A 144179-nucleotide genomic window follows, 5' to 3' on the forward strand; every position below is an offset into this window, starting at 1 on the left:
TTTTCCTGCTCTTAGGACATCACTTTTGGACTCTGCTTTGAACTGCTTCCAGCTTTTCACAGCTTTGACGCTTTCATGCCTTTTAACTTCTTCATCTCTCTTCCCTCAATCCAGGCATTAGGAAAAGGTCCATGAATGGGTGAATACCAGTACATCTCTTCTAATCAGTGGAGATTAAAGCAAAGTAAACATGCAATCAGAACACTGCATTGCCACCACTTACTGTCTACAAGAGAGGTGACTGTTACTGTGTATCATTATGGTTAGAAGTAAACCTAGATTCAGTCACTTTCAGATAAGTCAAAGCAGAGTAAGTATACGGATACACGTAGTGGTGCGGTTAAACAACTTTAATGAACTTTGCTAAATTAATCTCTGGTCTTAGGAATCGTGGTAAAACTGCTGAACTGCTTAAAGATTTTTCCATCAAAACCACATTAAAATGGTAATTTTAAAAATTGCACTATCTTGTAAATTGTGTCCTATCTTTGCAGAAAATGTGAAATTTGCATTAAAAATCTGAATCGTTGCTTCCCTTTTGATTTTCAGTTGTTAATTTTGTGGGACACCCATTGTGCCATGTCGTGAAAATAGGTAGCACATTAATACAAAATACAGATAATTGAAAAAAATGAAGTTGATCTTAAACGTTGGACAAAATTACCTATTCCAGTTCTAATTCTGTATTCATGATTAAGGTGTGGTAATGCAAAATGGCTGACTTATTCCCTGGCAGCTACAATCATATGATAAAAGTCAGGGTTAGTAATGATTAGCTCCTCTGCCACATGAAAACTATTCACACAAATACATTGAAAGGCTACTAGTGAATCAGCTGTACCTTCCCACTAACCTATGAAAGCCAGGTTGCACTTCACAAAGTCTTAATCTTTAGCACATACATATGTCATGCAAAATAAGAGCTATAGAGCCAGTTTACTATTACTTAAAATGTTACTGAACACCAGGTGAACCACTGTAGCTATGAGCCTGCTCTTAGATTCTAACAACAGTGAGATGATTTGAATCATTTTATAATCCCTGCATATCATGTTCACTCATATCACAAGCTTGTATAATGAGGGGGAGCATATGGGTATTTACTGAAATTCATTTGACATGACAAGCTGATGTAATCACATCAGCCTGTGTAAGCTGATTGCGCTAGACACAGCCCTTCTTAGAGAGTATGGGCAGTGGACCCAACAGTACCTATGTGTTGCGGTCAGGAACACCCATGATGTATCAGGTAACCCCAAAAGAGGGGGACTGTAAAGTTCAGTTGGATCATCTTACTTGATTAACTGTTTGAATCCTAATATTGTATATACATATTCATACGTATATATATACATATACACACATTTATAATACATACAGAAAGGCATTAGAATACAATCTATATTCCATATACCATTTTCTCAAGGGCAATAAACCTCTTTCTCACTTCAAATGATGACCTTACTGTTGTCTTTTTAATAGTTGTATCTGGCATCAATCATGTCAAAACCAGGGACCAGCCATTTCCTCTCCCAAGAGAGCCATTATCCTTAGCTGAGACAAATCTTTCTCTGTGAATGTCTACAATTTGAACACAGCTAAACAAGTTGCGCTACAGTCATAAATAACACTTTGATACAAGTTCACGAGGAGGAACTCTTAAGGTAGCCATGGACTTTCGAATATCCTAAAAAAAGACTCAGCTGTATCTTTAAATTATGAAGGATACATTAAATGAATTTCAGGTGAAATGAGGTCAGAGCTTTTAAACATTTTGATTTATATGAGGAGCTGAGGCATGATGCAAGACTTCTTTGTCATGTGCATAGCAACACTCACATTTCTAGATGGGCTTTCACAGTCTAATAATAGATGAAATAAATGCAGGCAGAGCACAGAAACTTCTGTGTCTTTATCCTGTATTGCCCATGCTAAAAAGCAATCATGGAGAAGCAACAGCAATGTAAACATTACATGGTCATTTTAAAAAAGAAACCTTACACTGAAAATACTATTCAAGAGCAGAGTGAAACAGGAATACTTCTACAACATTATAGAAAATAGGAATACTTCTACAACATTATAGAAGAAACTTCTTTTTTTTGTCTTATTGCTGTTTTCTTTCTTTCTTTCTTTCTTTCTTTCTTTCTTTCTTTCTTTCTTTCTTTCTTTCTTTCTTTCTTTCTTTTCTTTCTTCCCTTAATAATACTGTCATGGTTTGTTTTAAATCTCACTGAAATTAGGAAAAATATAACACTCTTTAAAGATAGTTGTCTAATAGTCTCCTCTGTGGCGTAACAGTGTCCCTTTCTCACATGTCACTGGTGAAGTGTGGTATTTGGATACTAGTCAAATACTAGGTAAGAGGACATGGGAGTGTACCTGCTTGGTTGAGAAAGTAAGTGAGAACACCACCTCTTGGTCTTTGGTCCCTTTGCCCAGAGAAATAAAACTTTATAAAATATTTTAAAATATGTAATATCTAACTTCATTACGTATTTTTCTTCTGTAGTAGAACAAACAAACAAACAAATAAGCAAACTTGAAGCTAACCACTCAAGCAAAAAGAAACAATCTACAAATAGACATATACATACAGAATTGAAAGCAACTATCAGGTAACATCAGTGGCTAGACTGAAATCTGTAGAGAAACAATATGATTAAGTAGTAAAGGGAAAATACATCCTGATCCTCCCAAACAGAAATGATCATTAACCATCAATGTTAGCTAAGCAATGAGAAGAAATTTCCTGTCAATTATGATTGGAAAATTTCACATAAAATAAAGAATATAATCACTTTAACATGGTGTATGGTGACAGAAAAGTCAATCTAGAATTCATTGTCACAATTCCAAAGCACCCGTACCAGGTTAAAGTCTTTTGGTGTCATTCTCTGAATAAATATATTCTGAGATGTAGCTCTTACCCTGGTGGACAGAGGGGTTGGTCAAACAAAAGAGACAACCCACTGGAGAGTGTAAGGTAATGCATTTATATAAAGATTAAATTACTTTCAAAGTTCATACAGAAATTCTGAGAAATAAAAAGGATTTATGTCTAGGGCTCCTTTAGCATCACCTGAAGTCCTTTTAACCACTCACCCACAGTTTGCCTATTTTTGTAATAAACACTTCTTACACTAAAAAGTGTTGGTTATCTCTATTTCTTACTCTCTTTAGCAATTCATAAGCTTGATGAAATGACTTTTCAAAGAGTTCTTGATAATGTCCTCATCACTGAAATTCTTGAGTACATCTTAGCACTGCATCATGTCTGAGACACTTCCTCTAGTAAAGTAACAATTCTCGTGTTTTCTTTCTACCCCAGGGTAGAAACATATTCAGAGAAGTCTTGTCCTGATTTCAGCTGCAATAGAGTTAATTTTCTTCCTAGTAGCTGGTATGGTTCTGTGTTTTGGTGCGGCCTCACCTCGAGCACTCTGTGCAGTTTTGGGCACCACAGTACAGAAAGGATGTGAAACTATTGCAGAGTGTCCAGAGGAGGGCTACTGTTGTGGTTTAACCCGGCTGGCAGCTAAACACCACACAGCCGTTCGCTCACCCTCCCCCCTCCCTCTCTGGGATGGGGGAGAGAAACGGGAAAGTGAAGCCTGTGAGTTGAGATAAAGACAGTTTATTAAGACAGGAAAATAATAATAACAATAATAATAATAGTGATAATGATAATAGTATTAATAATAATAATGTGTATGAAACAAGTGATGCACAATGCAATTGCTCAGTACCTGCTGACCAATGCTCAGCCTATCCCTGAGCAGACGGCCCCCACATCCCAGCTAGCCACCCCTATATATTGTTCAGCATGATGTCAGATGGTATGGAATACCCCTTTGGCCAGTTTGGGTCAGCTGTCCTGGGTCTGTCCCCTCCCAGCTCCTGCTGCACCCCTAGCCTGCTCGCTGGCAGGACAGAGCGAGAAGCTGAAAAGTCCTTGGCCTGGTGTAAACACTGCTCTGCAACAATTAAAACATCAGCATGTTATCAGTGCTCTTCTCACCCTAATCGAAAACATAGCACCCTACCAGCTACTAGGAGGAAAATTAACTCTGTCCTAACTGGAACCAGGACAGCTACTAAGATGGTGAAGGGCCTAGAGGGCAAGACATATGAGGAGCGGCTGAGGTCACTTGGCCTGTTCAGCCTGGAAAAGAGGAGGCTAAGGGGAGGCCACACTGCGGTCTACAGCTTCTTCATGAGGGGGAGTGGAGGGGCAGGCACCGATCTATTCTCTTTAGTGATCAGTGATAGGACCCGACAGAATGGTGTCAAGCAGCGAGAGGGGAGGTTCAGACTGGATATCAGGAAAATGTTCTTCACCAAGAGGGTGGTTGCACACTGGAAAAGGCTCCCCAGGGACATAGTCACAGCATCAAGCCTGTCGGAGTTTAAGAAGCATTCGGACTGTGCTCTTAGTCATATGGTCTGAATTTTTGGGTAGACCTGTGTAGTGCCAGGAGTTGGACTCCATGATCCTTGTGGGTCCCTTCCAACTCAGGATATTCTATGATTCTTACTAAACTGTTCTTATCTCAACCCATGAGTTCTTGCAACTTTTCAGTTCTCTGTCTCATCCCACTGGGACAGGGGAGTAAGCAAATGGCTGTGTAATGTTTAGCTGCCTCCTGGGTTAAGCCACAGCAGTCCTTTCCTCTGGGAGTTTTTATTTGTTTGATTAGTGAAGTTTGCAGTGCAAAATTTAACTTGTTTCCTATTATATGAAAATATGTAATACTTTATTTTACATTACGGCAGACAAGATTAATGCAAAAGTTTGACTGAATTCTAATGCATATCCCAGATTCCTAAAAATAATATACTTACATGTAATGATCATGAGGTATCCGCATGAGCATGGGACAAACTGGAGATTGTATGAAAAAGCTGTTTTTGAGTGGTCAGCATAGACAGATTAACAGACATTTAATTTCTTTTGTTAAATCTATGAACGTTGAAATACTCAAAGCAAGCTATCTCAATGATGAACTTTTGGCAGTTCATGTACAGTCAGACTGATGTTTCATTATCACTTTCTGCTGTTACTGTTATTCATTTTTTTCAGGGGAGTATAGATAAAACATTTGAGAGCTGACAAACCAGTATTTCAAGTTATGTTAAAAATCAATTTATAGAAAAAAAAAAAAAGTAAAGATTACTCCTCTCCAATGCCACTTCCTCAGTCTTGAAAAATAATTAACTGGTCTTTTAATTTCCCTAGTGCTTTAGTCATAGTAATGCTAAGTTGATGAGGATATTAACTCAGTGTGAGCACTCCATTCAGCTGAAAAATGCTTATTTTGGCGCTAACAAATTTTATATCAATTTTACTTTGAATGCACAAAGAAGTTAATACAAGCATACAAGTTACACTTCATCCTTTCTTGTTTTCCATACATCTCTTATCCCCAAATAAACTGAAGATAATTTGAAAATGTTTGCATTTCTCTCATGAAGGGATAAGGTGCTATGCATTTCTGATAGAGCTGGGACATGAGCACAGGGCAGTTAGTGCAGAGCAGATGACACACAGCAAATTCACAACCATGCTTATATAATGGCAATATTTCATGCTGTATTTCTGTGACATTCTATTTGCTTACAAGAGGAACAAAATTCTTCTACTATCATTTTTTTTTTAGGAGTAAAAAAATCTAGAAATACATATCCACAATCAACCATCAATAGAAAAAATGGTAAAAAGTATTACAGTATCACAGTATCACAGTATCACAGATTTCTAGGTTGGAAGAGACCTCAAGATCATCGAGTCCAACCTCCGACCTAACACTAAGTACTCCACTAAACCATATCGCTAAGCTCTACATCTAAACATCTCTTAAAGACCTCCAGGGATGGTGACTCAACCACCTCCCTGGGCAGCCCGTTCCAATGCTTAATAACCCTTTCGGTAAAGAAGTACTTCCTAACATCCAACCTAAAACTCCCCTGTCGCAACTTTCGCCCATTCCCCCTCGTCCTGTCACCAGGCACGTAGGAGAACAGACCAACCCCCACCTCTCTACAGCCTCCTTTAAGGTAACTGTAGAGGGCGATAAGGTCGCCCCTGAGCCTCCTCTTCTCCAGGCTGAACAAGCCCAGCTCCCTCAGCCACTCCTCGTAAGACTTGTTCTCCAGACCCCTCACCAGCTTGGTCGCCCTTCTCTGGACTCGCTCGAGCACGTCCATGTCCTTCCTGTAGCGAGGGGCCCAAAACTGAACACAGTACTCGAGGTGCGGCCTCACCAGAGCCGAGTACAGGGGCACAATCACTTCCCTAGACCTGCTGGCCACACTGCTTCTTATGCAGGCCAGGATGCTGTTGGCCTTCTTGGCCACCTGGGCACACTGCTGGCTCATATTCAGCCGACTATCAACCAATACTCCCAGGTCCCTCTCGGCCAGGCAGCTTTCCAGCCACTCATCTCCCAGCCTGTAGCTCTGCTTGGGGTTGTTGCGCCCCAGGTGCAGGACCCGGCACTTGGCCTTGTTGAACTTCATGCAGTTGACCTCAGCCCATCGCTCCAGCCTATCCAGATCCTCCTGCAGAGCCTTCCTGCCCTCGAGCAGATCGACACACGCACTTAGCTTGGTGTCATCTGCAAACTTACTGAGGGTGCACTGGACGCCCTCATCCAGATCATCGATAAAGATATTAAAGAGGACCGGCCCCAGTACCGAGCCCTGGGGGACGCCACTAGTGACCGGCCTCCAACTGGATTTGACTCCATTCACCACAACTCTCTGGGCCCGGCTATCCAGCCAGTTTCTAACCCAGCGAAGCGTACGCCAGTCCAAGCCCCGAGCAGCCAGTTTCTTGAGGAGAATGTTGTGGGGAACTGTGTCAAAAGCCTTACTGAGGTCAAGGTAAACCACATCCACAGCCTTTCCCTCATCCACCAAGCGCGTCACTTGGTCATAGAAGGAGATCAGGTTCGTCAAGCAGGACCTGCCTTTCATAAACCCATGCTGACTGGGCCTGATCGCCTGCTTGCCCTGCAAGTGCCGCGTGATGACCCTCAAGATAATCTGCTCCATGAGCTTCCCTGGCACTGAGGTCAAACTGACAGGCCTATAGTTCCCCGGGTCTGCCCTGCGGCCCTTCTTATAGATGGGCGTCACATTGGCTAGCCGCCAGTCAACTGGGACCTCCCCCGATAGCCAGGACTGCCGATAAATGATGGAAAGCGGCTCGGCCAGCTCCTCCGCCAGTTCTTTCAGTACCCTCAGGTGCATCCCATCCGGCCCCATTGACTTGCGCACATCCAAGCTCCGTAGCAGGTCGCCAACCATTTCCTCATGGATAGCGAAGGCCACGTCCTGCTCCCCATCCCCTTCCACCAGCTCAAGGCACTGGGTATCCAGAGAACAACCGGTATTGCCGCTAAAGACTGAGGCAAAGGCGGCATTAAGCACCTCAGCCTTTTCCTCATCCTTAGTAACTAGGTTTCCCCTCGCATCCAGTAAAGGATGGAGATTCTCCTTAGTCCTCCGTTTCGCGTTGATATATTTGTAAAAGGATTTTTTGTTGTCTTTAACGGCAGTAGCCAGGTTGAGCTCCAGATGAGCTTTGGCCTTTCTAATTTTCTCCCTGCACAGCCTCGCTACATCCTTGTAGTCCTCCTCAGTGGCCCGCCCTTTTTTCCAAAGATTATAAACCCTCTTTTTTCTGCTAAGCACAAGCCGCAACTCTCTGTTGAGCCAGGCCGGTCTTCTTCCACGCCGGCTCGTCTTTGGACACGTGGGGACGGACCGCTCCTGTGCCATCACGATTTCCTTCTTGAGGAGCGCCCAGCCTTCCTGGACTCCTCTGCCCTTCAGAACCGCCTCCCAAGGGACTCGGCCAACCAGCGTCCTGAGCAGCTCAAAGTCAGCCCTCCGGAAGTCCAATACAGCAGTTTTACTGGTCCCCTTCCTGGCCTCGCCAAGAATAGAGAACTCTACCATTTCGTGGTCACTCTGCCCAAGACAGTTTCCGACTGCCACATCTCCCACCAGTCCTTCTCTGTTTGTGAAGAGAAGGTCTAGCGGGGCACCACCCCTGGTAGGTTCGCTGACCAGCTGCGTCAGGAAGCTATCTCCCACGCTCTCCAGAAACCTCCTAGACTGCTTTCTCTGTGCCGTGTTGTGTTTCCAGGATATGTCCAGGAAGTTGAAGTCCCCCATGAGGACAAGCGCCGACGATTTTGCAACTTCTGTCAGTTGCCTATAAAACTCCTCATCCGTCTCCTCATCCTGGTTCGGCGGTCTATAACAGACCCCGACCAGGAAGCTAGCCTTGCCGGCCTTCCCGCAGATCCTAACCCACAGGGATTCAACCTTATCATTCCCAGCCTGGAGTTCCACAACATCAACATCAAAAGATTCTCTAATGTAGAGAGCCACGCCACCACCCCCTCTGTGCTGCCTGTCCCTCCTGAAGAGCTGATAGGCAGGCATTGCAGCACTCCAGTCGTGGGAGCGGTCCCACCACGTCTCCGTGATGGCAACCAAGTCGTAGCCTGCCTGCTGCACGATGGCTTCCAGCTCCTCCTGTTTGTTACCCATGCTGCGTGCATTAGTGTAGATGCACTTCAGCTGGGCCATCGCCTTCTTCCCCGGCCTAGCCATTGTTTCCCCCGGCACAGCTCCAACAAGCCTTGTTTGAGCCCCGTCCCCCTTCTTACCTAGTTTAAAGCGCTCTCTATGAGTCCCGCCAGCTCCTGGCCTAGGATCCGTTTTCCCCTTGGAGATAGGGACCCGTCTGGGGCCATCAGGCCGGGTGCCGAGTAAAGCTCCCCATGGTGAAAAAACCCAAAATTTCTGTGCTGGCACCAGCCTCTGAGCCACCTATTAACCACGCGAGCTTTCCATGTCCTCTCCGTGCCTCTCCCTTCCCCCGTAGGGATGGACGAAAACACCACCTGCACTCCCACTCCCTCCACCAATCGTCCCAGCCCCCTATAGTCCTGTTTGATAGCCTTGAGGCTTCTCTTTTCAACATCGTCACTGCCAGCCTGGACTATCAAAAGCGGGTAATAGTCAGAGGGGCGAACCAGGTTTGGAAGCTTCCTCGTAATGTCTCTGACCCTGGCCCCAGGGAGGCAGCAGACTTCCCTATGTGTGGGGTCAGGCTGACAAATAGGGCCCTCCGTTCCCCTGAGGAGGGAGTCGCCCACAACAATCACCCTTCTTTCTTTCTTGGTGGAGGCAGTCCTGAGGCGTGGAGTCAACTTCCTCACCTCAGGCATCCTCCTGGGTAGGCTTCCTACCTCATCCTCACCCACCGGTCTCTCCAGCTCCAGGGCCTCAAACCTATTGTTCAAGGGCACCTGGGAAGGCGGCACCGGAAGGGGAGGGCATCTCCTGCGAGGTCGAGCAGGGACCTGCCTCCATTCCTCCTCAACTCGCAGGTCCCCTCCCTCTGCCCGATGGCGACAGGGCAGGGGGTCCACCCCCCTTTGGAGCATCTCACCCTGGTCCCTCTCCCTCCGGTCCTGCAGGGAGTCACTCCACCAGTCTATCTCCCACTCGCACTCCCTGATATCCCTCAACCTCTGCACCTCCTCCTTGAGCTCCGCCACCATGCGGACCAGGTCGTCCACCTGCTCGCACCTCACGCAAGCAGTCTCTCTGCCTCCCGCCGATGGCAGCAAGAGGCTCAGACACTCCCCGCATCCGGAGACCTGAACTGCCGCATGTTTGGGTGGGCAGTCGGTCTGGGTGTGTACTGACTTCCTAGAGAAAGCACCGTGCCTGATGGAGACCATTGCAGCCCAGCTGACAGGAGAGTGCCGTTGGAGGAGTTGTCCCTATGGGCGGGTGTGAGCGCTCCGCCCTTCCTGCCCGCCCTGCCCGCGCTCACTGCCTCGCTCACTGCCTCGCTAACTGCCGCGTCACTCCCACCGCGTCACTCCCTGGTCGCTCGCGCTCCCTAAGGGCTGCCTTTGAACGGCCGGGGGGAGGAGCTGTCGCTGACGCTGCTGGCTCCGCCTACGCCTCGTCAGCCTCCCTCACGAGGGCTGCCGGTGCCTGGCGGCTCCCTCACGTAGGCTTGATGCCCGAAAAATAGCCCTGCCTGTGGGTTTGTCCCACATCACCTTAAGATGTAGCTCTGTGCCAGCATCAGTTATATCTACCTAAATGTCATGGCTTAGTCCACTGACTTCAGCAGCAACAAAGCCAATATTGGTGCTTTTAAAATTAAAATTGCATCAATGATTTTTCCTAAAATTAAAAAAATATATATGTAGGCTACCTCTGACCTTGTGATGTAGTCTGTTTCTGAAATTTTATACTGGAGTTTTAAACCTTTACAGAGCTCATAATGTGAAGAATGATAAATTCCTAAATTTATTTGTAGTAAAAGATGTTGTATGGGATTGAACTCCAGTAAAAGTAATAGTTTGCTTACTCACAAGCAGGCAAATATAGCAGATTTAATTTATTACTTAAAATCATTATATATCTGAGTGTGCTAGACCTTCTTTATAGTATTTCTTAATATGGATTTTCACTATTATTCTGAAATGCTCTCATATATATGTGGACCAAAACTATTTTCAGAGGCTCAGTTGCAAAAATATCCACAGAATTCCCAGGCCATGAGGACCAAACAGGCCAGGTTGGATGGGGCTTTGGGCAACCTGATCTAGTGGGCGTCATCCCTCTCCATGGCAGGGGAGTTGGAACTAGATGATCTTTAATGTCCCTTCCAATCCAAGCCATTCTATGATTCTGTGGTATCTGAAAGGTAGGCCTAGAACTAGTGCAGCCACTTGTCCCTTTTACCAATGAGATATAAACATTTGGATTTTGGTGTGCATAATCACGGTAGGAAAAACTTCAGAATTTAATGTTTTAATTACAAGCTAGTACTCATGTTATAGCGTGATCTATTTGTAGACCTCCTTCAATGTATAGGAGAATGAGAGGCAACCTCTTTAGACTTATTTTGGGGTATTTCAAGATTTTTTTGTTGTTGTAAAAAACAAATCCCCAGCAAATCTAGAAGCATCTGATATAAATTATTCAAAATGATTGTGGGAACCATTCTAAGTCAGAAAATAGAGAGTAATATACATACATGTGTCTCTATACATATATGAATATGGAATATATACATATAAGGAATATACATATATGTGTATCTACGTGTGCATGTGTGTCTGTGTGCACAAGAGAGTAGTTTATGTCACAATAATTTTTTTTCCCATTGCTACCTACGTATTGTAATATTGGTATTGCCTTTTTGAAAATCATATTTTTCCTTGAGAGCAATAGCTTTGTGTGCTTGATTGGAACAGTCAAATTGTACAGCCATCTACGACATTATAATTTCTTGCTAAGTTGTATTGACTATTATGACAGAAAATATTGAGCATGAAAACCTCCAGCTGTTAGCGAGCAGTGGAAGAAGGGAACTAGCTCAAGAGAATACATATTCATGTCTTTTTTTTTTCTTTTTAATAATATTTTAGTAAGAAAACATTTGATGCAAATCCAAAAGAAAATAACAATCTCAGACCAATTCTCTTTTGCATGTTAGATCATCAGCAGATCACAGTAAGCAGCAGACTATTTGAATTAATCTTATTTTCCTTTCTGAGCTAGAGCAGTCTTCTGAAGATAAACCTAGCTGATTATCCATCACTGCAGCACTTTTGGGTGCTTTAGAGTCTACCGAACCACTCATTATGGTTTAATTTTCTATGAGAGTAGAATATGTACAAATTCTGTTCTCTCTCAGGAGACCTTAGTCAGTGCATTTTATAGTTAAAGAAACATATCTGTATAGTAACTTTATGCATTTTTTCCTGACAACTGTTATTTGAAGTGACAGATAAGTAGGATAAACAGATATTTCATATTAAGAATTAATGTACATATAGAAGAAGTTCTGGTTTAATTATTACCTTTACTTTTCATTATTCCCTTTCCTTCCTTGTGTACTCACAATGGAGTTCCTATTTTAGAAGGAAGAAAGTGAAAATATGGACTTAGAGATGTGGGGGGTATCTGCAGACAATGCAGGTCAGACCCAATTCTGAAAAGAGCAGCAGGGGAATGCAACCCATGTTTGGTGGGCCACAGACCAGGCAAGTATCTGCACTTCGGGCAAACGCCATCCTCTTCGATGGTTAAAATCTATACCAAAGAAACAGAATTAAAGTAATAAGGGGGAATGGCTGATGAGAACATTTCTGCAAAAGTCATAACTAGTACTCATAAGACAGAATGGTGCATAAAACAGAGTGCTAGACTCATTACTTTGAGTCCTTTTATCAACATTACCAGAAAGGTATCTGTATATATATATATATATATGTACACCTATATATATATGTACACCTATATATATATACACCTATATATATAGTTCTAATAGGCAATTGTTTCAAACTTTTTGGCAATGGGGAAGAAACAAGAACAGCTTGTATAAAAAAATAATTTAAAAAAAAAAGTGATCAAAAGCCATTAACCCCCCCCCCCCAAAAAACCTCTCTGATGCATTCCATATATATCATATGTCATGTATACTTTTTTTTTTTTTAATGCAATCGAGTTGCTGGAGGACAATAAGAATTTTATATTCCCTTTGAAAAAAATATGCCTCTAATTTAATAAGAACATATTAGTGCCAGTGTTCCTGATCCTTAGTGCCAGTGTTCCTGATCCTTTACTGCAGGTTGAGTGAGAGTTTTATCTGCCTATTAAGAGTATACTCACCTCTCAAGAGACATTCCTTTCAAACTAGAACATTTTATAGGGTATTTTCACCTTTAAGAAATTGGTTTACAGCTGCAGCCAGAGGTTAGTAAAGGCTGGGAGGGTGGAGTGAGGAAGCGGGGGTAGGGAGAGTACCTATATTCAACAAAATACATGTATTTGTGTTTTAGGCAAAACCTTACTATCATAATGCCATCTAACGAATCAGAATGCTGTCTTTCCATCCCGTCCTTTTTTCCCCCACCGCATTGACATAACTGTTCTCCATTCAGACTATTCAGCATTGTGTTGCCAATTACTATGGGTTTTCAACTTGAGGAAGGAAACTGTGTTGCTTTAAAAATCCATATTATTAGTCTGTTCTTAAGGTAGGCTGCACCAGACCTGGGCTTGATTTAGCTACTTGCCCACATTAAATCCAAGTGTTGCAGTGCTGCTTGTCATTCACCAGGGGAGAGACTTTTACAAAAAAAGCAGTGACTCAGTTCCCATTATAAATTGAGAACATAACAGTTTCTTCAAGATGCAGTTCTGGGGGGACAAATAAAAACATGGTTCTACAGGGACACTTACATGACGCTTTTGTTTTCTTTTCCATTTCCAGTTGGGAGTTATTTAATCAATTTATAATATTATTAGTCCCAGAATAACAAAACTGCCTGCCTGCTAGCCATTGAACCTTAAACAATAAAGAGTACAGCACGGGGTTCTTAAAAGCACTTTGTAACAAGAGTAATATTCTGAAACACTGACATCTCGTGGCACGCTGTATAAATAGCAAACTTCAGAGAAATTAGGTACTTGATGCACTTTTCTAAATGAAGGTCAAGCAGAAGAGATTATATGAATAAAGACTGAAAATATGTAAACACTGTCATAGTCATTTAAAAAGGAAAACTTATAGATGTGATTTCTAGTTATGCAATTAACAAAGAACAAAACAGTGTTAGCTTCACAAAATGCTTGGATAAATGACATAGTAAACAGCGTTAAGATAAAGTAAAATAATTAAGTATATTTTTAATGACATAGGAATCACTTTTCTATTAACATTATTAATAAGTTGGGCATCTGTTTATGTTAACACAATTGGATGTGTGATGACAGTAAACTATTTCAGTAACTAGTCACATAATAAAATGGCAAATAATCCCCATGGAAACCATGATGACGATTTTAAGATGGGTGCATTTCAAGGTGCTTTCCATTAAGCTAAAATGGTAGCATATTCTTGAACAGGGTGAAAAGAATTTCCATAAAACCTGCAACCAGAAAGCTGGTGTCTTTTTCCTACTTCTTCAAAAACATCCCCAGGAAAAAAAAAAAAAAAAAGGAAAAAAAAATCTACCTTATAACACCTCTGCAACCTCATCTCCTGAAAGAGCTTGATTTCTGAAAACTGGAGACTTTACAATGCTTATTTTCCACTAACTGTATTATTCAGGCTATTACAGACGTTCAGGCTCTCTTCTAGCTCTCTTCTAGCACTTAGTCAATAACAAAAGACCTTTAGTTTTTGTGATTCTTACTATGGGAATATCTCTTAAAGACATTTGATTTTAATCCTCAAAATACATTACAGTTGACATAAAGCATAAAAAATGAACAAAAGACTTACAGTCCCCTACAATTATTTTATTTGGTTTTACGACCTGTCTACTTGCAGTTTCATTAACTGGTCTTAATTATCTCTCTGATGGTCATTTTTAGAAAGTCCTGTTAAAAGTCCACAAAGCCTTTGTTTCAGACAATTCAGCCATCTTATCTGCATTCTTTTTTTTATATTGTTTATATGCAGTTTCTCTCTCCTCTCTTTTGCCGATCTTGTGTTTTGCCAATATCTGCTTAGGAAAGGATTTCTCATTTGGCTCACTTAATTCTAATTGTGATGCTACTGTTAAGTCATCAGCCTTGCCTACTGCCAGAAATTGATCTGAGACAGGAACCAGAAAGATAATGAGTATAGATTGCATTCAGAGAAAGTGTTTAGCATCACTCACTGTGTATAACCCAAGCTCAATGTTGGAAAACATAAAGACAGATTATAGGGCAGAACCAGAAGAACAGCCGGATTCCATTAGCTTTGCTAGTTCTAATCCACATTGTAAGTCTGATATCATAACATTAGTTTTGTAAACAGCAAACAGTCTTTCCTGCTTTTCTCTATTCTGGAATTTTCTGTGCCACATGGAAGAATGAAAGATCGCTAGTATTTCATCACATGAGTAATGAGAGCAAGCAGTTAAAGGCAAATACTTTTAAGTAAAACCAACTAGGATCCTTTAAATCCTAATGTGAAGAAGGGATGTCTTGAAGTGGAACCAATGCTACCAGCACTGGAGAAATCTAATTTTCTGCAGTCTCTTCATATTATGGGCTAGGAGTGTCCTAGATTTGTCACTGTCACCAGAAAATGCAGAAGCTATGGTTGTAAAAATCACTTTCTTTAATTTGTCTGTGATTGGCAGGAAGATTGGGAATCCTGCTTTCATAAAAAAACTTAATCCCTATGATCCTTTCCTTCAAGATATCTAAGATATCACGCAGAAAAGCATGGAATCTATATGTTGATAAGCATGTCAATTATCTGCCAAAAGTCAATACTGAGAACTGCTGAGATTAAAAAAAAAAAAAAACACTTTGCCTTCATACTAAGGTACTTACCATACACCAAAAACCAGTTAATTTCAATAAGAAAAGTTCAATAAGAAAAGTTCTCCTGTAAAGGATTCTAGGTATTTAGATAAGTTCTCCTGTAAAGGATTCTAGGTATTTAGATAAAATGATGCAGAAAAATCTCCTCTTTTGGCTGTTTTGCTCTACAAGTAGCAAATTTGTTGAAAAAGAGCTACAAAAAAAACCTTCTCAGAAACTAAAACTTTCAAGTTCCCACCCAGGAAAGAAAATGAATGTTAGAATTTAGTGAGCATGAACCTACCATAAGAACACAAGAGCCCTTTACATACTTTCTTTTTTTTTTTTTCCCAAACAAATTATCCGTATAATCCTAAATGCATCAGTATTTCAAAACTGTTGTCCACAGTTCTCCACAGCATAATGTATGATGTTTAGATCTACAATTTAAGGTTTTTATCCGATGCTTACCGCTGTTCTACCTGGAAAAGGGAAAATCCACATTATAGACTGTATTTCTTGTTTCCTTTTGTACTGTCAGAACTACATACAATATGTCTTCCCTCAGAATGGGAACACATATTTCAATATTTTTTTCCTCTAAACTGTCTTTTCCACTCAGAAAATGAACTTTGCGTTCTGTGCAAAATGTTATATGCTGCAAATCTTCACAGACCGCATAAGTACTTAACACTGGGTAAGAAGAAACAAATATTAAACATTCTGATGAGACCTTTTCAAAGTTCAGTGTATTGATCAGAGTTCAAGTGGATTAAACATCTACTGTGTTTCTGTGTTTTGCATCGCTGCTCCAGCTTTCATGTATATTTGAAATTTTGCCTTTGTATTTAAATATATAAAACTGGTGTATGGAGGAGAGAAGCTAGTGACAAATAGCAGGGAAGATTTAGAGACTAATTAGGTAAGTTGGATGTATTCAGATCCCCAAGATTGGATGAGATTCAAAGAAGGATATGTGAAAAGACCACCCTAATCAGATTAAGTCATGCTGACCAAGTGAATTTCCTGATAACAGAAAAGACTGAATTATGACCGTTTTCAAGAGAGACAAAGATGATTCAGGTTAGCAAGATATATGTTCTTTGGGGTACTTTTCCATTTGGATTTCACTAATGCAGAATTTATTTCTACTTCTGTCATTCACAGTAGATTGTCAAGTGTTCAAGCTGGGAAAAAGAGCAGTGACAATGAAAAACTCAAATTCGTTTATCTCAGTTTCTTCCCTCTACTTCTTTTGTGTGTATCTATATAGGAAGAAAGAGTACATTGCAATGTTAGAAAGAGTCATGCTGATCTGTGCCAGTGAATGATATGCTGAGATCACTGCTTGAATAAACATACCAGGAAAAGTGCAGTTAAAATTCATTTTAACAAGTACAATATGACAATTTTCTTATTTTCAGAATGTGGTTTTCAGTTTTAAACCTATCTTTTCCTTCTGGTGAATGTCAAAAATATGAAGTAAACGATGTTTGGAAAACAAGGTAACAGTGAAAAAGACAATAAAAATTAGCATTGAACAGAAGACAGACATTGAAAGCCTATCTTTACTCTGAGAAAAGGATGACAAAAATCGCCTGAAAAGTAAGTCAAAACCAATACCTCTAAATATTCAATTATTTCTCTAGTTGCTCCTGCTGAACAGTGTTTATCACTGAAGCAAATTAAGCAGTACAAGGAAACTATCTTACCTATATCCAGGTGAAATCAGAGTGCATTCAACTATTTTTGATGCAAACTTTATAGTGAGACAGACTGAAAAGGCCCAACTTCTCTTCATAGGAATCTAGAATGACTGGCTTAGTTAGACATAACCATCCATATTGTAGTCCTTTTAAAGTTAAGTTCCCCATTCCTAGTGATATCAGTAGGAAATTATATACATAAATACCACTACGAACCAGTTCTCATAAGCTTCCAAGACTCCAAATTTACTACTAGTTATGCCTTAAGGCACATGAGAAATGATTAGAAAGTGGGGAAATTATAATTAAATGTAATTTATATTTTATTCATTTTATTTTTTTAATTAATGATGAAAATGGTCATATATATATATATATATAAATAACTCCTCATTCTTCCATAAGATTTGAGCTGTTTGTGTTCTGCATTTACTTTTCTAATATCAGTAATAGGAATGTGTATGTATATGTGTATAAGTTCCCATCAGCTTCACTACACTAGTACCAATCCTGTTCTCTCTCTTCGTCTTCCTCCTTCTCCTCCTACTAAATGTTAATCATAAGATGCTTACAGTGTTATTACTGCATTACAGTCAGAAAGCACACACCCCTCCACCTGTGCACAGCTGTCATCCTCCTTGACTTGTCTTTCAGATGGGGTATCCCTGGTAGGAATTACCTCATCTCCTTAATGAATTTGGTCTTTAACAAGGAGTTGTTTAGAGTAAACTCTAGTGTAAACTCTCTACTTTCAGAGTGTCTGTCCTAGTTTCAGTTAGGACAGAGTTAATTTTCCTCCTAGTAGCTGGTAGGGTGCTATGTTTTGGATTAGGATGAGAAGAGCGCTGATAACATGCTGATGTTCTAATTGTTGCAGAGCAGTGTTTACACCAGGCCAAGGACTTTTCAGCTTCTCGCTCTGTCCTGCCAGCGGGCAGGCTAGGGGTGCAGCAGGAGCTGGGAGGGAACAGACCCAGGACAGCTGACCCAAACTGGCCAAAGGGGTATTCCATCCCATCTGACGTCATGCTAAACAATATATAGGGGTGGCTGGCCGGGGTGGGAGGCCGGCTGCTCGGGGATAGGCTGGGCATCGGTCAGCGGGTGGTGAGCAATTGCATTGTGCGTCACTTGTTTCTTACACATTATTATTAGTAGTACTGTTATCATTATTATTATTATTATTGTTATTATTATTTTCCTGTCTTAATAAACTGTCTTTATCTCAACTCACAGGCTTCACTTTCCCGTTTCTCTCCCCCATCCCAGAGAGGGAGGGGGGAGGGGGAGCAAATGTCTGTGTGGTGTTTAGCTGCCAGCCGGGTTAACCCACAACAGTGTCTAAGTACATGAAACCCTTCATTCAAATAATTTCTATGGAAGCATATTTTAAAATCTCTAATTATGGATTTAATGAAAATATTCCTTACCAGAGCATCTGTTGAATATCAGGTAATTATGAAGTCATTTAAAATGCAGAAGATTGGGTAAGTACACCATTAACGAGTTAACATTCCCAACGCAGTAGGGAAAAAATGTCTCTGAATTCCATTAAGTAATCAAAGATAGGTTAAATATGTCTAGTGTAGTTCTTAGTCTATGAAGAGCATTGTTACAGAACTTATGAGTAATTTGTATGTCTGGGCTGTACCATTTGGTTGTAGTAAGAATTGTGAGTTCAGCTGGGAAACATAACAAACACAAACGATCTATAATTTAAAGTCTTTAAATTTATTTCCAACAGCTGTAATGAATCCTAGCTAATGCTAGCTGCAGTTCCCCAAGATTCTGATATTTAGTTCTGAAAAACAAATTTATAAGAGAATAATTAGCATCTTTAAGTTTGAAAATGTAGTTTCAAAATAAAATTGAAAACCAGATAAGATATTTAACACTGAATAATTTTGTTTGAGTAATGTAGTTCTGAGATAAATCTCCTTCCAGAAGGAATAGCAAACAAGAGGAGATACTTGTAATGTACACTTTTGTACTAGGAGATTAGGGAATTGGGCTATTTCTTTCTTTCTTTCTTTCTTTTTTTTTTTTTCCTTCAGTACAATCCCAGTTCTTTGTACATCTGGTTGTATTTCCTAACATAATAATAATGAGTCTCTAAAATACAAGTTTTAAAGTTTTATTTTAAACACATACTTGTGTTTTAAAAACTTGCACCATCTGACCTATCTAGAATCATTTGTACTGCCATCGACTTTTCTGTTATGCAAGATACACATATATATTTGCTGACGACATAAAGCTAGGAGGAGTGGCTGATACCCCAGAGGGCTGTGTTGTGCAAAGGGACCTTGACAGACTGGGGGTTGGGCTGAGAGGAACCTCATGAAGTTCAGCAAGGGCAAGTGCAGGGTTCTGCACCTAGGATGGAATAACCTCAAACACCAGTACAGGCTGGGGGGTGACCTGCTGGAGAACAGCTCTGCAGAGAGGGACCTGGAAGTTCTGGTGGACAGCAGGCTGACCATGAGCCAGCAATGTGCCCTTGTGGCCAAAAAGGCCAATGGTTTCCAACCTCAGCCATTCTGTGATATCTCATTATGAATGTCCATTATTTAGTAATATTTCTAACACCTAAAATCTAAAATTAGCTATTTAAGAATAAGAACAAAACTACTATCATATCATCAGGGCTAACCAAAAAAACACCAAAACAACAACAACAAAAAAAAACACCTTGGCAACAATTCCCACAAGATTGGCTCTACTAGAGATATTTTATTTCCTTTGAAGGAGAATGGAAACAAGAGGGTTAGTTTGTTGTGGGCTTTGTGTGTATATGTTTTTCCCTGCAGAAAAACACTGTCGGCCTCAAGTGTTAATAGATTATTCCTCCTTGACCCTAAGTCTAACAGTATGTAGACACAGATCCTGAGAGCAAAATGCCCCAGAGAGGAATTGAAGGGTGTCTGATGAGCAGGAGCTGTTTTAGCCTGTGGCAGCTGGCAAGGTTACTGTCCTTGCTGTTCCCTCTAGCCTCCACACACAGATGCCTGACCTGTTTGTCAATCAGCTTTTGAACTGCTGCTGTTAAGAGCACAGCATTTTGCAGCTTACCAAAATGAAGAGTGGTTTATCTCAAAATTCTATATTGTAATTGATACTCATATATCTGTGCACTGGGGATAGGGCAGATAGCTAGGGATGTAACTGCCAGCATCTCAGATTGAGCTATTCCCCCTTGTCTGTCAGATGTCAGAAAGTGAATCCTTCTTTCATATTCAGAGGAAGGAGGGTCAATACTAAATAAAACTAGCAAGCCAAGCAGTGGAAATGTCCTTCCTGACCTTTAGAACATGACTAGCTGAAGTTCTGAGGCTTTACTTTAATCATTATCTTGAGTTACAAGTACTATAAGAATAAGAGCAATTTAAAAACTTTTATTTTAAAGGAAGAGGATCACTAGAATAATCCATGGAAGAAAATTTGAGATTTTCTTGTTTTGTTTTTCTTCTATAAGATTTGGCTTTTCTCTCTCCGTTGACGCATTAGAGAGATTGTATCACAGAGATTATATCTAAACGAGCTAGTTCAGTACTGTGAAGCTGAGATTGTGGATCAACAACAACAAAAAGAAATTATCTGGAACTTCTAGCCTCCACAACAATAACAGAAGATACGTAATTCCTCACAGAAGCCAAGTTCTTAGAAAATTCAGACTGTTCTTAGAGACTGCAATAAGGAAACATCCCCCATCACCATTCCCAAACTGGTCTAGTATTTAGCTACCTTCATTACCAGGGTGCTGTGTCCTTGTTCCAGGTTGCATCTGCCTAGTTTTAATTTACATCTCTTAGGTTAAAAACCCATTCTGGTATGTACTTCCCTTGAGTAAGTAACCATAAGAAATGATCAGTCAGTACTCATTCTCTGTTAATAAGCAAAACCAGCTGAGCTCCACAAGCCTCCATTATAACTTGTTTTCCAGTACCTGCATTATATTTAAATGCAAAACTTCCTTGAATTGTGGCTAACAAAGTTGTATTCAGTGTCCTGGCAGCTGTTTTACCAATGCTGTACTCAGTGGGAAGTTCCTCATTCCTCAACTTCTGCTTGTATTAAGACACATAATATTTTATTACAGCTGTTTAATCAGGCAATTAAAATTCTTCTAAGTATTACATTATTCAGAGTGCCTACTTACTCTATGTGTATTATCCACAGCCTCCGGAAACACAGAAACTCATTGTCTACTCTACTGAATTAGGATAGAAGAGGCACTCCTTTTACAGCTTTACAGAGGCACTACATTTTACAGCTTCATTAACAACTTTAATAAAACCGTTGTCAAGCTATTTTGTAATTCATGCACTCTCGTATCTTAGCATTATTAATTGTGATTTAATGGGATATCTTGTTCAGTGTCTCAGACAAATACACTAATTTCACCCACTGTTGGCTTTAGAAAGCAAACTTATAACTTTGGGTTTATTTGACAATGCTTACTTTAATGGTTTTTTTCATATATATTTTAAACAACCAGAGCTCAATCATGTCACAGAACAATCTTGTAAAATAGGCATATGTGTTTGTATGTATCTGGGTTTTTAATGGTGTGTTTTTCTTAATTTCAGTTTGATAATTTGGGTGTATTTTTGTATGGAAGAAAGATGTTTGTTTTACTTAGGAAGCAAGGACAGGAAGAAGATTTGGTGGAGGTAAAAACAAGTAAAAGACAATTAAAGTATCCTTGAAAGATGAATGAACTTGTCATTAGGAGAGAAGCAGTTTCACAAAGCAAAGAGAAAATCTGCGTGGACGGATCACAGTGTGAAATAACTTAGAACTTAATGTTTCCTCTGCTGAACAACTTTAAAGTTGTTGTAGGTTATGCATGAAAGAAGTCTCTGTTTACCCAGAGATATTTTCAACAGATCAGTTTACACCAAATAAAGCTTCTTTATCATTTCTGTGAAATATGTTGCTGCTTCCAGTAGATTAATATCACCTCCATACAACTAATGATTTTTTTAATATAATCCCTTAAAATAAAAAATTACAAAGCATGAACCATCACTACTGGATGGTTACTGAGGGAATACCAATGATAAAAAAGCTGTTTGCATTCCAGCTGTTCTGAAGATATATAATTGCTACTGGTTTCACAGTAACTTTTATGAATGCTGTTTTTCCTAAACAAAGTAAAATAGATAACATGTATGCTATTTCCAGAATCCACCAGAGTGTATTTTAACAAGGACAGAAAAAAATAAAATAAACAAACAAAAATAAACAAAGCAAATAAAAGGCAAACAAACAAAAACAACATTGTATTCCAACTCAGTGTTGCAGATCAGACTCATATTTGTTCATAACAAACAGAACATTTTCCATCTGTGATCATCTCAAGTCACTGAATCATCTCCTGGTCATTACCCAAATGATAAGCTGACCAAATCCTGGCTTTCCCTTCAATTCCATTATTCTGGTGCCTCTTACCACAGAAGCATCCTCTTCCTTCATCTGCATTTATAAGTTACCAGCTCTTTCTTACTTTGTTTACAAACCACACCATGTTTGTAATATCCACACTGGAGATGCCTCTTGTCTCTGCCAACAGCTAAGGGCCCAACAAGTCACTTTTGTAATTTAACTATATAAAGAAATTGATATCTCTTGATTTTCTAAAGGGTTATAAGATTGGGGCTGGATTCACATTTGCTCATATTGTTCTGCTGTATCACTGTTTTGCACCCTGCGCAATATACATGACCAAGCTGTTCTGTTCCTTGTCTCCACTTCCACTGTGAACTGTCTTCCTGAACCTTGACCCTGTTTCTCTCTTTTGGTGTGGTTCACCTTTGCTTTTGCAGTCTGTTTCTGCTGCTCACTTTATGCTCTGTCTGCAGATCAGTTCTAAAAAGACCAGAAGCTTGTCAGTTAAAATACACTTAAATAATTTTCTTAAAAAAAAATCAGTTTCTGCAACCTTGTCTCTCTGGCTGCTTCTATTACCCTAATCCGTCAGCTACTAACAAGTAAAGAAAAAAGTTTTTTCAGTCACACCACACTTTGTCAATTTAAGTACATACACACTGTTTATATTTATCTTCTATAACATTTGTTTCCTTTCTTCACCTTCAGACCACAGTAGAAGTAGTCTACTTGTCTCCTCTGCCTTCAAACTCTTGATATACACAATAGCACAGGGCTAGGAGCCCAGTTTCCCACTTCACAAACATTTGTTTCTCTATTATCTACCAGAATCCACTGAGTATTTAGTTAATGCCTTTCCCAAATAATCTTATGATGCTCCTCTACCATTTTCTTTTAAATATTCTTTCAAGAATCATTTCCCAGATTTCCATTAGTCAACTAGAAGTATAAAACTGTGTGTATATTTTGCTGCACTTTTAGAAATATTACTAGAGGTAAAATATGTATATATGTATATATGCATATACATGTTTATGTATGTATGTGTACATTTACATGCATACATAAATACATATTTAAGTACATATGTGCATACACATATGAAAGATAACATACTTAATTTTTTTGTGTCTTCTCATACACTTCACAGTGCTACTTTCCTTGGGGACAGGAGAAAAAAGAAGTTAATTACATCACTATCCATGTTTATCGTCAGTGTGCAGTTTCCCTCGATCTGACCATTCCTTGTGGTTTTAGTACTCTGTACTTCAGGACAATGATCATGTTGTACTATGTCTTCAGACTGTGTGCAAATGATCTCTGGGTGTTACATACATATAGCAATGCCAATAGCATCTCTGAGAAGATAATTTCTAAATTTCTGATCCAAGTCATACACAATGCAGCTGAAACAGAAATGGTTATGAGCATTGAAGTTTGCAAGACAAGCACATTACTTTTGGCTTACTGTGAAGATGATTGTGATTTGATTTCCATTAAGGGAATTTACTAGAAAGCGCTTAAGTCCATCATCAACCAAAAACAGGCTTCAGAATCAAACAATAATTTTACTTTAAAAAATATAGACATGGACATAGATGCATTGATAACACTTCCTTATAGCAGTATCTGTTACATTTGGCATTTTGCATTATGTACTAATTTAATGTCAAAATACACATGCAGTCTAATACTTAGTATGAACTGTCTTAATGGCATTCGGCTCCTACACATATAAGACACAGTGATGACAGTTTCTTCTGATTAACGGGGTTAAAGAGAAATAAAGCTTTGATAATGAGTGTCTTAGAAATACACTTTATCCAAAAGATTCTTAATATATGAACAGAAGAGAACCTATTCACAAAAAGGGTGCTACCAAATTAAAATGACATTTGGATACACAAGAGTGGAAATCATCTATATGACCCTCAGCTGTCCTTTTAAACAAATCCATCATAAGAGAACATCCAACAGTAAAACCTGCCAAGATAATAGCCAGGAAAAAAAAAAAAAAAAAAAGATCCAGATGGCATTATAGGAAAAAATACATACCAGTATTTTGTATTTTGCATCAGGGTCACGTTGTTGCCAGGCAATTCCACTGGTGTTAGCTCTCTGCCTAGAAGAAGTAGAAGGGCAGGATAAAAACTAAATTTTAAATACCAAATATATAATTTGTTTCAAACATCATAGTTCTCTTTAAAACAGACTGACGTCGACCAAACCCATGTGACAAATTACTGAATGGACACATTTTCTACTCTCATTGAGATTAAAATTTAAAACTGAGTTTTAAGCAGCACTTATTCAAACAAGAAAAGCAGCGGTTCTCTATTATAGATCTTATGGTCACAGTGAGAGCAAAGGTTGTTGATAAAGTAAAGTAAATACTTGCAAAAAATACAAGTGCTTCTCTGCAAGCAATGCTTCTATATATTTCATGCTAAACATTTGGCTTGGAAGAAAGATTACTTGCAATAACTGTTGAGATTTCACTGTTATGCTTCACTGTGCTTTGGAAATGGTTAAATATCTAGTGAACTTGCTAAAAAATTCAAAATTATAGATTCAAGCTTATGGGAGTTCCAACAAATACCACAAATCTTTTCTGCTGCTAGAAGGTGAAATAATTGTAATAAATGTATATCTTATTACTGAAAAAATCTTTTTGGCAAGAGACACCATTACATATCACTGATAATATCACTTGTTTCCTGATCTGTTTCTCTGTCTCTCTGTCTCTATCTCTCAGAATCTTTCTTAGAAGGGTTCCAAATCTCTAGTTCTTTATGAGGATATATAATGGCTGGGTGACCAAAATTTATTTCTACTTTCTGTAATATCTTTTGTATTACCAGAGTGGCAGGCACCATCTGATACTAAATATGTATTAGTGCAAACTATTCCATATAATGCAGATTGAAGATTGTATTGAAAATATTTGTTTCAGGTTTTTGAAAGGAAAAAAAAAATGGACAGTGGTGTTATATTCAGTGTGTTCAAAAAATTGACTCTTTAACTAGCTGCATACCCCACTGATTCAAAGAAAATATTAAAGATGAATTATTGCATATTATTGTGTTCAGTTGAGAATAATGAAATTGTGAAGTTCAGAAAAAAAAAAAAAAACATTTTCATGCATATTTCATTATTTTTGGAGCAAACAAACACTCATAGAAAGGTTTTATTATATCTGATTACTTTGCTAAGAAGAAAGGTGTTGATTATCCTACTTTTGAAATGATACAGAAAACATTTTGAGAGAAAAAAAAAAAAAAAGCTTCCAAATGAACAAAAGGACAATTTCTCTTGAATAAGAGCCCATACTTTCATCATATCTTATTGTTTTAAATAAAATTAATTCATTATTATATTCATTATTATATTAATTCATTAATTCATTATTATATTCTCTCTTTATTGTGCCTCTAAATGATTTCCTTTAAAACTTATGGAGATATGCATGGCTAGAAGGACAAGAATGAATTTACACTTGTAGCTCTCAAACCTTGTATAATACTTGCACAAAAATGAAAATGATCATGTATTTAAGGGCTTACATAACACAATGGAAACAAAAATTAATAAATACTTGATCACCACTATGGATCCTTTAAAAAGATAGCACAAATAAATTGAATCATACTAATTATTAATCTGCTTTATTTATCATAGGAATTGTTATGACATATCTTCTAGTTATGTCCTAGTTAAGTAATATGGGGTGTAAGATTCAGTAATAATCTATGACAGAATTGTACAAGTATTCTTATTTGCTACAAACCAATAATACTTGGAAATATTTGTTTAACCTTTAAAAAAATAGTGAAATATCATTTCATTTGTTCTCACTTGAAAGTAAGAGCAAAATAACAGAAAAGGAAGTGCTTTTCCCTAATCTTAAATTCTAAATGAAAATCCTGGTTTTGAACTGATATGCAAGCTGAGCTGCATACTAGTAGGGAAACATTGTTTATTAGTTGTATGTACACCTGGTAGAGGAAAAGCAATCTATTAAATTGTGTTTACTAGAAATGGAAGAATTACTTAAACAGTTGTTTGACTCATCAGCACACTAATGGGTATGAAAACAATGATGTTTTGTATTTATCACTTATACATTTTTTCTGTAAAAAAAAAAATTACAGAATGCTAAATGTAGCACAATGTAACAATGTACATACAGTGCACTGTTTCCATGGATGTATATAATAGAGAGTTTTTGCAAAAGCATTGTTGTGGCTTAACATGACAGGCAGCTAAGTACCACAGAGCCATTCATTCCCTCCCTCCCAGTGAGATGGGAGAGAGTATCAGAAAAAAGTTAAAACTGAGATAAAGACAGTTTAATAGGACAAAAGAGGAAGGATAAAATTATTATTATTATTATTATTAATAATAATAATAATAATAATAAACCACACAAAACAAGTGATGCACAATGCAATTGCTGACCACCCGCTGACTGATGCCCAGTCAGTCCCTGAGCAGGCGGTTCCCTCCAGGCCAATTCCCCTGGTTTTTTTTTTTTTTTTTTTTTTGTTTTTTTAGTGTGGGAGTGTGGCCATGGGGGTCAACAAGCCCCATGGTTGGTGATAACATCGGGCTCTTAACGATGAGGCCATCAGGAATGTAAAGAGTTTAGAGGGAACAAAGAAGGGTGATTCAGGAGACGCCTTGCCATCTCGGGTTGCTTGTTCTCCAGCCGTTAAGGCATGGAAGTTGCTGGGTGTTTGCTGTTGCCGGGCAAAGTTGTTGACCAATGAATAGTTAGTGGAAAAGGACTGCTGTGGGGGAATGGTATAAGAACGGAGCCTGTCCTCGATAAGGGAGTAACAATGAAGTTATGTCATCAATAAAGTAGTAGCAGTTACTGATCCTAAAAGAACCCTGGTGTCTGTGTGGTCATTACACCACATTTTTATGGTATATTCCATACTCCATATGGTATATTCCGTGGTGTGGTGTCATACCATGATGCCCTACGGTATGGAATATCCCTCTAGCCAGTTTGGATCAGCTGTCCTGCCTGTGTCCCTTCCCAGGTCCACTGGCAGGGCAGTAGAAGCTGAAAAGTCCTTGGCTCTGTGTAAATACTACTCTGCAACAAATAAAAAAATCTGTGTGTTATCAGCATTATTCTCATCCTAAATCCAAAGCACAGCATCATACTAGGAAGAAAATTAACTCAATCCCAGCCAAAACCAGGACAAACATTCATAGGTTGTAACTGTAAAAGACTCCATCCAGTTTTATCATATATTAAAAATAAGAACAAAAATACTACCAAGCATTGATAGTTTTCTGTAACTATCTGAAAATTTGTAATAAATTCACTGGGATACAGAGGGACTGAATACAGTATTACTGAAATTTCTAGTGCAAAGTCTAACTACATACAAATTTATCTTAGTTTCAAAATTGTGCAAAATTGTTTCATTAAAGACAGGAAGCGTGTTTGTGCTGAACATGCGTATAATAATATATATTGTTTTTTACATGTAGACAGAGAAATAGAGGGAAGTAGAGAAGCCTGTGAGTGAGAGATCTGCAGGTGTAGATATCTAGACACAGGTATATAGAAAAGAAACATAGTCCATAAGAAGGGTCATCATGTTGGTGGCTGTAAAAAGATGCAAGTCATGTACCTTTATAAATAGAGGAACTATTGTGCTAGTTTTCTATTAAGCCTGCTTATCTTAATAGCAAGAAAAATGTACCATTACAACACCAATGCCATGCACCTACATTTGCATTTCAGACCGAACTGGAATCATTAGTAAGTTTAAAATGACAGATAAAGAGAAATATCTGAACATGAGAGATGTCTGAAAATCTTATTCTCATGTAAAAGTGCAATAGGGAAGATGTGTAGATGTATTTTCTAACATAGTCAGGGTGTCTCACACAGAACATATATAAGGTCTCATCCCTAAATAAATAAATACTATTTATTAAAAAGAGAAAAAAAAAGTCTTGCTTTTACAATAATACAAAAAATGGTATAAACTTACCTTAAATCAATTAATTTCAGTCAGGAAATGCCAAGAGTGAAAAATCTGAATTCTCTGAAAGATTTTAGAGAACTTTTTTCCTGTGAGGTAGCTAACTTCACAATATTTTCACATTATTCAGTACCCTCAGCCAACAAACATCCTCACATCATTAGGCTGTCATGGCTCTTTCAATAACATCAGTTTGCTGATTTTTTTGGTACTAACAAGAAACTTTTGATTTAAGATATTGCTTGTTAAAGAAGATGAGAAAATATCTCTGTCCCATGGACAAAGGCATGGACTGAAAAGACTGCAGTCTCTTTCCAATATATTTCAACGCTGCAAGCAAAATATTTGTAGTGCTCTACATCAGTATGTATCATTTTTTTTTGATTCCCCAAAGGACTGCTTCTGGAGCTGTCGTTTGACTATGAGACTATTCAATAAAACTTTGACTCCATGGATTCTTGCCAGCGTTCTTTATAGATTTTTCTGAACCTGATGGGAAAATATAGAAGAGCTACTAACATTCATCAGATTTTATAGTTCCCTCTTTACATTTCTCATAAGTGGGTACTGCAATGTGAGAGTAATGTGAATATAACCAGGAGTTACAAGAAAGTAACCATGATTCAGTAACTAGGGGAATGAGGACAGTATGGTTTTAACTAATAATGAGAAACCTTAACAGTGAAACATTTAGCAGAAATTATAGAGATGATGTCCAACTTTTTAAACTTCATATTTAAGAGAAGGTTGAGATCTCTTACCCTAAATTTATCACGCCATTCCTGAATCAAATACATCTCAGAGTTTTGAGGTACCAATTTTATTCAAATAAGCCTTAACCAGTATTCACTTTGGCAAAAGTTTTATAGATCATACGGCACTTAAATTACTTTTTTAATAAAAGGAGATTCTGACAAAACTATTTACACTAACTGAATAAAATGCAATTGTCCAGCTAAGGCACCATATAAAAACTTTCACTGATTAAACTTTTAATGGTGGATAATGCATAAGGGATACTGTTTAAGATAAAAAATTATTGTCATGACTGAAGTAAAAGCAAGCTGCAGGACTAATGCAGGAATTTCCCTATATTCAGATTCTCTCTGTGTAACTTTCCTCTTTTCAAGGACGATAAAGGATGTGTAAAAATACTTTAAAATTAATTATTTGTTCATTTGTAAAAACAAACAAAACAAACAAACAAGCTTCGCACTAAAATCTACTGTCAAAGTTTTAGTTAAAAACACAGCAGTTCTAGTAATAACAACTCAAAACAGCAGAGCTTTAACTCGAGAACCAGGTATAGGATCTAGTTGATAAAAGTAGCTGCTTTACAAAGATTATCTACACTTAGAATCTAAAAAATTGTCATTAAAATAGAACATTGAGGCATACCTACTTCATGGTCTATTACTCCTACAAGTACTGCGGATAATGCTAGATTTTTTTTCCTAAAATAATAGTAAAAAGATATTTCTTGGCAGTTTTATAACACCTTTTTCATTACTAGAGGAAACAGACTTCCCTCAAAAGCCAGAAAATTGTGCATTTGCATTAATAAATGCAAATCAACTCAATCTCTTTTTATGTATAGCCTCTGAAAAGTATCAGACTGTGGCTTCACTTATACTATATGATTGATAACATTTCAATTGATCCTTGGGTCAAGAAGATTTATTCAAAAGACACGTAAGTAGACAATATAAAACTATAGTCTCTGCCTTGAAGAGAATCCTAATGAGCAATTATTGTGCTGTTGAGCTCATATTTGGGTACCTACTACATTACTCCTACATCCTGCTCCTCTCCCTGGCCTTCATCACTGAACTGATCTTTGCTTGAATCCAAGGTAATAAATATTGTCCAAGTAGGAAACTGAGACTGGGGTTCCACTCACCTCTATTCGTGGCTCTAGTAAAAAGTTGCTGTGTTGTCCTGATAATACATATAACTTACTGTTTTCTGTTTCCCCTTATATAAAATTGAGGTAATAATTAGATACTCATTTCACAAAGGTAGCCTAAAGATTATCTAACATTTGCAAAATTATTTCAGAATACAAAGCCCTATATCTGATTAATGTTTATAAATACCTTAAGTGTGGAAAACAGAGGGATTTGGCAAACCACTGGGTCTGTGGGCATAGGTCTAGGGGCAATAGCCACAAAATGGATCACAGGAAGTTCCTTACCAATACACAAAAGAACTTCTTCACAGTGAGGGTGACAGAGCATCGGAGCAGGCTGCCCAGGGAGGTTGTGGAGTCTCCTCTGGAGATATTCAAGACCCGTCTGGACACCTACCTGGGCAACATGCTCTAGGGAACCTTCTTTGGCAGGAAGATTGGACCTGATGATCTCTTGAGGTCCCTTCCAACACCTAAAATTCTGTGATTCTGTGATTCTGTGATCATAGAATAATAGAATGGCTTGGGTCAGAAGGGACATTAAAGGTCAACTAATTCCAACCCCCCTGCCATGGGCAGGGATGCCACCTACTAGGTTGCCCAGGGCCTCATCCAGCCTGGTCTTGAACACCTCCAGGGATGGGGCATCCACAGCCTCTCTGGGCAGCCTGTGCCAGTGCCTCACCACCCTCTGAGTGAAGAATTTCCTCCTAACCTCTGATCTAAATCTTCCTTCTTTCAGTTTAAAAGCCTTCCCCCTTGTCCTGTCATTATCTGATTGAGCAAAGAGTTGTTCCCCATCTTCTTTATAAGTCCCCTTTAAGTACTGAAAAGCTTCAATGAGGTCAGCTTGGAGCTTTCTCTTCTTCATGCTGAACAGCCCCAGCTCTCAGCCTTTCTTCATAGGAGAGGTACTCCAGCCCTTTGGTCATCTTCATGGTCCTCCTCTGGACTCACTCTAACAGCCCCACATCCTTCTTGTGCTGGGAGCCCCAGACCTGGATGCAGCACTCCAGGTGGGGACTCACAAAGGCAGAGCAGAGGTGCACAATCACCTCCCTCACCCTGCTGGCCACTCCTCTGTTGGTGCAGCCCAGGATGCAGTTGGCCTTCTGGGCAGCAAGTGTGCACTGCTGTGCAGTTAGCCTTCTGGGCTGCAAGCACTCACTGATACACAGTTAGCATATAAATGCTAATTATTCTTAAATTAACTTGGTGCTGGGCTGGATGTGCTAAACACACACTGAGAAAGAAGAAAGATTTCAGTAGTCATAGGAAGAATAGAAGAAATAAAAAAGAAAAGAAAGATACAAGTACAAGTAGGCATATCTGTCGCATTCTCAGTGACCAGTTTCTACGGAGCCTCATTCCATTGATTAATGAGATAAAATGTGGTTTTTTTTGGTTTTTTTTGTTTGTTTGGTTGGTTGGTTGGTTGGTTGGTTTCGTTATTGAAAACAATTTTCTGTATGCAAATTAACTTCTGAGAAAAAAGTAACAGTGCATCATTTTTCACCAAATTCTTGCTGTATACACTGGTGTTTCTGTAACTCAACCAGTTGTCTCTGTGTTGATTCTGCACATCTCACTCCCACTTCTACCTTACATTTTTTACATCTTTTGCATTAGACCTCCATCAGGAGCCCTATGTTCTTTCACACTGGCCCTCTGCCATGTTTGTTTGATTTCCAGAGCAGTGGAACAGACTGCTCTTGTACATTGAGGAGGATGTCCTTGAAGATCAATTTGCTCTCCCAGGCTCTTTACACTCCAGGGCATTCTCCGATAGGATCCTGCCAAACAGCCCCTATCCATTCTCCAAAAATCCAAGGTTTAACTAAATATTTGTCTAGCTTATTTCTCACAGCATGTGTTGAACAGAAAGTTCAGCCATGCTGAGAAAAAAATAAATAGTCTAAAATATAGAAGCAGGTTAGTTGTATTATTCTTGTGTAAACCAATAGCACATAACAGAAAAATAGCTGAATGTAGTAGAATAAAAGAGATTAGGATTGGACAAGGTTAGATAAAGTGATTAATGTTCTACATATGTTCACATTTACAGAGTTTTCATTTTGCTAATGAAGAACAGAGTTTTAAGTGTACCTCTGTAAGGTTCAAGACATAAAATTATTCAAGCCAGCATTGTAATAAATGATTTTAATTTTCTCTAGACATGCAGTTTATGATTTTTTTTCCATTTGTATTTATGTAGAAATAGAAGAAGAGTGGATATATCAAATGGATAAAGTTATTTTCATTTCTGAAGTTATCAGAAATGTAAGCATTGCAAAGATGATACGACATTTTTACATCAAGCTCTTTCTCTACTTACTACATATTATAATTTGTACTACCTTTTTAATCCAGGTCAATAATCTGTTAAGATTATCACACGGGTAGCAAATTCATGGACTTGTTAAACTTTGGTATTTATTTTTGTTTTGTTTTGTTTAGTTTGTTGTTGTTGTTGTTTAGTTTGTTTTCCTTTTTGATCCAAGCCACTAGTCCTAAACATCATCTTCAGAGTATTTACATCTCTTCTTGTTTCTCAGTCTTTCTTTGTACACTAGTGAGTATTAGTAAATATGATGATCTACTTAATGTCTCATTCTATATGACTATAGGTCCTTTTAAGAAGAGCCCTTCTCATTTGTCTTTATCAAATTTAGTATATCACAACTACACCTGAAACATCTGTTGCTGGTATTTAGCAATAATACAGTTTTATACAAGTGTTACTGACAAAAAACATAAGCAGAACTATCAGGTATTTCTGCTCTTTGACTTTATTTACTTATACAAGCCTTCTTCCTTTGTACGTGAAATATTAAGATTTAGATTGACCTTTTCTGGATTACAGTGAAGCAGCCTGTATGTCATCAGGATGTTATTTTGGGCTATTCTTTACACATGAAACTTAGAGTAAAGGAGAATTAATTTGCCTCTCTGACAATAACCATTCGCCAGTGCATTCCTGCAAAGCTAAAAGCATAAATCTTTAAAAGTTTGAGTTAATGAACTAAGAAAAGTTTTAATTAAAGAACTCCCCCACTGAGATCTCTAGCAGTCATATAATTTCTGAACTGGGCATGCAACACACTGGCCAATGAGTTATATAACAGCACTTTCAGATCATATTTTCAGTGTTGTTTACAGGTATCACTGAATAAAACTGACGGTATGATTAGATGCACGTAAATGTTTTGGGCTTGCATTTGGCCTCTTACATTCACACATGTATGTATACTCACTGGAAGTATGTGAATTATTTGTAATTACAGATTGAAGGTTTATAGTGTAAAGCATTGACCCAATTTTATAACCTTGAAACTAAGTTTTGCTAAATCATTTTCAAGTGATTCTATTTCCAAAGCAAAACAAATTTTTAAAAAAATCAAAATAAAACAAAAACCCAAAACACATTTATTGGAAATACAAACGGAGGCTAAATGATATGATGGAGATATTCACAAATAACTGTCTGCAACCCTAAATCTCATAGTAAAATTGTATTGGACAAGCCTTTGTTCTTAAGCCAGATAGAGGCAGAACTACTGACAAATACTGTGAACAATGACTGTGAACAATCACTATCATTGACTTAAAGAAGATTCCCAGAGGGGATGCTAATTATTTGTCTTTCTTTACTTTCATTTAATTTTAAATTTAAACAAAATTCAAACCTTAAAAAGGATTGCAGTCACTTAACCTTCTCTGACTTTGAAACAACGATATAAGTTGTCTTCTCATTACTCAAAAAGATGTGTAAAATCTTCCATTGATCATAAAAATGTCAAGCCCTTGCTGAAGCTTTCAAGAAAGTTTTAATTTGGTGGGTTTTAATATAAAATTGATATGCCTTTCATCTGAAATATGTATGCTCTTTTAATCCGGCTGATGTCAAGAACAGTGAGATAAGGATTGTCACATAAATATTTACTTTGTGGAGAGATGATAACAAAACAATTACTTTTATGTTAAGAAACTCAAGCTGAATAGTTTTGGATTTGGGACCAAAATATGTTTAGGGTTTAGTAAAAATCATAGTACTTTTTTTAACTCCAGCCTAGATCAAGATATACTCTAAATAATTGCTAATTATATGACTTCCAACCTTAGTCATAAACCTTAAAAGTTAATAGGAATTTTGGCATCAACACTATGGTCATTAGATTAAGCTTTAAAAGTTCAGGGCAAGTTCCAGCTAACATAAAAGTAGAATTACAATTTTTCTCTGATCATCTTATCATTTCTTAACCTGTTACAATGTTCTGCCTGGCTGAAAAAGTAGTTGAAGTCTCTCATTCCTCATTGAAATCTTATGACCATGTAAGAGAAATAAATTATTGTACAGTATCACATTTGTTGATATTTTTTGTTATGTGAAACGTCAGCAATAATTCTGATATGGATAATCCTTCATTTACTTAAAAAAATAACCTTTGATGGTGGAGTTTGAAGGTTCTTTTATCTTATAATGTATTTGAGCCACTTGTTTTTAAAAAAAAAAAAAAATTTAGCCTGAAGAGAGATAAATGGTGATGTATGTGATGCATATGTTTTAATGGTTGGCACAATTCATATAAAAATAAGTATAAAAAAGTCAAAAGCAATTCTGTAGTTATTATTCTATGTCAAAATGTGATATCACCTTTTTTATCACCTGTATTCCAGTTAGCCCTAATGATTTCATCACCCCCTGGATTGAAATATTTCCTTCAATTTTTAGTAGCTTGGCTTCATTTCTAGCTCTTGGAAGATGTTTTATATTTCATAGGGAAACTGAAATACACAGAGCATTACTAAAGGGATTAAAGACATTACAGAATAAGCACTGATCACTTTTGTCTGAAGCACAGAAATGGCAGGTACATTCAGGGCAAGGAATAGCTCAAAACAGAAGAACACAGTTCATATTTTACGTTTTGTGTAACACGCAGAGGAGCATTAGCCACAAGGCTTGTGCATTCCATGCATGACCCAAGCAAGAATGGCGCACTGTGTTTGAGTTGTGATTTTTTTCTGCTTGTTCCCTGTCTTAATTGGGAAAAAAATTGAAAGTTTTTTTTTTTTTTGGTGGTGGTGGTGGTGGTATTTTGTTGTTGTTGTTGTTTTTTCTTTCCCTTAGGCCAATGACATATTGTAGTCCAGAGAAAATAAAAAAAAAAAAAAATAGAAAAATACTAATACCATAGGTTCCTATTTAATACACTTTAAAATATCTTAATGCTATGCTTAAAAGACTAGTTCTATTCCTGCCTAGGAAGTGTTTTAAAAGGTAAAGCTGATGCCACACTCAGCAGAGTTATACTTTATATTTGAGATTGCTGTGATCTGAAAGGAAATGGCCTTCATAGTTCAGGGTGTTGATTGATGTTCATCTGAACCTGAGCCGGCAGCGTGCCCAGGTGGCCAAGAAGGCCAACAGCATCCTGGCTTGTATCAGGAATAGTGTACCCAGCAGGACCAGGGAGGTGATCGTTCCCCTGTACTCTGCTCTGGTGAGGCTGCACCTCCAGTACTGCGTTCAGCTTTGGGCCCCTCAGTACAAGAAGGACATTGAGGCCCTGGCGCATGTCAGAGAAGGGCTAAGAAGCTAGTGAAGGGTCTGGAACACAAGTCCTATGAGAAGCAGCTGAGGGAACTGGGGTTGTTTGGTCTGGAGAAGAGGAGGATCAGGGGAGACCTTATTGCTCTCTACAACTACCTGAAAGAAAGGTGTGGAGAGCTGGGTGTCGGCCTCTTCTCGTTAGATAACTAGTAAGGAAATGGCCTCAAGTTGCACCAGGGGAGGTTTAGGTTGGAAATCAGGAGATATTTCTTCTCAGAAAGAGTAGTCAGGCATTGGAATGGGTTGCCCATGGTGGACAGAAGTGGTGGAGTCACCATCCCAGGGGGTGTTTAAATAAAGGTTGGACATCGTGCTTATGGACATAGTTTAATGGGTGACATTGGTAGTAAGGGGGATGGTTTGACCAGATGATCTTGAAGGTCTTTTCCAACCTTAATCCTATGATTATACGATTCCTCCAAGAATGTAATAAAATAAAAAGCTCAGGTATTCTCAGATGATATAACCTGCAGTATGTGGAAATGCCCCAGACATATCATGACTGCAGGGCAGAGCAAGAAGTAGATGTGCATGGTCTTGTTTTTCTGCAAAGAAAAAGCTGGTTTGCATCACAAATGGGGACTGTGGACCTTTTTGCGGGTGAAGGAACTGAAACCCCAGCACACATAGTAGGGGGCAACAAAATCTCTGTGGACCCTGGCATGGCAATCCAGCAATGGCTGTACACTGTACTGTTTTCAAATGGCTTGAGTTAATTTTCTTCATACCAGCCTGTACAGTGTTGCGCTTTGTATTTGTGAAGTAAAAGCAGTGTTGATAACACACCAGTGTTTGGACTTTACTAAACAGTGCTAACACAGAATCAAGGTTTTCTCTCTCTCACTCTCTCTTTTTTTTTTTTTTTAATTTTCCCTTGTTCTCCCTCAGTCAGTAGGCTGGAGCAAGCGTGACTCTGGGGTGGGACACAGCCAGAAAAGCTGACATAACTTGGCCAAAGGGATATTCCACACAGTAGGGCTCAGACATAAAATCTTAGGGAAAGGAGGAGGAAGCAGGAATGTTCATTGTCATGGCATTTGTCTACCCAAGTAACCCACAACTAATGCGTGCTGAGGCCCTGCTTTCTAGGAAACGGCTAGATGGGAATCTGCCTAATGATGGGAAATACTGAATCAATTATTTTTGCTTCATGTGTGGTCACAGTTTTTGCATTCGCTAATAAACCACCTTTATCTTGGTCCACAGATTTTCTCATCTTCCTTCTATGGCTTTCCCCAGCCTTCAGGAGAGGTGAATGAGTGAGCAGCTGGCCAGGGTCAACCCACCACAGACTAAGCCTTGCTGGGCCCCATAGCCTAATACTCACTAAAGACTTTCCTGGCATTGCTGTGCTAAATGAAAGCTGATTTGAAATACAGCTGAAGGCAAAGGAAAAAAAAAAATGTTTTTTGTTTTTTTTTTTTCCCCAGTCCTATGAATTGAAGTCTTTATTTATTTAAAGGAAGCTTTCTGAGCTAATTACCAAATTATGAATCCATTAGCAAATGTGAATGTAGGATAGGAAGACAAAATAAATCCTTGTGCATATTTTAAATACTTGCTGTTCCCCATATTGGTTAAATTTTAGGGGTTATTTTCAAGATTTTCTTTCTTCTTGTCTTTTTTTTTTTTTTTTTCTTTTTTCTTTACCTATCATAGAATAATAGAATGGCTTGGGTCAGAAGGGACATTAAAGGTCAACTAATTCCAACCCCCCTGCCATGGGCAGGGATGCCACCTACTAGGTTGCCCAGGGCCTCATCCAGCCTGGTCTTGAACACCTCCAGGGATGGGGCATCCACAGCCTCTCTGGGCAGCCTGTGCCAGTGCCTCACCATCCTCTGAGTGAAGAATTTCCTCCTAACCTCTGATCTAAATCTTCCTTCTTTCAGTTTAAAAGCCTTCCCCCTTGTCCTGTCATTATCTGATTGAGCAAAGAGTTGTTCCCCATCTTCTTTATAAGTCCCCTTTAAGTACTGAAAAGCTTCAATGAGGTCAGCTTGGAGCTTTCTCTTCTTCATGCTGAACAGCCCCAGCTCTCAGCCTTTCTTCATAGGAGAGGTACTCCAGCCCTTTGGTCATCTTCATGGTCCTCCTCTGGACTCACTCTAACAACCCCACATCCTTCTTGTGCTGGGAGCCCCAGACCTGGATGCAGCACTCCAGGTGGGGACTCACAAAGGCAGAGCAGAGGTGCACAATCACCTCCCTCACCCTGCTGGCCACTCCTCTGTTGGTGCAGCCCAGGATGCAGTTGGCCTTCTGGGCTGCAAGCTCAGACTGCTGAACTATGTGGCAGAGGCAGAAAGCTTTCCTAGAGCTATTTGACTGCCTACTTGTGCCCTGAGGAGAGTGTGTAAAAGGAGAAACAGGGTCACTAAGACTAGGAACTGGGCTTACTCCTACGAGTAGACCGGAGGCTAAATACCAGACCACAAAGCAGACAATGACTCAAAAAACTGTCACCAAAAAAAAAAAAATGGCTAGCAGTTCTTGTAAAAAAAAAAAAAAAAAAGAAAAAGTTTAAATTCGAAACCAAAACACTAAAGGAGGGCTAATGACACAGCAATTCCTGTTCCCAAGTGTCACAAAATGTCACAAAAGTTTGCATGCTTTATCTATAAGAAGAGTGAATTCACTCAAGTGAGCTACAAAATATTCACAAAGCAAAGGAGAAGGTATCTGTCCTAGTTTCAGTTAGGACAGAGTTTTTCCTCCTAGTAGCTGGTAGGATGCTATGTTTTCGATTAGGATGAGAAGAGTGCTGATAACATGCTGATGTTTTAATTGTTGCAGAGCAGTGTTTACACCAAGCCAAGAACATTTCAGCTTCTCGCTCTGTCCTGCCAGCGAGCAGGCTGGGGGTGCAGCAGGAGCTGGGAGGGGACAGACCCAGGACAGCTGACCCAAACTGGCCAAAGGAGTGTTCCATCCCATCTGACGTCATGCTAAACAATATATAGGGGTGGCTAGCCAGGGTGGGAGTCCTGCTGCTCTGGGATAGGCTGGGCATCGGTCAGCGGGTGGTGAGCAATTGCATTGTGCGTCACTCGTTTCGTACACATTATTAGTAGTAGTACTGTTATCATTATTATTATTATTATTGTTATTATTATTTTCCTGTCTTAATAAACTGTCTTTATCTCAACTCACAGGCTTCACTTTCCCGTTTCTCTCCCCCATCCCAGAGAGGGAGGGGGGAAGGTGAGCAAACAGCTGTGTGGTGTTTAGCTGCCGGCCGGGTTAAACCGCAACAGTATCAAATGCAAGTGCAGTCCAAAAGCCTAATATATGTCATTATGCTTTGACCCGAAAAATGTTATTAAACTGCAAATAGCTTTTAAATGAAAACAAAGCAAAATCAAGGTCAAGAATCTAAGACCTTATAGTTCTAGATTTTCAGGTTTGGGTTGATAATTCAGATATATATTCCATAAATTTCACCCATCTCAAACTTTTTGTAATTTTCCCTTATACTTGCAGAGTGATAAATCAGTCATATGAAAAGCCTGAACAGCTTTGTTTATGAAACTATTTCCTCAAGCTATAATGCAAACTCCTCAAACCACGAGGAATATGAAATTCCCTAAACTATCCCATCCAACTTCTGACTTACGCTGATTTTTCTCTCACTTTTGTATTGTCCATGTTTATTTCTAAAGCTGCTATGGTTGTTGGGTGGAATTTTTAGAACTATCTTTTCATGCAAATTTGCAAATAAAATCTGAGGGATACTTTATATGTATGTTTGAATGAGACAATAAGCATAAAATATTTTCTACCACAATATCCTGTTTTTTTTTATTTTTTTCCTGAGATCACCAATACTAAATACTGTGTTTCCTGGTAATTGTGATAGTTTGCTGCAGAGTTATTACAGCTGTCTCATAAAAATACAAGGGTGAGAATGGAGAGTAACTAAAGGCTGTGTACCTACAGATTTTTTTCTCATGTTGTTAATTAGGAGAAGAAGAACATAGAGGTATGTCTGTTTCTGTTATAAGGGATGCCAGTTAAATTCTTTTAAAGAAGCTCTCATAGCCAAGAAGACATAAAAAATTCATCATTACAAGTTTCCTAACTTGCAGGTCACTACATTTATGCCTGTTTATTTCACTAAATCCAGTGGATTATAACAGACAGCTCTAAAGTAACAAATTATATATTGTTTTACAAATATAAGCAGAATATTCACCTGCTGCAATGTGATTAATTGAATTTCACTGAATTTATGGGAGACATAAAGGAGGTAAAACTCCTTTTTAAGTGTCTTCCCTTTGCTTTAAAAAACTGGAAAAACAGAAAAGCCATTTCTCTCACCAAACAAAAGTTCCTGACACTCTAAGGCTTTGCTTGGAGACCAGAAAACACCAAAATTCAAGCTTATAATTTCTTAAGTTCCACTGGCGGAATGTCCGACTCCTGAATAAGAAACACAAAACTAATTTAAGCAAGTAGTAGAGAATTCTCCCTGTGAATTATAACATGGGATATTCATGACAATGTACTGTACATATCAAGCATGGAGACAGAAGAGAGCTGCAAGACAGCTGCAAGGACAGCTATAAAATATATAAATATTAAAAAAATAAAAAATAATATAAAAAATAAAAATATAAAAATATAAACATATATTATATACATATATATTATATATGTTTATATTTATATACATATAATTCATAGAAAAAAAGTAGATAAATTTAGAATTTTTTTTTTTTTTGTGGCACGCAACATTACTTTGTTGTGTTTCTACACATCTGTAGGATGCTATAATGAAACGATTCCTCTGAGAAGAAGCATGCCCACTATTATTTTTACTTAATGAAGGAATTGAAAATACAAAGCTCATCCTTAAGGCAACTTAGAACAGCTTTTTTTTTTTTTTTTTTTTTTTTTGCCAAAGCAGGTTCTAAAGCAGAGCAGATGCAAATGCTTAGGACAGGCAAAAGCTGCAGTAAGAAAAAAACTTTCCAGATTCCTCCCTATGCTCTAGCATGGTTAGAAAACATCTCAAGACCCCCTTACATTTTAGAAACACAAACACTCTAAACAGCACATACAGGAAGTCTCCTTGAACTATAGGACCCACACAAAAACATGGTATGGCAAAGTGATTTGATCCTTGGGTTGTTAACTGTTAGCATTTGGATTTTGAGGGCAGCAAGCTCAGCACATGGTGGGTTTTATTGGAACAAATCATGTTGCTTTATTCCTTTATCTCTCATTTGTGATCTCCTGAATCCAAATATGCTGAGTCCTATCTGCTCTGCTCTTAGTGTTTTTCCCGTCAATACTGGCATGCTTCTGTACAAATGTTTTGTATTTCACCTTTTTCCAGGAATTTTAATGTGAAGTCTAAAAATCCAAAGACACTGAAAAAAAAATTTTAAATGTATATCTTACCAGTGATGTATGAAAGATGTATGATTAAGTAGAGCAGAAAATCTATTTCAGACTTTCTAGAAACTTATCTTCTTTCCTTCCAAAAATGTTTCACCAACAGAGTTATGAGTCAATACTTTTTTTCAAATGGGGAATTTCTTTTACTCCTACTTAAGAAAAAAATAAAAACAAACAAACAAAAAAAGAAACCAAAGAAAACAACAAATAAATACTATGAGTTATTAGCAATAAAAAAAAAAAAACTGCCAGTCCAAGACCTTATTGATCCATTTAGCATGACATGAAATCATACAAAGGTATTATCCCATGGCTCAACTACAAGGAATTAATAAATAATAATCTATGCTGAACTGTCAGATATTTTCTTATTTACACTATTTTATCATCAATAGATCCTCATGATGGAGCAGATCCAGGTGTGTAGAAACACAGCAAAGTAGATGTTGCATGCCACCAAAAAAATAATATTCTAAATGTATCTACTTTTTTTTCTAGGAATTTTAGTGTAATGACCAACCATGTACTGATTTATAATCATTCCCCATACTTTTTTCATTCCCGAGATTTGAGCATCCCTATATAATTTAAATATCATACACAACCTTTATTTTAAAGGCAAAACAACAGGTTATTTTAAGAAAAAAACAAAACAAAACAAAACATAACATTACTAGAGAGCATAAACTTCACACAAAAAGCATGTGTGGAGAGTTTGAAAGTGATTATTGTGTTGTTTTACAATAAAAGGTATTTTTGTCCTATGAAATGTACATTTTAATCACTCGAAGAATGTTTTAGCATGTAGTGTTTATATAAACGTTTTCATTAGAGGAAACTAAGGAGCAGATGTATAACACTATGAAGCAGAAGTCCTAGAAAGGCCATATGTGGGACGTTAAGTGAAATAAGTGACTGAAAAAATCAGGCAGCCATCTCAATCCTAGTGGTATGCTTGGTGATTTTGAATAATTAACTTTATTAGCTCCCTGGAAATGAGAACATTACATGCAGAGCTGACTGCAGTTACCATATGTCAGACAGCCACCTGATGTGATGATACATCACAATATTCAAATGTTAAAAAGCATACTGCAGGGAAACGCAGTTTTGTGGAATAATTCCATGAACAGCAGAGGATTATAACTGAGTACCTGAGGATGTCATTACATGCTAATGGAGGGTGTATCTGCAACAGATATGCAATACACCGAGGTTGAATAGACCATGTCGTGCTCCCTGCAGACAGCAAAGGAAGGAGGTAACTGAACAGCTCAGTAACACTACTGCAGTGTACAGGTCATTTAACCACTAGTACTATATACAATGAACTATGAAAACGTATGTATGCAACAGATAGCAAATCCCAGTGTTATCCATAGATTTGGTGACTTCACTGAAAAATTACTGCAGGGGTAATAAGAACAGATGAAGTTGAAGATTAAAAATTCAGTTAAAGATTGAAAATTCAGCAAAGAATGGAAAGGTAATGGAGAACACTAGGAAGTCCAGATCACTTAAGTAATGTGCTATGACAGGGTGGATCATGAGATACAAGCACTATATTGAAATGTATGGAGGATTTTATTTATTTATTTAATTTATTTATTTATTTATTATTTTCTAGTTTTAAATGTCCATCATACAGCAGAATAACATTGTTGTTTAGGTTTCCATCCATTTTGTTTTGTTCTTTTTTATTTTTTTTTCAAATGTTCTGTTTGTCCTCTACTTTGTCTATAAGAGGTCATTACATCTACCATACAATCAAAACATTGCAGACACTTTAATTCAGAATTTTTGAATAAGACACTATGTGATACTGATGATTACATAAGTCTGACTGATTATATGTTTATAAGACCTTCATAGAATCATAGAATCATAGAATATCCTGAGTTGGAAGGGACCCTTAAGGATCATCAAGTCCAACTCTTGACACCGCACAGGTCTACCCAAAAGTTCAGACCATGTGACTAAGTGCACAGTCCAATCTCTTCTTAAATTCAGACAGGCTCGGTGCAGTGACCACTTCCCTGGGGAGCCTGTTCCAGTGTGCAACCACCCTCTCTGTGAAGAACCCCCTCCTGATGTCAAGCCTAAATTTCCCCTGCCTCAGCTTAACCCCGTTCCCGCGGGTCCTGTCACTGGTGTTAATGGAGAAAAGGTCTCCTGCCTCTCGACACCCCCTTACGAGGAAGTTGTAGACTGTGATGAGGTCTCCCCTCAGCCTCCTCTTCTCCAGGCTGAACAGGCCCAGTGACCTCAGCCGTTCCTCGTACGTCTTCCCCTCCAGGCCTTTCACCATCTTCGTAGCCCTCCTCTGTACACTCTCCAACAGTTTCATGTCCTTTTTATACTGTGGTGCCCAGAACTGCACACAGTACTCGAGGTGAGGCCGCACCAGCGCAGAGTAGAGCGGGACAATCACCTCCCTTGACCTACTAGTGATGCCGTGCTTGATGCACCCCAGGACACGGTTGGCCCTCCTGGCCGCCAGGGCACACTGCTGGCTCATATTCAACTTGCTGTCTACCACGACCCCCAGATCCCTCTCTTCTAGGCTGCTCTCCAGCGTCTCATTGCCCAGTCTGTATGTGCAGCCAGGGTTTCCCCGTCCCAGGTGCAGGACCCGGCACTTGCTCTTATTGAACTTCATGCGGTTGGTGATCGCCCAGCTCTCCAACCTATCCAGATCCCTCTGCAAGGCCTTTCCACCCTCATTCGAGTCCACAATTCCTCCAAGTTTGGTGTCATCAGCAAACTTGCTCAAAATACCTTCTATTCCTACATCCAGATCGTTTATAAAAATATTGAAAAGTACCGGCCCTAAAATGGAGCCTTGAGGGACCCCACTGGTGACCGCCCGCCAGCCTGACGCAGACCCATTTACCATAACCCTTTGGGCCCTGCCCGTTAGCCAATTGCTCACCCATCGTATGATGTTTTTATTTAGCTGTATGGTGGACATTTTGTCCAGTAGGATCCTATGGGAAACCGTGTCAAAAGCCTTGCTGAAGTCCAAAAAAATCACATCAGCTGGTTTCCCTTGGTCCATCATACGGGTGATCTTATCATAAAAGGAAATCAGGTTAGTTAGGCAGGACCTACCCTTCACAAACCCATGCTGGCTGGGACCAATGACTGCTTTGTCCCCCAGGTGCGCCTCAATAAGTTTGAGAACCATCTTCTCCATGATTTTACCAGGCACTGACGTGAGACTGACAGGCCTGTAATTGCTAGGGTCTTCTTTCTGACCCTTCTTGTAAATCGGCACAACATTTGCCAGCTTCCAGTCTACCGGGACCTCTCCAAATTCCCAGGATCGTTGAAAAATAATTGAGAGAGGTTCCGCGATGACGTCCGCCAACTCTTTCAGCACCCGGGGATGAATCCCACCCGGACCCATGGACTTGTAGGGATCTAGGTGGAGTAGCAAATCCCGCACACGTTCAGGGTCGGTTGGGAGTTTGTCATCCCCACCGTCCCGGTCCTCCAGCTCAGGCCACCCTGGGTCCCGAAGCCCATCATCGGCATTGAAGACAGAGGCAAAGAAGACGTTAAGCGTCTCTGCTTTGCCTATGTCATTGTCTGTGAGGAGACCTTCCTTGAACTATAACCTTATATATACATAACCTTATATATAACCTTATATATATATAACTATAATAACCTTGAACTATAAATATGTGTAGGGAGATGGACAGTGCTTCCCAAGTAGGCACATGCCAATTTTAGCATATCAACATAAGTGAGTAAAATGAATAGAAAATAAATGAATTCGTAGAAAATAAATGAAAAAGAAAATAAATGAATTCGTCCTGTAGAACTCCTACTGCCTTCAGACACAGAAATACCAAGAGTATAAAGTAAAGAGAGAAGGATCCCTTAAGTAGGGCACCCAAGGAAGCAGAGGAACTCATTGAATATGTTGTTATCTGCTCCTATATCAGTATGATTATATATCAATATCTAATATTCTAATGTGAGTGTATACTATCTCTGAAGGACAGATTTTTCCTGAATTACAATAGATAGTGACATAGAATATGTCATTCCTCCTAAAACACAAACATGTAAAGCCAACATCTGTTTCACCTGAAGCAAAATGTGAACAGAATGGCACGGAGATGAGAGGCCAATCACACTGGTTAGAGAACACTAACATTGGTTGTTCTGCAGGAAAAAAGTGAATTTCCCCAAAACAATGACAAACGGATCTGCTTAGGAAAAAAAAGACACATATGCTGCATTTATTTTTATTTTTTAACATCTAATATATTTTATAGCAGATAATGAATTTTAAATACTTAATAATTTATAAGGCCAAGCAGTGTTAAAGAAGATTTTAAATGAAGATTTAAAAAATAATAATAATAATAATAATAATAAATCTATGGCCAGCTCCAGACTGTTCCTGCAATGGGAATCCTAGGGAGATTACCCTTGCCACAGAAAAAAATAGTCTGTGGAAAGATGCAGTCTCTAGACTGTACAGTAGTAACCTAGCACAATTAGTGATCAGGGAATAGCCTTTCCCACTGTCTTAACTGGTATGTATATTTGGTGTGATAGAACCAGATCCTAGAGATCTTTTACTCTTAGACTGATCAGTTAAACAAGTAAGTGAAAAGGATACTCAAGTTGTACAGTAAAGTTTATATGAACAACAACTGAAACAGGGAAAGCTCAGAAGGGAAGTAAAAGGAATGTAACCACCCCTAGTCCAAAGTGTCCCTGAAGAGGACCTGTTCCTTCAACCTTGTTTTTACTCAAGCAACATTTCAGTGGCTATTTTGGCATCCTTATCAGTACCCTCAAGCCATATTTCATTATTTTATTTTATTGTATTTTATTTATTTATTTATTTATTTATTTTCCAGCAGTCTTCTTTTCTGTTTCTCTGCCTTTCCTTTCAACCTGCCAGTCTTCTTCCTGTGTATGAGTCTCATCCTCTGTTTGTCCTGGTCAGGAAACTTTATTACCCAATCATACTCAATCTCTCCCAGCCTAGACTGAATTTCCTTCATGCTTCAAGTTTTCAAGTGGTCAGGTTTCCACATGAAAAGGCAACTTAAATTTTGTACTGTCCAGCCTCAAAGTAATGTAACCCTGTAAAACCAAACATTGTCCTGGTTGCAATGCTCCACATTAGCTGAGGTCCTCCAGAACGAGGGAAGACTCATACCTACTCAAAATGGCTGGAGCTGACCAGAGGAAGGTGAGGCAAGTGTGGAGAGCTCTAGCAAGGAGAGAGCCAGCAACAGAAATGAGACCGAGAGCTTTCAGCAAAGCCTCTAAGTTAATGGAAAGTTAATGGAAATATAAATATTTATTATTATTATTATTATTTATTTATTTGTTTGCTTATTTATTTATTGAGAACCTAAAGAAAACTACAGTTTCCTAAAACCTAAAAGCCACGGAAGCTGCAGGGTAAAATCGGAGACCTGGGGAACGAGACTGAACTCCAGGCTGTGAAGATGGCAGATGGCAGAATTGTTTTCATATACCTTTCCTTTCCTTTTTTTTTTTTTTTGAGTGTAGCACAACACAAGTGTGTTTTTTCTAAGTAAGAACACTATTAAAGTTTTTTAACTTATTTTTCTAAAGAGTTTAAAGTATTAAAACCTTTTTTTTGTGTGTGTGTTTGTGTGTGTGTTTCAGGTGCTAGCAGTTTGTGAGTTTTGTTATGATTTGGAAGGACTCTGACAAAATATCATCTTGAGATTCAATCCTGAAGACATAATCCTATCTGTAGGACTATATAGAAGGAATATCTTATTGGTATCAGTAGGAATTCTTATGACAAAAACTATTCAGGCCTTTAGCTTAATCCATTCTTACCTTTTTTATCTAACTTAATATTTCATAATTTCATAGATTACAAAGAGAACTACAGAATGATCAAGCCTATATACATTCTAAAAACGTTACTAAAAATAATTAAACTAAACAGACCTTTAAAAAGTTTTTGATGCAATAATTATGCAAGTGAAAAGTATCCTTTTTTATTTAAAAAAGTGCATGATATATGTTTCCTGTTGCTGTTGAGAAGCTGATTTCAAATAAGGTCACTACTTTCACTAAACAGTTCGACAATTACATGAGAAGAGCTACATAGGGACATCTAATTTGTAATGTTACCTTTATCCTTAACTAAGAAGGAAAGACCCAGTCAGAGGCACTATTGCCGTAGATAAACAAGACATAGATAGACAGATAAACAGTGCAAAAGGGCATCATTATCATCAGTTAAGACTGGCCATTATTACCAATTTTAAGTTAGCCATCTTTTGAGTTGTTACCATCTCAGCTAATGCTAAATTAGTTACTCTTTGCTTACTATTTCTCTGGACAAATAAGATAGAATTATTAAAAACAAAGAATCAGAACTGTTACCCAACCTTTCAATTACGTGCACAGTTGAACAGCATGTTTCCTATGTATTTTATCAAATAAATAACCATGTCTGACCTCAAGAATAGTTTGCATAATAAGCAAAATTTAATGTGTTGTTACATTTGTTAATGGTCCATGTTTTAAGCCTTCATTACAAATGCCTGAAACTTCCTAATTAATGAATATGCAATTAAATATTAAAATAATAAGCACAATAATTAAGAATGAATCTTTATCTAGCTAATCTGAATTAAAGTGAGACTTGTACTGTTTGCAATGAGTGTAACAGACAATAAGTGACACAGAAGGGTAAGATAAACTAACCACTAAGCATTGTATATCAGTACTACACAAAATAAACAGTCTAAGATCTCCAGTTTCTGTGTTCTTAATTCTGCTTGTATCCATATTACCAAGAAATTATCTGCAATGGTAATAAGAATATTCATGTGAGGTCCCTTCCAATCTGAATTATCCCATGATCCTATTTAAGATGATATATGAGTACGTATAATTTCAGCAATTATGCTAGAATATCAGTAAGTAAATAAGTGTAACATTAAAAGATTCAGATATAAGGAAGGATAGCAGTGGGTTAGCTCATCTAATTTTTAATCAATCCCTGTCTTGCAGGTGGGGGAAAAAAAGAAAAAGCACAGTCTCCTACACTGCAAGTCTTGACAGAACGAAATGGAAAAACATTAGCTTTCAAATAGACGCATACTTCTACCACCTGAGCAGGAAGCACAGAATAAAAATCAGACAAGAAATTTTGCTTCTCAACTAGAAGTGTACATTCAACAATTTATAAGATCAAAAACAGCAAGTATACAATGAGATAAGACTATGTTTCTGTAATAGGTACTGCAGCCTTGTGACTGTTTCTGAGTTTTTCCTAATCTTCATTCTTTCGCTCCACTATGTTTTTTGCTCTTTAAGCATTTCACTGATAGATTTTTCATTTTTATGTCCACCCTACTGTCTATACTGGTTGTATTTTAAAGCTATCTACACTTTAAGACTTCCTATTTTCCACTCGTTCTAGTTCAGTGAACAAAAATAAAGATATATATATATATTATTTTGTGTGTGTGTTTGTTTGTGTGTGTGTATACACCTGGTACAGAATTTCCTTGGTTCACAAAGCACAGTATATCCCCACAGCTGAATATAACAAGGATTAACTAATACATTTAAAATTTTATTCCTGCTTTTTCATGATGTCCTCAGACTCTGGAAAAGAAACTCACACAATCTATATTTAAAGAACAAGTAGATCTGAACTTTCTAGTTTTTCTTTCTACAGATTTGAGTACTTTTGTTTTGGTTTTAAAAGCTCTGCACACTATCACAGAATGGTGTAGAAATTCTTTCTTGTGAATTATTAGAAAAGGTATTAGACACAAATACTGTCAGTCATCCTGAGATAATTTTTGCTGCTGAACCTTGTGACTCATCCGGAGGATCTTCCCAATGAATCTGACTTACCCTGTCCTTTATGCAGTAAATAACCAAGTGTACCTTGCTGTCTCAAATATTGTTAGGTCCTTGTCTTATTTATGTTTAAGCTTTTTTAGATCACTACATTGTATCAATAAATATATAGCTGCTTCAATCTTAGCAGTTAAGTATATAATTTCATCTGTTCAATGTAGCAAATGCATTGACCCTTTCTTTTTAATGAGGAGAGTGAAATATTTCCTCAGAAATAATGTATTGTGACATAGTTCTAAGGGAATAATTTGACAAACAGCAGAAGAGTTTCCAGAATGAAAGCTGTTTTCTCATAACAACTGTTATGAGATAATTTTAAAGTGGAGTTAATACTCAGATTTAGAATTAACAACTGCTGAAAACTGCTAAATTGTAAGTACTTTTTGGCAAGATATTCAAAAATTCCCCAAATGCTACACAAAAAATCCTTCTGTTTGCAGTCCTGAGCCTCTACACAAATGATGAAATCTGTTACTGCAAGGGTTGTGTGGCATTGGAATAGGCTGACCAGGGAGGTGGTTGAGTCACCATCTGTGGAGGTCTTCAAGAAATGTGTAGATTTAGAACTTAGTAACATGGTTTAGTGCTGAACTTCAGTTCTAGGTTAAAGGCTGGACTAGATGATCTTTTTTCCAAACTGAATGATTCTATGATTCCATGACGCATCATACAGGCACAATTTGTGGATTAATCCAAGCCCAAAAGACAGTCCATTAAGATTGTGGATGATGCATTGGTCTTTTACACCCATACAAGTTCTGTCATATTGTTCTGGATATATGGAGGACTTGAGTCTTCTGGGCTGTCATTCAGGCACTATTTACAACTTGGTTTGCATTAAAATTATGTGTTAGAGAGAAGATGAGTGTTGCAATCAGTTGTGTATCTATGTGGTCCCATAGATAGGACTTAGTTTTAGTTCTGTTAGGACTTAGTTTTTAGTTCCATATCAGAGGCATCTGATGTGGATAGAATAACATATACACAATATACACAAAGACCAGTAGTTTCTGTTTAAAACAAAAACATGCAATTTCCCTGAGGGCATGAACAGGATTTGAAACCCTTGTTACCCCTGGTGACAGGCTGCCTGAGCAGGAGGCCAGCTCCAAGGCGGCACAACCCAAGACCAGGTGGTGGCCATGTCAGAACGATCCAGGAACAGTCTTGTAGACCCGAGTTACCATCACTGGACCTTTGCTACACACTTCTTGTTCAGATACTGTGGGACTGTCCTCCTGCCCTAAAAGGACACTTCCTCTGCCTGCCTCATCATCACTCCCAGCTTCTGGTTTTCCTTCCATTGTGAAGCAGCCCACTCTTGTGGCCCCTGACATTAGCTTTTTCCAGCGAAGCTGACTCATAGACGCTTATGAGTTCAGGTCAGAAAACCCTTTCTGTAAGCAGAAGAACAGGCACATATTCTCAATTAAACTCTAAATTTGCTTTTCTTGGGAAGAATATTTGTTTCAGAAAAGAACCTTTTCAAGTCTTTTTCATTTTACTTCATGATTCAGCTCAGAAGCACTGAGTAATGCACGCTACATTGCACGAGTTGGGAGCTGTTTAGAAACAGATTACATATGTGAAATACGTGGATTTTATACCACTTGCATTGATATAATTGCGTCTGGGCCATTTATTTCATTTTAAAAATCCATTACAATTGATTTTATTGTTATAAATCTATATATAATCCATGAATATAGAAAAATATCCAGCTAATTCTTTGTCTATGAAAAGTAATTCTCTTAGTATGAAAATCTTCAGACTATTAGAATTATGAAGAATCAGAATCAGCACATTCACTTAAACTTCCAGAAAGCTGTCTGAATGATTCTTATTACATGAAAACAACCTGTAGAGTCAAGATAAAAGTACTTCACTTGTCTTGAGCAACACCTTTGCCTGCTTACCTTACATGAGTTATTTCCACATGTAATTACATAATTTCCAAATATTCATTGACAATATGAACATAGAAACATGTTAATGAATGTGAATAAATTAATTTAATTAACCCAAAGGAATATGGAGTGATACCTGAATTGATGAGTTTTTTCCCTGATGTCACATACAACTATGCAACAGACAGTTTGAGAGGGTGCTCAGAACATCTACTTGTGGTTTAACCCAGCTGGCAGCTAAGCACCACACAGCCATTTGCTCCCCCTCCTCCTCCTCCCCTGTCAGTGGGACTGGGGGAAAGAATTGGAAAAAAAAAAAAAAAGAGAAAGCTTGTGTGTTGAAGTAAAGACAGTTTATTAGGACAGAAAAGAAAGAAAAATTATAACAGTACTACTACTGCTACTGTGTACAAAACAGTGATGTACAATACAATTGCTCACCAGACACTGACCTATGACCAGCCTATCCCCAAGCAGTGCTGTCCTCGCCCTGGCCAGCCACCCCATATTAATTGCTCAGCATGATGTCACGTGGTATGGAATACCCCTTTGGCCAGTTTGGGTCAGCTGCCCTGGGTCTGTCCCCTCCCAGCTTCTACTGCACCCCTAGCCTGCTCACTGGCAGGACAGAGTGAGAAGCTGAAAAGTCCTTGGCTTAGTGTAAGCACTGCTCTGCAACAATTAAAACATCAGCATGTTATCAACATGAATCTCATGCTAAATCCCAAGCACAGCACCCTCCCAGCTACTAGGAGGAAAATTAACTCTATCCTAGCTGAAACCAGGACAGATGTTTTCTGGCAGGTCGTGGGAAGAAGACTGGCTGGCTTGGGGGAGCTTATGTACACATGGCTTTTAGGCTGCAGCCAGAGTGTTCCTCTAGATCTGGAAGTTTGAAGATGGTTGCAGTCTCCAAGCTCAGAGCCAACCACATAGTAGCCTGGCGCAGCAGATTTTTGTGTTCCTTGCACTAGCTGTTCCTTCACCTCCTCCTCAGATACAAGGACACACGTCTCTTTCACACTCCTTCATTAGTTAACAAACCAGATAGATTAAAGCCTCTTTCTTCAAATCACTAAGATACCTGCCTTTGGTTTCAGTGAGAATTCAGGCCCTAACAACTCAAGTTTCTTCTGGATGGGGTTTCTTCTGTAGAGGATAATTTCATTTCCCTTTTGAGGACTCACAAGGATGTAGTAACAGAAGCAAAGGCATAAAACAGTACCTGAGGCACAGGCTACTTTTCAGCCTGTAGCAGACTAGAGGTATGATATTATCATTTCAGACAAATATGATCTATGTATTGTGAAGTGTTCCAGCATGCTTACAGTCTGCCAAAGGCCAGAAAAGGGGACCTTCATTTTAAGACTGAATGGAAGAGAAAACAAAAACCATCACCACCACAACAACTAAGAGAAGGAACTTTTCCTTCACCTAAATTTTATTATTTCACAACTCCTTCAGGTGGCCACAAGGAATTTCCCCACCCCACCACCAAAAAAAAAAAAAGACATTGTGGCATAGAGGTATAATTTCAGTTCACACCAGAAGACATTCTTCTCACTGAAGTACAGTTCAGCCCCACAAAGTGCCAAAAAACCTGCCAGATGCAATGTATTTACAAGTTAGTTTTACATGTTGGCATTATTTACTCGTCTGATCTTGCATTCAGGGCTTGATCTATCTGGAGGGGAATGTGTAATGCCGTGCAAGGTTGTTTGGTTGTGTGACTGACAACATGACTTCAAAATTTTGAACTGTTTGTATAGAAGCAAAATACAGAAGAGTACACTGTCCCCAAGGGAAACATAGAAAACTACCTGTTGCTTCTCAGGTTTAAAGTTTTCCCTTAAAAGGCGTAAGCAAAGGTGTAATCAGCTGTTTGAGTACAATTCTTACATATACATGAACATTTTCCTCTCCAGTTTCCAACTGGGAGTGCAACATTTTTCATCATACTCTTAGGTCAGGACTCTGATTCTAACAATGGTTCCTAGTGCAAATTTCCAGAGAAGACAGAAACAAACCAGTCCTGACTGCTCTGAATGAGATGGAGAGAGCAAGCAACTGTAAATGAAGAAAATAAACCTGTAGGAATGTTTTCAAATAACTGTCATTGTCCAAAAGCTTTAAATCGGTTGAATCCTTGAAAGTTAACTATTGTAAACTCAGGTTGCATCACTGAATTTGAAGTACTAAGATAGACTTGCTCCACTGCAAAGCCTCAGTCACAGTTTAAACTGGCACTGCCTCTAACTTCACAGGAATGAAGAAAAGCACATCTTTCTACCTTGTCAGCTACTGGCAGACCTAGAGGAAAAAATAAAAAGAAGTTGTTAAAAATCAAGAAGTAATTTTTTTTAGGACATTTCACCAAATATGTAATATTCAGTAGTAACCAGACTACACAGACTACAAATGAAAGGAAAGATGAAACAGTAGAGAAAGATGAAACAGTAGAAGGTACTTGCATGGCCTTGATTTACATGGCAATTGACAACAACCACAATCCGCAATGACTTATAAGTGCTTTACACCATTTCTATACCACTATTTCTAGAGACAGGCTGGGAACAGGTTCCCTTTAAGCCAGGGAACATTTCAGCATCTCCAAAGCTAACGGAATGGTTGACTGCTCTGTTGACTCATGTTCCTGGGGACCAGATCTAGGTTTTTCCTTCCAACTCACGTACCCTTGCCTCTAGTGTCGAGGTAGATTTTCCATCCTATTTTCTCATGTCCTCTCCATGGTCACTCACATAGGTCAAATCACGGGGTGGCACAGGCTGTGTACCCAATCCATCATCTTCCTTGTGCAGTAGGACCCTTATCCCCGATAACTGAGACACTGCTTTGTATATGTGGGGAGGAAGATCAATTCTCTTTAGGTTGGTGGACCTCCTCAGAGTGTATCTCCACAGCCGAGACGCAGGCCTGTAGGGAAGAGGAGAGACTTTCTTTGTACTGCCAGACTTGTTTAGCCAGTTCATCCACTGTGGGCTCCTCATGGCCTTTCCAGGGGAGGTGCCCCCTGCTCTAGATGCCTGCCCATATCCTCCACTCTCCCTGCCATGCGTAACTCGCCTGCCTCAGCACAGATCTCTAGATGAGACTCTTAAGTATTTGTTTCACCTTAGACAAAGCCTGAAGTGCATTTAGGAGACACAGCGATAAGAACATGCTGGTCTGAACATCCCAAGGATAGTCAGAGTTCTGGAAAGCTACCATAGCTTGCCTGGAGGAGGAGAAAGGGAGAGTGAGCAAGCAGGAAAAGACATCTTCCCCTGACCCTACCTCAGAAACTATTAACAATTACACCTTTCACGCTTTTTCCTCAGGGAGCCAGTCTATGGAGGGGTCGGGGGAGATGGCCAAAAATGTTTTCTTTCTTTCAAGTTATCTCCTTGAAACTATGACTTCTAGCATTTTAATGGCTTTTGACTTGCGTATTGTGAAAACAGCATTTCTTTTATGAACAGCACATTCTCACAACTGCCACTTAGCAAGAGTAATGATAATGCCACCAGAATCTACCCAAATCTGTTTCTACTCACCACAAGGTGAAATTTGAATTCACAGTAAGGCACCTTTGTCACACAGCTTGTTGTTCAATCTTAACAAACACTTAAGAGCATTCTTCGAAGCCAGGCTTACCTGTATGCACTTGAGCTTCTGAGACTTTCTTTTTTTTCTTTTGTTTTGCTTGTTAGGGCTGGGAAGGAAGCTTAGAATCCACATAAGTAACTTTACTGAAAACAGACAAGGTGAAGGAAGTACTCAAACTCCTCAACATTAAACAACTGTAGAACCCAGGAACACTTACCTGCCAGCTTCTGAACTTGAGTCACTTCCAAACTACTTCACAGTGAAGTAGTACCACCAGGGTTTTACTGTGCTGAGAAGGCACCACCAACGTAACTAGCTCATAGAGTCTCTAAAACTATTTCACAGAGACGGTAGAAAACATGAAGAAGAAAAAGCAGCCTACTGGGAAACACTGAGTCCACTTCACCATGGTAGAAAAACACACTAGGCAACCCAAGCCTCTAACTCCCCATGGAAGGCAATTCCCTACAACTCCTCATGCTTCCTATATAGCAACGGTCAAATGATCCACACCTGGCAGATCTCACTTAACAAGGGTGGAGCCAAGAGACCACCTGGAATAGGCTCATCTACCTGGCTTCAATGTTTTAAGGTCAATTGCTCCTTCTCACTAATAGAAATAACCTGACAAGGGGCTTAGGGCTTAGAGTTGACCTAGTGAATTAACTGCAAAAGGTGCATAAGAGTCATATTTCTGTTAGTCATTCTGTGAGGGAAACTAGTACAGAATCTGTTAAAATAAAATAAATAAAAATAAATAAAAGAAATAAATAAAAGAAAACAGAAAATGATCTTAAAGGCTAAATTGCTATCATAGATTTTCATCTGTCTAGTCACGACAGAGAAAGAATATAGCAATCAGAATTACTTTTCTTGACATTAATGTTATTTAAATTTGCTTTTCTGAGGTCTCTTCTTTATGCAGGACTTTTCAAAATCTAGCCCCATGACCTCTGACTACAGTATTTACTTTGGCTGCATGTAAACTATCATGTATAAATGCCAGGATCTGCATCTTCACTCATTATTCAGGTCAAGGACTGCGCTCAAAGTTTTGGCTTTAATTTTGTTACATGACTACATTGCTGTTGTTGTGGTTTAACCCAGCCAGCAGCTAAGCACCACACAGCCATTCGTTCATCCTCCCCCCTCCCTCTCTGGGATGGGGGAGAAAATCAGGAAAATGAAGCCTGTGGGTTGAGATAGAGACACTTTATTAAGACAGGAAAAAAAAATAGTGATAATAGTACTACTACTACTAATGTGTACGAAACAAGTGATGCACAATGCAATTGCTCACCACCCGCTGACCGATGCCCAGCCTATCCCTGAGCAGCTGGCCCCCCCATCCCAGCTATCCACCCCTACCTACCGTTTAGCATGACATCAGATGGGATGGAATACCACTTAGGCCAGTTTGGGTCAGCTGTCCTAGGTCTGTCCCCTCCCAACTCCTGCTGCACCCCTAGCCTGCCCGCTGGCAGGACAGAGCGAGAAGCTGAAAAGTCCTTGGTTTAGTGCAAGCACTGCTCTGCAACAATTAAAACATCAGCATGTTATCAGTGCTCTTCTCATCCTAATCCAAAACATAACATCCTACCAGCTACAAGGAGGAAAATTAACTCTATCCCAGATGAAACCAGGGCAGCTCATAGGTATCAGAATTGTCACCATACATTCTCTCTTTTTGAATGTATACTTCATAATTAGCTTAAGACAAATCAACTTGAACAACTGAACAACGATACTGAAGTGACTTGAAAGTCTCTTGACAAGGGCTACTGATAAATGATAATGTATTCAGTTGTGAAAAATTGAAATGGGGTATATTTCCACTGTTCATGTTAAATTTACTTTTGACATCACATTCTACAAGGGGAATAGAAAACACATTAATGAAACTGACAGTTAAATTGGGAAATGTTGCAACAAGGACAGCTAAATAGCACAAAGTGAAATAGGGATATGAAACAGAAACTAAAATATGTTCAGAAATTTGCAGACCAAAACAATTGCAAATTTAATATTCCCTCCAACTCACACAAAGAAAATTGCATCAGAAGAAGCCGAAAAGCACTAAAGACAGGAGAGTTTTAGACACTGACATACAATAGTAAAAACAGTTGACTTTTTTGCTGCTGGAAACACAGAAACATCCATCCATATTTGACCATTCATCACTGTGGTTTTGAACTATTTTATCTAGCCTCATAGAGCACAAAATTTGTATTTATTTCTTATTACAGATAAAGTCACAATTAAATATAACTAATTTCTCAAGCTTATATATAATATGATATATCCAAGAAAGTTGTTGAATTAAGAGATTATGAAGACTAATTCTGAGCAATGTTAAAATAACAAAATGTGTGTGTTTCAGGCAAGTATTAGAGGAGTTCATCAGAGCAGTCTGAAAATGCACACATCAAGGGAGAAGAAAATCAAAGTTTCTGTAAGTCAGTATGAACATCAGGGAGTAAAATGGATAAGATAATGAAACTGAAAATTCAGAATCAAGTCTGTACTTTCCAACAGTGAGGTCTATTAAATTTTGGGAATTGTCTTTCAATGAGAAGTAATGAGATTTCCATTACTCTGGCCAAGTAGCATTAGACAAGCCAGTCCAATTTTACAACAGGGAATAATTGCAATGGCAGGGAGAAGGATTAGCTGACTTTAAAAACTCTTTTTCCATCCCTAGCTTTTACAACGCAAAGGAAATCATCTGGAAATACAGATTGCAATGGGAAATGTCTTCTTCTTAATGGTTACAGACAAAGGCACTTTCGAGATAACATCCTCTCCTTTTTATTTCTTTACTCTGACTGCACATTATCACTTTTTTTTTTTTAAGAGAAACTAATAGCATACAATAAAAAAAATAATACAAGGAAAAGAACAATGAAAAAAATAAATCATATTTAATAATAATTTAATTTAATTTAATAAAAACTTGGAATATATATTTATTTATTTATTTATTTTCCCCACTGGCAAGAACAATATATTTCTTTTTATTTAAATCAATTGTAGACAACACAAGTGAAAATAATATGTATATCCTGTGCAGTATTAAATGAGTGAGTGTAAAGAAATCAAAGGAATCAGAAGCAAAACAGAAGGAAAAAAAGACAATTGAAGCACTAAATCACACATTTAATTTGTTTGATGATGATTGATTTGATTGCATCCACCTAAAAGCTCTATTATTTGGATGATTATGATTATTATTATTTTTATTATTATTATTTTCACTAGAAGATACTATACAGTGTTGTGAAGACAATGAATACATTTGAACTGGAGGGTGGGAGGGGTTAAAGATATGTATTTCACTTTCACAAGGCTGTGCTTTTTTCTTTCAAATTCATAACAAACTCATTGTTACAGTGAGCACTGAGAAATCTTCCCTTGAATTCTGTGGGAAATCCACACCATCAATAGTGTTATGAAGAGGAAGTATGGGGAAATTTGTTATTACTGTTTATAGGTATTGCCAGTGTAGGTGGACAGAATGGTCAAAGTATCTGCTAGGGAAATGTTTGTTCCCCTTCATGTGTTCAGATTAGGGTTTTTTTTTTGTTTGTTTTGTTTTTGTTTTGTTTTTACTTTATAGAAGTACTTTTTTTTCCTTTTTTTTTTTTTTTTTTAATAGAATCTTTACAGCAAAAGATTCTATAGAACTTCCCTTGACATGTCTCAGATATTGATGGGCTACAACTTCTGTATTAGATACCATCTCATTTTCATATATTTCATGTAGAAAAGAGATGAGATTCTCTCACCTAAGCTTTGGTATCATGGGAATCTGCATTCCCACAGTAGGACTAAAAGTAATTACTGGATTTTTATTAGCAATTTTACTGGAAACCAAGTTGAAATTATATTAAGAGGAAAATAATCTGCAGTGATATCTAGTACTCTGATAAATTTCATGTGACTTTTTATATCCTCATGCTTGTCTACATATGTATATATATAAATAAAGTGCACACACATGTATGCATAATAATAATAATGTAATGATAATATGTAAATGATGTATTTTAATTATGCACAATAAATATGTATTATATATATATATATATTGCTTAATTATAGTATTGGACCAATCCAACTACCCAGGTATGGCTAAAATTACCCTTTTATTGCAGAAAAATAATCATAAAATTCTTATCTCTTCATCAGCTCATTTATCTCAGGCTAAGTTTAAAGATATGATTATACATACATATTAATGACAGCAAAGTCATTTGGATAGGCAGCATTCTTCATGATGGGTCTTAACCCATCCAATTCATTCGTTAGCCACAATTTCTGACATTCAGAACAAGGGTTTGAAAATACTATGATGTATTACAAAGAAATTTCCTGTTTTGTGAGCTTGTGGAAAAGGGGGGTTCATATGCCCACACAGATAAAAAGGCTGAATGTATATTCAAGAGCAATAACATATTAGTGCAATAATGGTATAACTTTTGGCATAACTCCTTTAAGCAATAATAGTCAGGAAGCACTTAAACATATCATTAAGTGCTTCCATATTCAGAACCCATTTATGTTCAGACTGAAGAAAATGAAAAAAAAAAATGTATAAACTACTCAGCCTACAACAGGTGAAAATGATATTTATTTTCTCATAGGCTATTTAGCAGGCCATTCTTTTGCCTGAAGATTTCAAAACAATGTCAGATTACTGGAAGAATGAAAAACAATTAATCCACATTAGTGTAAAAGATTTAACTTACATCGTTTTCAAGTTCCTTTATCATTTAAGCATTTCTGAATCTTCATCAGATTCCCTATCTGTATAAGGATATGATATGGCTTACTATTCTTAACATCAGTTTCTTAGTCCCTATTGGGCTAACCTTTGGAAAATGCCTGCTGACATTATCAAATAAAGCATGAGACAATGAAGAGAGAATAGAAAAGAAAAAGAAAAACAAAAGTAGTAGTACCTAAACTAATTTAAAAATTCAGAGCAATAGACTCTGTAAAACACCATTAGGAAAAGAAAATTGATGAAGCAATGAGAGAATCACAAACCAACATGCACAGTCATTATTGCTAGACAGGTTGAGCCATAAATTATTAAAATTTATAATAGTTATCCTTTACAACAATAATAAAGCAGGAACGTGCTCCATAGCTGGTATCTAGCACAAATTCTTGCTGTTCAGAAATCCTGTAAATCTTCATGCTGTTTACCATGCTTTACTCATGCATAAGGATGTCCAGGCCTAACAAACCAGTAAAAACAGAAAAGCATTTCCAGCTTCAGAAGCATTAAATATATTCATTCACGAAGACTACAAAATAAGCCATTAGTAAAAGATGAGTAGATAGATTACTTTTGCTGGGGGCACAACGTGTAAAAGTACCTCTGCTCTTCAGCTTGTCACCTGATAATGATATGTTTAAGTTGTAACCTGAAAGTAGATGATCCATTTATATATTAAAAAATAATACTTGATCATTACCCAAGTCTTGCCTGTCTATCGTACCTACAGAAAAAGACTCACCTGTCTATCGTACCTACAGAAAAGTACAGATTTATAACAGATTTAGCTAAAACTACACAAATTATTATCAGAATGAATAATTCCAAACTGACCAAAGCCAGGAATATTACTACAGTAAATCTAACTGATCACAATTTCTGCTGTATTAATATTGCATGCCCAGAGACAAAAAAAAAAAAAAAAAGAAAAAAAAAAAGAAAATAGGCTACAGAATATACACAACTGTCTGAGTTCCATTTATAATTTTACTGGATTACTAAAAATAAATAAATAAATAAATAAATAGCATTCTTGCAGGTTAAAGTATCATACTATAATTGTTAGTGCTAGGCAAAAATGAAAAGGATGTGATATGGGAAACATACCTTTAGGATCACTTCAGTTTGGTTTTGAGCAAAGTATGAATTTTAACCTGACTTCAGTAAATAAATCCAACCTACATTTACAATGATATTAAAAGCAACCTGTGATTGTATATTAAATCAGATTATTATTTTACAGAATAATAGCTCATGTGAGTTAATATGAGTTAATATTGGATTATCAAAACCAACATTTCAAAACTTTCTTGGTCTTTGAAATCTGTGAAAAATATTCATTCCCTTCATTATTTATTTATTTATTTATTTTTAATTGGAAAATCTGTCTAGATGTTGTATTAAATGTGAACACAAACGAGAAATATTTTCTTAATGTGTATCTATGCTGGAAACTATAAATATGATTGCACCACATTTAATCAAACAAAGTCTAGCTAGATAACCCTAGTTATCAGCAACAGTAGCTATGAACAGTAGCTATGAAACAGTAGCTAGTAACAGTAGCTATGAAATTAAATTACTATTAGCTTCATCTTGGTTTAGTCAGGGGCAAAGATAGGTAGCAACAGGTGTGTACATCAGGGACTGCAACTTCGCAGTTGCTTGATAGCAACTGTGATATAGCTACCTTGAAAATGCTACATCTCATTTGTGGTTGCAGTACAGACACAACCTCAGATCTTATTGTGATTTTTACCTTGATGGAGGATGTTCAGACCCTATTTGTACTTATGATAGAGGAGAACTCTCCAGACCCACTTTGACTTCAGGAGGAGCTCTCTCTCCTCCCTGAAACTCTTTTACATTCTGATTTGAATCATTTTTCCATCAACTCCACAGAATGAGAAAGGAGCTGTGATGTATTCTTCCAGATCTTTGTCCTGCCTGACCAGAAAACTGCAGGGTTTATTGCATATAAATATACATTGCATTTAAACTAAAAGCCCCTTGACTGAGCTTAGATAAACCAGTCTAGGTGGTGTGAGACAACAGAACTGAGGAACAAAGCTGTGATACACAGCATGGATCTGCTTCGCTTATTCAACAGCACTAAGTCAGTGTCAAAAGCACATGGGTTCCTACCAATTCATCTTTGAATTCTAACTGAGATATATGTAAACAGTAGACAGAATCTAACATAGATCTCCTAGAATTAGTCTCAGTATCTGTATTCAAAGAACAATTTGTTTTCAAAGAACAATCAAACTTTCTAGGAGTTTGAGCAATGCCTCTATGCAAAGCTTTAGTGAAAAGCTACCATTTAAGTTATGGATTAGGAATATTATCAATATTTCAAGCACAGTCCTTCAGCAGTACATTTCCTTGTCTCATCTCATGTAGATAAACTTCTCATTTGATCATTGCTCTCTACAGGTGACTTGAAATGCATTTTACCATTCCCATTTTTTCTCTGATTTTGCTTATCTTTTTAATGAAACAAGTAGAAAAATGTCAACTTTAAAAAATTCCAGAAAAATTTTCAGCAGAGAATGATATGACTGTCAGTAGAAGCAATTTATTTCTTTAAAGGCCCACAATTCACTTTTATGTAAATTGATCTTCCCCCCTCCTTTTTTTTTAAGATACAATTGTAGTGTATCAGTGAACTTCGAAATAATTTTTAAATGATTTTTTTAAAGCTGTTTTTTTGTTTGTTTGTTTTTTCCTCAGACAGATTTTCTTGAAATTGATATAACTCCATAAAAGATATAATTTCAGACAATAATTAGGAGAACATTACATAGTGAATATTTCAGTCACCTCTTGACAGCTTTCCTCAGCATCTAACCCAAATAAACCTGTTTTCTCTGACCATTCTGATATAACCCAGTCTAGGAGGAAACTATCCATTTGTTCTGCTTTACTAAAGCATACAATGTTGTGATAAAAGCAGGCCTAATATGCTTTGCCCAGTAAAAATCTTCCTGTTCCACTGAGTTTCATTTCCAATTGAGCATTTATTAAACTTCTTCTTTAGAGTGGCATGGTTCATCTCTCAAGCAATGCTAACCAGCAAACTTCTCAGAATGTCATATGCCTCATCACCCATACAATAAATTAGGATGTTTACTTGCTCGTCATCAGAGAGCTCCTCTGATTACTTCTCTGATGAAAATCTCTGACCCTGTAGTGACTTGGTGAAATTAAAGGATGAGGTTTTGAAATACTTGGTATCATGATTCTACTGCTAAAATATCCTTATTTTGTCACTGTAAAAAGTCATAAAAATATAAAACTGCCCATACTACTTAAGAGAACAAAATCATATTTTGATTTCATATAGTGAACCTACAGAATTTACAGCTGGCCAGCCTTCCATGAAAAACAGACATTTATTGCAATCATAGCTACAAAATAAGCCACACAACTGACAATCTCCACCCTGGTTTCTTTTCAGTATGCAGTCCAAAAAATATCCTTAGACTTGATTGAAAAAAAAATAAAATTTTATTGTGGGTTGCTTTTTTGACTGCAAGTTACTTAGAGGAACATTGCACTGCATTGCTGTAGTAATTATCCCAACACAATACCATCTGAAACAAACAGACAAATAATTATTTAACTGCAAAGTAAGTGAAAGACTCGAGATTGTCTAGTTTAACACTAGAGCTAGCTGGTTTCTCCAAAATATTTTGAGGTTGCACCAAATAATATATGCAGTAATACTCCTGCTAAAGTAGAAAAATGATCCTCAGCATAGTGAGAAATTAGAGGGGAAGAAAGTAAAGAAAAAGAATAATCTTCAGCCTTGCCGAAATTCAGCCTACTCAGAAATAAATACAATAAATCTGCAGGGCTCATGCTCTTGACTGATTTTCACAAAGTCAGCACTGGGTTAATTTCAAGATAAATAGTATTAAATAATATTCTTAATATGAAATCTGATGGACAGTATATTTAATATTACTACTTATCAGATTTCAAATGAGATATATTCTATTGAGCTACATTACTGTAAAGCTGACGTATATATGAACACCAAGATTGTCTAGTAATCAATCAGAAGGTGGAAAAGGAAAGAAAAAAGAAACATCAAAGTTTTCACAGTCAGTGATGTTAAATGGGGTGGCTGATGAAATAAATATCACAGTGTATTTGTTTCCAATTCCTAGCACAAGAATGGTGTCCAAAGGATTGGATTACAAAAGGCTGAGAGTCAGCAGAGATTTAAAGCCAATTTGCTATCCATCTTTACTAATCAGAGGCTGACAATAAACAAATAGTGATGGTCTCTAAATCCTCAGTTTACAGGTGCTCATCTTTGCAGAAAAGACTAAAACATAAGTTTAGCTGAAGTCAATGGGGCTAACTTAATCTCCGAATTGAGACTGTTTCATATGAAAAATCGATAACCATAAAAACAAACAACAACAAAAACTATAAAAAACTACTCATTACGCTATTGTGTCTTACCTAAATATCAGTTGTCTAACTTTTTATGTATGCCTTAAAAATGTTTACATTTTTTCAACTAATAATCTTTTGTCTAAAACGAAATCAGCATCCTTATTCTTAAAATTTTATTATTGAGGATTATTGAGATTTGATTATTTATTATTTATTAAGAAAATAAATGACCAAGAAACTGAAAATTATTTTTACATACACTGATTCATCAAGAAAGCTAACATTATAGTTTGACAACTGGAGGGGGGGTTTATTTGTTTTGTTTTATTTTTTTCTTAGAAATAGCAGATTTTAAGAAAACCAGGATTTAGCAGAAATTTCCATAATAATTTTTAGATGTTATTGTAAATGAGAATACACAAGCATATTGATACTTATTTTAAGCATTTTATATGTATTCCAGTTGCAATAACAGAGCATTTAGAAATACATTTACCTAATTGCACCACTTCTGTGACATTGGAACTAATTTACTTGAGAAAACTCTTCATCAGTTATGTACAGAGAAACTCAAAGTGGCATTTCTCAGTGATGGTCTCAAGAGTCAGAAACTGTCATAACTTTGTGTTTTAATTTGACCTGCATAGCTACCATATTGATGACTTGGGATATTCTTATTAACTATTTAATACTCCAATAATACCCTCTTCTTTATTTTCTTTATGGATAAGAAGTTCGGAATCTCAAATAACATTTGAAAAGTTACTCAGGTCTTCTAATGAGGCTTGAAGACCAGTCAGGCTAGAAACTATTGACATAAACATGCTAAGCTAAGAAAAGAAAACAACACAGTATAGAATCCATGTATAAAATTGGCATTGAATTCTTCCAGTGTATGCTAAACTTTGAGAAAACAGATATCTAATCTCTTTTGTAAATCAAGCTTTTGCTGTGTTAAATTGTCAACATAGTTGCCATTCTATTGTAAATAATGTGCTTGTGTTTGGTAGTTATTTTCAACAGATCACACCAAGCCATTATTTCACAATGAGGGAACATAAACATCTTCCACTATAAATAATATATATAAAAAAATAGCTGGTTTGTAGTAGTCCATTTTAATACAAAAGTCAATTAATATTTCTTGGCATACATTCTAGTCTTCCATACTGATTAAGAAGCTTGTTTTATGGTATGTACCTGATCTGTATTAAACTAAAGGCATGTTTCATAGTACATTTCTGATGAGCATGGAATCTTCTTAACAGTACAAATAATTTGATGTCATTTAAAGAGAGAATAGTACTAAAATGCTTACTGATAATAATAATTGATTAGTGACTTTCCTGTGTCAAATGCTATCTGGTTATATGCTTTCAAAATGTAGATCCTCACCTTCTTCTTATCAAGTGGTCTTGCACTGTAATGTCTCTAAAATCTTTTCTTATTCTTTTCTGGATTAATAATTACAACCCTTTGGGGACTATTGCTAAGAAAATTACCTCAGGCTTCTGAACCAACAGGGAAGGACAGGCTGCTATAGAAGGAAGGATAGGTATAAGCATATTATAAATAAAACAAGAAATAATATTCAGGTGTTATGCCTGAATTAATCTGTTCTTAATATGTGTTGCCAGTAAGAAAAGCATATGTGAGCTGGGCCTTTAATCCTGTACTTCAATGTGAATAAATCTGATAGACCTTTTAAAAGTGTTTGTTTGTTTTTAAGAAAAAGACATAGAACCAAGGTTTTCTTGCCTTATCTCTATGATCTTTCATTTCAATATAATTCTGACAAAATTCCCAGTTCCAGAGATCAACTATATTTAGTTAAGTACTTGTCTGCATGCTTAAACTGGTGAACTTGTTTAAATCCAAGGAGGTACAGTAAAGTGCTGATATATCTTGCTATATTTACTTCATCTAACAGCAATGCATTTTAATATGCAAATGTAGAAACTTGCACACAGAATACTGAATTTTCGTTTTGTCCACCACTATCATTGATTATCTTGATAGAAATCACACACACAAAAGAGAAAATTATACCTCTGATTTTCCATAACCATACACAAACACATACTTTGGTCCTGCATAACAAATACATTATTTTGTGAATAATATGTTATTTGGTAATATTTTTTTGGCAATATTTTGTGAATACAGATCAGTGATCTGGTATTTGTGCTTGTTCATCAATAGTTACGTTAATTAGGTGATAAAAACCTTCATTCATAACATTATGAAGTAGTCCGGTGTAGTAATCAACTGGTGACAAAAGGTAAGAAATTAAACAAAGAAGGAAAGAAGGACAGGTTTTTATCAATTTAGGTGCAGCAAATGTAGCACAGAGGTTCTTTATATCCCTTTAAGAGATCTGGTGTCAGGGAAGTTCAGTGGAAAATGTACTCAGGCATGTAGGTATTCAAGTCTAAATTCTGTTTACATACTCTTGCTTGCATGATAAAGCTCATTTAAAATTAACTACATATATATAGCAGTGACATTGTAGCTATGTTGCCATAAATTTGTAATGAACATACAGTGGTAATGGAGGCATATCTCCTGTTAGATCAACTGATGCAGTAAGATCAGTAGGATCTTGTGTGCACAGAACCTTCTTGAATTCAAATAAGCAGTCTTCTAAACCAGGTCTTCAAGGTCTTCAACTGCTTTAATTTTAACTACCATCAACAAGTTAATAGGGGTTAGTACTTTGGAGGATATGATATATTTAATTTTGAAGGTGTAGCTTTTTCAGATTTTTGAAAGCACATCGCAGCCTTTAAAATAATATACCTTTCAGAATATAACCTTATGACTTTTACAGAAATAGAGGACATGGTGATATTGGATTATTTATTTTTTTTTTTGTAAAGATACTATAAACCCCATCTTGTAGAAGGTTATGTAGAATTTCTATTGGAAGGCTGTTTCAGAATGTGGTATATATACAGATCCAATATCACAAAGGCACTTGTAAAGGTTGTACTTTGATGTTGTTGATATGGACAAAATAGACAAGGCTTTGTTGTTTGTGAGTCATGTCTGCATATGTACATGAAAGGAAAATACCTGTTTAGGACAATGTGCTTTGGACAACTAAGAGGGTGGTGAGGTACTGGAACAGGTGATGAGTATTTAATAGCTAAGACTTGCATATAGGATATACAAAATATTTTTTAATTGCCTTCTGTCTATCCTAAGGGAAACAAACAGAACTTGAGGCACAGACACCTGTTGTTTTTCTTCTGCATTACATTAATTTCATGTCAAATATAACGAAATAAGATTTTGTATATTAAAGTAGATACGTCTACCTAAAATCCTCAGGAACACAGTAATCTGAGATCACTGAGGATGCCAAAACTGGTTCTGTGAGAAGGCAGAACAGGGACCACATATATGCGGTAGTGTGGTAGAAACAGTGAGCACCTGCTGGACAAAAATAAATAAATACATAAATAAATAACAATAATTATAATAAAAAATCACTTATTTTTCAAGATTTTAATCACATTAAAAAAATAAAAATATTAGAAGTCTGGTGACACTGGAATAAGCTAACATCTACATTAAGAACCAAAAAACCTGTTGTCACTATACAGTTAATTTACTTCTCAGAGATAGAGGAAAAAATAAAATCTTTTATCTCTCATAGTTATTTGACAGAAGAACTATCAAAGGTACATGCAACAACATCAACATGAGAATATTCTACTCAAGGGACAGGAAGAATAAATTCAAGCTCAGTTTGTTTTCCATTTATTAATTCATGATTATGGCAAAACTTCACAGCCTTTCTCCAATAGATTCACTTTTCCAACTGCACCACACCACAGAAAGTTACAAAAAGACTTTTCTTTCTTAATTCCTCATTGCAAGTAGTTTCAGTTGGCATTATAACAGAGAAAAGGGAAAATTAAACTTTAGTGAAACTTTCAGCAGCACATACCTTACAGCTAAAGCTAATGCAGTTGTCTTTCCCCAGTAGTCATTTTCCTTCTGTACAGTCCCATTACCATCTATGCATCCTTCTGGCCTAAGGCAAGCCTCCAGCTTGTTTGCCTGTAGAAAGCAGAGGGAAGCAGTATGAGAAAAAGATAGAAACTGAGCCAAGGTGTAACACAATTTAGTAAACCACTGTTCATACAAGACTAGATGAAAAAGCTTAAGAAACAGCAAAACCTTAAAACACTTTATACCAAGCCCTCAGTGTGGGTCATATATACTTTGATTTTTTTTTTTAATTATCTTTTTAATTTTTTGCTGTCCATAGCACATCTTCAGTTGGTATTTAATTTTCTTGCAATTATTGCAGTTTGATCCATATTTGATATCACTCTCAGTTATGTGAAAAATGTATAAACTCTACCTGAAACACCTAGGCAAAAAAGGTGGTTTCTTACACTTAGAAATTTAAATTCTGATTTATATTAGTCAAATAACATGTCTACATCCCACCTCACAGTATGTGAGGTTCCCACCTTTCATACAAAATTAATTTGTAAAGGTTTTGCATAAGAACAGGAAGTACTGGTCAAGATATATTCTCCCAGAAGTGATGTATACAGACATTTATTTTTTCACCTTTGAATTTGATTTCCAACATTTTTACTTTGCAGAAATTCAAAATATTAACTAGTTTAATGAAATCTGTGCATGGAAAGTAAAAGCATATCTTTAAATACACTAGTTTGTTCTCTATACACAGCAGTCAAGTCCTAAGGTTTTTAATAACTTGCTAAAATGGTACAAAATAAAAGAGAAACCATGCCAGTGATGCATACATACATTTTTAAGAGTTTAAACTTTCCATCAGCTCAGGAAAGTTTAAACAATCAAATGCTAGGCACTCTGCAGCAAAGTTGCACAGTACTTAAAATTGTCACATGTGACATAAGTGACATTACACGTAAGTAAGATCACAGAATCACAGAATCGTCTAGGTTGGAAGAGACCTCTAAGATCATCTAGTCCAACCTCTGTCCTAACACTAACAAGTCCTACACTAAACCATATCGCTAAGCTCTACATCTAAACATCTTTTAAAGACCTCCAGGGATGGTGACTCAACCACCTCCCTGGGCAGCCTATTCCAATGCCTAACAACCCTTTCAGTAAAGAAGTTCTTCCTAACATCCAACCTAAACCTCCCCTGGCGCAACTTTAGCCCATTCCCCCTTGTCCTGTCACCAGGCACGTGGGAGAATAGACCAACCCCCACCTCTCTACAGCCTCCTTTAAGGTACCTATAGAGAGTGATGAGGTCTCCCCTGAGCCTCCTCTTCTCCAGGCTGAACAAGCCCAGCTCCCTCAGCCGCTCCTCGTAAGACTTGTTCTCCAGACCCCTCAACAGCTTCGTTGCCCTTCTCTGGACTCTCTCAAGCACCTCCATGTCCTTCTTGTAGCAAGGGGCCCAAAACTGAACACAGTACTCGAGGTGCGGCCTCACCAGAGCCGAGTACAGGGGCACAATCACTTCCCTAGCCCTGCTGGCCACACTGTTTCTTATGCAAGGCAGGATGCTGTTGGCCTTCTTGGACACCTGAGCACACTGCTGGCTCATATTCAGCCGACTATCAACCAGTACTCCCAGGTCCTTCTCTGCCAGGCAGCTTTCCAACCACTCATCTCCCAGCCTGTAGCGCTGCTTGGGGTTGTTACGCCCCAGGTGCAAGACCCGGCACTTGGCCTTGTTGAACTTCATACAGTTGACCTCAGCCCATCAGTCCAGCCTATCCAGATCATCAAGATGTACTACAGGAGACATATTCTCTCTCAAAACTAGATTAGCAGCTCATTTCTCTAACCAGACCTTTCTAGAAATCTCACTGGCTTCCTGATCTTTAACACCTTCTCTACATACATACAACCCTTTAGAAGAACCAAGATGAGAAGATGGCTTCATGCTCTTCCCGACCTTGTTCCATGCATTCATGCAATCAGGATCTCAGGGACCCAAAGGTCAGTGGCAAGTTTCCTTGCATACTCAAGGGCTGGCTTGGCTCAACATGTCCCGCTGACCTCATATGCCTTTCTAAAAGGCAATGATGGTGTCTGTACAACAGGCATACCCCAGCCCAGTTTTCTGTCCATCATCACCACAACACATGCTAGAGCCGGTTCACATACTCACGTTAAAAGAGACAAAGGTCCCAAATTTTCTTCCTATGTGTAACCTAAAGGTTGTTAAAGTTTTTGCTTCAGTGTTTGTATTGATCCATGCATTATGAACAGAAGATGACTTTTGAAACAGATAAGGGTTGGGCTCAAAGCTAACATACAGCATAAAAGACACTTACATCCAAGATTATCTGCAAAGCAAATCCAGATGCCTCTGATGTGAGGGCTGGCAATGAAGACACATGTTCCAAAAACTCCAGCCTTCACTCACTGGGACCTTTGATCATATCAGGTGAAAACTAAGCAGTGGTTATTCCTAGATAATATGCTTATTGAAATGGCATGGAAAAATTTCCCCAGGTGTGACCAGTTCATTACAGATAAGGAACATGGTGTAACCTCATCACTTTCAGGAAATTATAGAGAATTGTCTCTGAAACTGAAATGCTAATGCAAAAGAAAAGGCATAAAGAATAATTGGATCATAAGACATTTGTAACTCAGCTCACTTCTGTTCAAAATAGGCAGTTTTAGAGTCTGAAAATGAAAGACAGTCAAATAATTTGGTCTTGACAGAAATGACCTTCAGTAGATCCCACAAGACATATGTAGTTCCTCCATTTCATAATCAGAGTTATTGCACACCCACCCCCAAAACAAACAAAAAAAAATTTAAACTGTTCTTTTTGCTCAGATAAATAACATTTAGGAGAAAGGAGAAAGGATGCTGGCCTAAACTTCAGTATTAGACCTCCCAAAATTATTAGTTTAAAGTAATTAGAAGCTCTACACCTATGAAGTGGACCTTTGTCAAGAGTTAAGTGAAGAACTTTAACCCAAACAAACAAACAAACAAACCACACTAAAAATACACAAAAATATATGTGATTTTATGTTCATATGGCAGAAGGGAGTGCTGGTCATTTTCTGTCTGCAAGGAGCCACAGCATATCTAACAAAGAAAGGCAGGTCATTAATCTGAGCTGGTGGGACCCAGTACCTAATCAAATGCAAGGCGAATGCAGCAAGACAAGGCACTCCATTTCCCACATCTGAGTAAGAAAGATCCCTAATGGGCTTCAAAAACATATAGTGTTTTCTGATATATCAGAATATAATTAAAATCTAGACTGAAGTGAATAAATTAAATTCTCTTTGGAAGATTATTATTTTACAAGTACAAAGAACAGTGTAATACAATTCAGTGCAACTGTGCATTCTGTTCACATACACTGTTCATACTTAAAAGGAGAACAACAGTAGGTTTTCCCTAATGACAATTAGTTTTCTGATGGATGTTATAATTTGGCAGAGCACTGTGCCTCAGAGGCAAGATACATAAAACTTCTTTTTCTTAAAGAGAAACCTGAAATAGGAATTTCTACTCTCTATTGCAGATTTTAAAGTATATATTACTGAAAGACTGTGTTACTGAAACCTCGCACATAACTCTAACACACACAGAAAATTCTTATCATGTTTTTCCTTTATCATATACTTATATGAAAATATGCTGGAACAGAATAAATACTGATGGATAAATCCACATAGCAGTAATACCCATTTACTGTATTACACCAAATACTGGATTTTCTTTTAGACTTTAGTGCTCTTAACAGCAAAATCAAGCTGTTCTATGGTTCAACAACTTCCACCACAGCAGTACTTAGAATTAAAAGTTGTATACACTTTATGATAACTATGGTAACAAATCTAACTTTATGTATAATAAACTCTTTTCATAGCTCAAATGGGAACAAACCAATTTTTGATGTTTTGATTTGTTTCAAATATATTTCTGCACTAGTGCAATCATTCAGATATTGAGCTGTTGCAATACTGCCTGCCAGCTGCATACTGAGTTTGCAGAAAGAAGAATGTGAGAATGTTAAGGGACAAAGAATAAAAATAATTCTTAATCAGTATACTAAATGAGTTTGGTGGAGATTTTTGCTGTGTTTGAAAGAGTTTTATTGATAATGAATTCACATCCATTAATACATTTAGAAATTATTATTTAATTGCCAATTTCTCCTTTTTACTGACCACAAAGTACAAATGTAGATAGATCTGATAACTAAGGCCAGGAAGGGATATGCTTCCCTTCTCCCTTTCAGCAAAGAAAGTGAAAAGCATCATAATGAATTAATGCTGAGATTATTGTTTAATGTTTAGTGTCAGAAGCACTTACTACTTGACTGCTCCAAGTTCTAAGTCTGTATGGTTTAGTCCTTTACTTAGATACATTTTCAGAGTATATACATTCTCAAACATTAATTTTATTTATGAAAATTTTAAACCTCTGTTCTAGTGTCCTAGATTACTTGAAACATTTCTGGTTTTCTCACTTTTATTTTATTTTATTTTATTATATTATATTTTATTTTATTTTATTTTATTTTATTTTATTTTATTTTATTTTATTTTATTTTATTTTAATTTAATTATTTTATTATTTTATTTTATTTTATTTTTAGGTTTCTGGTTATCACAAAGATTAGAGGAACTCTATATATTTGCAATTAATTTCTGAGCTTCAAACTCTCTAAGTCTATGAAAGCTGTGAACTCCAGCAGTTAATGCAGTTCTTCAGTAGAAGTGTGTCAGGGAAAGAAGCTGCACATGCACAGTGGACTATGAAAAACTCACACCTTCCCCAGCTCAGTAAGGTTCTTGAGAAAAAAATTACTGAACTACAGCAATTCGGCAGTTCATTACAGGGACCCCCTTCAATACAAGTCTCCATTGAAGTGACTTATAAGGCACTACTCTCCTGTTTCATTAGGTTATTAGGAGAATTCTGTTTGCACCAAAGTTTGACTGCTTTCCTCTTAGAGTACTCCTCCCGCCCACCTCAAAAAATAAAAAAAAAAAAAAAAAGCAGTACAAAAAAAACCAGCAGTACAGAAGGAGAAATATTTTCGTCAAAGCAGATATTAAACATGCTTTTTGGTTTTTTTTCACAGTTATTCAGGAGCTTCTCTCAACTTTCTGATAATGGGCAACAGATCACTAATGAATGTAAAGAGTGAAAGGTACTTTCTTGTTTATCTGTGTGGAAGTTGGATCTTTTAGGTCCCTGATGCTCATGAGACCCTCTGTTAGCTTCTGCCATGCTACAGTTCATAGCCCTTCAGGCTGATTTTCAGAGTCCTGGGAAGCAGGGTGAGAAGGGATTTAAAAATAAATAAATAAATAGATAAATAAATAAACAAACAAACAGTGGAACACTGTTCCAAAAGCACTGAGAGGCATTTTTATATAGAATTAACTAAGAAAGAGCTGAAGCCCTGCCTTGAAAGAATAAATAAATAAATAAATAAACGGAATGCCGATTTGATGCTCTGATGCTCCTGCCATATAGGAAGCTAACTGAAAGGCTCCTTGTATTTTGTTTGTTTGTTTGTTTGTTTGTTTGTTTTTCCCAACTAAAGCACAGACCAAAACCCAGACTTTGATTAGCAGGTGTGAAATAGAGTTCATACATACTCAGCTATGGCATTTCTAGTAGTGCATGCTACATGTCTGTGCCTATTATGCAATAACTGTCCTGTAAATGCTTAATCTAACTTCACAAATAAAGAATAAACCTCATAATTCTTGACCACATCATTCTCTTATTATTTTGCAGACAGTCCGAAAAACACTGGTTATTTCTCCAAGGAAAAGTTATCTCTTTCAAAGGATACTGCTTAATCCTGTCGGTCAAGTGCCAGAGCACTGTACAAGCAATGTGAAAGACAGCATTATGATGTTACTGATGATGTTAGAGTCTAATACCTACTATTAAACCCAACAGTTTTAATGTATTTGTTGAAGGAACACCGTGTTACAATAGCCATAGCATTAGAAAAGGATTCAGGAAGACAAGAGAGGTTTTGAAATTATGATCATTTGTATTCTGTTAAGTACAAAGTACAGCTGTTTAAGAAACTTGAATAAACATTAGGATGAAGTGTCCAGCACCATAAAAAAGTCTAACAATGGATGTTCTAAAGAACACCAATAGATAAAAAAATCATAGATTTCAATATATTTTTTGCAAATATCTGTCTGAACAATCATGGAATATCCCTTCAGAATCATTCTCTGTTTATGACGAACCCCCCAAAAAAGAAAAAATGTGTCAAAAGAAAGTCTGAGGAAGGAATAGTTCCATTATCTCTGCTCATTGCTTACTTCATTATAATTTGAAATTCTGAGAATTCTACTAAGCTGTTGGATAGCCACATTCTGTTGGAAAAGTACAGGCACGTGTACTATAAATTTTGTGATATGTAGTTACAAGGATATGTTGGAATTGTTCCTTTTATGCTATCCTTGGTGTTGTAGTTTTGTTTTGAAACCTGACATGAACTTATGGCACAGACAATGTCAGCCTGTGCATATTTACAGATATATTTGCTGCATTTGATATGCAAAAATGGCTAAATTAAAGGAGTAGCTGCAGAATAGGAGGAGAATAGGTGTTTCATGGCTATTAACAAAACAAAGTAAAACAGTTTCATCATACTATACAATAATCAAAATGTGCTTTTGTTCAATGAAGGCTCCTAGGACCATTTAGAAACCCAAGTGCTGTGAAGCCAACAATGTCAGGATCCTGAGACTGGATCCTATAAAAAAATCTTTATTTTAACGTCCTTATGAAAAGTCAGGGGGTTAGAGTTAGCCATCATTTCTTCACAGAGAAACAAATGTTTTACTGACAGGTATGCTGTCCATTGTAGTTTTCCTACTTAAGACAGGAAATATGTTGCAGAAATGTGAAAGTTTGGTGCTCTAAAAATTGAATTCTAGCATGAAAATAATATTTATTTATTTATTTATTATTATTCTGTAAAGTCCAAAGCTTATTAATCAAGTAGTTTTTAGCTTTGACATTCGAGATTCTGTTGTGGTCCAAGTATTCTCTGTTCTCATTTAAGCTTAATAACACTTAATTACATATTCCCTTTCAAATTTCCCTTGTAGGTGCATTTATTTATCTTAATATTTGCAGCAATATCCCAAATTAAAGGAATAGATTACAATTTCTCATTACTTCCTAAAGTTTAGTCCTATGGAAACAACACCACTGTCTCAAATGTCACAACTGGTTTTCTAAGACTTGAATGAAAAACATACAAGTGCAGCGAAGCACACCTTAACATTTCAATGTGTCTATTGTCTTGATCAGAAAATGTTCAGATGAGTCTGCTGCTGCAGCAGTGAACTTGCCGTCCTACAAGTGATGACTCAGAAGGTACTTTTAATTCACATGATAAGACTCTATCATAGACTGTTTATAACTAAGAGGTAGCATTCCCTGCATACTCTCATTCTTCCTTTGATCTTAAAAGTGAAAAAGGCTACTCACAGAAAAGAAAACCTTCCTGGTTTTAATATTATGTCTCACTAACAAAAAGAGATAGTTTCTGATGTATGGCAAAGTAAGTAGTTCCCTCAAAAAAAAGCTTCTGAATGGGTTCTTGTTAATCTGTGTATGTCTGTCTGCCTATCCAGGCATTATATGGTATTTCAGCTTCCAAAATACAGGCAACAGTCACTGAATAGTAGCTTCCTATTTGATTTGACTAGAGATCTTTTATATAAAAGTAGGAGTGTTTTTCAAAGGCTGACAGACCAGAGCAGGTATTGACACTGACTTGTGAAACAATGAGAAGACAGGTAAAACAATAGCTGAAAGAACACATCATTGTCAGTCATTCAAAGATGATGGGAAAAGGATGATTATGAAGATGACACAGAACATAATCTAAATGAATTAATCATTTACAAACTGATATGATATATTGCTTATACACCTTTCTTCCTGCTACCAAAGACTAATTTTTTTGCATACTCCTTCTTCCAAGTCAATACGTATTAAGAAGATTTCAGAAATCCTTATAGCGACTATACCTAAAGGGGTTCTAGAGGAAAGCTGGAGAGGGACTCTTTGTCCCTCTTAGAGTGCAACAATAGGACAAGGGGGAATGGTTATAAACTAAAAGAGGGTAGATTTAGATTAGATATAAGGAAGATATTATTTACTATGAGGGTGGTGAGGCACTGGAACAGGTTGTCCAGAGAAGCTGTGGGTGTCCCACCCCTGGAGGTGTTCAAGGCCAGGCTGGATGGGGCTTTGACTAATGTGGTCTAGTGGAAGGTGTTCCTGCCCATGGCCGTGGGGTTAGAACTAGGTGATCTTTAAGTTCCCTTGCAACCCCAAATATTCAATGATTCTATGAAATAACTCTCACATTAATATCCACACTTGAAATTCACTGAATATAGTCAAAAACAGAAAATGTTTCATTTGAGAAAATGCATGAACTGCACTATGAAATTTGCGAGGAAGGACCTGGCTTTGATGCTAGGACTCATGTTTGTCATTCAAGCAGTTTGCCAATGTGTTCTGTTCACCTATCCAGTTCCCAGGCTTTGGATTATCAACTCCCTAAAAAACAATTTTGGTTTAATTACCAAAAAGAATAAATTAAGTACTTTATAGTGTCTATATAGTGACCACAACATGATTGTGGAGAATAGTCAGACTTGTTAGTATCAATGATAAGCACCAGCCTTGGGCAAAGTGGAGTTGAGCATCTTGTTCTTGTTTATATCTTACAAAAACTTTGTGGGTGGAGACCTGCAAGGTTGGTATGAGAGGCTGCTGAAGAAAGGAATCTTGTGTTGGTGGGGGGGCCCTGTTTTGGTGGTGGAACAGAGTCTTGAGGGCCACAGTGCCTGAGTGAAACCTTTTGCTTCATTATGTGTAAAATGAATATTAAAATTAACAGTCCTGAATATGATAATGAACTTAATGAAGTACATGCTAAACTTGTGTGACTATAATACTCAATTCTTGACCCAAATATTGATAAACATCACCTCAGGGAGGGAATACATAAGATTAGAATATAAAAGAGTGTTAGGAGTTATTCTAAACAGGAAAAAAATAAAAAATAAAAGTGAAAAAGTTAGTACTAGGAGAAAAAAAAAAAGTGAGGAAAAAAGAAGATGGGGGTTGGGGGGAGGAGGGGAAGAAATTGGAGACCTAGAAAAGGCAGCTGACAGTCTTCCCCTTCTCTTCCACCAAGATAGGGATGCCTTCTTGGTAAGCTCTGTACCTTCACTATTTGATGAGGAATATCCAGGGCAGCATTTTGCTAGTGCTATTAGTGCTGTTGCAGTAAGTATATTTATAAACAGCAATTCCAAATTTGTTATATCTGTTACATTGTTAAATATGTTCAACTTTGTGAAACTCTCTCAATGAAAGCCCTTAGCAGGGCTCTAAAACAGGCAAGTGTTAGACTCTGTTAAGTACCCTTTAACGTGACAGTAAAATTGGCATAGTCAGCAGGATTGCCATGGATAAACTGCTACAAAAATATAAGTGTGAATCATCCAAACCAGGAATGCAATGGGGTCCAAAATTTTGGAAAGATGAGGACAAAGTGATAGAGCAGATAGAACAATGTAGAAGTGAACAAAAAATGTGGAAAGGTAAAAGCAAAGGAATTATTTGTACAGTATTGGCAGCTTTCTTGTCTTGCATGCAAAAGAAAATTAAGGAATCTCCTCCCCCTGAAAGAATTGCAGGTATAGAATATGCTGCATTAATATCAGAAAGTGAGGTGCTGAAAATATCACTGGCCTTTTAGTGCAAGAGAGAATCTAAGGGTGGAAATTAAGAAACTTAAAATGTTATTGGCCTTGACTGAAGGGCAAGAAAAGCGACAGGAAAAATTAGATCTCTTACTAAATCAGATGCCATCCTTTACAACGTAGGATACACCACTAACCTATTTGTTCTCTACCAGCTATGTATCAACTGACAAGTTAAAAAAAAAAAAAAAGTTAAAAATATCCACCCATATTAAACATATTATAATATAGGCATAGAACACAGCGAGTTCTTTAGACATATATTTTCTTATTTCACTTACAAGGAATTTCACTTTATGTTTTGAAAATAATAGGGATTATAGTAGTAATAAAATTTTCTTCATGAAAATCTGTTCTCATATCTGAGAAACTGTGCAGCTGATAGTATTCTGTCTCCTGTTGAGATAAATATATGTTCTTCACATATATCCAAAGAATCTTAACCTTGCATGAGTCAAACACTTTTTCTTATATGTTAGTTGTCTGTGTATATACAGCATTCTCAACTCAGGTGTAGTCTCAATTTACTTATCTCAGTAATGACAACTGCTTGACACCTAAGAACATGTATGAGGCAAAGCCTGGGTGGGAGATCAAAGATCAAAAAGCTATTTACTTTCATTCACTCGCACTAATTCAGCTTCATGGATATGCATGAGGAGTCCTTCACAGACTCTTAATTCAATTTCTAATTCTTGTGGTCTTTTTATTAAGACTAAGGTTTGATTAGCCAGATCTACTTTCAGGTTACACATGACACTCAAATTGAAGTTAGAAATTAACCTTTTTCCCCAACATCAATAAAGTAATATAAAATATAAATATAAAATAAAATAAAATAAAATAAAATAAAATAAAATAAAAAAAAAATAAAAATAAAAATAAAAATAAAAATAAAAATAAAAATAAAAATAAAAATAAAAATAAAAATAAAATAAAATAAATAATAAAATAAAAGCCACATATGCATCCAAACTAGTTCATCACTAACCATTCAAAGTAACAATTTCATATGACTAAAAAGTAAATTCTAGTTATACTCACCACTTGTTTTAAAATGCTCTGAACCGAACACTTCCTAAAGGACCATCTGTGCTCCATTGTCATAAAAATAAATTGAAACACAGGAAAGGTATTTTAAAAATTTAAAACAGGAATCTCCAGAGAATTGCAAAGCACAAACATTTATTGCTTACAGACAGAGCAATAAAAATGCAAAATCCTCCTCAATGAGCCAAAGAGGAAGGCTTTCAAATAAAGTTGTTCTTTTATGTCTAATTAAACACATACTATGTATTATTGCACTATTTCAGGTAAATGCTTTTGTGGTTATTTCTTGCAGAAGATAAAATTGTGCAATACCTCATAAACACGAGAACATAATTGCTATTTTTCTTAATTACAGCAGACTAGATATTGCTTCCACTAAAATTTTAATTTCATTAAATTCATAGGAATCAGTTAATGATTCTTTTAAGTAAAAGCTGACCACTAGTAAGAAAGGAAAGCAGTATTTTCAGCATGTCTTAAAATTATCTTCTAAAAAAAAATGCAATTCTACAAAATATAATTGTTTAGACTGATCTTTTACTTGGTAGCAAAAGCATCAGCTATAAGTGGGCAATTCAAGGAAATATTAAAAGAATCAGATACAATTTACATTTATTCATCATTGAAGCTCTCAGCTTATTGCAGAAAAAAATTATGATGATGTAATGGGAAATTATAGTTTCTCAAAGAGTGACAGATGCATTTGAAGAGTCTAGCTGAATGTGTATCCATTTCACAATACCCCCATAAGCTGGAAAGAATGTAGAGGAAATTAATAAAAAACCAAACCTCCTCCTTCAGAGCAGTGTTGAGCCTAACTTTGGAAGCAAACTAAGAAGTCTTGAACATCACTCAATGGCTTCTTCTTCCATCACCTGAATATTTATTGTTTTGTTTGTTTTTGTTTTGTTTTGTTTTGTTTTGTATTGGTGTCTAAAATAAAAACTAAGTACCGGAAGAAGAAAAATAGCATCTAAATGACAGAAAATGCACAAGAAAATTAAAATTTAAAAAATTATGATGAAAATAAAAGAAAAATTGGAGAAGCAGTTCAAAATGGTGTTCATCTCCCTAAGTTATTTTTACATAAGATGAAAACTTTTTGGAACTTAAGTAATGTCATGCAATTCTGTTACATTAGAAATGTTGTTAATATATTATTGAGTTCCTAGAAGCAATTTTCCTGAAAAGGTTTTTTCTAATTCTTTTGATTATCAAGTCACTGTGCCTTGACAAATCAAATGTATTTGATTATAATCCTATAACATAACTGTATTCTAATGTAGTTAGGAAAGTTTCTATCATTCAGGAAAAAAAAAATAATAATAATAGTATTGTCTTTAATTGAAAACAAAACTAAAAAAAAAGTCTCATGACTGAAGCACAAGAAAAAAAAAAAAAACTACTAAGAAAAGTAGTACCTACTATCAAAGAAATTAAAAGAAAACAAAGCAAAACCAGGTAATTTGAATCAGAGCTACAACCTAATTAACATTTCAGCAGAAATCAAGAGCTAGAATTAATATTCCTTATTGCTAAATATCAAGGTACCACATTTCTCTAAAAAAATAAAAAATTAAGTTTTCTTTCCCTTTCCTTCTTTTTTCCCCTAATCTTTAAGTATTTTCTAAGCTTTTCTTAACTGTATACATAAATTCAAAATATTTCTTTTTTTTTTTTTAATACATTAATCTACTTTGTCAAATTTAACCTTTCATAATCTCATCATTCTCCACGACCATATTTGTGATTATAGAATTGCTACAATATAACTTTCTAATTAATGACATCTTGGAAAAATTATGATAAATACACAAATTTTCTGAAATGGACACATCTAAAATAAAGAGATTTTTCTGTATCTATTTTTCTGCCGTTTTATGCCAATGAAGTATTTATCAAACAGATAAACCTTGCCTACTTGGAACTCCATATGAGTACTCCAAAGTGTTCCAAATCCTTCAGAGGTTCCTAAGGAAACTAATGAGTCACTGGGAAGGTCCCATAACAAATATATAATTAGAAAGTAAGAAAAAGACAGTATGAATTTGCCATTAGGTCTTTGCCATTTCACTATGTTAAGTATTGTTCAATACATCTATAAAGAGTATAAAGAAAGGAATGAAAAGTGAGGTAGCGTTTATCCAGTGAAGTAGAGGAAAGGGCTTATTATGGGCTTATGAAGAATTTAAAAAGATCTTATAATATTGGCTTACCTGATACATTGAATTTGAAGTTAATAACGCTATGCACATGAGGAGAAACAGTTCTAACTAAAACAGTGGGCTCAGAGAAAACCATTATTATTCAAGAATGAAATCATAATAACCTGAAATAAAGAAGATCAGACTTGAAATAAATCTCAATCAGGTCAAAAACAGTCCTTAAATTTTAGAGAAGCATTTTTTTTATTTATTACCCAAGGTGTAGAAATTGCATTTAAATTCTGACTACTTCACTTCCTTCTAGCTGTTCAAAATAGTTAACAGATGGTTTAAAAAAATGTTATTTCCAAAAGTGTTTCACACTAAGAACATCCCAGGGGATTGCTCTGAGAAAGGCAATCTGGTTTTAAATTTCTGTGTTCTACCTCTGGTTTACTTCTGGTTAATATTAGTGACATGGAGCCATTAAGGGAAAATTTGAATCTCAGGTTCTATACAGAATTAAAATTCTTACAAAATTATCCATATACATTATAGATAATTTGTTGAAATACAAGCTATCTTACCTGGAAATATATCTACCACCCAAATCAGCTTAACAGTGAGCACAACACGTTAAGGTTGAACTCATAACTGTATGCTATACGCATTGGATGGTTAGACATCCAGCAACATTGATTCTTTGAGTTTTGTTTGCCTTTGTTTGCCTTTAGCTATCTCTGTTTTATCCTTGCCTATATGTTACTGTATAGATATTAGGAAGTCTTTCTACAATACAAAACAATTTTTGAGCTGTTAGAATGGTGGAGCCGCAGCTACCCCTTCACAGCCAATGTCAGTCCATGTACTTTCCATTATGCTTTGTAATCTACTTCTGATTATCATCTAGTGAGGAAGGAATCAGTACAAACCACATAAATTAGAGACAGAACCACATAAATTAATATCAGAAGCCATGTTTTGCAAATGTGGAATACAGAATGTCCATTTTACTGAAGTATACCTACAACTACCTCTGGAAATCAGGATTATGAATGGCAAATTAAAGTTACAGTTGATAACATAGCTGGAAGGAAAGGATGGCATGTTATCTATCAATAAAAGGAGATGATAATTAGGGACCGAGATTTAAATTCTGACTTCTGGTCAGCTCTGGTAAGAGTCGCATTAGTGTCTTCCTTCATTTGTTGGTAAGAGACCACCTCGCAGACTTTTACCTTGACTTATATTTTACTGTTACTTGTCCTGGTTTCAGTTAGGACAGAGTTAATTTTCCTCCTAGTAGCTGGTTGCTGATGTTTTAATTGTTGCAGAGCAGTGCTTACACCAAGCCAAGGACTTTTCAGCTTCTCGCTCTGTCCTACCAGCGAGCAGGCTAGGGGTGCAGCAGGAGCTGGGAGGGGACAGACCCAGGACAGCTGACCCAAACTGGCCAAAGGGGTATTCCATACCATCTGATGTCATGCTAAACAATAGATAGGGGTGGCTGGCCGGGGTGGGGGGGCTGGCTGCTTGGGGATAGACTGGGCATCGGTCAGCGGGTGGTGAGCAATTGCGTTATGCATCACTTGTTTCGTACACATTATTATTATTAATACTATTATTATTATTGTTGTTGTTGTTGTTGTTGTTATTATTATTTTCCTGTCTTAATAAACTGTCTTTATCTCAACTCACAGGCTTCATTTTCCCATTTCTCTCCCCCATCCCAGAGAGGGAGGGGGGAGGGTGAGCGAACGGCTGTGTGGTGTTTAGCTGCCAGCCGGGTTAAACCACAACATTACTGAAAAACGAGTTTGCTTGAATAGTGACACTACATCTTGTTGCACTGATGTAAGTCATTCAACAAAGTTCATCCATCTCAGCCTCTCACTCTATTTCTCACAGAAATCAATACTTTAACCTGAACATCCTGGCTTACTATTACATGAACAAGAACGGTTGTTGTTTTAAACTCAGGAAGACCATTGTGATAGCTATCTTGAAAAAGCCAAGGTTGACTTATGTTATTTGTGAATAAGGCCCAAAACAATCTCTTTTCATATGTTTATGCTTCCAATAACATATAACTTTGACTACTGTAGAGGAATAATTTACTAGATCAACACTCATATAAGCTACATATGAGAAATAAAAGATATGTCTTAAGTAAAACAGATAGGATCTGTGTAAACAAAAACTCCTAATCATGAAATTAAATTAATAAAAGGAATGATATGCATGACTAACACAAGACTTGTTATTAGGACTGATTTACTAACTTCTCAGTATACTCCAGTGAGCTAAATATTATGACTATGAATTTAAATTGGCATTGGTTGCTCAGAGTGACAAGCAGGAGACTGGAGTTAGTCATTATTCACAAGTTGTTGAAGTTCAAAGACATTTGGAAATGATGACAGAGTACCTTGTTACAAGAAGGTGTAGTAAACACATCAGTGTCTACAGAAGGTAGCATGTATAATAGGTGAACCAGTGCAATCACCACATTCAGCCCTTGTTCACAATGCTCATTAAATATATATATATATAACCAGTTAGATATTCATGTTTTTAATATTCGCTCCCATAATTATAAAGGCATTTGTGAATGAATCTTGACACAGCTGCATAAGAGCTCTTTCTGCTACTGACAAATGTATTTTTTTAAACTTTTCTCCACTCCTGCAAAATAAATAGGCAAATTCATTACTCTGTCCATAGAAATCTTCTATTAGAAAAGTTGATACTATGTGACTGACATAAAAGAAGATACAGCATCCTTCTGGCTGAAGTGATCCTTAAAATCAAAGTACTTCATTCATAACATTGTTATCAGATACCCAAAAAGTTGCAGAAATCAACATAGTATGACCAGTCTAGCTTACATGTGGCAAAGTAATAGTAAGCTAGTGTAAATGGCAGCAAAGGGTGTGACAAAGTATTTGCAACACACTTGAGAAAGCTTTTGGTACAATAATGCAGCCAGAGAAGAAACATCAAGCCAACAGAAGTAACATCTAAGACAATATTAGTTATCTTAGACTAGAAGGATGAAGGGAATTAAGTTTATACTCATGTGAGTGAGTAAAGACACCAGATTTAGTAGAATTAAACAGAGAGGGTGTGAAAGTCTGGTGCGAGTCTTTAACAAAACAGACAGAACACCTCATGCTTTCTAATGTAATTGGGGGAAAGCAGGAAAGGGAGGGCTGTTAAACACACTTCTGAAATGGTGTTCAGTGTTTTAAGGCAGGAAAATTGGAATTAAAAAATGAAAGCACAACAAACTGCTGTGGACTGCTTCCTCTAACAGGCTGAAAATCAGTCTTCTGTCTCTTAAGATCCCACAACAGAGGGCTGCTAGTGCCTGTGTTCTGAATACTGCTAATATTGGAATCCCTGAAAGGAGTCTTTGTTTTAAAACCAGTACCAGTTGTTTATCTTAGCTTATTACAGACTACAAACAATGAATTTGAAAAACAATGAAAGATGACACAGCCTTCAAACTCTATATACTTAGGAATATTGGCAGGTCACTAAACTCTACCAGCTATGAAAAAACAGAGTCATTTCAATTATCTTAGGATAGTTTCAAGATACTTATATGTGCCGGTTTTCTAGGTCAGTGTTGACAGAACCCACAAAACAATTCAGTTCAGAGACAAGCAATGTGGGAAAACTACTTCCCTTATTGATAAACAATAAGCAATCTGTTTTAACTGTTATTCAAGATCACCACCACCAATGGAGAAATACACTTAAAGCAAGGGGAGAGCATTCTGCCCTCTAAGAATGGTCCAGGTTTTGTCAGAATAATCCTCTCTCCAGAGTTGAAATAAAATTGGTACTGCCATGCAGCCAGAACAAGAAACCTGGTGCATTTTCACTTGTCCTAGACACTACAAAATATCAAAAAAAAAAAAAAAAAAAAGAAAAGTCAGGAAAAAAAAAAGTACTTAAGTGAAAAGAGAAACAATTCTGCGACTAAGTTTTCACTTAGACTGAGCAATATTTATCAGTCTGATGTGGCAATATAAAACTGAGAGCCAAGTCCATTTTTGCTTTGATTTTTTAGTCTTAATAGGGTTCCACAAGTGTTCAGGTTTGGGGGTTTTGTTTGCTTCTTACTGAAAATAAAGATTGACTGTAGGTATAGCTAATTTGCAATAGACAAAAGAAGCAGGGAAATGCTGTAACTGAATTAGAAAATTCCAGGGCTCCTAAGAAATTATCCTAAACATCCCAATGTTCTTTCTCCTAAACAGTACAAAATTATGTGCATAGTACTCACCTGGAGATACATACACCAAAGATTCATACTAGCTATAGGTGGAATATCACAACTACTTTTACAATAAACACCATTAAATATTTGCAGTGAATATTGCTTCCTTTGTTCAAGCAGACGACATAGAGGACAATAAAAGAATCATATTTGAAGAATCAAACACTTGCAGGATAGACAATTAGAACGTATCTGTGATTAAATTACTACTGTGACTAAAGTAGTCTTCAATTTTTAATTTCTTTCTGCTTTGTTATTGTCAAGTGAGCTTTGAATTTTAAAAATCATTATAGCTAAAAAGCCACCATAATTTGAATTGGTATTTTCTACCATTTTTGCTATCAGATTTCTCCATCTGTACCTCAAAACATTTCAATTTTATGCAGGAAATACAAATTCTACAGAAAAATTATACAAATTGCATGACATCCTTAGAGGTATTTATTTAAAACAGTGAAAGTAAGGGCAATTTACATTAAGTCTAGCTAAGGAAAGCCTTTTCTGTTCCTCTTGAGGTTTTTTCTGAACAAAACCTTTCTCCTAGTAAACACTTAGTAGAAATGTCTAATTCCTGTATAACTACTTTACCATAGAGGTGTAAAAGCATATCTTAACCCCTTTATACAACTTTAATGCCTGCTCACACCTCTTTTGGAAAAAAATTTGGAAAAAATCTTTTCTGGAAAAAATATCCTAGAGGGCCTACGTTCATACTATATTCCTGAAATTATTGTTCTCTGTACATTCAAGAAACAGTTTACAATTTCAATGCCATTAGAATTAGCTAAGGTATTAATCAGATTTGTAAAATAGCTAGAAGCAAAAAAAAACAGTAGTTTAATGAAACTAATAACCAACTGAAAGTAAATGAGTACCAGCATCTCTGTTCTTAATATCACATCTCCAGTCTTCCAGACAATGACCTCTAGGTAAAGTACAAGAAAATCTGATCTATTTTTTTTTTTGTGACAATTTCTGTGCATAAAAGATTAACGAATGTAGATATGCGATGAAGAATTTAAATATATATATATATATTTTATGTGTTCGTGCCTCTTTTTACTGACTGTATATATGAAGGCTGCTTTAACTAGAAATACCTCTTTGGGTCATTTGCTTTGCTCATTTCAGTGTAACTACCTACAGCAGAACATTTATTCTGAAGTTCATGACAGAGTTCTAAATTGTCCACATATCCTACAGTGTGCAAACATTGTAATTAATGTTAACCCTAACTCTAAAAATGTTAATTTATATAAATATAATGCAGATGTCTGTTGAATATCATCTGAATAGTTTCTATGTGTTACAAATACTTAAGCATATATTTTACTTTAAAGATGTGCTTTAGTTATGTTGTGATCAATAGCTATATTAGATATTTTATTAATAAAGGTATTTTATTTATTTGCATTTTATCTAACAATATTCTACATTTGGTCAAAACTTTATTTTTTGACAGTAGAAAGCCAAAAAAGGTGGACAAAACTGTTCCATACTCCATTGTTGAAAGGTATTCTAATAAAAAATATAATTTTTGAATGTGTTTATGTGTGCTACATAATTTGACACGTCACCTTCCCAACACATGAATATAAAAAAGATCATTATGATAAAAAATATGAAAACTTGTAGAAACGTAGACATGCCTTTTTTTTTTTTTTTCAGGAGACAGTACTACAGGCAAAATGACAACCTACTGAACTCATGATCATTTTATTACGCAGGCTATTCAGTGCATATATGAAGTCATTTCTTTGATATTTCTTTTTTTTTTTTTTCACTAATAATAATATTTGCTTACAATTGTTTTTTCGGAACAAGATCCTACATTGATTATGAACACCTTAGGTTCCTGTTCTGTGTGAAAAATACAAATCATGAAAACACAGTGGGGGAAATGGTGAGTACAAAGTTTAAACTTATATGAAACCTGAATGTAGCTGTTACTGCTGAATAAACAAATTGTTAGCATGTATATAAAATTCACTATTTTCAGGTAAAGTCAATCTGGTGGAGAAATTCTACTTATACTTTTATATTTTTAAGTACCTTAAGGTGGCTCCATTAAATGGACACACAAGATTTCCTTGCAAACAAAATAGATGTTAAGTGTCAATTGTAATAACTATAGAAATGAAGATAAAAAATTGAACATAAGAGGATAAAAGTCACATTATTTTTTTCAAAAAGTTCTCTGCTATACTGCAAGCTGACTAATAAAACCAAGACCCAGTAACCGTAGAAAAAGAGTGAAAGTGGATGAAAATTCAGATTAATATGCTGCAAAGAAACAAGGTAATGCTGATACCTCTGAAACAGTAAGTGAAACTATTGGTCATACCTCAATTATCTTTCCCTTGGCAAGAATGCAGGTTAAGGTTTGTTGATTCATCATGCTGGCTGAACAGTCTGAAGTCTTCGACCAGCATGAATACCTCCTCAAATTTTGTAATTAAAAATAACAATAATGGACATCTTTCCTAAGCCAGAAACTTCAGTCTTCTTTCAATAACCACTGCACTAATTTGTTCATTGGAACCTTTAATTTATTAATTGCATCTTCATATGAACTTTTTATTTTATCTGTATGTTCCATTTTAACTAATTTCCTGGAAATAACAGATTTGCTCTTAATTTTCTAATTGTATTATCATTTCATTTGCTGAGATTAGTACAATGTATCCAGAACTGATTTATTTCACTTTAATCAGATGAGAACAGATTAAATAAGGACAAAAATAATTTGAAAGCTTTCACTCTGCTTGCAGGTTAAAACTTACATCATTAAAAGGGCTACTTTATATGCTATTAAATGGAAGAGTTTCAACTGCACCAAATTATTTAAAGTCTGTTATTGTACACTCCTGAGAGAAGTCTCCTTAAAATACTCATACTAATAAATAAAAAATTTCAATTGAAAATTATTGTGCAAATAAACTAGGTAATTCACATACATACAACATAATTTACACCTGTTATATTAAGCACATTATGTGCTTTTGGTTCATAGTGAGCAGCCTCTTCTAAAAATGAGGCCACTGGACTCTCTAACTGCTCCTTGGAAAGGTTTGAGGACATCTAACACAATTATATTGTATATATAATTATATATACATATATATATACACATATATATATACATGTATATACACATATTATATACAACATTATATATACATATATGTATATATATATGTATATATAATTATATATGTGTGTATATATGTGTATATATGTATATTTAATTATATAATTATATAATTATATAATTGTATAGCAGATTTTGAATCTCAGAGAGAATTCATTCTCTCGGTATCATCCCAATAATCACTTTGGGAGAATAGAATTAAAACATGAATTTCAATGTTCTTGTGTAATGCTGATGACTTACAGGTAAGGGATCAAAGGACAACACAGTCATTATTGATTTAAAAATTAGCGTATTTAATCCATACAGATTTTGGTCTTCTAATTCTGTTAAATTAATCCTTACATTTCTTCAGTTGATTCTATGTTGCTAGCTATTATTTCTTAATAATGGTTGATAAAACACCTCAGTCTTAAAACCAAGAAAACTTTGTGTGTTGGGACCTAGTTTTGTGACATTGTGACTCTTCTTGATGGAAGGAATTTTAGCAGCATGTGCCATACTCATTATGGCTAATTTAGATAAGCTTTGAGATAGAACCAAAACCAGTACATTTTCCTGGAGTTGCTGGCATGGATAATTCTTTTAGATAAGGTCCATAAATGTCTTCCATCCCCATGAAGAATTACTGTAAAAACTGTTTTCAAATGCTAAATTTAAATCTACACTAGCAAATAGAGTAGCTCAGTAGGGGAAGCACATATGTGAAACAAAACAGTTTGTACTGAGGACAGGATGATCTTCATTTCAGGAAGGAATGGATAATTTTGAGCAAGATCTAGTCTTGACCAATGAACCATTCTGGCTCGGACTCATTCGGTGCATTTCTGGTTTGCATTTTTAGGTTTTATTTCATTGAAAATTTCAGGTCCTGATCAACAAGACTGTTCCGTGATGTGAATCAAACCAAGGTAATCAAGAACATCTGGGAGCTAGCCTCAAAAATGCTGATCCAACTAAAAAACTAATGTAAAAATACCCAGAAGAAATTTGCTCTTGTATATCTTTGTAATATAAATTTCTCGTAAGTGTAACATCACTTCTTATACTTTCTCATGCAGGGACCATATTAAAAGATTGTGTGTTGCAGTGAGTGGCAAAGAGGATATAGTAAGGAACTCACAATTCTCTGTTCTTCAAATGAGGTCAAAGTCTGTATCAAAGATTTGTATCAGAAGAAAGCTTCTAAGTATTGTGAGCAATAACATTACACCCAAGCACTGTTTATAAAAGACGCTGGTAAAGCTCCAATAAGTTTATAAAACTCAATATTGATGTATACATGTGTGAGTGTGGGTTTATGTACAGATATAGATCCAATGTAAATATAAATCTGTATAAACACAAAATGCCTACAGACTGTATTTTCAGTCACTTGTCATATAGATTATAATAAAACCTACAATCATAACTACAAGCCTCATGTTCTTTTTCACAAATATTTTTGTATATTTTAACAGCCTGTTCTGAAGTATTGGCTTACAGATATTTTAGGAAGACAGACAAATCAGATAGTTGCATGAGTTCAAATTCTGATAAACTTTGCATTCAAAAGTCTTCCTTTTGATTTATGGAATAGGGTATTCTTCCATAAAATAAACTTGCTCTTTTCCATTACCCTGCTAAAGCTTTTTCTAGATAACATCTTTACATGGTGTAAAGAAGAGGTATGACAGGAAAGCTTATAATTTAAATAGACTTAAGAAGTTGATAGCAAGAATCTTTACTGGTAAATTTTACTCATTTATATTCATCTGCTGTTTTTCATAACACTTCTGCATAAAACAATTTATATCCACTCTCATCTTGCATCCAGTTAGAGTAATGATTACCAAAGTCATTCTACAAATGAAAGAGGACTTGATACAAAGAGAGCTATAGGCCACAGGCTGATAGCAATGACACACTAAACGATGTGCCAAACCGATTAAATAAAGCCTTCTTCAAATAGAACCAGTTATACAAAAAAAGTGACAGATGTATATTTTCTGCTGGGATTTATACCTCCATCTGGCCTTGGAATTTCCAGATGGAATTTCCATATTAATTTCTCACATTGAGATTCTAAGGTATTTGAAAGATATCGGTTTTTTTTTTGTTGTTGTTGTTTGTTTTGTTTTTTCCTCAAGTATCTGTGGAATAGATGAAGTGCCCTCAGCACTCAGTTTGTTGCTGACTAAGGAAAATTGAATTTTTAGATAGTATGAGCTATACTGCATTGCCAAATATTCCCTTAATAAATTCATTCTATTAAAGGCTGCCTCATGATTAATGAAAATAATATCTTCAAAGCCATTTTCAGAAAGTCAGAATTCCACAGCTCATAGCAAACTTGAATGATACAATTAAGCCATAAAATTGTTTTCAGTCTTGCTTTTAAGTTAGAATCTATATTTAATTTTATGCCATAAGACAGTCTCTCAAACTTGTCTTTTTACTGTTACAGAACAACTTGTGAGAAACTAGTACTCTAAAGCAGGGCAAGGACAAATATATCAGGAGTAAGGACACTGAAATTTCAGGTTAGGGATGACAGTTGCACAAATAGAGATGGATAACACCGAGTAAAACAGACAAAATAATATATAGCTATATTAATAAAAGAAAGGTTAAAAAATCTAGAAGGAATAAGCAGTCTCAACTCCAACACTTCACAAAATTTATTTTAGTTGAGTAATCCTATGCACATATGTAAATAGTGGGTGACATCATGGAAGTCTCTAAGAAATCCACAGAAAAATTTTGCTGCCTGTATGCTCCCTGAAGCTCCTTTACAGCATGACTTCAGAAATGGACAGAATGATTCTAAAGTAATTTCTGAAATTTCTTCTCAAGAAAGTGTGCACATGTTAATTTCAGATAAAATCTTGGAACATGAAGGTTTTTTGCAGTTTTTAAAGGTCAGGTTTGTGGATCTGAATGTCGTGGCGTAGGTAAGAAGAAAAACATTATCTTGTCTAAATAAAAGATGCACTTCTTTTCTTTTTCCTTCTTACTTTTTGTATAATCACAGATATATATATTTGAAATGTTTTTATTTTAATATTAACAGCATAAGCATCTCTTTTCTTCTCTTCATTATAATGAAAACTGTCTCTTTGGTTCAAAAAACAGTTCAGTTTTCCCTTTTATAGTTTTCTCTCACCATACTTAACCGTAAGGTTTTGCTTGTGTATCTTGCTTCAAATAGTTTCAGCTTCCCACTGGTTTACAAGAATTTTCCTCTGGGACATCTTGAAGACATCGTTCATATTTATGCTCATATCAAGGTGACAGTTTTTCACACTCTAAACCATCTCAAAGAAAAAGAAAAATAGTAAATCTTTCTAACCTTTTTGCTAGGGTCAGAAAATAAACCCTGCTCCTTATATAACACTGGATGTTTGCAGAGTTGGTAGGTGCAAAGCTGTGTGGAATAAATCCCATGAAAGCAGGTATACAGCAGATTACATGCAGCTAGGATGGAGGAGGATCATTTAAAAATGAGGCTAGACTAATTTAGGGTCCCAAACCACACACACGTGAGGTGGGTACTTTTTGGAATATAATCTGGGGCAGCCCACATCTTACGTAGAGTCATAGAATCATAGAATGATTCTATGGTTTGGAAGGAACCTTAAAGATCACCTAGTTCAAACTCCCCTATCACGGGCAGGGACACCTCCCACTAGACCACGTTGCTCAAAGCTCGATCCAACCTGGCCTTGAACACTTCCAGGGATGTGGCATCTCTGGGCAATCTGTTCCAGTGCCTCACTACCCTCTGAGTGAAGAATTTCTTTTAAATATCTAGTCTAAATCTACCCTCTAAATTTTAAAACACCTATCACTGCAATCATTGAGAAAGAGTTTCTCCCCAGCTTTCCTGTAGGCCCCCTTTAGGTACTGGCAGGCTGCTGTAAGGTCTCCCTGGAGCCTTCTCTTCTCCAGGCTGAACAATCCCAACTCTCTCAGCCTATCTTCATAGGAGAGGTGCTCCGACACCTTTGATCATCTTCGTGGCCCTCCTCTAGACTTGTTATAATAAGTCTGTGTCCTTGTGTTGGGGACCCCAGAGCTGAATCCAGGTGGGGTCTTACAAGAGCAAGGACATGCTTCTTTTGCTGCAGCCCAGGATACAGTTGGCTTTCTGGGCTGCAAGCACACATTGCTGACTCATGTTGAACTTCTCATCAACCAAAATTCTTAGGTCCTTCTCCTCAGGGCTGCTCTCAATCAATTCTCTGCCCAGCCTGTATTTGTGCTTGGGATTGCCCTGACCTAGATGCAGGACCTTGCACTTGGCCTTGTTGAACTTCATGAGGTTTGCACAGGCCCACCTCTCAAGCCTGTCCACATCCCTCTGGATGGCATCTCCCTTCCCTCCAGTGTGTCAACTACACCACAAAGCTTGGTGTCATCGGCAAACTTTCTGAGGGTGCACTTGATCCGACTGTCCATGTCACCAACAGATGTTAAACAGCACCAGTTCCAATGCTGACCCCTGAGAAACACCACTCATTACGGATCTCCATGTAGACATTGAGCCATTGACTGCAATTCTTTGAGTGCAACCATTCAGATATTTCCTTACTCACCAAGTGGTCCAACCATCAAATCCACGTCTCTCCGATTTAGAGACAAGGATATCATGGGGGACAGTGTCAAATGCTTTGCACAAGTCCAGGTAGATCATGTCAGATTGTCTTCCCCTATCCACCAGTGTTGTAACCCCTTTGTAGAAAGCCACCAGATTTGTCAGGCAAATCTTCCTTTGAAAAAGCTCTCCTGATTCAGGATTATTGTGTCTTCTTCCAAAAAGCTACAAATCCTAAGAATGGATCTACAAAAATCAGGAAAAGAATTATCTGTTTGAATTTTCTGTCTGCTAGTTCTGACCCCAGATGCTGGCTGACTATCAGTTCAAACCAGTGATGCCATTGTAAAGGAAGCAAGAATGTGCAGTGGTATGGAAATCCCTGACAGTATCAACTCTTCCAGCTGCAGAAAAAAACAATTGATAACCACTTTAGTGCTTAACATGTTGTTCACTTCCCAGATTCCACCCTAACTTATTGAGCCATGTAAGTCTCACAGCTTCAGTTAAAATGCTTTGGAGAAGACCACATGCTTCACAACATCTTCTGCTCTTACCTCTTATAGCTGCAGATGTACAACATACTTGACACTTCTTTTCTCTTTCAGCTCAGGGTTGAGCTTCAGAGCTGTTCCATCAGCTTGACACTTCTGTAGAGTGTCATTTGGGCCCTAGCACCCTGTAAACCCTTGTAATCAGCATAAAGTATTTACTATACCAATCAGTATGTTTACAGAATAGCTTCATATTAAGGGTAATGACCTGTAACTCAAAACCAGCTTGACTTATTTTCTCACTTAGAAAAAAAAAAAAGAAAAAGAAAACACACACAAACTCAGTTGGGAGTTATTTTGCAAACTAGGTAGCTACATGATATTAAAACACTGAGAATATAGCCTAGGTCACGTAGTTCCAAAGTCTGTGGCCTTGAGGTAGGAGAAATCTCATTTGTAATCCTAAAGTATCTGCAGATATTATATTCTTTCTAAGCTGCCACCAGAGGACAAATTACTCCTTCAGTATTATACAGACTATAATCATCACAGTTGCGAACAACAATTATTATTAACTCCAGTAAATGATAAGCTATTTTCTTATGCTGTAGTTAATGTTTAAAGAAATTCAACTAGGATAGTTTCAGACTTCTAATAGAAAGTAAACAGTGAAAATAAATTCAAATCAGGATATTTACTTTGGTAGAGAAACTTCAGCCATTTTCTCTGTTACCAAATATATATATATATGTATATATAAAATATATTTTCAGGTTTTGTGTATGTGTGTGTTTTTTTGTTTGTTTGTTTTAAATATATATTGTTAGAAAAAACATGAATGTTGAATACAAGCCTTTTTAACAAGGTACTTGACATCAAAACTGTAACATTTTAAAGCTAAAATTATTTAAACAGAACTATACATTTTGCCACAATATGTAATACTAAGATGGGAAAACATGTAAAATAGCAATTCTAGCTTAAAAAAATATACTTGGGAATTAGATATTCCAACTGCTTCTTCCATTCCAGACTATGCAGCAGATCTTTGCAGCAGTCTTGACAAATTTTTCACATCATTCTTTGCTGTAGTTGTAATAACCCTGGGAGCAGTTTGCTTTTAAGATATCAGGCTAGACTCACTGGATGTTGTCACCATTGTTACAGCGCACCTGAGCCAAAGAGAGCATATTGTGGGGTAATGAATACTCCAGGATTTTCATACCAAAATCTAGTCAGCAGACTACATATAAATAAGTAATACAAATGAATTATAGATTGGGCCTGAATACTAATCAGTTTGAACAGTTACGATGAAGCTAAAGAAAACAAAACAAAACAAACAAACAAAAAAACAGATAATGTAAATATGGGTAAGGGTATCATTTGTTTTCATGCTAAATATGTTTTAAATACTTTCACCTTATTTATTAATTTTAACTCTCTTATTTTATGATCTTGTTTTGGATAGTATTTTGGGTTGCCTTATGTTGAAATATGTTTTCAAGCAGCAGTTTCCACGTCTTATTTAAAATTAAAATCGTTTCACATAGTTCATTACTTTCATAACTTTAAGTAATTAAAACTATCAGTATGAAAAAATCTAGAATCAAAACAAACATCTGGCAATTTGCTTGAAGCACTCCTACCTTCACTACCTTCATTGTCTACTTTACAGTATGTCATACCTTCTCTATCAGTATTTTGCCTTATATTTTCAGAAATAAAATTTCTGCACCCCTACAGACCCTTGATACAAAAACTTTGTTACGTAAGCCCAATACACAGGATCCACTGTTAAAATTTTCTCCCCCCCTCCTTTTTTTTTTTTTTCCTTTATGGACCTTCTTTATTTTCTTTTATTTCCTTGTACCACATTTTATGGCATACTAAAATATCATTAAAAGATAAAAGGATGTATTCATAGTTTAAACAGGAGCCTACCACTGAAGTCTTAGCATCTTTTACACAGGGTATTATTGTTATACCCTGTTTGCCCGTTTCAGAGGTTGTAGAGATTGAATCTTAGTAAATCAGCAGGAAAACAGCTAAACATTACTATGGTCATTTATATTCAGCTACAGTACTCCCTCTCTGCAACCAGAACACTTGCTCTCACCTGTAGGATTGTTAGTTGTCCGATTTAATCAGCAGTTTAAACAGAAGGAATAATTTCTTCGTATATTCATAGTGAATCTGTCAGGAAACTTGTAAAGATACTTGTATTTTCTCATCAACATTTCAGGTGTCTTTTACCTTCAAGGTTTTCTGGATTTGAAGGAGCAAAGCCATAAGTTTAACAATAGGAAGCAGTATGGAAGCATGCAGTGGATCATAACTGCTTCTGCTGATCATTGCAGATGTGAGGTGACATACTCAAAAGTCTGTTTTGTTTTTTTTTTGTTTTGTTTTTACATTCTAAAGAAAGAAAATCAGATAACATTGATTATAGTTAATGACCATACCATGCTCTAAGAGATTATGCAAAATTCTCCCATGTAGAAAACAAGACACAGAATTTCAAATATGTTTTAACACCTAAGGGTTAAACTAAAGACAATTAAGCTGTTTTATTTGCTGATTTGTGGCTAGAAGACATTTAATCATCCAGCACAGAACAGCTTAATACTTTCCCTTTGAAGTCATGAGATGCAAAATACTGATAAATACTATTATTTAAAATTAAATTTTAATCTTAAGACTGAATCCTAGTGCTGCACTGTCCAGTCCTACTCTCCCTCTACATTTTGAATAGTAAACTAGTAAAGAATAAAGCCCGCTGTATTTTTAATCCGTGTTTAGCTAACTCCAACTATGCAGGCAGTTACAATTAAGTGAAAGTAGTATCATAGGAGCTTATATTTTCTAAAATAAAGATTTTTTTCTCCCAATTTTCCTTATAAACTAGTGGTGAAATTCCTTAACCACATTCATAATGGAATCATGAAAGTTGTTAAAGACCATGTTAAATCTGATTTGTAAACTGTAAGTATGTAAGATTAGCTAGTGTTCCTTACACAAAACTACAATATCTTAAAGTTTTTTACTGGTCTGCATCCCTGAGATGTTGACACTGAACTACAAAAAGGGCTATTAACACCATTCCCTCTCTTGTACCAGGAATTACATCTTATTTAAATAGTACCAGCCACAAGTTCACAAATGTGTCATACAGTTTACAAAAATACATGTAAAGTTAGAAACTCAGAACCAGACCAATGCTTTTTTTTTTTCAGACCTTTTTAAAAAAAAAATATCCTGAGCTGAAAATATTTTAATGGGTATAATTTGATGGATAATAATGCTCTGTAAATGTAAAACAACAGCACTGTTTCACGAAGAAATATATATTTCATGGCTTATGACCTTCAGAAATCTTCTTAATGCTTTCACAATAGTATCACAAATTAATGCTAATTTCCTCACTAAACAGCTACGGAAATATAGGAGCTCCATATAGAAAAAATAGTAGGGATTGAATATTGGATATCCCATACCCAATACGAGGTTCTTTAAATTGTTAACATGGTAATTAGTTGAATATGTGCTTTAGAATCCAAAGTCTTATAGAAGGAAATTATGGTTTCTTAAAATTAAAATATATTGCTTGACCATGAGTAATCAGTTAAAAAAGGAGGGAAGGTGACGGGGTGGGGGGTGAGGACAGAAAAAAAAATGCGATGTTTTTAAAAAAGTAGTCTTTAAAAGCATAGTAAATTGATATTTACCATGTACTTGATAAAGCAAATATGCCCTTCAGATTCTTCAGCTGAACTGGAACAACATATTATGAAGATACATTTTTATTTATTTATTTATTAATAAATAGAAATATTAAGGTACAATTAGATTAGCTTACATTCAGCAACTGTGGGTCACTTTGAACAGACCTAAAAACATTTCAGCTTGACCGTGTCCTCCCAAAGGTGCTATTTTGTATGCTCCCTTAAGTCTTTCATCACAATAAAAAGCTCTCAAAACTTCAGCTTTGTTGTCATTACAAATCAAGTCTTTCATAGGCATTATAACCTTCTAAGCATGAAATAGTCCACGCTAAAGCCCTACAGTCTTGTTAAAAGTATAATACTTTCATGAACAAAGTTATTTACTGTTTCAAGGTCTTCCACTAACAGGAAACTAAAATCAGTATTAGACAGCCTATTCTTCCAGAAGGGAACCTGTATTGTTAATAAGATTGTTAAAAAAAAAAAAATCGTACTTTGAGGTTAAATCTTTTAGTTTATATATTATTATGCATCAAAGAAATGAGTCATGCGTTTTTTATGATACAACTTTTTGCAAGATGAAGATCTATCCAATTAGGAAATATATATATACACATATATAATATGCATGTGTATATATATTTACATATGTATATACATGTGTATATCTACATATAAATATGTACATGTATAAATATGTATACGTGTGCATATATATACATATTTATATATATATACACATAAGGTAGGAGGCAATAGCAAAATGAAGACCAAGCTTCTAAAGTCTCCAATAGACAGGTTAACTCCATTTTGTCTATTCTTTTTAGTGCTTTTCTGCTTCTGCTCGAAAATCTGAAAAACTAATTTGAAAAACTCAGTTTTTTGATTTTATGTTTTTGTGTGTGTGTGTGTTTTTTTTTTTTTGTCTGTCAACACATTTTATGTGTAAACACAGGTGGAAAGATGTTTTGGAAATTTATTCTGTATCTAAAGTATCCCAAATAAAAAATTATAAACGTTGATGCATTTTTGCATGTGGGAAAGCTCTTTGTATAGGTTGAATGTGTAACAACAGATAGTGACTTCTGTTGGCTCCAGTTCTCAAAGCAATTATGTATGAATGTGAGCCCTCCCAATATAAGCAAAAATAAGGAACCACTTTTACCTTTTAGATGGATCAGAGAACGTGCTGAGGAGGTAGCACTTGTTTATTCTAGGACTCTAGATTATAAGCTCACTACACTGTGGGTAAAGAATGCTACACAGTTCTCCACTTACCATAAACTACTTTCAGCTCAAGCCAGATTAAGAAAAAAATGTTCACAAAGGGATCTATTTATAACATCCAAAATAGACAGGAACTGTTTTACAAAAGACATAACTGAAGTGAAAGGAAATCAACAGTTAACTGATTATACTACAATTACATTAGAAATGTATTTCAGGCTGATCATCAGTTTAAAAGACTGAACCCACTCACATGAAAGATTTTGGAAAAACTAGACAACTTTGTTTTTCTGGATGTGAATCAAGCTTTAGTAAATTTGCTAGTCTACAGTACTATCTTTTCTACAAATATTCCAAGAAAGCACTTCTCCCAACTGTACCTCTAGGAAAAAATTACATTAAACGACTTGTTAATCAACAATTTCAGAATGATATGGAACTTCACAAAAATACATTTTGCTTCTCTTCTTCTTGACAGGTTTTCTGAAATGGTTAGTCTTTATGGTTTTGCAGCAAAATGGGTTCTCAGTGCAATTTTATCTCAATTTCCTGCTGCAACAAGCTAGTTTTGGCTGACTTTATTCTGAGATAGAGGTCTTCAATTTTTTAGTCCTATATATCACAGTTATAAATTTGGGTGGTATTTCAATCATTATTTTCCATTATACAGTCAAAATATTTTTCTTTCATCGCTAAAAAGAGACACCTCAAACCTAATTCTAAAACTCCTATTAGAAGGGATTGAGAGAGAATCTGGATAGATAAGAGGACAATGGGGAATCAAATACAGGGCTAATCCATAAAATAATACATATTAATATGCTGCTGGCTGAAAAGTATGTCATTATCTCTTAATGAAATACATTAGTATATTTGCTACGTTATTTATTTACTTTAAAAATGTTGTAAGACTGAAGATGGTCATATGGGTATTCTGGAGGTGACAAACCGGAAGAGAATAGAGAATTAAATGGAAAACAGAGAGAACCACAGAAGGGAATAAAAGAGATTATTCAGAGCAATAGAGAAGAAGTGGGATATTTAAAGAAAGAAAGCAAACAAGATGTGTAAATGTCAAACAGAGAGAGGAATAAAAAGGGACTAGGAAGCTGAGGAAAGAAGGGGAAGAAGAAACTCGTCTGGAATAAAATAAAAAATGCCTTTGCTTGACCAAAAATTCCTAAGAAAATTCACAGAAAGTAAAAAGATTTTTGTATTACTTATATTTTAGAGGAATTTTTCAGCCATACAATTGTAAAATCAAAAGTCTCATTCAACCAACAGAGAACAGGATTGATCAGCATTTAACCAAACGTAAAAGCAACTGCTGCAAAATGTATAAGTAATCCCTTCATTTAGACTGGGGCTATATCCTTTGCAATTACCCATCACTTGCACGCCATGTTAACCAAAGACCTTGCATGAATAAGTTGCATTACAGCACAGTCTTTTTGACTTCATCGACAATGTCTCCACCCCAGCAGGAATTCATTTCCAGCAGTTTCCTTACTACGTGCTTATGTTTCTGAAGCCACAGTCTGTGCAAAGCAGTTAGTCTCAACTACTCATTTCCTCTATACCCTGCTGCAAGAAAGCAAGATAAGGCAACAGCACTTTTGTTTTCTTCTCTTTATTTAGTTGATGGACCTGTGGTGAATGGCAGTAAGCACTTTCTGAACTGAAAATGAAGACTTTCTTCGAGGGGACTGTATTGTGCAGTTTTATCTCTTAAGACTTCCAGTTCCTTCTCAGTGCTCCCACACATATTAAGAGAATCAATACAAAATATCAGCTGGTTAATTTGCTCCCTCACATAAACCAAGTTCATTACATGGACAAACTTGAGAAGTGGGCCCATGTGAACCTAATGAGGTTCAACAAGTCTAAGTGTAAGGTGCTGCACCTGGGCCAGGGCAATCCCGGACATGAGTACCGAGTGACTGAAGAACTCATTGAAAGCAGCCCTGCAGAAAAGGTCTTGGGGGTTCTGATGGATGACAAGCTTGACATGAGCTAGCAGTGAGCACTTCCAGCCCAGAAGGCCAACTGCATCCTGGGCTGCATCAAAAGAGGAATGGACAGCAGGTCTAGGGAAGTGACTGTTGACATACAAGGGGTGGCTGAGGTCACTTGGCCTGTTCAGCCTGGAAAAGAGGAGGCTGAGGAGACCTCATCACAGTCTACAGCTGGGGGGAGTGGACGGGCAGGTGCCGATCTCTTCTCTTTAATGTCCAGTGGTTGGACATGAGGGAATGGTGTCAAGGGGAGGTGATGGGGAGGTTCAGGTTGGATATCAGGAAAATATTCTTCACTGAGAGGGTGGCTGCACACTGCAACAGGCTCCCCAGGGATGTAGTCATGGCACCAAGCCTGTTGGAGTTTAAGTGTTAGTCATATGATCTGAATGGTATTATGGTCTTTGGTCTTAGTCATATGGTCTGAATTTTTGGGTAGACCTGGGTGGTGCCAGGATTTGGACCCGATGATCCTTGTGGGTCCCTTCCAACTCGGGATATTCTATGATTCTATGATTGTCCCCCTCTACTCTGCCCCTGTGAGGCCCTACCTGGAGCACTGTGTCCAGGTCTGGAGCCCCCAGCACAAGAAGGATGTTGATCTGTTAGAGTGGGTCCAGAGGAGGACCACAAAGATGATCAAGGGGCTTGAGCACCTCTCTTACGAAGATAGGTTGAGGGAGCTGGGGCTGTTCAGCCTGCAGAAGAGAAGGCTCTGGAGTGACCTCATTTCAACCGTTCAGTACTTAAAGGGGACTTATAAAAAAGATGGAGGACAACTCTTTGCTCAATCAGATAATGACAGGACAAGGGGGAAGGCTTTTAAACTAAAAGAGGGAAGATTTAGATAAGAGGTTAGGGGGAAATTCTTCACTCAGAGGGTGGTGAGGCACTGGAACAAGTTGCTCAGAGAGGTTGTGAATGCCGCATCCCTGAAGGTGTTCAAGGCCAAGTTAGTGAGGCCCTGAGTAACCTGATCTAGTGGGTGGTGTCCCTTCCTATGGCAGCAGGGTTGGACCTTGTAGTGGGTTTATGTGGCAAGGTTTTAGTAGCGGAGGGGGGCCATAGGGGTGGCTTCTGCGAGAAGAATCCAGAAGCTGCCCATGTTAGATAAGGGCTCTGCTGCTGGCCAGAGCTGGGCCAATAAGTGATATTGTTTCCACCTCTGTGAGAGCATATTTGAGAGAAGGAAAAAAAACTGCTCCAACACAGCAGCTGGGAGAGAGAGAGGAGTGAGAAGCAGCTTTGCAGGCACCAAGGTCAGTGAAGAAGGAGGGGGAGAAGTGCTCCAGGTGCCAGAGCAGAAGTTCCCCTGCGGCCTGTGGTGAGGACTAGAGTGAACAGGCTGTCCCCCTGCAGCCCATGGTGCATCATGGCAGAGCAGAGCTCCAAACTACAGCCCATGGAGGAGACCACAGTGGAGCAGGAGGACCTGCCCTGAAGGAGGTTGTGGCCTATGGAGGACTCCTGCCAGAGCAGATTCCAGGCCGGAACTGCAGCCCGTGGAGAGGAGCTCATGAAGGAGCAGGTAACCTGGCAGGAGCTGCTACCAGTGGGGGACCCAGGTTGGAGCAGTGTGCTCCTGGTGGATGGACCCCATGGTACACATGCATATCTGGAGCAGTTCTTGAAGAGCTGCTGCCTGTGGGAAGTCCACTCCAGATCAGTTTGGGAAGGACTGCATCCCATGGGAGGGACCCCACGTGGAGCAGGGGCAGAGAGTGACCAAGAAGGAGTGGCTGACACAAAGTGCTGTAGACTGACTGTAGCCCCCATTCCGCTGAGCCGCTCAGGGGGCAGAGGTGGAAGAGGGCAGATGGGGGAAAGGAGCTTTTGATTTCTTTCTTTTATTTCTCACTTCTCTAGCTTGTTAGTAATAGGCAATAAATCTTACTATCTCCCTACTCTGAGTCTGTTTTGCCCATCACAATAATTGTTGAGTGATCTCCCCATCCTTATCTCAACCCTTGAGCCCTTTGCATTGTATTTTCTCCCCCTTCCCCTTTGAGGCTGGGGAGTGAGAGAGATGCCATGGTGGAACTTGGCCACCTACCTGCGTAAAACCACCACAGACCTAGATGATTTTTTAGGTCCCTTTCAACCCAAGCCATTCTCTGATTCTATGACAAAGGAAATCCCACTGCAGATAACTCACTTAAGTGAACAAAAAGCATGCATTCTGAATTTGTTGCTTGGGGACCATCATGAAGAGTGTAAATGGGAAAACAGGGTGGATCATCAATATATACTGAGCTACATGGCTTATTATCAAAAAATGAGACATACTCAAAGTAGGCTATGTCTGATTCAATGCATGATTTGAAAATTGGCTTGTGATATCTATAACCTTCTGACATCATCAAAAACAACATAATTAAAAAAATTTTTTGTATGGGTCAAACCAAAGTTCCATCTCATCCAGTGCTTTTTTTTCCAACAGTGACTAATAGAATACATCTGAAATAAAGCAAATAAATAAAATAATAATATATAAATAAATGCAAAGGGTAACTACCCCAGAATACTATCCAAAACTCCTGTAATTTGAAACTCATGGACTTCCTGAGACAAAGATTTGTATACCATAACCTGACTTGATTTTTCCACTAGAAGGGGTCCAATTGCTCTTTGATGGCCCCAAAATTTTGAATACCCATTAATCCTATTGCAAGAAGTACTACAACTTCATTACACATCATGAGCAGAATCCTTTTCTTTTGGCTTCTTTGAGACTGACACCTGTTACCTTTATGGGGGAAAACAAGACAAAACAAAACGCTGCTATCAATCTCTATTTATCTACTCCATGTTGTTCATGGTTTTATAAATTTCTGTCATGTCACCTTGCCCAGTTTTCCTTCTAGGCAGGGAAGTCTGAGCCTATTTAGATATTATTTACACTGGAGCCATTCCAAAATTCAGTTGTCATTTTTAACCATTTTCTGATTCTTCTCCAGTTCAACAATAATATCATTACTGAAAACTGAGTTGATACTTTCACAGAAAGTCTAAAAGATGTCCTAAATTATCCCAAGATATGAGTATTGCAAGATATTGGTGAGTGGATATATTCAGTTCAAGGAAGCTAGGACCTGATCCTGTGGAAGTTAGTGTTGCTTTTTTTTTTTTTTTGAAAATGTGCATTCCACAACTATGACCAATATGCTGGAAAATTATTCTTACTCTCTCTTCCTCTTTTTTTTATTTTAACTCCATGTGAAATTGTTCTTTTCTACCTCCTTACTCCTTAACCAATTTTACTGAGAAACTTAGAAGGGAGAACCTTGTTAAATGTCTTTTGGAAATCCAAGCAGCCTATACTGAAATATATCTTACGAACATGAATATCTTAGGAACATGAAAGTACGTTCCTCACAAATGTCTATATTATGGGAATTGATTAGTAAGCTACATGAAATGTAGCTCTAAAGAAGTCTGAGAGCAAATCAAATAAGTAAGGGCACAATACTATGCAAAGCAAAGCCATCAGAAGCACATTCCATCTTGCCTTTATCCATTAACTTATTCTTATGATGTAATTTATAGAATTGAAGGAATAGATATATCAGCACATCTGATAAGATTATTAAAGCACATTCAGAAATGTGTCCATTACAACAGTGCCATGTTTTGAGTCTTATTACAGCAGTGACCTTTGAATGGAACAAAAAAGAATCTAACCAATAGTATGTAAAGTACAAAAACACAATTAAGGAAAAGCTTTCCCTAAAGTCTGTCTTGTTAAATACAAAACCTGAGGAGAGAAAAAATATACAGTGTATACAGCTGTATATACAGTATATTACACTTTTCATTATTCATTCATGAATACAATGACAGATACAATAATTGTATTGCAGTTGGACTTGATGACCTATGTAGGTCCCTTCCAATTTAACTATTCTAATAATTTTAATTCTAATTGTAGTACAAATGCCACTGATACCCCCCTTTCATCGCATATAAATTAATTCCAGGGACATTTTTCAACTCATACTACCCATTTGTTTTGTTTTGTTTTGTTTTTCTAAGACTTTCCTAGCAAACATCTTCTGAAAACTACATATCAGAGTTATTGAACAAACTTATATTTTGAGATCTCTAGATTTTTCAATAGAAGTGTTGCAGAAGTATTTCAAGCATGCGAGAAACGTCATAAATAAATTTTGTGCCTACAGGAGTTCTATATGGTGATCTTTTTAACAATTTGAGCTTTAATTTAATTTAGTTTCAAAGATCTGTACTTACAAAGCAGTACATGCTTGTCTATCTGGTATAATAGATATTTTAGGTAGGAATTTTCCTTATCGCACATAAAATTTATCGGAAAATGACTTTTTGATCCTCAAGACAGCTGTAACTCAGTGGAAAATAATTAAATTAACCTAAAGTTAATCATCTAAAATATTGGCCACACAGACAAAAATAATTGTTTTAATTCCATCTCTGCTGAAATAAGAGAGACAAGCATCTGGTAAGATAAGGGGGAAAATTACCTTTTCTTGCTCAATCAACCACTGAACACTTCCTCAACTATATGAACCTAGATAGATATTTTGAAATAAAAGTAGTCTATGAAGCTATGAAGTCAGATGAATCCTATCTTGCATGGTATCAACTATCAATAGTACTATTTTTTAGTACTACTAATGGTACTACAGAATCAGAATATTTGAGGATGGAAGGGTGTTGTGGTTATACCTTGCTGGCTAGCTGAACTCCACCACAGCCGCTCTCTCACACCTCCTTCTCAGAAGAAGAAGGGGAGAAGAAAGTATGCTGGAAAAAAAAAAAAAAAAATACTCATGGGTTAAGATAAGGATAATTTAATTAAAGGGAAAAAGAAGAGAGAAAAAAACAAGCAAAGGCCATATGGAAGCACAGAGAGAAAAAACTTATTCTCTACTTCCCATCAACAAGCAATGTTCAGTCACATCCCAGGAAACAGGGCCTCAATACACATAGTGGTTGTTTGGGAGGACAGATAACTTCATAATGAGAGCCCTCCCTCTCCTTCCCCTTCCCCACCATTTATTGCTGAGTGTGACATCATATGGAATGCAATATCCCTTCAGTTGGCTTAGGTCAGCTGCCCTGGTGATGTCCCCTCCCCACTTCTTGCCCACCCCCAGCCTGCTAGCTCTTGGATGGAGTCTTGATGCTGTGCCAGCATTGCTCAGCAAATAAACAAAATAGACAAAACACTATTGTAATACCAGTGCTGTTTTAGTTACAAGTTTAAAGCGCCGCGCTGCATGGGCTGCTGCAGGGAAAGTTAACTCCATCCCAGTCAGACCCACTACATAGGAACCTATGGAGGTCATCTTGTCTAATCCTCTGTTAGAGCACAACCCACCTCCTGCTCAAGCAGGGACTACGCTGCAATCTTCCCAAGGGTTTAAACAACATATTTCCTAACAGCTTTTGGCTCTTTTGGTTATTTTTATATTTTTTCATACATACACCAGAAGTATAATCAGTAAAGCTTAAAAAATAAATAAAATAAAATAAATAAAATAAATAAATAAAATAAAATAAAATAAAATAAAATAAAATAAAATAAAATAAAATAAAATAAATAAAATAAATAAAATAAAAATTAAATTAAAATAAATAAAATAAATAAAATAAAAATTAAATTAAAATAAATAAAATAAAATAAAATAAAATAAAATAAAATAAATAAAATAAAATAAAATAAAATAAAATAAAATAAAATAAAATAAAATAAAATTAATTTGGGGACTCTATAAACAAGCAAATTCTCAGTCATCCTAAATTCTGTTTCATAAAAACACTTGACAATCTTTTTCATGCTTGTGGAAGATGGATCAAGCTAGGAGAGAATCAAAAGACTATACCTGTACCTTCTTTTGCAGGCACTGTGATTCAACTTTAAGATATCTACCAACATATTAGTAGAACAGCTTATCAATGGCTACAGGTCATTCATTCCATTAGGGGACAAAGTTTTGCTTACTTAACAAAATTAATCATGAAATGAAATACAGAAATGGTCAAAGGATTAATATTTCCCTTCAGATATGTTTTCCTTTCCCTGGTATTTAATATTATAATATATATTAACAAAAGAGGGGCACTCTATCACAAATAAAGTACAAGCTTGCAACACACTTGCAACAGATTCCTATCATAGAATCATAGAATATCTTGAGTTACATTTTACCAAATTCTTTCTATTGTTTCATCATGGTGAGTTAACCATAACTGGGTGCCAGATCAAGTGGATGGGTGGATGGGCACCCAAGGCACTCTCTCCCTCCTCTTCCTTAGCAGGACCAAGGGAGAATATAAGATGAAAAGCTCATGGGTTGGAATAAGGACAGGGAGATTGCTCTACAGTTACCATCACATGCAAAGCAGACTTGCCTCGGGGAAGAATAATATTATCTGTTGCAAATTAAAAATAAAGTAGGATAGTGATAAATAAAAACAGAATTGAAACACAATTACCCCATACCTCCCTTTTTCCCCCACTCGGCTTCACTCCTGACACCTGTACCTCTTCCCTGCCCTGAGCAGCACAGGGTGATAGGGAATGGGGGTTGCAATCAGTTCATAACACTTCATGTCTGCAACTCTTTTCCCCAAACCCCCCCCCCCAAAATTCCCTGCTCCATTGTGGGGTCTATTCCATGGAATACATTCTTCAAGAACTTCTCCAATGTGTGTCCTCCCCATGAGTTTAAGAACTGCTCCAGCATGGGTCCATATCAAGGGGTGTAGTCCTTCAGGAAAGAATAGTTCCAGCATGGGTCCCCCTTGGGCAGCAGCTCCCACCAGACCTCCTGCTCCACTGTGGGCTTTCCATGGCTACAGGTCTGGCCTGGATTCTACTCCTGCAGGGGCTTTTCATGGGCTCAAAACTTCTTCAGGCCAGATCCACCTGCTCCACCATTGGCTCGTCCACAGTCTGCAGTGTGGAGATCTGCTCTGCCATGGTACCCCATTGGCTGCAGGGGGACAGCCTGCTCCACCATAGGCCTCTCCAAGAGTTGTAGGGGAACTTCTACTCTGTTGCTTGGAGCCCTTCCTCTTCGCTGCAAGTGATTGTTGTCTACGTGTTCTTCAAGGAATCTTTATGCTCTTTCCAACTTGCACACTTGTTTTTTTTCATAGAAGTGAAAAGTCATTGTGTTTTTTGTGATCCACAAATACAGTCAGGGCTGCAAAAATATATATATATTTTTAATATTTATGCTAATGTCAGCTCTCTGCACCTCCAGGCATACTTGTCTGACCACTGACTATCTTTGCTATGGACCAAACTGAGTAATTCTGTGCAGCATGTAAGTTAATGTAAGTTGTCAAAATTATGTTAGTTTTCCCTCACCAGCTTTTAAATGCTATGCTGCAAAAATTTGCAACAGCCTAGTGAAGTTATTGGAGTTACCAAATCTCTGAGCCAGGTTGAAATAAGAAAGAGGAAAATGAGAGAAATAACAGATTTTATGGAAGTCTCTTTCTAGTCAAATTGCTGTCACAACATCTATTCTATTTATTGTCATTTGAGTTTTGTCTTATTAAAATCATGTATACTATGGTACATGATATATTTCAGGGAATAATTGAGCACTGAGAGTGCTTTTCAGCTTTTGAGACTCTTGAAAGCTGACAAAACAAAAGCAGACACTCAAAATATCATGATGTAAATTACACAAGACGTGAAACATCTACAACTGTTGTAGCAAAGAAAACTTCGGATTATTCTGCAAATGTGTATGTTTTTACTGCATTTGTTATATCTATCAAGAAGAATGGCTGGTTGTCTCTGAAAGCAATTTTACTTCCATTATCACATGAAATTTGTCTTTTAAAAATGTAACCTCTAACTTCTTGCTCTATTAATGTTAGAAACCTACCTGATCATTTCCTCTCTTCCAGAATTACCATAGTTTGAAATATTTGTATTCTATGATAATTACTCAATTTTAGAAATTTGTGAGGCTCCCTTATCACCTCAGAAGAAATCAGAACAAAATCTATATTGGTACATTAAATGGATTAAAAACTTTATTCATTTAGCCAAATGTATCCCACTAGTATGAAAATGACTGTACTCCTGAATAAGTAGGCCCTAAGTACTTCTCAACAAATGTCCTGTACAACAATGGTGCTGGAATTGTTCCCTCTTTACGGATGCCAATGTACCAGTGGAATAGTTCTAATCATCAATTTTTGTAACAATGATTATGCAATAACATAATAAATAAAATTTTGTAGAAATACAGCAAGATAAAATGATAAAAAAATTTATTCATTTATAAAGACTATCTCAAACAACTCTATCACTTTCACAAGCTTAAAAGTACAGTTTAAGCCAAACATCAGAACAAGTTTACCTACCAGTAAAAAACATGAAAACCCAATATGCCTTTAGCTGTAGCTGCCATAAACTGAAAGGATCAGAAACCAAATCAGCTAGGTCCCTAGCTGGACCTGCTTTGGTCAGTGGATTGGAATACTGACATACAGAGTTTCCTTGCAGTCTGAAACATTGGCTCAGATAATCTTCCAAACAAATAATATTAGATACTTTTCATCATGAACCTTATTTGTGAGCCTGAAGAATATGATGGCCAAGCTGCCCTCAATACTTGAATGTCAGACTCCCTTCTGACAAGACGATGTTGAGAGGATGGAGCTGGTCTGTTTTCAGTTGTGTCCAGCGACAGGACAAGAGGGAACTGCCACAAACTGAAGCAGTTCAAACGAAGTTCCAGCTGAATAAAAGGGGGCACTTCTTTACTGTGAGGGTAACAGAGCACTGGAACAGGTTGCCCAGAAAAATATTTCCTTCTCTGGAGATATTCAAAACCTGCTTGAATGCCATCGTGCACAATGTGCTCTAGGTGATCCTGCTTGGCATGGGGGTTGGACTAGCTGATCTTCAGAGGTCCAACCTCGGCCATTCTGTGATTCTGTGAAATCAGCGTTTCAAACCCAGGGTAGCAATATACTTACTCATCTGATTTTCATATTGGTTCTTTCTCTGCCAATATGTCATGGAGGCAATCTCTAAACCACAATTTATTGCCTTAGGAATCTGTATTAAAAGCTTTACAAAGTTAATGGCTACAAGATTAAACATATATTTTACTGCTGCCTGTGTTATATGTCTGTGAACAAAAAGGGAACATTCACTATCAAAGCATTCAGATAGCCTGTAAAGACTTAACTCTCTAAAGACTAAAAACTGTTTATAATTCTTCTGCATAAGAGCTATGCTATAAAATGAATTACTGTTAATTATGGTATCACAAACAAAAGATACTCATTTTGTGCCAGAGCAGTTCAGTAATGGCAATATATCATCAAAGATAATGAGACTTTTCTCTAAGATCCTAAACAACAATCCTTCTAGTGAACGTTATGGCAGAAATCAATTTAAACTACATAAAATATGTGCAAAGCCTAATACTCCCTACTGAAACAGAAAAACAGAGTCTAAAATGTAAATTGATTTGTCATTGACATCTTTCTGTTGTTACAAGCTAGCTAGTATTCTTGGGAAACCATTCTAGGAAACCAGTATTTTCTTTTAACAAAGAAATTGAAATGACCTTTAATTTAAAGAGAGCTTGCCATTTATAACCTAGTAAAAAGTTGCCTTTTTCATACCTTTATCAATTTGAAATCCTATCTCTGGGAAAGTACATCTCTGACTCTGAAAATATGTATAACACCACTTGAAAGAAAACATTCCCACTAGAAATTCTAGTTAAAAATTAACATTTTTTTAATATTTATTATATAAATAAAGATTTGCAGGCTGATTAAAAGAAACCAAGACAATATCCTCTTCACCATTCTTTGTAAAGATGCAAAAGATGCATTCTAATTTGCAATATTAATTATTCTATGTCATAAAAAGTAGTGTATCTGCCTCACTGGTATTGTGTGCCTCGCATTTCAATGGGAAATATTTTCCATTTTTATTCACCACTTCACAGCCAATCCACAGTACAGATTTCTTATTATTTACCTCAGTTACTGACGCAAAATACAGATGTACAATAGAATTGGGATACAGTGATGAAGCATCTGCTAAACTGACAAAGCATAACATCTTCAAAAATGCATTCTGTTTTAATAGGAAATAATCCACTTTTTGCACACCATTTGGTTGATTAATAATACAGCTAAAGACAATTTTTTTAAAAAAAAAAAAGTAACAAGGAAACCATGGAGAATGTTGAAGGACAAGCAGATGGTTTTAACGCTGAAAAACTACACTTCAGACTCTGATAAAATCAGTGATATGCACACTCTAGCTACCCTAAATCCAGACAAAGGGGCTTAAAATTTAGGTAATGGTTATGTCAGATGAAAATATAAAGTTAAACAATCTGTGATGAAGAGCATCCCTTTTTTGTGTGTGTCAAAGTATAACCATCTAAGGTGACATAATAGTACATGGTGCTCAGAAATGGTAATAATATCAGAGATGGTTAAAACTAAATGGATGACTCAAAAACTAGATGTCCAGAAGAAAGAAAAAGTAAATATATATGGTATATATATATCTGGTAAAGATGATCAATGACCATGCACAGAGTAAAACAAGAAGGTAAAATGAATTATTATACCACAACACCTTTAAGTATAGGCTTTAGTTTTTGCAATATTAAATAGTAGAATAATATATTGTATTGGTATTGCATGGCAAGGTTTTGGTGGCAAGGGGGCTTCAGGGGTGGCCTCTGTGAGAAGAGCCCAGAAACTGCCCCATATCAGATAAGGGCCAGTTCCAAAAGTAACCCACTGCTGGCCAAAGCTGAGCCAATTAATGAAACTAGTTATGCCTCTGTAAGAGCATATTTAAGAAAGGAAAAAAACTGCTGTGGAGCAGCAAGTGGGAGAAAGGAATGAGAAAATGTAGAAAGAAACAGGCCTGTAGACACCAACAAGGGCAGGAAGGAGGGCAGGAAGTGCTCCAGGAACCAAAGTAGAAGCTTCCCTACAGACTGTGGAGAGGGCCATGTTGGAGCAGCCTGTCCCCCAGCAGCCATGAGCTTTTTTTCGTCATATTTTCTTTCCCCGTCCTTTTGAGGAAGGGGAGTGACATGGTGTTGCTGAACTACCTACTGTTATACCACCAGTATATATTGCAAAAATGCAAACATGAATATTAACATTAAATATATTAAACATTAAATAAAAACATTAAATATATTTGTATTGCTATTATTTAGGTCTTTGTAATATTCCAAGTTTAAATGGAAGGTAAGGCAGAAATTGTCAAGATTTTTTATCTTATTTTAATTAATAAGCTGTTGGTTTTTTGCTAAAGGATAATTTTCTCTTCTCTGTTTTGTTTTTTGTTTGTTTGTTTGTTTTTTAACTGTTTTATTGTGTTTTTTTTTTTTCTACCCTAAACAACAAAAGCAATAGTAAGTAATATTATTAGGTGATATTTCCTTCTCCCTACCTATACTGATTCAATAGAAAATATACACACAGAAGCAATGGGAGTTGTTTTGGAAAGTGGCTGTTCCAATGGTTGCGGTTTCCAATTTTCCAATGTTTTTTTCCAATTCAAGGTCTGTGTATAATTACTGATTCTTATGCCAGTGCTGATATTTAAGATAACTTTTCTCCTTTTCATCTTTGATTAACTTTCTCATCTTTCTCATTTCCTCTTCTTTATTCTGTTGTGGTTTACTTTTGAAATGAAATTCAGAATTAATTGTTCACTTAATTTTCTAAACCAAATCAATCGCAAAACATGGCTGACCAAATCTGTATGTAATACAATTAAAGAAGGTCTCACCAGGTACAACGATTCTCAGATTTACGAGTCTTATGTTGAGGACCATCTATGAAACTATCAGTGAAACTTCCTATAAATATCTTTTTTTTTTTTTTTTTTTTTACCCGGAAACAGCCATGTTTTTTTAAATGCACAAAATGCACAAATTCATACTATTTTTCATTAGTCATTCTCAAAACAAAAGTTTCCTTTGTAATTCGCATTATTAGTCCTTAAAACTATGTTTGTATACCCCAGTGGAGGGAAAAATTCACTACGTGCATTTCTCTGAATATGCAGGCAAAGATACTCGAAGTTGTACCTCTAAATTTACACAGTGCTCTGTGAAAACTAATTAGCTCTACAGAGAAAAAAGCTGCATGACCCCATCAGAGATCACCCTGATACTCGTTCTGATCACTCCTACTGAACAAGTGTAAATAGAACCTCATGACCCCGTATTTCATGCCATCTGCATTACAGAAAGCTGTCCTGTACACTGCTCTGGTCCAAGTCACATCAATCACACTTGCTGACTGTCTCGTTTTTATGCCAACGTTACTAACAAAAATATTAAGGAAGATTACGTAAGCATACTCCTATTACCTCAAAATACTCTTGCACAATCTCTATTATCGGTTATTTTAAAAACAACAAAACATAGAGGTATGAAATACAAGTTGCCTTTCACCTGCATCTTCAGCTGGCTTCAAGATAAGTCAGAAAATTCATTTTATCTTATATATGCTTTTTGTGTTACGGTTATGGTATCAAATGCAAGCAATTAATTGCACGTTTCATGTATTAGATCATTAATGTAATGGATGAAAGAGTCACAGTGAAAAAGCAGCACTTAAACTGACAAGTTTAATAATTTTTTATTTGTGGAGATGCTCATATTCTTGGCAGAATGGCCAGATAACTGCTACTGGGAACAAGTGAATGTGAGTGTAACAATGTGCAAAAATGGGACACACAAAGTAGTCTCACAGTCTAAGCATTCACCAGTGCTGATAATCCTAAAATGAAGATAACCATCAGCTGGGTTAAGCCATAAACAGGGTGCCACACAGGTACACGTGAAGTTGGAGCATCACATCTCCTGTGGGTGTGGTGTTCAAACAAGGGAACCCGCATTTCCAGAAAGGGATGTCTGTGTGTGCTTATAACCCACTCTTCTGGGAGGGGAAGGGTGATGCATTCATGTTGCTCTCTGCATAGGGGAAGACGTGAATAAAACCTTCTGGAATTAGTTATAAAAGGATGGTTAGATACCTGTGGTCTTTTATTTATCTATTTATTTATTTATTTTTATAACTATTTGTTATTGTGTTTTTTCTGTTGTATTTCTGGTACGGATCTTGAATGTATAATTAACTTATTTCCAGTTAATTGTGTCATTCATAAATCAATACATTGATTCATTATTTGTTTTAATCTGACTGAACTGAACAGATTCGCCCTGTGACACTCAGTAACACAGAATTTTAAAAATACAGCTTCACTAGACTTTTAGGTACATAGGAAGAAAGTGATCCCTGACAGAAATATCTATTTTTCATATACACAATAATGCACTAGCCCCTAGGAACTACTACGTTTCCAGGAGGAACGGAAAGGACAGGATGGCAGCTGACACAGGGTGCTTCTGGGCATGAGAAAAAGCCACATGAAAATCCTAAAATATTTTTGTACTAGAACTCTTCAATTTTGAGCTCTATCTCTCTCATCTGGGAGCACTCAGCACCCTCCTCCTGTCCTTCCAAACCTACCCACCATTCAATTGTTTCTCTTGCTACACTCAACGTCCTGCCAATGACCATAATCATTCTATGATTGGCACTTACATTAAGTCTTTCTGGCTACTCTTGCAGAATTAAAGCCCTTGATTCTTGATTCTCCTTCTGGTTGTGAGGATCTAAAAACATTGACATAGTCTAGGTAAATAGAAGTTCAAAAGGAAGAAGAGCAAACACCAGGAGGGAATTAAAAAAAAAAAAAAAAGGCCTAGCATTATATATCCTATAGCTATTAGAAAGAATCTGCCTCGTATATCATTAAAGTAAGAAACACCAACAGTAAGAAACCCCACATTCCTAGGCCCTGGTTCTCAAGGACAACTTGAATCAACCTGATATCTTCCGGATGGATAACATAGAAAATCACAAGCAGTCCAGGAGGTCTCTGGCATGAAATGATGTTAATTTCATGACATAGAAAGAACTGAAAAAGTTAGACACACTTCTAGACCTCATAAACAGAGAAGAACTGGTCAGGAATGTGAAGACTGGGAACAGCCTTGACTGCATTAACCATGAGTGTGGCATTCAGGATCCTGAGAGGAGGGAACATGACAAAAAACAGTATCACAGCTCTGGGGTCCACACTGTGCTCAGTATGCTTTAGCCTCTTTTTTAATGACCTGCATGATGGGAGAGTTCCCTCTCAGCAAATTTGCAGATGATACAAGACTGGGAGGAGTGGCCAACTAGCTAGATGGTCATGTTGACGTTGAGGGAGACCCCAGCCACCTGGAGAAATGGGATGAATCTCATGGAATCAAACACAGGGGAACGTAACCCTCCATCTTCACCTAGAGAAGAATAAACCCAATGAACAGGTACGAGCTGGGGAAAGAAAACCTAGAAATCTGTTTTGCAGAAAAGGACCTATGGGTCTTAACAGGCAAAGATTTGAACATGATCCAGCAATGTGCTGTTTCAGCAAAGAAGACCAACAGGATACTGGAATACATTGCAAGCAAGCCAATGGAAGTGATCCTTCCACTATTCTGCACTGGTCAGGCCACATCTGGATTGCTGTGTTGAGTTCTGGGCTACCCTGTATGAGAAAGACAGGGACAGTGGGTCCAGGAAAAAAAATATCAAATAATAATAATAATAATAATACAAAATTGATTAAGGAACTGGAGCCTCTCTCATATGAGGAGTGTCTGAGAGTGTCTGAGGAGTGTCTGTTCAGCATGGAGAAGGGAAGGGTCAAGGGGGATCTTGTCAGTGTGTATAAATACAGTTGGGATGGAGTAGAGAAAATGGAGCCAAACTCTCAGTGTTGGCAGGTGACAGGACAAGAAGTTGAAACACAAACACCACCAAAACAAAATAAAAAACATTTTTACCATGGGTCACTGGAACAGGTTTTCCAGAGAGTTTGTGGAGTCTCCACTTGTGGAAACAAACAAAGCCCAGTTGCTGTCCTACTTTGAGCAGAGATTAGGAATAGAGGATCTCCATAGGTCCCTTCAAACATTAACTATCCTGTGATTCTGTAAAAATTCATATTGGCTGAAAGTGTTATGCTATTCTACAACAGGAGAGGTCTACTGAAGGCCACCAAATGAATCTTTTTCTGAAGTAGCGCATTTCCAGCAACATAATTCCCAAATATTTGCTTCCATGTTTAGTCTTTTCCAATGGTAGTTATAATGGGACATGCACTGTTCTTGTTTGTGTGTTTCAATAATGAGTTGTTTCAGGAGTCAGATGATACGAAAAAGTCATCCAACTCTTTTATACCTACAGATGATTATTTTTGTTCTGTTTGTCTTCCAGAAAATGGCAAATTAGAACAATATAAATAACAATGTTTACTGTCATCTGGATATTAGTTCTAGATGCAGTCCACTCAGAAATGAGGAACTTGCATAGAAAGACTGTTAAAGAGAATTAGTCATATATCATCTACCCTATTAGTATGAGAGAGAAGACTTTACAGTGTGATAATCAATAGATTAGTCACTAGAAAAGGAGCTCTCCACAGAAGTGCTGATGGAGATACGCAAAGGAGATCTGAGCATAGTAATATATTAATTGACAAATGTTAATCATAAGCAAGGTAGAGATTCACTTTTACACTGTTTGGCACAACTCGAAATTATGCAGAGCTCTCCTTTTCTAAGCAGGAAAGGCTAGCTTGGCCCCAAATGCCTTTTAGAAAGAGGTATCACCCAATGGTAAGTGGCAGCCAGTTTTTGTGGTCATTTGCAGGACAGAAAGAAAATAGCATAACATTCAAGGAGCTCTATATTTTGAGAGAGACCTGTATGGATGTATGGTTCAAACAGAGATCAAGAGGGCAGGTGAGATAAGTGGCAGTTTGAGATAAGGCCCTGAAACATATATCACCTATCATCCAATTTTATGTATTTGGTCTCACAATAGATTGCAGAAAGGATTACTGACACTGATTATCTACAATATTTTTTCTCTCTTTTGTCAAATTGCAGTTGTACAATCTTAGTTTCATATGGCTTTGCTTAGCAACAAAAGCTGTTAGGAAACAATTTATTTAAAAACAATGCTTCACTGATATTCAAGATTTTTACATTTTTATCTATTGTGAGACCAAGTATAGTGCATTATAGTGTATTCATTTCTAATGATTAAATTCTGCTTTTTATTTTAAAATAGCAACTGGTCCTTAGATACATCGGTACAGGGAAGGCAAAACAACACAGAAAAAGTCTCTTTCTTATCCAATGAATGGCTGAAGAAAAAATACAGTTCATAAAAACCTTTCCTTTATGAAATCTAGCATAGTATCTATCTCTTTTTTTTTTCTCTTTAAAAGATAAGCTTTTCTATTTTTTTTCTCTCTTTTTTTCTCTCTTTTTCTCTCTCTTTTTTTTTTTTTTCTCTTTTCTTTCTCTTTTTCTTCTGAGATAAAATATGGATAGTATCAGCCTTGATCAAATGAATATGCTACAAATTCACAAACGTTTATGTACCATGTAACAGGAAAGGCTTTGCATTTGGATAGGAAATTCAGTTACCATTACAGGAAACATTAAGGTTATGAAGTGCAGTGTTCAGGAAGTGACTGCACAAAGTCTTCTGAAATAGTTCATAAAATGTTGTCTGTACCCAGATTTTTCCCTAGGTTATGTTTCAAAAATATGTTTGTGAAGTAACAGCCTGGGAACAATATCATTCATAAAACTATACATTTAAAAGCATAAGACATCTTAAATATTTTGCATTATAGGAATATTCATCTTTTATTTGAATATAGAAATATTAATATTTTAAGCAACAACAAACCATTTTTATTAGTTATTTTCAACAACTTTACTAACAATATCTGTGTGCTTTGAAAGGCAATCTTAAATGCGAGTTAAGACATTGTTAATGTCAGTTAATCAAATAGCTTTGAATGGTTGAAGCAGATTAGTAGTAAATATTCTTAAGAACACGGAACATACAACTGGAAGGGAGAACACAGTCTCTTTATTGTCTCTTTCAGGACTAGTTTGGCCCTTTCCAAAGAGACTGAAATGTGTTCTGCTGATTTTAGGAATGTGTGTGCCCCTACTAGCCCCCAGGGGATGGAATTTTGTTCCCCTGTGACACAAATAAAGGTTCAGCATATATTAGCGCAGTAAATATTAGCTGACAAACCCGAAGTCAGTTAAAACCACGGAAACATATGAACTCACAACTATACCAACACTGTAGTATTTTCAGCCCAGAAATCCAAACATATCCTGGGCTGCATCAAAAGAAGTGTGGTCAGCAGGTCAAGGGAGGCGATTCTCGCTCTCTACTCTGCTCTTTCAAGACCCCACCTGGAGTACTGCATTCAGCTCTAGGGCCCCCAGCACAAGAAGGACATAGAAGTATTAGAATGAGCCCAGAGGAAGGCCGTGAAGGTGATCAAAGGGATAGAGCCTTCTCCTATGAACACAGGCTGAGGGAGTTGGGATTGTTCAGCCTGGAGAAGAGAAGTCTCTGGGGACACCTCATTGCAGCCTTTCTGTACCTAAAAGGAGCCCACAAGAAAGCAGGAGAGGGACACTTTGTCAGTGAGTGTAGTGATAGAGCAAGGAGTAATGGCTTTAAACTAAAAGAAGGAAGAAATTCTTTACTCTGATGGTGGTGAGGCACTGGAACAGGTTGACCAGAGAAATTGTGGATGCCTCATCCCTGGAAATGACCAGGTTGGATGGGGCTTTGAGAAATGTGGTCTGGTGGAAGGTGTCCTATCCCATGGCAGGGGAGTGATCTTTAAGGTCCCTTCCAACACAAACCATTCTATGATTCTATGATTTGTATCACGCCAGCTTAACTATTTAAATATCTTAAAAGCAAAGATGAGTGAATAAAACAATTTCAGCATCACATGTAACGACATGAGATGTATAGAGGAAACTCTTTCCCAAGTGATGGAGTGTGAACTTCCTTGTAATGGAAGAAATAGGCAAAAATACCTTTATCTTCTCTGTGTGAAGAAATCAGGAAGGACTTGAAGCTAAAGGGTGAAACACTTTGTTTTGAAGATCTGTAGGGTGTTAGAAAAGCTCTATAGGAATGGATATGCCAAGACACTTCTTTGTCCTTGGGATATACAATATGCAAAGAAACTTTGGGTGTCCCCTAATTCATCTTGAATGTCAAGCTTCAAGGACAGCAAGATCATGATCTTCTCTAAACCCTCCCTCATTATTAGTGTTATTTTGGCCTATGACAATATTTAACCACTGACATATCCTCAGGCTAACATTACTTTTCTCTAGAAGATCTCCATAGTATTGTCATATATTGAGGATTATTAGTGAAAGAAGAATTTCTAGTTTCAGAGTTAATGCTCTTTATCCTCAATTAGACTTTTTTGTTTGTTTTTTTGTTTGTTTTTTCTATATGCTCAATGCTTTCCTTTTTTCATCCCATAATTAAAAAAGAAAAAAACTGCAAACAAATATACGGTTCTCATTAAGCATTACATAATTTTTATTCAGGAGCTGGTGTCAATAAATTTAATATTGAAATAATCTTAATGGAGATATGTTAGTTTAGTGATTGCACCTTGGAAATGTGTTTTTTTTTGTTTGTTTCTTTGTTTGTTTTTACAGGAATATTACAACAAAAATAGTCTTCAGTGAACTATTTAAATCCTTACCTTCTTTACAATTCCCAGTGAATTCCCAATTTTCACAATTTCCCAGTGACAGCAGGACATTTTGTGAAGATTAAATGTTTTTACTATATCCTGTAATTTGCATTATTTTTTAAATAGTTGAAGACCCTAAATAAAATTTATTTCAGCAGCATTTTTTATCATGAGGTGTTTTCATAGCTATTTTAATTTAGAAATCAGGAAAAAAATAATTAAAAAACTACAACTTTCAGACATCATTTGTTCTTCATGAGTATATGGACACGTGAAATACAGTTGACAAAGACTTACCAAAGTCAAAATCCTGTTTGAAAATGTACTACATTCATATGAACCATGTGGTTACCATTTCCTTGATATGTATCCAAATTATCTTGGGCTGAAGATTTCCTTCTGCTATGCAGGTGAGATAAACAATAAATAATTCTCAGGGGTTATTTATGCAACTTGCAGTTCTGAGGTAATACAAGGTTTTCTGTGGAAAGGGGAAAAAGATAAAAATAGAAAACCTATTAAATCAAATCCTCAAAGAAGGTTTGTTTGTTGTTGTTGTCGTTTTGCATGTGAATGTTGTCGTTTGTCTGTTTTGCTATGCTTTGCTTTGTTTTGCTTTACAGTATGACTTTAAAATGTAACCAAAGAGTTTATTGGGGAAAATGGTAATTTCTAATAGCAAAACTGATTCATTAAGGAGCCAAATTCTAAAAACTTGATAACTGAATACAGTCTTTGTGTCATTTTATTTGGATTTTTAAACACTTGATTAGACTCTCAAAACTTTTTTAGCTTTTCATATAAAGTGTGTTTTCTTTGTCTACATAAACCATGCAAGTTTTAGTGTAAGAACTGTTGAATGTGGGCAACCTATTTTTTATATATTTTGAGACTGGTTTTAGTAAGAACTTTGATAGTGCTTTCAATAACATTTAAAGAATGTATATTTCAAACCCATAAAAATGGAAACCATTTAAAGTCTTCCCTACATCTGCACTAATAGATAATTTTCAACAACATGGCTTCAGTAATGATCCTTAGTAACTTTCATCAGCCCATCAATATTAGTTATGGGTTAGGATAATATCCTACCTTTGACAAGTTGTAGAAAACATTAATTGGCTCAAAATAGATTTCACTATATTCTAATGGTTGTTCATGCACTAGAAAGTTTCAGAACCACAGTCAAAGTGATTGTGTACTGTGTTATTAATTAATGAATATCCAGTTCATTTTTAAAAAGTATTTTTAAAATGGAGGTCATACTTATGCCTCCTTACCTGCAGTACTCTTTCTATGATAGTTTAAAATGGACATTTTCAATTGAAATAAAAGTGAGAATAGAGACAGTTGCTCAAGGAAAAAGCTCCCAAAACAGAAGTTTTAATTAACATTTTAACGTCCTAATAAACTGTCAAAAGAGTAAAAAAAAACTTTTAGTGCTCTAAAAATCAATCCCATGATAAAACTGAAAATTCTTGTCACTTTAATTTGTAATAAATGCTCACAAAAATAGCATTAAATATTGTACAAAAATTGCATTAAATATAATTAACTTCAACATAATTAAATTTATGATTTAGAAACCTTAATTTTTTCAATTAAAATTTAGAAGGTTCAGATAATTCAGGTAGACATAGTAGCTGTGAAAGTAAATTGCACTTTACCTGTTCTTTTTGCTATGGCCAATAAACACTAAAATATTATAATCTCTTATTAAAATAGTTACAATCACACCTTTCAGACAGACTCCATATACCACAACATCAACAAGTGTTTTCAAAAACTCTTGGTTGGGTGAGACATATTTAATCTGAATCCAGGGAATCTGGATAATTTGGAAACTAGATGTTGAAGTTCTGCTTATTACGCTCAAAGAAATGTCCTGGTTGAATCACCTCGGGGACTGAAGGGGGCTGATCAGATCCTGCCTCATAACATCTACATCATCTCATCTGATCACAGCAGTAGTTCCTCAATCCCATGTCCTGTTTGAGACAAAAGCTAATGCAAGACATTGGGAAGGAGAAAGCCTGTAAGGAGCAGCTGTGAAGTAAACTGTTCAGAAATGAAACTGCCTCTTAATCTCATGCAGCTGGTAGATGACATTTTCTGAGCATTGACTGTACTATTCTTCTTTTCTTTTTTTTTTTCCTGCCTACTGAAAATGCAATAAGGTTTAAATCACTGAAATCAGTATGCTGTTAATTACAGCTACACAGCTTCCTGTTGACTTAGAGAACAAAAATAGTGACTATTTTTGGATGGAAAATGCCATAGAAACATACACCCAGTTTCACTGATGTTGGGTTGCAAAAGTTATGCATTCAGCTAAATAGATTCCCCTCACTAATATTAAATCCAAACTTCTTTTACTATCTTTGGGTATTTTGGCAAAGGTTTATCTTATGTTCGTGATTGTGTGCAGCACAGAGGCTGTACAGTTAGTACTCTCTTTTAAAGGCTTACCTGCAATCTATCCTTTTAAATTCTTGTAAACTTTGGGCAAATAACTTAAACCAAAACAGGAATCCAAAACTGTAAATTTAAACCCAGAATTCTTTAAAGTCAGAAAGTCCAAGACGTGCATCTAGCTAACCAGGTGAATTTAGCTCTGGTGAGGCAGGGTTCTGCCCTTTGGATATGCCCAGTTAGCAGCAGCCTAGATATGTCTGTTCCTGGTTTATTATTAGGTCAGCCAACTATATTTTAAAATGGTCCTTTTGATTTAATTAACAGCTACTCCTACATTTTAGACATTTATGGATGAAACATATGTCCACAGATGCATTTGAAGTATGTACCCCCTCTAAGACTTGGTGTTTCACATTGACCAAGTTTACAGATAATTCCTTAGTAAAGACTTTTTTTTTGTAATAAATGAGAACTAAAAAAAAAATAATAATAAAATAAAAAATTGTTAAAAACAAATCTTTACTGTCACTTCTAGCAAATTTAAGGCCACAGTCTAAAGAGCCAGAGGGTGTAAACATTTTACAGGGAATCTGTTCCAGGCTATCTCTATTTACAGGGTAAGCTCTACTCTTCCTACTGCTGATGCTTCCTGAGAGGTCTGTGTAGGCAACATCACAAATAAGCCTAAATTTCATTCATGCTTCTTCCAGTAGCTTTATTCCATTAGCTGAAATAATAGTAATAAATTTAACTGTCCACTTGAGCAACTAAAATGATGATCAACTGTTCTGTATTCTGGAGAGGAAAGAAATTTTTTTTTTCTCCCCATTACTGCGCAGTTGATAGATACAGCTTGTCTCCTTGCAATTTGGAGGCCTGAAGAAGGCCAATTACATTGGAGGCCTAGGTAGACTTCTGAAAGTAGTACTCTTTCTAGGCAGGCCAAAATAAATCTTCCTGAATGATAGGTTAATTCTTACTTAATGCCTCCTGGGGAATCCAAGTTGAAAAAATATATATATAAAATAAAATAAATAAAATAAATAAAATATAAAATAAAACAAAATAAAATAATAAAATAAAATAAATAAAATAAAATAAAATAAAATAAAATAAAATAATAAAATAAAATAAAATAAAATAAATAAAATAAAATAAAATAAAATAAATAAAATAAATAAAATAAAATAAATAAAATAAAATAAAATAAAATAAAATAAAATAAAATAAAATAAAATAAAATAAAATAAAATGACAAAGCATCAAATCCCACTGAAGAAATGTTGAAAATGCTGAATGTCCCTAATGTTCCAATGAAAGGCAGCTGTTGGCAGAGACCACTTTCCCTCTACAGCACAGACCCACTTACAGAGAGGATTTATTGAACACTTCATATGTTGATTTATTTTACTAAGAACTACCATTTGGCTTTAATAACCTTTATCTCTATATGACAATTTCACTCATATGATAAATATTTTCTTATAAGTGTCAGATAAGAACAAAACTTTTTCCTGAAAGTTATGTTTAATTATGTCTTGAGTTATTTCACAGTGATAAGACCGGCCCGGAGACTGAAGGCTAAGTTCTTCAGGTCTATCAACATCAAAAACTACTTGGCTAAACAGCCATGGATTTTATAGTAATTTTTTATAGTGTATTTCATCAATGCCTAATATGTGCTCTGGACACTTGCAAGAAAAGTGCCAAATCAATAAGGTAAATCTGATTTCCCTTGCTCTCTGATAGGAGTCACTAAAGTACAGCATTTTAGAAATTAACAGATTTTAATAGTTATTCTGACGAGTTTGAAGTACTATTACCCCCTCTAACAGACATGAAACTAAGTCACTGAGGGTAAAGATGCATGAACATGTCAATTCTGCTCCACAAGTTTCCTCGTATCAGTTATTCCATGATAATGGCCTGTTTTTATGCTCTTAGCTTATGTGAAAATAGTGCTATTTAATTTGTTATGCAATAAAATAGGATTATGGTACATTACAGAATTTTACATTTACAGTTATCACATACAAGCAGAGAAGCGGTATCTTGGTATGATGCCACAGTTTACAATCAAAATGTGAGAAATAAATTAATTTTCCATCTGAGCCTTGAGTTGCTGAATATAATGAATGAATCTCAGCAGAACAGCAGCAGACTGCTAGCCTCCTTAAACCCAAGGGCACCTAGCTACTTTAGCTTCTCTTTTAAGAAGTATTACCATGTTTAAATAGCTTCTGCCAGTTCTTCAGTAAATCCATTTCTACTAGGAACACTTTCTTTAAGAATTCCTTTTATCTTACTTGTTTTATAAGTGAAGGTTAAATCCAGGATCTCTCTCTCTTTCTCTCTATCTCTCTCTCTCTCTCTTTTTTTTTTTTTTTTTCCTTAAAGAACTTCACTACAGGATGTTCTTTGGAATCTCATCCTTCCATTTGCTACACATCAGAAGAATAATGCCTCCTTCACTTACAGAGATTTGACACTGAATTTTTGAACATTAGAATGAAAAAAGCCATAAAAACATATAAAACAGTAGACAGCAAGGGTTGAAAACAGATATATTTTTGCCTTCAGAACATTCTCATTATCATTCTTTAAATAATTTAAGTTTGCAGTGGACTTAAAATTAAAATGTTACTGTTTTCCAAACATCTAGTCTCATCTCAATATATTTGCTTGGTTTCCATTAGCATTAACAGCAATAACATATTGACAGGACAACAGAACCCTAAGAACATATGAGCAGTCCCAAGCTGTATGAATCCTTAATGTTTCTTTTTTCAGGATAAAAGCATTGCTCACCCAGCATGCTTTGATGGACCATATGGTGCTCTGTGTTCTCCACTGTTCACCTCTGATCCTAGCATTTTGTAAGGATCAAGCTAAAGATGTAGGCATAGGTTTTTATTGCAGTAAGCTTTAGGAGTCTCAAAGTGCCAACAGTAATAGAACTAAATTTAGAATATGCTTTTTTTTTTTTTTTGGTTATTCATAAAATTGTTTAAGAATTTCCTAAATTTTATGTATGTGCCTAAATTTCCTTAGGTTTTCGTAAGGGATTAAAATCTTTAAACCTATTGAAAACATTTCTGTGCTTTGTTAAATTAGGAAAAGCCTTCCCTTACTGTGGATTTCTTGATAATAAGAAGCTCAATCCTAGCTCTTTAGAAAGATGGCAAATACCCACTAAGTCTGGGAACTGCCTGGGCAGGAATTCCCCCAGGGTTTTGGAACAGTATGTTTTAGTAACTAGGGAACCAAAGGAACAAATACTAGAAATGTAAACTACGAATTATTTCCAAATCTGAAGAAAGGAGGAAAAACAAAGCAAAATAAAACAAACAAACAAAAAAACAACAATAACAACAACAAAGAAAACACCTGTTTGACTTTCATAAATAATTTACCATCAATAGGAAAACTTTCTTTGAGAAAACTGTACTGCTTGTGTTTGTTTGTTTGTTTGTTTGTTTTTTCTTGAAAAAATGTTAACATTAAATCAATCATTAGGAATAAGTGGACATGAAAGAATGAAAAGCAAGTTAAAACACTTTAAGCACATGAACAAAGAACTCTTTGTCACCAAATTCTTCTCAGTTTTGGCTTTCCTTTTCCTCATTTGAGGTCTTGTCTTATGTTTTCTTCTTATTTATTTCAGTCATATTTTAGCCTTTTCTTCTTCTGCACCTACTTTTTCTCAGCTGTCTTTTCTGTTGTTTGGTTTTTATTTTTTTTTCTAATATCTTTCACACTTCATTTCTATTTGAACAAATACTGGATGGTGTGACACTTAGTAAGACACATACAAAAAAAAAAAAAAAGGGCAAAAACAGCTTGTTTTATTTAAATCACAAAATTAAAAGTAATTTTCACTGTTCCTAAAGTGCTGAATAGAATAAAAATAGCATTATAGTGATCTTGCTTCTCAAAGCTTACAGCCACTTTAATGATTCTATGTGAGAAAAACTTCCAGATGAAATCTTGGACAATATCTTGTTGTACAGGAATCTGAAGAATGGAGGATATCTTTTAGTCACGCTGAAATAAAATGATCATTCATAGCATCATTTACCTTCGTAAGATAGGTAAAACCTAGTGATCTACACAGAGTATTTAAAGCCAACTCAAGTAAAAAAAAAAAAAAACCTCATGAAATATTAATATAGAAATATATTTGCAACCTTAGCAAATATGGTTATTTTTCCTTAATATTTGTTATCCATCAGTCTGTAAAATAATAGTAGATACTGATTACATTTTTTTTAGGTAACAAGCCAGAGGTTATAAGACATTCATGATTAATGCATCACTTCCTCTTTAGTAGTGTACTTTTCTCCAATATGTCTTTTGTTTTCAAATAAATAGTTTTTCTTCCTGCTCATTTGAATGTGCTACAAGATATTAGGATGTTGTAGACACTTCTTCTATTTAGGGCTAAACATATAACTAACCACGTTAGCACAGACATGCTAAGCAGCTCTTTGCATTGGTAGAACTGCGTGGGAATACTATAACCTCAATTTTTAGTTTCATATCAAGAAAGATCTTATGTGCATTATGTATGAGCAACAAAACAGCACCGAAGCATCTTGTGTGCAGCTTAAGTAAATTTTGAGCCCCTCAGTTCAGTAGAAAGATATAAAAAAATCTACTGTAGTCCACTTAGCACTCAGGATATCACAGCTGCCAAAGTTTCCTTAGATGTCCAAATTTCTGCCACTGTATGTGCACAAAGCTGATCACCCAAGTGCCTATATCAAGCCTAAAACTGTGGAAATGAAAGAGAGGAGGGGAGGGGAGAGGAGGGGAGAGGAGGGGAGAGGAGAGGAGAGGAGAGGAGAGGAGAGGAGAGGAGAGGGGAGAGGGGAGAGGAGAGGAGAGGAGAGGAGAGGAGAGGAGAGGAGAGGAGAGGAGAGGAGAGGAGAGGAGAGGAGAGGAGAGGAGAGGAGAGGAGAGGAGAGGAGAGGAGAGGAGAGGAGAGGAGAGGAGAGGAGAGGAGAGGAGAGGAGAGGAGAGGAGAGGAGAGGAGAGGAGAGGAGAGGAGAGGAGAGGAGAGGAGAGGGACGGGACGGGACGGGAGGGGACGGGACGGGAGGAGGGGGGAGGAGGGGGGAGGAGGGGGGGAGGGGAGGGGAAGGGGGAAGGGGAGGGGAGGGGAGGGGAGGGGAGGGGAGGGGAGGGGAGGGGAGGGGAGGGGAGGGGAGGGGAGGGGAGGGGAGGGGAGAGTTCAGTTGAAATGGACCTTCAAAGATCACCAAGTCCAACTGCCTAACCATTTTAGGGCACCTTCCCTGAAAAAAAAAAAAAAAAAAAAAAAAAGAGTTTCCTAACAAAGATTCCTTCATGTCTTGTCATTGATTCCCAAGGAAGAGATCAGCACCTCCCTCTCCATTTCCCCTCCTTGGGAATTTGTAGAGAGCAGAGGTGTTCCCTCGGAACCTTCCTTTTTGCAAGCTAGACCACCCAAGTGTACTCAGCTTGTTCACGGGACATCTTCCATCCCTTTTATCATCTTTGTTGCCTTCCTATGGATGCTTTCAATTACCTTAACATCTTTTTTTTTTTTTTAATATTGTGGAGCCCAGAACTGCAGAATATAGGTGAGGCCACACCAATGCTAAATATAGTGGGAAAATGATCTCTTTTGACTGGCTAGCCATGCTGTGTTTAAGGTACCCCAAAATGCAGTTTGGCCTCTTGGCTGCCAGGGCACATTGCTGTTTCATATTCAGCCTGCTGTAAACCAGCACCCCCAGGTCCCTTTCTGCTGAGCTGCTCTCCAGCTACTTCTCTCCTGGTCTGTACCTGCGTCCAGCATTACACCTTCCTAAGTGCAGAACCTGGCTTTTTTTTTGTTGTTGTTGAACTTCATGCTGTTGCTGATCACTCAGTGCTCTAATCTATCTATTTCCCTCTGAAAGGTCTCTTATCCCTCCACGGAGTCATCAGCACCTCCCTGTTTAGTATCATCAGTGAACTTGCTGAGGATGCACTCCACTCCTTTATCCAGATCATTTATAAAAATGTTAAGTAGGATTGGTCTTAGAATTGATCACTGGGGAATACCTCTAGCAACCATCCATCAGCCAGCTGCGGTCCCATTCGCTACAACACTTTGAGCTCTACCACTGAGCTAATTCATCATCCAGCATAGTGTGAATCTGTTTATCTTACATATCCCACATGTCTCTGGACTATAGGTGCTGTGAGGGACAGTATCAAAGGCCTTATTAAAATCCAGAAAGATTACATCTGACACTTTTCCCTTTCCCAAGAGGATGACCTTATCATAGAAGGAGATCAAATTACTAAGGCAGGACTTTCTCTTGTTGACTATGCCTGATAAGACCTTTGTTCTTTAAATACATTACAGTATTCCCTAGGACAATTTTCTCCATATAATTTCCAGGGACTGAGGTTAGACTAACAGGTCTGTAGTTTCCTGGGTCTTCTCTCATGCCCTTTTGTATACGTACACCTATATAATCAAACAATTCTGTTTCCAGAAAAGTGATAATGATGGCAGAAATTCTCTTGAGACGCTTACATCAGTTCAAGGTGATCACAAGGGAGATGAATATCTAGATGGCAGACCCATTGATGAGCAATATAGGGACAGAAGAAAGTGGGCAGAAAGAAGCCCACTTTCTCTCTCATTGTCTTAATAGTCCAACAGGAATAGTGATTTTCAAAAACTATTCAAATAATTTATGTTATTCACATTCAAAAAAAAGTAGCTAAATTACATCAAATATCACATAATTTCTAAACCATTAGTCAGGACAGCAGTAAGATTTAAGTGGGCTCTCTCTCTTGCTTTGTCCCCTCTCATTCCCCAAAAGATTGTATCTAAATGTGGTATCAGACTTACCAGTGGAGTATTTCTATGGAGTACAGTGGCCATGAAGCAGTCACTGATGCCATCCTTCCGTTCTACCCCCATTCATCTTCATATGCACTGAGCCTACACACATGTAATTTCCAGCACATTACCTCAGAGAAGGAGCAACACTGTATTGGGTTTATGTGGCAAGGTTTTGGTACTAAGCCCATTGGTACCACAGCAGAGAAGTTCTCCATGCTAGAGCCCATGGAGAGGAGCCCATGCAAGAGCAGGTAATCTGGGGGGAGCTGCCGCTCGTGGGGGACCCATGTTGGAGAAGTTTGCTCCTGGGGGATGGACCCCCATGGTACGGAGCCATGTGGGAGCAGTTCTCGAAGAGCTGCTGCCCCCACAGGATAAATTCGGGAAGGACGGCATCCCATGGGAGGGACCCCACGTGAAGCAGGGGCAGAGAGAGACCGTGAAGGAGCAGCCGAGTGTTAGCAAAGTGTTAGGGACTGACTGCAGCCCCCATTCCGCTGAACTGCTTGGGGGGTGGCGTAGAAGAGGGTGAACGGGGAGAAAGGGCTTTTAGTTTGCTTTCACTTTCTCACTGCTCTAGCTTGTTAGCAATAGGTAATAAATTATATTAATCTCCCTATGCTCTCTGTTTTCCCTGTGGTGACAATTGTTGAGTGATGTCCCCGTCCTTATCTCAAACCTTGAGCCCTTGTCATTGTATATTATTCTCCCCCTTTCCCTTTGAGGAGGTGGAGTGAGTGAGTGGTTGTGGCGGAGTTCAGCTGCCCAGATGGGTAAAACCACCACAGGGAGACACAGAAATGGGAAGTCCATCAACTTCGACTATCAGCTGGATCTGCTCCAACCTCATGTTAACAGATCAAAGATACCTGCCAGCATTTCACTATTTTAAAACTGTCCAAGAACACTTTCAGTGAGGGGTTCCAGTGTTTTGACCTTCAGAGCATTGTCATCTTATCCGTAGGCAGATTCCAGAAGGAACTGTGTGCGCTCCTCCACAGGAGTAAATATTCCATGTTGGGCCAAGCAAACTGAGCACTGTGCAATTATCACCCTGTACTTCAACCAGGTTCCAGTAGCATAATCTTCTAAAACTTGTACATAGATAAAATGAGAATTTTAATCTTAACATTGCTCTGCAACATATCAGGAAGTTGTTCTTATGCATAAATGTAGTTACAGCTGTCAGACTGGGTCATCTTTAACTGCAATGTTTCAGCAGACATTGTTAAGAATTTGGGGAACTAAGAATAATTATGTCTGCTACACAGCAAAAAGAATGATCTATTTTTACCAGAAAGGTAATTCAACCTTTCTTTTATTTTTATTTTATTTTATTTTATTTTATTTTATTTTATTTTTATTTTATTTTATTTTATTTTATTTTATTTTATTTTATTTTATTTTATTTTATTTTATTTTATTTTATTTTATTTATTTATTTTTGGCCAAGAAAACTACCCCTGTCTAAAACAACACTGACCTTGTGTCATATTTGCTTTGGCCATTAAAAAAGTAAGTGCCAGTGTGCTTGATCTCCTAACCAATTACAAAATCTGTAATGGAAGAAACAAGTACATGACTACATATATATATATCTGCAATCTAATATCTGCATGGAAGATGTTGTATATATCATGCTTAAATAGTTTTTATTTGCAATATATTTTGGTTTTGGACTTAAGAGGATGAGGCTAGATTGTTTGAGGGAGGAGATGTTTTAAATTAGACTGCAGAAAGCTAATTTAATAGTCCTTAACCAAGAGAGTATTCTGCTTGTAGTAGCTTTTGTCTTTTTTTTTTTTTTTTTTTTTTTTTTAATTGCCTGGAGCCCATTATGCATTCAGCCTGTAAATTTCTACCCATGAAACCTTTGATTGCCACCAAGGGATTTCTACCTCTGAGAGAACTAGAAAAAGCTTTGATCACAGTTGTCAATGCAGTAACTTTTTTTTTTTTGAGTCCATAACTATGATCTTACATTATAATTCATTTCTGGATTTAAGCCACAGGCTGATTCAATAAGTACTGTCAGCAGCTAGTACGCTGGTTTGCAGAAACCAAAGAAGAAAACAGTCTTGTCTTGCCTCACTCACTCAGTATTTCCATGTTTAAAATCAGTAGCATCTCAAGACACTGCAACATGGACAAAAACAGGTAGAATTGTAAGGATACCAGCACTCGGATATAAAACCAGGAATAAGCAATATTAGAAAAGTGACTTTATGGAACTAAACATAGTAAAGCTTGCAAAAACATGAAAATTGTTGTATATGAGTCAGGCAGATATTTGCCCTTTGTGCAGAAATCCTTGATTATCAATCAACTTTGTTTCAGGTTTCTGTAAAAATCCCGTGCATTTTTTCCACATCAGAAGAGCACTAAACTGCTGATAATATAAAGCATTCTGTTTCTTATAGCAGTGACTAGCAAAATAAACTTCAGTGCAGGAAGCAATATGTAAAACACAATATTCCCCCCCCCCCCTCCAAAACTGAAGATAGAACTAGGTGAAGCAGGTAATTGAGAAAAATATATTAATAGTGCAAACATACATTGTAGATTTCTTTGCTTCCTGTCTTTTGGTTGCTTGTATCTTTTCAATAAAAAGGTACAAAAGAGTTTGAAAAATATGGGAAAGGAGAGGACTTGATAGCTATGTCATGAGGAAAGCAGCTTAAAGGCGCACAAAGAGTATGAGAGGAGCAAAAATCCAGTAAAATTTTCAGAAAGCTATCTGGAGGTATTTATTTCAGTACGGTTTTTCTTATTGTGTAATGATAGTTTTATAAAACTGATGACAAAGGTTCAACTTTTTGTCTTATCTTTTTCCTCTAGAAACCTGAGTATATGGGTTAGGTGTAAATCAACCACTGCAAAGCTGGAAACACAGCTTCAATCCTGAAAAGACATTGAGCATGATGCATATGCATGGTGCTGTGGCAGGAGGAGGGTTCAGGATGCTGAGGATCTGGGAGTACTATTCAGTGGCTTGGGCATTTGAGTTGGTCAACCTTTGTCTCGGCGTGAACCCAACAGTGCACAATTCACCATGTGGAAAACACAATTTATTGTATCCTGTGTTTAAAGTAATGATTTCCTATCAATAATTACAAACCTCACACCCCTGGATTAATATTTTAAGATAAGATACAACTGGTAACTCGACTGTGAAGTTCAAAAACCTGCAAGTTACACTTTAAATGACTTTATTTCTGTCATGTCTTTTGAAAATAAGAGCAGACAATGTTGTGAGTTGGTTTGCTGAGTACACTGTTATTATTTTCTTCTTTTTCTCAGTCCTGAAACTGAGCACAGCTGGATAAAATTCAGAGGAAACGTAAAATTTCTTTTGATTAATGTTGGCTTCAAATTGTTAGTGGGTACTCTGCTTACTTTCATAATTTATCTCTGCATAATGAGAAGCTGATACTTTTGATAAAGGAACTGCTGATAGTTGCTGAATTTTTTCCCTGTGGATTTCTTTTATTAATACAGTTATATTCTGTTCAGTGCAGGGAAAATATCAAAACTATTACATGTTAACTACATGAGTCTTATTATGTTGGATATAAAAAGGAGAATAATGAAAATATTTAGTGTTTCACCTGACAATCTGAAGGCATCTCACCAACATTGACTGATCTGTCTGAGAGTAGATCATAACAATTTCACTACACGCTTGAGCCATAAAGCCCTAAAATCCACAGCATCCATTTTCCTATCTCCTGCTCTGTCCACTGTAAAAATCATAATCCCTCTCCCCCTTTTAATTTTACTGATGTCCTAGTTTTAGGAAAGAAAGAAACTTTCTTAAAATACTGGCCCTGAAAGAAAAACAAAGCAAAGTTTTTCTTTAAAAGTTTTTCTTTAAAAACAAATATTTTTTATAAGCGCTATGGATGGATGGATGTACTTCTGTTATATATGACTGTTCCTGTCTTCACCCTGTTGTATCTCCTGCCTTTCACTGTCATCTTTTCAGAACAGGGCTTCTAATGCTAACACAGTCTCTATAGACTTGAGCCTAGAATCCGGTTAAATCCTATATATGATCTTGCTGACTAAAATAGTAATCAGGAACTTATAGTTGGAAAAGCTGAAGTTTTTGAGGCAATAAGTGTGGTGATAATGATGATACTTCTTTGGGGTTTAGTGTTTTGCTTGATGCTTAGAAGAATTCAGCAAATCCACTAAATGTTTTCATCCCTGGTTTCATCCCTGTTGTGCTCTAGAGGTGTTAAACATTCTGCTTCCTTCTTAATGTCATTACCAGCAATGACAAGTCATAAAAGGTATGATTAAAAAAAGAAAAAGGTAAGATATATCCAGAATTTCACTGATTGGTAGGAGAAAAACAGTTTCAAGATGAACAATGAATCATCTTTTATTTTAAAAAAATGTAGCCACAGAAGTGGTCCAAGTGTGTGTGTGGGGGGGGGGGGGGGGGGGGAATGTTTTACAAAATACTTTTCTCACTAAGCGTTACTTTAAAGAAGAAAGTTTGGGATTGGGATGGGGGAATTAAAACTGCCACACAGGGCATGAAGGCTGTTTTTACACCAGATGATACTAAGAAAATAACGTTTACCCTGAAACATTTACTTTTAAGCTCTGTTTGGCTGTAAAGCTATTGCTACAGCGGGATACAAATATGCTCACAGCCTGCTGTTAATGTTCTGTACTGTTAGAATTGCAAATGTAGTCACTTTCTAGCAAAATAGCCCAAATGCGCTTGTTGAAAGCTTTCTAAGTTTGTTTCTCCTGAGATTATTAATAACATCACTGATTTATAAACTGGTTAACAAAGAAAGCCTAATATCATTTTCTCTACCTAATCGCTTGAAGTATATCTCTACCATATAATTTTCATGTGCTCATTAATGCAAATAGGTAAGGCACTGGTCAAGGAATTTATGATAGGCAGTAATGAGTTATGTGAAGAAACTTATTTCAGTTTTATCAGAGCTGCATGGGAAAGGTAAATGTTAACTATTTTCTGTTTTGTTTATGGTAATTTTACATAAATTTGCTATTAAATATTTTGCATTTCAGGTGGTTTCAGAAGATGAAAAAGATCTGAAAGCAGGAAAATGTTTCTATATCAGTTTTCTAAAAAGCTACAGTGGTCATTGTTAAGCACCATATTTTGATAGCCCATTAAAATGTATGTTGTTCTTTGTTTGATAGTTTCTTTGTTCATTTTTGTTTTTTGCTACTTGCTATTTTATCAAGCAAGGGAATGACAGAATGGACATGAAAAAATGTTTGTGACAATAATGATAGGCAGCTGGAGTTGGAATCAACTGGAGGAGAAAACATGGCCCAAAGTATTCACAAATACAGATCATTTCCAAACAAAACCATTACTGGGGACTTCTGTTTACTGTTCCCTACTTTCTAGTTAAAAAAAAAAAATAAAAAAAAAAAATTACTTTCTATACTAACACCATATAGGTTCTTAGGTTCGCTCTCTGGCTAAAATGGAACATACGCATTAATTTTTTTCCTCCAAATATAATTTGAAATTCTAAAAATTCTTTAAAAACTGGCTTTCCTCTTGTCTTCTAACTAGAATTTAATATCCATGCTCATTGCCTGTTACTGTTTACTGTTACTGTAATTACTGCCTCTGATAATAATAGGGAAAAATGACACAGCCTTCTTAGTGACATCAAACCCACTGCAATCATTTTACGTGTCTTTGTCTCCCGATAACTTTGAGCTCTGCTGTCCAAATTCACTTCACATCCTCAGACAGATGTTCCCTCAGAAACAGTGCTTCCCTTGTTGATCTGAGACCTGGGCAAGCTTAGCAGCAGCATGTCTGGTAAGACGAAGGAGCAGTGCAAGTCTCCCACTAGACTGTCATTTCCCTTTTGGAAAGGTCAACAGATAAATCACTTTCAATTTTTACTCTTCCCAGTTAGTCCTAAAATTTATGTACACTTTTCATTTTGCTAGGGAAAACTATGTTAGTGAAACAGACAAGAACAGGTGTATTGGGTTTACATGGCAAGGTTTTGGTAGCAGAGGGGCTGCAGGGGTGGCCTCTGTCAGCAGAGCCCAGCAGCTGCCCCATGTCAGATAAGGGCCAGTTTCAGCTGGCTCCAAGGGGGCCTGCCACTGCCCAGAGCCAAGACAATGTTGTTTGCACCTGTGTGGGACCATATTAAAGAAAAGGGAAAGAAAAACCTGCTGCACAGCAGCAGCTGGGAGAGTGAGGAGTGAGAAGCAGCCCTGCAGACCCCAAGGTCAGTGCAGCAGGAGGGCAGGAGGTGCTCCAGGCAGGCAGCAGCAGTTCCCCTGCGGCCTGTGGAGAGGCCCCTGGTGGAGCAGGCTGTCCCCCTGCAGCCCACGGGTCCCACACGGAGCAGATCTCCACGCTGCAGCCCGTGGAGGAGCCCCTGGTGGAGCAGGTGGATGTGGCCTGGAGGAGGCTGCGGCCCATGGAGAGCCCCCGCAGGAGCAGGCCCCGGGCCGGAGCTGCAGCCCGTGGAGAGGAGCCCACGCAGGAGCAGGGGGTCTGGGGGGAGCTGCCGCCCGTGGGGGACCCGTGCTGGAGCAATTTGCTCCTGGGGGATGGATGGACCCCGTGGTACGGAGCCATGGGGGAGCAGTTCTCGAAGAGCTGCTGCCCCCACAGGATAAATTCGGGAAGGACGGCATCCCATGGGAGGGACCCCACGTGAAGCAGGGGCAGAGAGTGACCGTGAAGAAGCAGCCGAGACAAAGTGTTAGGGACTGACTGCAGCCCCCATTCCGCTGAACTGCTTGGGGGGTGGCGTAGAAGAGGGTGAACGGGGAGAAAGGGCTTTTAGTTTGCTTTCACTTTCTCACTGCTCTAGCTTGTTAGCAATAGGTAATAAATTATATTAATCTCCCTATGCTCTCTGTTTTCCCTGTGGTGACAATTGTTGAGTGATGTCCCCGTCCTTAACTCAAACCTTGAGCCCTTGTCATTGTATATTATTCTCCCCCTTTCCCTTTGAGGAGGCGGAGCGAGTGAGTGGTTGTGGCGGAGTTCAGCTGCCCAGATAGGTAAAACCACCACAACATGATAGGTAAAAGTGACAGTCTTGCTGAGATCCCTTGTGATAAAGACTTCCGAGAATGCAGAAAACATTTTTCAGAAGCTGTATTCAGGGTTTAAAAATGATAATTTGTGGAGGCTGTACAGCAAAGTCATTTGTTAATAGACTATTCATGATCTTTGCAGTATTCAGATAAATGCAAATAAGAGAAATGCAGTGCATAAGTATGTAATGTAGGTAAATATCCCTCCCATGCCTACTGCTGTTTACTTACATCAAAACCAATAATAATTTCTCAACAGTGAGTTGAAATTTTTAACTTTAACACAGCACTGACATAGCATTTTTGTATTTTAAAAGTTAAGAATATTCAACAAGTCTCCTCATAAATAAATCAAAACAGTTAGTGCTCTGATTTTATCAGAAAGTACAAACTACCTACTTGTTACAAGGGAAAGACAAGATTTTTATTACCTTGAATAATAAAGACTCTGAACTTACAAAAAATTAGGTTGCTTTGATCTGGAAATTTCAGCTACAGATTGAGAAACCCAACTTTATACATCTAAGCTTCAATGTTTTGGCAGAGTTTCAAAATTTGAAACTGCTACAACTTCTGAATGCCAACCATTACATAAAACAGGTTAATGAGACACATTTTAGTGGGCTGCAATGAAGTAACATCCTCTTGTGAGGAAGATACATGAAAGGATGAAACAGCATGACCCAAAATTTCTGTGAAGTCCTGATAAAAATATATGATTAAGTACAAAGGAAAAAAATAGACTGAAGCTTAATTAGCTAGCAAACCAGCAAGAGCTTGAAACAAATAAATAAATAATGTTTTCCTTCCTGAAATAAGTTTTGCCCAGCTTTTAAGGTGGCAAACCTTGGAATATGAGGTCTTCCAAAATGCACTTGAGTGCCCCAACACAATGAAAAATTAAGAACACTTAGTCACAACTTTATTTTCAAATACCAGTTAAATCAAAGCTCTCTAGCCAGTGTGCTTTCATTTTCTGAATGACTGTTCCAGATGAATTACTGTACAAACACATCAGGGACAGATCCTCTCCTGCTCTTTCTCATCGAGACTGTAAAAAAGACAGGGTTTTGAGTAGTGGTCAGTAATCTCAACTTAGGCACTCAGCGTGATGTAAACACTCCAGGAAATATCCCAAGGATTCTGTCTAGACAACACTAATATTTTATATTGTAAAAACATGGAAAGCATGCGTGATAGAGAAGGAGTGAAGGAATGTAATGAAAACATTATATATATATGTAGCAATCCCTAGGATTCAAAGTGAATTATGAATGCTTTTGAGTGTTTTAAAAGTATAACAGGCTGTGTCAATGTCCATTCATAATGTTGCATGGCAGTTTACAGGAACAATGCAATAAATCTGGATATTTCAAGAAGGTCCCTGAAGGATAACATGACTTTTGCTTTACTGTTTAGTTCACTTACACTGTTTCACAGTCATGGAATGGTTCAGAAGTAAAAATAATAACTAATTAATAATAATAATAATAAACACAGAAAGCTTATAAGGAAGTACTAATTGAACAGAGTGGGCAGAGGGAAAGTTGAGTGAGTGATGATGATATGTTTCCAAATGTGCCCTGTGTCCCAGAGGATGAAAAGGAAACGCAAACTTTCACAAGAGTCAGAAGCAGAAGAGGCAATTTCTATCAAGACCTGGAAATGAGTGATTGATGATTAAGTAGACTGACTATAAGCAGAAGGATAAAGAAATGTCATTAGGGGAGCACTGAGTCAATGAGACAGCCTGAAAGATAGAGATTACATCTTTCAGAGATAACCAACTGCTTTCTTACAGTGGGAAGAGGTCTACAGCTTTCACAGCAGCTTTCATGTTCATCAAGCCAAACACCTCTGGGTGACTCTACCACATTCTTGAAGGGGCACAGCTGAAGTGAGAAGCAAACTTGCTCTCTGTCTACACAGGCATGGCTGTAGCCAGAAAAAAAAAAAAAAAAAAAAAGTATTTTCGTAGGCACTGAAGTCACTCAGGCTTCTCAGAAATGCATATGCAAAAAACTTATTTGTGATTTGCTATGTGACTGAGACAGGAGGGAAAAAAAATGGTATAACCTACAGAAAGAGTTTTAAGATTCAAAATCTCAACTGAGGCATTTTCTAGAACAAAAGGTGTGCCAACTAGAAAACAGTAGAAAACATAAAATCACAATGACTTGGATAAAAATCTTATTAAAGAAAAATCTAAAATACTAGAGCTCTTTCTGGAGGAATTAAAAAGGAAAAAGCATTGTATCAAGAGCACAGTCTGGATACAGTTAAGTGTGGCAGCTGAAATAAAACAGAAAAGGTGTGGGCGGAGACCAACGTCAGTACAGAAGGAGGGCAGAAGGTGCTCCAGGTACCGGAGCAGAAGTTCCCCTGCGGCCTGTGGAGTAGGCGAAGCAGCAGTTCCCCTGCAGCCTTTGAAGAGGCCCCTGGTGGAGCAGGCTGTCCCCCTGCAGCCCATGGGTCCCACATGGAGCAGATCTCCACGCTGCAGCCCATGGAGGAGCCCCCGGTGGAGCAGGTGGATGTGGCCTGGAGGAGGCTGCGGCCCATGGAGAGCCCCCGCAGGAGCAGGCCCCGGGCCAGAGCTGCAGCCCGTGGAGGACCCATTTTAGAGCAGTTTGCTCCTGACAGACAGACCCCGTGGTATGGAGCCATATGGGAGCAGTTCTTGAAGAGCTGCTGCCTGGGGAAAGCCCCCACAGGATCAGTTTGGGAAGGACGGCATCCCATGGGAGGGACCCCATATGGAGCAGGGGCAGAGAGTGACCGTGAAGGAGCGGCGGAGACAAAGTGTTAGGGACTGACCGCAGCCGCCAATCCCTGTTTCCCTGTGCCACTTGGGTGGAGGAGGTAGAAGAGGGTGAATGAGGGAAAGGTGGTTTTAGTTTGCTTTTAGTTTCTGACTGTTCTAGTCCAGTAGGGATAGGCAATAAATTACATTAATCTCCCTACTTTCAAAATGTTTTGTCCATGACGGTAATTGGTAAGCTATCTTCCTGTCCTTATCTCAACCCTTGAGACCTTTTACATTGTATTTTCTCCCCCTTTTCCTTTGAGGAGGAGGAGTAAGAGAGTGGTTGTGGTGGAATTTATCTGCCCAGCAGGGCAAAACCACCACACTTGTTTTGGTGTACCATTGTTCTTCATTTCTTTTTATTACTTCGTTCTATAATTTACATACCTTTATTGAGAGTACCACAAATGTGGTTGTGTTTTTTTTCTGTATTGCTTTTGTGTGTGTTTGTGTTTGTGTGTGTGTGTGAGAGAGAGAGAGAGAAAGAGATGGTTTATTTATTTATTTTTGGCAGGGGGCAGGAGGCTGCATGTTTATTTGGGCAGCATGTACATAAATCAAGAAGCAAGAAGCCCAAGGCGCCCTTCATGTGAATGTAAATCAGGAATGTTTTCTAAGAAGCAGTGCAACACACACTAAATTGGAGCGTTCCTCTACAAGTATGGACCTTTCTACATCAGTAAGGGAGGCTGGGCAACAACCTCCTACTTTAAGTACCATAATTAGGTTAGTGTTATTCTTTAAAAATATATAACATTGGCAAAATGTATTTATGGCAACTGTGGCTATATTTAAAGAATGAATTTACCCAGTCCTAAAATACAAATTTCCATATTTCAATGAAATAAATAAATAAATAAATAAATTCTTGAAAACTCTATTGCAGATATTTCGATAAATAGTTTTGGTTCACTTACCTCTGTTCTGAAGATGCTAGTCCCTTAAATGCCTGTTGATCTACTGTGTGGATTTTTTTTCTTACACCTATAACTGCAAATATAAATTGTTTCAATGGGGAATAGAGGATATAAAAAAACCCCTAGTACTTAGTATTTTTGTAAATATTACTTAATGCCCTTGAACAACAAAGCAAAAACTTTGCATATTAGACATAGTTATCTTTTATTCAAATAGTTAGCTTTTCTATAATCAAATTAATTTGCATTTTAGGAAAATAAATTCAGATTAGATTCTTCCCACTGATGAAATATAGATGACCTGCAATGAATACTTTATCATATTTACTTAACAAATTGTAATTATTTTTTTTCAAAACAAAATGATTTTTTGTACAATACATTAGTAAAAATCATTTCCTGGGGGGGAAAAAAAAAAAAAAACATGCTTCTAATCTCATTTCAGTTTCTTCTCCACTTTTTGTGTTCATTTGCAAAGACATCATGTGATGAAAAGTAATGGTAGTTCTAGAAAAAAAAATAATTAATTAATAACTCTCCATTATCTATAAAGTTCCTAGCCAATGAATCCAGGTGTCAAGGACTAATTTACTGCTGTAACAAGGAGATGACTGTGCTTCTAGGAGCACAGTACCTGTAGGAAATGATTTTCTGTAAGTCTTACAAATTTGATTTGCAACAGAGAGACATGTTCCTAAATCCCTTGTAGAAGGTCTGCTGCCAGCAGGAGTTAAATGCAACAAATTTTGCATAACTAATGTATCCAGCTGGTTTCCTGACAAACTGCCAGCTCCATCCAGATAGCAACCAAAACTATATGTGCTACTTGAATAAAAATCTCAGTTCAAAATCACCTACAAAAATCATACCACCCATTTCTTGGGACAGAATTCCTGTTACAGTCATAAAAGATATCATCTCCTCTTGTTACCGCATTCTTCTTAATTACTTGAAAAATAATTATATGGAATAACTTTTAAATCTCTATTATAAAATAACATATTTTATACAGCTGTCAACTATTGTGGCCTCTGATAATTGATAGAAAACTTTCTAGCAATGTTTCTGAAATCTGGGAGCCTCCTTGAATCTCTCCTTTTTGTCAGGCAAAAGCTGTTCCTGTGGGGTTACTTCTGTGCCAGGATTTATGAGAGCTGCACCATTAACTTGCCACAAGGTTCTTTCCTCTTATTTAGTGCATTAGGAAACAGCACATAACAGGAATTCACTTTTGAGGGAGGGAAGAATGAGGCAACCTGTATTCTGATGCTGTCTTTCTCTCTTTATGCTTCAGTGGCTGTATGTTTATGTACATCAAAGGGTTTGGCTTTGCTTTCTCACCTGGATTCCCTCCTCTTTTTTGCTGAAGTGGGAGTGAGGAGTTCAGCTTGCTGAGAAGTAAGGTCCAAACGAGCAACATCTGTTCTTTTGAGTATTGGTAAACATATTCGTATTAGAAATATTTGTACTTTTTTTTTCCTGCTACTTTTTAAATATCAGCAGCAAAAATTAACCCTTTGTTATCACAGGCAGAATACATAATCAAACAAGCAGATTAAACAAAAAATAGGCATAGCTGTCTTTCACAAACATGAAGATTTATTAGGTGGTCAGAACGATGGAAAATATGGAATTAATTTGGTGGTCACTTGAATGATAGAAAGACTTCTTCAAATTGAAAGTCTTTTTACAGTCATTCTCCGATAGCAGCCAGGCCCTGAGTTGGTCCAATCACCTCTGTGTACAATCAGTTCCATAGCTGCATCACCTCAGATTACACTTTATCCCCAATATTTCATATGATTTATCCTGCTTATCAATAGGAATGAAATATTACTATTTTTTTCCAAGTTATTTTGTTTCATATTCCCAAAAAATGTTTTTTTTAAAAGTAACTCTTTTTCCAACTTTTTAATCAAGTTAACAGTTAATTGAAGTCCAAGAACTACAGTAGATTGGTCTGTGAATTTCAGCTATATATGAAGATGTGATGGCCAACATGAACCTGTCTAGAATAAATCTTGATGAGTGATCAGATTAACAGACCTTGTGGAAAGGGAAAAAACAAAAGGACTACATGTTAAAGCTTAATTACAGCTTTTGACACAATCTTGAGAAAACTGTCATATACGGTCATAGGAAATACAGCCTAGAGAATAACAGATTCAGTTCACTGTCAGTGACAGTTGATTCAGTGTTTCCTACTGTCATGCTAGACCAAATGCAGATGATCTTCAGGTTCTTTTTTGACCTCCAGAACCTGTGAGCCACCTGCATGAATTCCTCTTCTCAAGGTGAAAGCAGCTACTACAGCTCCATGCTTCCTAGAATGTTGTGCAAAAGCAGAGGAAGGCGATCAAAAGTTGCTTTTTTGTGCCAAACACTTTCATTTATATGACAGCCATCTATGTAATGTAGATTGGTCATCAAAGTACCTTGGAAGTATTGAGGAGATAAAAATCTAACAGTTCTAATTTTCCTGTGATGTACAGTGCACAAGACTCCAACAACAGGGACAGCAGGAGCTCTTTCTCCCTTCCTCTCTCCGTGAGTTGCACATGGTCTTGAAGGAGGAGCCACTCCTTCAGCACCACCCTCCCTTCACACAGCAATGCAAAAGCAACTTGCAGGCAAACACAAGAACAGGAAGAGATCACTCAGTTTTGTTTGCTGGTCCTTTCCTCCAGGGAAACAGTGGGTGACCTGTGCTGTAGAAAAGAGTACTGTAAGATGAATGCCAAACTGGTTTGTAAGCCATTGGTGGTCATCAACAGCAGGATGCACTGAGGAATTATACATAAAATGCTCCTCATCCAATGCTTCCACTGCTCTTACTAATGATGTGAATACACTGTTTAATTTGCAAGATAGGAGAGAATGTAGTGTTGGATTTCAAATCAATCTTGACAAATTTCAGAAATTGCCCAGAATAGAAAGATACAATCAGGTGAGGACAGTTACTTAGTAGCATGGATATAGTATCAAATGCAGAAGTACTGTGTGGAGAAAAAGCTGCAAGATACCTAAAAGGAATCTAAAGTTATACTGGGTCTCAAGCTAGATATAAACTAAAGTGAAGGTGCTGTGAAAAAATATGTGAGAACACCACATTTGAGACATGAAGAAATCTTTCCTCTCTACTCTGCATGACTGAGGCCTAATTAGGGTACTATGTAAAGAAACTGTAAAAAGTCCAGAGAAGAACATCAAAGGGGACTGGAGGCCTAGAAACACATCTGAAAAATGAATGGGTTTATAACCCATGAGAAAAAAAAAAAAAAAAAAAGAGAGAGAGAGAGAGGAAAAAAGAGAAAGGAAAAAAAAGAGAGAGAGAGATGATACTACCCTTCAAAATGTAAAAATGACAGAAAAACAAAAATAATTTGTTATTCCTAGTTCTTGTAGATAGAACAACAACAACAACAAACAGTAGTCTTAAAAATGCTAGAATAGTTTATCTAAAATTAAATAACACCCCATCTCTGGATGATTAAAAAAAATCTTCTGTGAACTATGGTTTTGATATGGGTGGCTTCTCTCATGTTGCCCTTGCTTTCTCTTTGGTAGCCCTGCTTCTGCTCAGAATTAAACTTTCAAAGCAGTGAATTAAATTCAGACCCAATAGGTGCCCTTTGTGACTAACCTCCCTCCTAAGAAGTCCCTTCATGTTTGCATGATGCCAAGTTCATCATGCACACATATACCTTCTCATAATTAAAAATGAGTTTCTACTGCCTAATGATCTGTGTATGCATAATGCCACTCATCAGTGAAGATTTGAGTGGATACCACCAAGAGAAGAACAGTCAGCTCAGGTTCATCTATGATCTGTATATGGGACATCACCTGGGCCAACTAGACCCAGCAATTCTCTCTACCCTGCCACCACAGACCAAAGAAGGCATCCCAGTCCAGCTGCAACCTATGTATATATGCTGTATATATATATATGTATATATAATATAATATATAATATATACTATATGTATAATGAATTATATATATATATAATATATCTATATTATATATAGCTATATGCATATCTGTTCATCTATATTCATCGTATATCTCATTTACATACTGGTAGCTTGCCTGCTAATGAAGCAACAAGACCAGACCAATAGGCATGACTGCCATTCTGGAAGGCCTGGTTAATTATCAGTGGCTCGAAGAACAATGTAAAGCATGGCATCCATGTGTTCTGACATTTTGGATTCTTATGTTAACCATGCACCAGCTCTAAGTTTACACTCTGGTGTCCACCTTTAGACTTGGATGATGGCATAGCCCCTGATGTGTCAATGGCATATCCCAATGTGGAAAACCATGACCAAAACCAGGCTTTTAACTGGTACTGAGCATCAACAGGGCAGCTGTGATGAGCTTCAGTCAAGTAACCATAAAGCAACACCCATATACTCCCTATAGCCTACATCTAGTTCAAAAGTACTGTACTTTTGCGGTCAACTAGGGAGCAGCCCTGCTTCAGGAACAGTCCCAGCAGAAAGCTCCAGCTTCCTATGAGCTTTAGGTGATGGTTCCAGCTCTTGCAAGGAAATGACGATTATCATATAACTTGGAGACAAATTTGAAGTAACTATTGATTCATCCAAACTCTTACCTTAGAGAAAACAGTCCAATTGTGATATATACTGAATATTCTAATGATTTAGATGAACAACACTATAGCACACAAAAAAGGCAGATTATAGAGAATTAAAAAGCTAGAACACAAGGTTCCAGAGTTATTTGTTGCAAGTTGTAAAAAAATGTAGTGACAGCGGTAAGAAGATAAATTCTGATATGTAATAGCTATGTCTCACCAGCAAACTGTTCGTTGTGGTTATTAACATTTGAATGAATGAAGCCAATTTCTAACCCTTCTGATAGAGATGCAGTGCATCAAGTGAACAAGATTAGACAGGGAGAAGGTAACAACATTAATGTTATTTTTTGAATTTATAGCACT

At 36.9% G+C, this 144179-nt stretch overlaps 1 long non-coding RNA gene across 1 annotated transcript; it reads right to left on the reverse strand.

Annotated features, from left to right (window-relative positions):
• Window positions 1-53345: 53345 nt before the first annotated feature.
• On the reverse strand, window positions 53346-55349 carry LOC136789936 (uncharacterized). The gene is made up of 3 exons (XR_010828980.1): window positions 55018-55349; window positions 53888-54128; window positions 53346-53504 (listed from the first exon to the last, which is right to left on the reverse strand). It is a non-coding gene; the product is annotated as an uncharacterized lncRNA (long non-coding RNA).
• Window positions 55350-144179: the final 88830 nt, after the last annotated feature.

The sequence above is a fragment of the Anser cygnoides genome, chromosome 2 (genome assembly GCF_040182565.1).
Source record: "Anser cygnoides isolate HZ-2024a breed goose chromosome 2, Taihu_goose_T2T_genome, whole genome shotgun sequence".
Taxonomy (NCBI): domain Eukaryota; kingdom Metazoa; phylum Chordata; class Aves; order Anseriformes; family Anatidae; genus Anser; species Anser cygnoides.